Source organism: Pelobates fuscus, chromosome 2 (genome assembly GCF_036172605.1).
Source record: "Pelobates fuscus isolate aPelFus1 chromosome 2, aPelFus1.pri, whole genome shotgun sequence".
Taxonomy (NCBI): domain Eukaryota; kingdom Metazoa; phylum Chordata; class Amphibia; order Anura; family Pelobatidae; genus Pelobates; species Pelobates fuscus.
Genome location: NC_086318.1, coordinates 108,903,945 through 109,048,123, shown reverse-complemented (window position 1 = coordinate 109,048,123; position 144,179 = coordinate 108,903,945).

Genomic DNA, 144,179 nt, shown 5'->3' with positions numbered 1-144,179 from the left:
GCTTTTTTTAATGCATATTTTAAAAAGTGAACACCATGACAATCCGCTTTAGAGGCATACAATTGGCACACCATAGCAATCCGCTTTAGATGTACACCATGGCAATTGCTTTTAGAGGCATAAATCTGGCACACCATAGCAAACAGCTTAAGAGGCATACAATTGGCACACTATAGCAATCTGCTTTAGAGGCATACAGTTGGCATACCATGGCAATCAGCTTTAGAGGCTTACAATTGGCACACCATGGCAATCAGCTTTACAGGCATACAATTGGAACATTATGGCAGCTTTAGATGCATAAAATAGGCATACCGTGGCAATCAGCTTTAGATGCATAAAATTGGTACATTATGGCAATCAGTTTTAGAGGCATACAGTTGGGCATACCATGGCAATCAGCTTTAGAGGCTTACAATTGGCACACCATGGCAATCAGCTTTACAGGCATACAATTGGAACATTATGGCAGCTTTAGATGCATAAAATTGGTACATTATGGCAATCAGTTTTACATGTATAAACTTGGCACATCATGGTAACTTTAGGTGCATAAAATTGGCACACCCGTGCAATCAGTTTTAGAGGCTTACAAATGGAACACTATGGCAACCAGGTTTAGAGGCATACAATTGGAACATCAGGGCAGCTTTAAATACATAAACTTGGCACACCATGGCAATCAGCTTTAGATGCATAAACTTGGCACACCATGGCAATCAGCTTTAGATGCATAAACGTGGCATATCATGGCAATCACTTTTAGATGCATAAACTTGGCATATCATGGCAGTTTTAGAGGCATAATTTGGCATATCATGGCAGTTTTAGATGCATAATGTTGATATATCATGGAGTTTTAGAGGCAGAAACTTTGCATACCATGGCAATCAGTTTTAGAGGCATACAACTGCTTACTCACAGACTCAGTCAGAATCAGACGTTGTGTCCTGCTCATCCAGGCCCCTCACATTGATTATCCCAGTGGTGGAACTAATGTAGAGAGAGCCCTGGTGCAAGTATGCTTTCTGGGGCCCCCTCTAGTGCAAGTGTGGCCAAAAGGTAGATCTCCATCTGTCGGAGAACTTCAACAATGCTATGCCTGCTGGGAATCTACCATTTGCCCATCATTGCAGGGTTATATTTGTGAGCAGTGTTTGAGCGTTTAAATGTAAGCATGTTTGTGTATTAAAGGACCACTATAGTGCCAGGAAAACAAACTTGTTTTCCTGGCACTAAAGTGCCCCGAGGGTGCCCCCACCCTCAGGGTCCCATTCCCGCCAGGCTGAAGGGAGAGAAAGGGGGTTAAAAACTCATCTTTCTCCAGCGCCGGGCTCCCTCGGCGCTGGGGACTCTCCTCCTTTAGCCGTCATCGGCTGAATGCGCATGCTTTCCTATGGAATGCGCAATGCTTTCCTATGGACGCTGGCGTCTTCTCACTGTGAAAATCACAGTAAGAAGCGCTGAAGCGCCTCTAGCAGCTGTCAATGAGTCAGCCACTAGAGGCTGGATTAACCCATTTGTAAACATAGCAATTTATCTGAAACTGCTATGTTTACAGCAGGCAGGGTTAATCCTAGATGGACCTGGCACCCAGACCACTTCATTAAACTGAAGTGGTCCTTTAAGTATGTGTGTGCATGTATGGGAGTGTTTGCATGTACTGTTGCCATTGGAATGTAGTGGTGTACTTGTTTGTAATGTTTGCGTCTGAACGCAGGGGTGTTTGAATGTAGTGCTGGACTTTAAATGCAGGTGTGCTTTTTGTGTGTAGTGTCGGTGTTTGAATGAAGGGGTGTTTGTATATCATTTTAGTGTTTTAATACATGGGTGTGTTTGTATGTAATGTTTGCGTTTGATTGCAGTGCGTGTGTAGTGGATGCAGTGTGTGTATATTGTGTATATAAAATATACATATACACAATGTGTGTTTGGATGTAAGCATGTTTTTTGCATGGAGTATGTGTGCAGTGTATACACATACAGAGACACACAAATACACACATACAGAGACACACACATACACATACTGACACAGCGATACACACACAGTGACACTTATTTTCCTACACACAGATACACATACACTCATGTAAACAGATACACACTGACACACAAATACACACACACTGACACAAAAGGAGACTCAGATACACATACACGCAGAGACAGGTGAGGGTGACCGTGTGGTAGGGAGTGTGTGTGCAGGTAACAGTGTAGGGGGGCAGGGTGAAAAAGGGTTACAGTGGGTGGCGGGCAGGGGGAGAAAGTGTTACAGTGGGTGGGCAGGGGAGAGAAAGGGCTACAGTGTAGGGGGCAGGGGGAGAAAGGGCTACAGTGTAGGGGGCAGGGAGAGAAAGGGCTACAGTGGGGGCAGAGGGAGAGAGAGCTACAGTGGGGGGGCAGGGGGAGAGAGGGCTACAGTGGGGGGGGGGCAGGGGGAGAGAAGGCTACAGTGGGGGGGCAGGAAGAAAATGGGTTACAGTGGGGGAGCAGGGAGAGCAGGCGTTACAGTGGGGGGGGGGCAGGGAGAGCAGGGGTTACAGTGTGGGGAGGGGGGCAGGGAGAGAAGGGGTTACAGGGTGGGGAGGGGGGCAGGGAGTGAAGGGGTTACAGGGTGGGGAGGGGGCAGGGAGTGAAGGGGTTACAGGGTGGGGAGGGGGGCAGGGAGTGAAGGGGTTACAGGGTGGAGAGGGTGCAGGGAGTGAAGGGGTTACAGGGTGGGGAGGGGGCAGGGAGTAAAGGGGTTAAAGGGTGGGGAGGGGGCAGGGAGTGAAGGGGTTACAGGGTGGGGAGGGGAAGGGGCAGGGAGTGAAGGGGTTACAGTTTGGGGGGGTAGGGAGAAAATTATTTACATTAGGGGGCAGGATCTGGGGGCTGTGTCCTACCTTCATTTAATTCCCTGGTGGTCCAGTGTCTCCCTGGTGGTCCAGTGGGGTAACTCTCCGGTCTGCAGCTCCGCCGGGTGCAGAGCTGCAGACAGTGTAATAAAAGTCTCGCGAGCTCCCAGAGTGTTGCCATGGTAACGCTCTGGGAGCTTGCGAGGCTTCTATCACACGGTCTGCAGCTCTGCACCCGGCGGAGCTGCTGGGCAGACTGATTGGAGGGAGCCCGGCGGCATACAGGGCAAACCGCCGAGCTCCCTCCTGGTGTCAGTCTGCCTGACTGCCCAGCGACCCTGGATGTGTGGGTCAGCGCGACCCACTGGGAATCGCCCTGCGACCCACCAGTGGGTCGCGACCCACACTTTGGGAACCGCTGCGTTAGAGCATTTTAGTACACGGTAACAGTTTTTGAAAACAGTTTCCACATTAGTACATCATATAGATTATTAAAAGTGACTAGCTGAATATAAGTGATAGTTGAATAACTGCATTACTAAATAATAGCTTAATCTATAAGATGGGTCCAGACAATTTAAACATGGAAAGCACTGACCTCATAGGAAGCATTAAAATGTAGGCACTTTTTTTTTTTTTTTTTTTATTGTCTGTTAATTTAGTATGAATGAATGAAATATGAAAGTAATATCCTTGCATCCCGATAAAATTACTAAATAGATTTAATAACTAAGGATTATCAAAATGAATTAAATGATGTTCATAATTTATTGTTCAAACTGTATAATTATAGATATGTAATGTTTCGTAATGGTAACTATTTAAATATTTATGAAATAAAGAATTATCAATATAAAAAAATGTAGGCACTGCAAAGTTATATTAATACTTACTGGCTCTCAGCTAGTTAATGTGTTAAATGCTGTAACAGAACTTGTGGCTTGCATTCTATCTAAAACATTTCACAAAAACAATTACCTATTTTAAACCACACAAAGTAGCACTGAAGGAACACGATTTTTTATTGTTAAGAACAGTAAGGGACGTTTTTACAAGTTAAGCATTAGTGGTTTATAACAAGGGTGTAAGCGTAGGTTGGTTGCTTAGATGAATATTTTTAGAATCTTTCTCTGACCATAATGTGTGGTTTTCAAAACCTATGCAGTCATTGTCGACTGAAAGCTGCATTTTCTACTAGTTAAAAAAAAGCAAGCTATTTAAAGAAAAAAATAGGAGAAATATGCCACAGAAGAACAAAAAATATTAATCATTGAGCTCTTTTATGGTGTTTAAAATAGATATCAAAATAACCCTGATAAAAGTGAGATTATAGGGGCTAATTAGTGCTACAAGCTTTACCAAGCCTAGAAATGATGTGTATAAGGTGAATGTACATTATTTGGGATCTTAATGTCCATAATTCCATATAGATTGGTAGACATTTTAAAATAAAATACTGCATAGGGCAGCATAGGTGGTGCACAGAGCTCCCGCCATCAATCAGTCTCTCCGTGTAATATAGCATCACACACCATGCAGACCACTTTGTTTGACAGGGAGCTGCTCTGTGACTGTAGGTGGCAGGGAATGAACTACGGATTGCTTTGTGTAAGAGCAGATAGTGGAAGACGAGGCCAGGTTAAAATAGGAGGTAACAGCCGCAAAATGAGCGGGAGGAGAGTAAGAGATGGGGTAAAAGACACAAGAGGGTGGTAAGAGACACAAGATGGCGGTAAAAGACACAAGATGGCGGTAAAAGACACAAGAAGATGGAGAAGAGACATAAGATGGGTGGTAAAGACACAAGAAGGGGCTTTAGACACTAATGGGGAATACAAGGATCAAAAAGGTGGTAACTACACAAAAGGGCCATAAGAAATACACAGATATACTCAAGTTAAAAATTCATTTTGGGAGGCAGGAAAATCATTGTAGTCAAAAATCCGTGCACCAGCCCTGTACAGCAGTAATCAGCAGATGGAACAAAACACCCTATCAAGTGCCATTATGATTGTTGATGTTGACAGCCTAATTCTTCCCCAGAAAATGTATTAAAAACTGCCCCACCAACCCAAATTCTGAAGTATTGGAATAAGGCATTAATTAGAGAAGAATGGTCCAGAGGGTTGTCACTAAGCTAGACTTAGGGGAGCCTTCTAATTAAAAAGAAATAAAAAATGTTTTTTTTAAGTATACTACAGGAGTTTAAGAACTTGGATTTATGGGCTACAATTTTTTAAATAAAAAAAATGTTCAAGAATGCAGTTAAACGTACTCCTCCCTGCAGCTCAATCTGCCATCTTTGAAGCCATCAAGATTGTTTAATCGAATAATTATTTTAGAGACCCATTTCCCCCACAGCACCTAATGTCAGCATACTTTGCATGCTGATGTAAGATGTAAAATAGATTGAATATTGAATTCACTTTCGCTTGAAGCCTCCAGTGGCTGCCTATCTAAAAGCCACTAGGGGCATGTGGTTTGAAAAAAAACAAAACTGCATTTTTTTTAAGAAACAGCACTCTTCCAAATGCAAGACTGCAAGGGAAGCACCTATAAAGCACCTTATAAAGATTAAATATTACTGACCAAGACTGCATTGGAATTATACTGAAATTCCAACGCAATTCAAAGATACCATAAGACAAAATAGTGACTACTTTTTTATGGTAAAGCCTGAGGATGAGAAAAGTTGAGAAAAGGCAGAGTTCTGCTGTCAACTTTTGTCAAATCTTAGCAGCTGTCACAAGTGAGAGATGTGAGATTCAGCCACTGTCTATGGAGGGTCCTGGGATCCTCAATAGACTCCAGTGCTGTACTCTTGTGCATTTGTGAGAGTACCACACTGACTCAGCTAATGGCAATTGAAGTGTCAGGAGCTGTAAAGACCAGCAAGAAAAAGTGATAACCCTCTGGATCCTCTTTCTCTAAGTACTGCCTTATTCCAATTCTTCAGAATTTTGGTTGATGTGGTAATTCAAGACTTCTCTAGGGCTGCACCGTTCCTTTGGAACTCCCTTCCATTTTCCACACTCACCAAAAAATCATTTAAAACTAACTTTTTCACTAAATCGTATCTATTATTATTATTTTATTATTTATATAGCGCCAACAAATTCCGCAGCGCTTTACAGTGGGTGGACGAACAAACATGTAGTTGTAACCAGACAGGTTGGACACACAGGAACAGAGGGGTTGAGGGCCCTACTCAATGAGCTTACATGCTAGAGGGAGTGGGGTAAAATGACACAAAAGGTAAGGATAGTGTTAGACTAATGACAGTTGCAAGAGAGGAATCAGTCGGGAGCTATTAACAGTTTAATTGATACGCTTTTATGAAGAAGTGGGTTTTTAATGATTTTTTGAACTGGTGGAGTGGAGACTGGGTGAGCATCTAACGAAGGAGGGAAGTGAGTTCCACAGGAACGGTGCAGCCCTTGAGAAGCCTTGGAGTACGGACAGAAGATAGATATAAGTCTTCAGCAAAGTGTAAGGGCCTAGATGGGACATACTTGTGTATTAGGGAGGATAGATAGGTGGGAGCAGCAATTCATTATGGACTGTAACGGTGCAAGTTGGGAGCACGTAAGACCACTGAGAAGCGGATTAAAGTAGTCAAGGTGAGAAAGGACAATGGAATGGACCAGCACCTTAGTCGCATCTGGCGTTAAGTAGGGTTGGATGCGCGCAATGTTTTTGAGATGGAAGCGGCAGGATTTGGCAATAAACTGAACATGAGGCATGAAGGAGAGGTCGGAGTCAAAGAGAACGCCTAGGCAGTGAGCCTGCATGGTGGAGCTGATGTTAGCATCGTTGACTTGGAGGGAGACAGACACAGGAGTAGCAACACTTGAGGGAGGAAAGACCAGAATTTCTGTTTTGGTCAAGTTGAGTTTAAGGAAGTGGGCACTATCCTTACCTTCTGTTTCACTTTACCCCACTCCCTCTAGCATGTAAGCTCACTGAGCAGGGCCCATTTAACCCCTCTGTTAGGGTGCGCTCAACTTGTCTGGTTACAATTACATGTTTGCTAGTCCATGCATGGTAAACCGCTATGAAATTTGTTGGTGCTATATAAAAATAATAAATGTTTTAATACATACTCAGGGGAAAAATGAGGCTGTCAACATTAAAATGGCGGTGGTCAGCGGACCCACACAGGGTCTTTATGAAATATGACACTAATAGGGGTCTTTGTGAAATATGACAGAACCCTCAAAGCGACAGGTCCGTTTTAAATTATTTTGGTGCTTAAAGTGTCTCTTTAAGCAAGTTAACACTCTAAAATACCTGGCCTTGCTCAACATGACATATATATATATATATATATATATATATATATATCTTTATTCATTTATATTTATTTCACAAATCCAAATTCTAAGGTTAGCTGACAAATTTGAATGTTTTACCATACGACGTTTACCTCACAGACATTGTGGATCGAAGAGCTGTTATTGTGAGAAATGATTATGATAGAAATACGATATTCAGCAGATATTTTAATTGTATAAGTACTTTACATAATCAACCTGTTTTTTCAACAGGTAAATCATATTGTCAAATCCAGTATGATTTTGGGTGAGCAGGCTGTGTTTGTAATATAATAAAACAACCATTCAAGTCAATTAACACATTATACTACAATGCATTGTAGCAAATACCTTACTGTCTGTCTCTCATATAACACCACAATTTGCAATATTATTGCGCTTGTGTCACATGCCTGTTTTCATCTGATGTGAGTCACTGTGATAGAACATTAGAACATTCCGACGTGAACAGCACAACCACTGTGGCACAGAAGCCAGAACTTCTGTTAGTCACTGAGAAAATGTATCATTACCAATATCACTTGAAGCAAAGCAGTCAATTAAAAGACATCTGTCGCAGACATTAGGGAAGAAAATCATTTTAAAAGTGGGCTCCATTAAACACAATAGAAACATCACGGTCTAATTTCACACCATATGTATAGATATTGGAAATGCCAAACAAGTTAAACGTCTCCACAAAATACAATTTGTTACAATACAATAGATGGTTTGGTCTTCACTTTTCAGCTTTTTAAAATATCCCAACATCCAATATATTTAAATCAAATACTATATGAAAAATAACAATTATCATAAAGTTATGTATAAAGTTATCTACATCACTTGTCTTCTGCTTGCAGTAATTTGTAAATCTCCACAAAGGCAAAATTACTTTTATTCTTTAATTTATCATTTAAGTTCAATATTTTTATATATTTTTTTTACCTGTTTTTTTTTTTTTTTTACCTGTTTCTATGTTTCAATTGTTAGACAATGTGTCCCAATTCCCTCATACTTGCATTTAGGGCGTCAAGAGACTGGACATCCCTTGGTCCTTTTAACAAGTAGGCAAGAACGTTACAGTATATGCATGTATGGGATACCTACGTGCATACAAAATAAGTGTTGGTATAAGCGTAGTATGTGGTAATGTAAACATTGTGTATGTAAGCTGTGTGTTAATGATTGAGTTTGCTGAGTAAACGAAGTGTGTGTTAGTTAGATAAGTATGCATAAAATGGTGCTAGTGAGCTATGTATATGTGACGTTCATAAACTGTGTGTAATACACTTAACATTTGAAATGAATATGCATGGGATGGAGTTGAAAATTATTATATTATGCTCTAATGTTAAAAATGAATATATTTATTTGTATGTGAGATTGCACCTTGCTATTTTTAGACTACTGGGCTCTGCTTTTGTGGTAATTTCATGGCAATCGCCAGGCTCTGAAATCTAAAATCCAATGCCTTTCATGGAGACACATACAATTTAACACTTCTCTATGAGAATCATTGTATGTGTTCAATATGATCATACTGTGTCTGATGATTCTCTGCATAAAGACCTTCATAAATTGAATGTCTTAGGGAGGAAGTGGCTGGAGTGGTTTTGTCTCCTCAAAATGTAAACATTGCCGTTTCTATTAAGAAGTAATTTTTTACATTGCCAGACAAAAGGGGCAGGATCTATGCATCAAACTGTCTACATCAAGACGCAGTGCGTTTGGTACTTAGACTGTCTCTTTGAAGTGCCCCATTATCAGATCATTCTAACCTATTATTATTAAAGAAATGTAATTGTACTTATCTGCATTTCTTATACTACATCATTGTTTAATCTTCTCAATAACACCTCTTAAAAAAATACATATACCCATATGATGTGTCTAAATTCAACTACATAATTCAACAGTTAGAATCCTGAGAAGCATTTTCATTGTAAAGGGGAATCTTTTTGTTCATACAATGACTAGGACAATGGTATAATTAATCAAAATATACAGGTATAAAATTTATTTTCCCCCTATGTGTATACCAATACAGGAAAGGAACAAAACATTTTGTAAATTGTGACAACATACAGACAGGAAAAAGTAGATGACGAAGAGCCGGTTTAAACAAAACTGACATTTTATAGAAGAAGATGAAATTTATAGTGATAAGAGCAAAGACACACGGATTCTGATGTTATCAATTGGAACCTGACTGGCAATAAACAGAAGAACAGTCAAATTACACCACCTTTTATTTCCTCTAACATCTTTTGTATTCTACTAGTCTTGGAGATTTGTGGCGTTATGAACTGCAATTTGTCTGGATCTGAGCCGTTTGGGTGATAGTACAAATTCTCAAATTCCGAGATGAAATGAATTAGAATCATGAACCGAATGAATCTCACAATGAACGAGCATGGTACCACAAAAAGATGATTGATGGCTAGGGACCAGGCCGATAGAGGGGAAAAAGAAGGAGCAAATAATATATATATAATTATTTTTCCTGATATTGGTTTTTACTTTTTCTCACTTTATTTGTAAACAAAACGGTGGGGAAATGCACCTATTAGTGTACTGCAATGTAATATTATATTATGTATACTATTACATTGCAGTACACTGATTAGCCCAATTTCTCACCCATTTGGTTTGTCTGATTTTTTTTAAAAATATTTTTCTGTGAAATACATTTTTGCAAGCTGAACCACCGTATGGACAAAATTCTTTCCTCTCAAAACTTTTTATTTTTTATTTACACACATAGTAATTTAGCAAAAACAATTATTATTTTTTTCACTATGCATTAATTTATATTCTACTGCTGCTAGCTCATGGACTGATAATGTACACACCATGCACAGCCTGTACATTATATATGCTATCCATAGTTCAGGCAAAGAAGATTTTGGATATAGACTGTCCTGAATAGGGTGAGGGTATTGACATATTTACACCCAATACAGAAAGGTGTACTGTTCACACTTAACGGTTTTTAGTGTTTTTGCTTCCACACTGTCATTCTCTGAAGTTCTGCCTGTGCATAACACTCAGAACGACATGCAAATGCATATTAGGGACTTTAACTTGTGGCTTGGTGAATGGTGTCGGGAGCAAGGATTTGGCTTTATTTCTCATGGTAGCTCTGTTTGGAATGGAAATAAACTGTACAAAAAAGATAGCTTGCATCTTTCTCAAAAGGGAACAAATGGTCTCAGTGAGCAGTTCAGAGGTTTTGCTAGGATGTATTTAAACTAGGAAGGGGGGGGGGGGGTGGCAAAAGGGCGATAAAACATCAATCCAATTGTCCCCCAAAACAAGGACAGAAGGTGCCTGTAGCAAGTGTGTTAAAAAATGATAAGCTTAGAGTCATGTCTACGAATGCTCGCAGTTTAAGGAATAAGATCCATGAACTTGTGGCAATAATGGCAACTGATAGTGTAGATTTAGTCGCTGTTACTGAGACATGGTATAATGAGAAAAATGACTGGGACATAGCAATACCAGGGTACTCTTTATATAGAAAAGACAGGGAAGGCAGGAAAGGGGGAGGGGTGGCCCTGTATGTGAAGGATAGCATAAAATCTAGCCTAATAAAAGTTAGTGAGGTGAACATAGAGTCCGTTTTTTGTTACGTTAGAATTTGGTAATCACACATTAATTCGTGTAGGTGTGATTTATAGGCCCCCAGGACAAAGTTAGATAATCTACTAGTTGAGGAAATAGCTAAAATGACAATGAAGGGCCAAGTTATCATCATGGGTGACTTTAATCTTCCTGATGTGAATTGGAAAACAGAAATAGCTGCTTGTGCCAGGAGCACACATATTCTAAACTCCCTACTGGGATTGTCTCTAAAACAAGTCGTTGAGGAGCCAACTCGTAAAGAGGCCATACTAGATTTAGTGTTAACAAATGGAGATTTGGTATCTGATATTACTGTAGGTGAAAGTTTAGGATCCAGTGATCATCAGTCAGTGTGGTTTAATATAAGAACAGTGACTGAGTCACACCACACAAAAACAAAAGTTTTAGACTTCAGAAAAAAAGACTTTTCTAAAATTAGAATATGTGTAAAGGAGTCATTATCAGACTGGAGCAATTTAAATGGCGTCCAAGAGAAATGGGATTATTTAAAAGTTGCACTACTGAAGGCAACAGAAAATTGCATTAGGCTTGTCACTAAAAGCAAAAAATTCAAGAAACCACTGTGGTACTCTGCAGATGTGGCCAAAATAGTAAAAAAACAAAACGTTAGCATTTAGTAATTATAAAAAAACCCAGAGTGAGGAAGACAGAATAATCTATAAGATTCGGCAGAAAGAGGCTAAGCAAGTTAGAAGAGCTTCCAAATCACACACAGAAGAGAAAATAGCACAGTCAGTAAAAAAGGGGGACACAACTTTTTTTAGATACATAAATGAGAAAAGAAAAGTAAAACAAGGATTAGTTAGATTAAAAACAAAAAAAGGAAGGTATGTAGAAGAGGATAAAGGTCTAGCTGACTGCCTCAATGAATATTTTTGTTCGGTATTTACAGATGAAAATTCGGAGAGGCACCTCAGTTAAGAAAAAGGATAAATTAGTTATTTATTACACGTGAGTTAACAGAGGAAGAGGTTCTATTTCAACTGTCAAAAGTAAAGACAAATAAGTCTAGGGACCTGATGGAATACACCCAAAGCTATTAAAAGAGCTTAGTGGTGTACTAGCAAAACCATTTATTTAACCAATCATTGATAACAAGAGTAGTCCCAGACGATTGGAAGTTGGCGAATGTTGTGCCCATTCACAAGAAAGGTAATAGGGAGGAGTCGGGCAACTATAGTCCAGTAAGCCTTACTTCAGTAGTGGGGAAAGTGATGGAAACCATGTTAAAGGATAGGATTGTTGAACATCTAAAAACACATGGATTTCAAGATCAGAGACAACATGGGTTTACTTCAGGGAGATCATGCCAAACTAATCTTATTGGTTTTTTTGATTGGGTAACTAAAATTATAGATCAGGGTGGTGCAGTAGACATTTCAGTAAGGCTTTTGACACTGTTGCACATAGAAGGCTTATCAATAAACTGCAATCTTTAGGTTTGGATTCCAATATTGTTGAATGGGTGAGGCAGTGGCTGAGTGACAGGCAACAGAGGGTTGTAGTCAATGGAGTATATTCAAAGCTTGGACTTTTCACCAGTGGGGTACCTCAGGGATCTGTACTTGGACCCATTCTCTTTAATATTTTTATTAGTGATATTGCAGAAGGTCTTGATGGTAAGGTATGTCTTTTTGCTGATGATACTAAGATATGTAACAGGGTTGATGTTCCAGGAGGGATAAGCCAAATGGCTAATGATTTAGGTAAACTAAAGAGTTGTGGCAACTGACATTTAATGTGGATAAGTGCAAGATAATGCATCTTGGACGTTAAAACCCAAGGGCAGAGTACAGAATATTTGATAGAGTCCTAACCTCAACATCTGAGGAAAGGGATTTAGGGGTGATTATTTCTGATGACTTAAAGGTAGGCAGACAATGTAATAGAGCAGCAGGAAATGTTAGCAGAATGCTTGGTTGTATAGGGAGAGGTATTAGCAGTAGAAAGAGGGAAGTGCTCATGCCATTGTAGAGAACACTGGTGAGACCTCACTTGGAGTATTGTACGCAGTACTGGAGACCATATCTTCAGAAGGATATTGATACCTTAGAGAGAGAGTTCAGAGAAGGGCTACTAAACTGGTTCATGGATTGCAGGATAAAACTTACCAGGAAAGGTTAAAGGATCTTACCATGTATAGCTTGGAGGAAAGACGAGACAGGGGGATATGATAGAAACATTTAAATACATGAAGGGAATCAACACAGTAAAGGAGGAGACTATATTTAAAAGAAGAAAAATTACCACAACAAGAGGACATAGTCTTAAATTAGAGGGACAAAGGTTTAAAAATAATATCAGGAAGTATTACTTTACTGAGAGGGTAGTGGATGCATGGAATAGCCTTCCAGCTGAAGTGGTGGAGGTTAACACAGTAAAGGAGTTTAAACATGTGTGGGATAGGCATAAGGCTATCCTAACTATAAGATAAGGCCAGGGACTAATGAAAGTATTTAGAAAATTGGGCAGACTAGATGGGCCGAATGGTTCTTATCTGCCGTCACCCTCTATGATTCTATGTAACGGTGAATTCCTGAAGAAGAGTTATCTAAGTTATCCTAGTACCCCTTAGAAGAGCCGCCTGACCAGTGAAACGCGTGTCAGGGCTCAGCTCTTTCCTTTATTTGTGGCAATAAGATTTTCCTACATTTTATTTGACCGATGTTCAGATGTTCTTTTTGCAGCTTTATTTTTCTACTTCCAGTTCTTGCTAGTCAAGGACTGATTTATATATCATAGTGATTTAACTGGCAGCTAGTCAGCTTTACACCTCTATCTTGGGTACTCTCGAAGGTACAGTTTCGACTTAATCCATAATTCTGACCATTTAGTGCCCTTGGAGGCACAGAGACTAAGGAGTTTGATTCTTTCTTTAATTATTGGCAACAAGACTCTTCTATATTCCGTTTGGCTGATGTTTTGATGTTATTTTTGCAGCAGGACATTTCTACTTTTGGTTCTTGCTAATCAAGGAATAGAGCCTCATGATTTATATACTTAAGGTATTTTACTGGCAGCTTTATACTTGCATCTTAGGTGACCTCGAAGACACAGTTGAGATTTAATCCATATTTCTGGCTGTTTAGTGCTCTCGAAGGCACAGGGACAAAAGCGCTGTTTAGGTAAAGTACACAATTACGGTACATTTATATCCCAGGGACTTTGTTTCCATATTTATTTTCTAGCTACCAATCAAGGACTTACCTAGACATTGTGATATTTGTAACTCTGTTGTTAGGTATATAATTTGACACTGTATGTTAAGACCCCTAGGTCTTTGTTTTCTTCCTTTTCCTTACCCTGGTCCCAGCTCACACAGGGCCCACACTCCTTAGGAGATTACATTATTGATGGAGAATTAATTATTTTAATTATGCAATGTTTAGTGAATATTCCCCTAGACATACAGAGCTATAAATATATACAGTAACCTATGGATGCATTGCATACTGAGATGTGGATTTAATAACATATATTATTCTGTAGCAACAGATAGCTGGGCAAGCTTCCTTTGATGAGAAAAACCTTGCCTAACTCTCACCTGCAGTACCAGAGAAAAGGTGACTTGTCATAGATACAGGTAAATAAAGGCTTAAAAATGTCTTTCCACATCTGCAGGGGTGAAAAGCAAGAATTTTCTTTATGTATGTAACTTTATATCCCTAAAGTACAAAACGTACAAAACGTTCATATTGTAAAGACAATCTTAATACAGATAGAAGTGCCCCTTAATAAGTAAACCCCCAATGGCAATCGACTCACATACACCAGAACCTCTCACACTGTCTCCGGTATAAAGGCACATAGGAAGATAGAAGATCATGCTGGTAGATGTCTTCTCACTCCATCTATATATAAGTGAAAAAATGGAGTATCTAAATAGCATTATACAGTGATATACTTTATTATTCCACTAGACGAAAATCCCTTAATTTTAAGAGACTTACAACAGAGCTAAGACTACATAGTTCACTGAGCTTTCTGTGTCCTGCAGCACATCTACTTCTACCTCTATGTTTCAAAAGGGACACTTCCTGTAGGAGTCACTCAGACAGCCACTATAGTTACTTCCTAGAGAAGTGCTGCACAGTGTAAATGCTCTCATGGAGATGAAGAACTTTCTCCATTGTGATGCATTGATGCAATTTGGCTCTGTACCACCTCCTTGGCTGAGATCATCACAATCTCAGCCAATCCAATGCTTTTCTATGGCAAAGCATTAGAAACATAGAATGTGACGGCAGATAAGAACCACTCGGCCCATTTAGTCTGCCAATTTTCTAAGTTCTTGAATTAGTCCCTGGCCTTATCTTAAGCTTTGGAACAGCCTTATGCCTATCCCAAGCAAATTATTTTGAAACATTTGTCCCTCTAATTTAATTTAAGACTATGTCCTGTTGTTGTGGCCTTTTTTATTCTTTTAAATATAGTCTCCTCCTTTACTCCGATTCCCTTTATGTATTTAAATGTTTCTATCATATCTCCACTGTCTCGTCTTTCCTCCAAGCTATACATGTTAAGATCCTTCAACCCTTCCTGGTAAGTTTTATCCTGCAATCCATGAACCAGTTTAGTAGCCCTTCTCTGAACTCTCTCTAAGGTATCAATATCCTTCTGGAGATACCGTCTTCAGTACTGCGTACAATACTCCAAGTGAGGTCTCACCAGTGTTCTGTACAATTAGATTGGCTGAGATGATCAATTCTGATGATGTCAGCCATGGAGGTGGATTGTGGTAGAGCCAGTACTGGCGAGCCTGTGCAGCGCAGGAATAAAGGGGAGTTTTTACCATTTTTAAGTGGGGTAATGGGCGCCAGGGCCCTAACTGTATTTTAAGCACTATAGAGTGCTTTTATTCCTGATCCTGTAGTGTTTCTTTGAATTTGGAAAATTCTCTAGTTATGCAGATTATTTTGGTTTATACTTTGAATGTTGAATTTCAGACAATTTACTATTTAATGAACACTTATTTGAGTGTTGAAGCCTGTACTATTGAATTGTATGTTTGGGCTCTCTTAAAGGACCACTATAGGCACCCAGACCACTTCAGCTTAATGAAGTGGTTTGGGTGCCAGGTCCAGCTAGGTTTAACCCTTTTTGCTGTAAACATAGCAGTTTCAGAGAAACTGCTATGTTTACCTATGGGCTAATCCAGCCTCTAGTGGCTGTCTCATTGACAGCCGCTAGAGGCTTTTCCGCGCTTCTAACTGTGATTTTCACAGTGAGAAGACGCCAGCGTCCATAAGAAAGCATTGAGAATGCTTTCCTATGGACTGGCTGAATGAGTGCGCGGCGCTTGCCGCGCATGCGCATTCAGCTAGGGATGTCAGAAGAGGGAGGAGAGAGCCCGGCGCTGGAAAAAAAGGTAAGGGATTAACCCCTTCCTCCCCCTTCAGCACCACCGGAGTGGGACCCTAAGGGTGGGGGAACAAGTTTGCTGGCACTATAGTGGTCCTTTAATAATATAAAGTGAACATGTGTCTAATACATAATTACTTTATTTTTTATTAACTTGAGTACCATGGTTATATCTCTTTTGAATGTATTTGTGGATTAGTGAAACAAAATTACAACCAATTCTATTAATTTTATTGAATTATTATGATAGATCATCCACCCATCATCATAAAAAAATAATTCCAACAATCCTGAGATTTTGCTTGCAATAGTTACGAAAAATGCCCATTTCTGCTTCTTCTTTTGCTTATTTGAGGTAAATCATTATCAGTAAATCACCCTGGGATGTTTTGCAGAAGAAGATGGAACAAAAGTGCATTCTATCTTGCGTTAATTAGATTTATTATTGAAACTAAGCAAAAGTATTGCAAGGAACAAGAACAACAACACAAGATAACAAATGAGTCACTGCTGATCTTATGTTCAGGATCAGACTAAAACAGCAATATTAATGAAAAATTATTATTGGTTTATAATTTATGTGTAAGAGTTAGTTTGGTTAATCACACTATAACGATATTGATATTGAGGACCTTACCTATATTCCCTGCAAAATATTATCTGATAAAATAATGATTGACTCACAGACTGCTGGATTGTCAGCACCACTAGTGCTGGCAAATAGATACTAGTTGTGACAGAAGTTGTCATGCCATGGCTCTTTAGGGAGATTGAAGGCCAGCCTCTTACCTACAGACTACAGACCTGGTCTCAGGAGTCCCTGAAAGAGGTGTGTGACAGCAGCAATCAATGTACAAACTATTCATTGTCACTGGATAACTCTGCTGCTTCCTCTGCTGGCGGTCTAGATATGTGCCTATTTTCAAAAGACCTGTATGCAAATGAGGGCAACCAAATTAGTAGTATATTTCTTTTTTATTGTGTTGGAAATTGTTATTGATATTATATAGTTAATGTATTAATTTGAATTGCTTGCTTTCTAATTTTCTTTATATTTGCGTTTTATTGAAGTGTCACAGTAATCTAAATGTTATTAGCATATGTGCTAGTCCAGAGTCAAAATAAAGCATGGTATGTTAGTTTCTTTTTGAATTGTGTGTCCTGTGTGGATTTTTAGGGATCCCAGTAACAGTCTTTGTACCTCTCGGCTGGCTGGACAATCCCTCAAGCCCTGGGAAAAATCAAGAGAGCTAGGTCTGAGAGCCGCAAGTGCCTTTGTAAAGGCAAAATCAATCATTATAAGCAGAGCTGCAGAGAAATAGGCAGAAATCTGCCTGGAAGAAAAGTCTGGTCGGGTGGAAGAGATTCGGAGAGACCCCAGTCAAACTTCAGCGACTGGGGCTGAATCGTTCCCGGTTCCCTCCCCAATGGCGAAGAAGCGGATTGGGCGGATGTACTCGTTCAAAGTACAGGAGCTTCGGCACACTAGTGTAACCAGAGTAAAAAGCTGTATATTTGTGAAAATTTATGCTTTATTGCACTCAGGGGCCCCTATTGCTTTGCTTCATGTAAGCAGTGATTAAACTCAAGCCTCCACTGAGGGTGTTCATGACAATATGTGACCTACCACTGATCTTGCAGGCTCTAACAAAACCATATTTCGAAACTCTTACAGGAGCTTCCATGGTGTTAGCACAGAAAGTGCTGTTGCTAGTGGCTAGTACCTCAGCAAGGAGAATGTGTGAACTCCAGCTTGGTCCTTACTAATTTACTAATTTTCAACAGGATATGGCTGTCTTGCATTTAGCACCAGAGATCCTGCCTACAGTGAAAGCTTATCAATGCCATTCTTTACCTGTAGCGAAGGGTGTCAGGGCACTCTCCACTCGTGCAGTTGCAGCATCTTGGTTTTCCATGGCAATGGTCTCTGCTGACACTTTTTTTAAAGCTGGCATTTGGACCTCTTTGAACGCGTTTGTCCGGCAGTACATACTGGACTTTAAAGGGATCCTATAGTGCTAGGAAAACAAATCTGTTTTCCGGGCACTATAGGTTTAATAGGTCCCCCACTTACCTAGATCCAGCGTCTATGTCCCTCAGTGCTGGGTCAGGCTCCGGCCATGCTCCTCCCCAGCTGACGTCAGCTGGCGGGGTAGACCTAATGCGCATGCGCAGCAATGACCGTGCGCATTAGACCTCCCCATAGGCAAGCATTATCCAATGCTTTCCTATGGGGAAAACCTGACGCTGGAGGTCTGTGAGGACCAAAAACGGACCAAAAGTCAGTTTGCATTGTGGAAGCCCTCTCGTGGCTGTCTGGTAGACAGCCACTGAGGGCAGACTTAGAGCTACAATGTAAACATTGCAGTTCTCTGGAACTGCAATGTTTTATATTGCAGCACTAAGTGCAAAAGGGTCAAAACACCCAGACTACTTCAATTAGTTGAAGTGGTCTGGGTGCCTACAGTGTCCCTTTAACCCCTTAAGGACCAAACTTCTGGAATAAAAGGGAATCATGACATGTCCCACATGTCATGTGTCCTTAAGGGGTTAAAGCAGTCAATGAGGCGCAATTTGGAAATTAAGTCCTTAACTCAGTTTAATCTTCTAATCTATGTTGAATTGTTCTGATTATTTGATTGGCAGTTATTTACATTTCTGTCCCTCCCTTTGAAGCTTAGGTATTTCCATTTGAATATGCTGCACAGATTAGCCAGGAAAGTGGAAAATGTATTCATACTTACCGTAATTTTCTTTTCCTGGCTATTATTCATGGCAGCATATACTACCCACCCATTAATGTCTCTATTTATCTATTGTAGAGCTTGTTACTGACGGAGGACCTTAGGAATGATGCCTCCTTTTAAAGCCTTTGATGTTTGTAAGGGGTGGAGCTAACCCATGTGTATATGGTGCCATGAATAATTGCCAGGAAAAGAAAATTATGGTAAGTATGAATACATTTTCCGCTATACTGCTTATCACAGCAGTGCAATCACAACTGATTTCTGGTAATTTTACTGCAAATAACAAAGCATACATGAAATTAGCATTAAAGAGATATTGTTTTTAATCACACTGTTATTTTTTTATTTTTTATTGTGGCTGACACATAAACACATGACGCACCTCCCCTTTGGCTTACAAACATATCATTATTAATGTTTCTTTTAAAGGAGCTAATGCTACAATACAGGATTTATATGGATTTAATATCCTAAGAAAGCAACCTTGTCGTGTGTGTGGGTTATATTAATTACATAATTATTGGTAAAGGGATGAAAAATATATCTGTATGCATATATATTTCCCCTAACTGAAGTCTATGAGAAAATTGCAATTCAGTGCCTCCTTACTCTACTAAGAGTATACAGCCCACACAAGGCTAGGTCCAGATGTCTCTTAAGGACACTTTCACCACTAGATGGCAGCACAGCAGCCTACAGGTGACAAAAGATTTTGGAGCAGAAGCCATGGGTTTTCAGAATATCTGCACACATAGCACACATACCATTTTTGCTGCAGAACAAAAACAGTTCAACTTTTCTAAATCTGTGTATGTTGTTCTATTGATTGCTATAGTCAATGTATTTCAGAATAATATCTTGCAGGGACAGGATTCAAACATACAGTATCTCTGGTCTGGGTCCCACATATAAGGGGCAAAATGAAAGACTACTTTAATTTTTACAGATCTCAAATTTAAATCTGAAATGGCTGAGCTGGATATAAATTCCCTTTTGATAATGTTTTCAGTTTGGTTATTGACATTCTGGAGTCTAGAAATGATTCAGTATTATTTTGATGCAATACAGATAATATTGGAGAGTTCAGATAAATTTTATTGATCTATTCTAAGATATGGGATTTATAGTTGCAAAAGTAAACAAGGGATATATCTACACTGATTAGCCACATTAAAACCACTCACGGGTGACATAAATAACATAGATTATATCGTTACATTGGCATCTGTCAAGGGGTTGGATATATGAGGCAGCAAGTAAACAGTCAGTAATTGAATTTCATAGATTGAAAGCTGGAAAAATGGGACAAATAGTGATAGCTAGATTGTGGTGGAATCTCGGTAAAAATAAATTTAGTAGGCCGAGATTACCACGTGGCATGTGTACGTGCATATGCTGACGTATCGGTCGGTTGGTTGCACGTGGCAAAGATACGATCAGTAGTGTACGGAGCATGTGCAAGAATACCGGATGTAGTAATCCCCTCCTCCATTGTGCTGGACAAGCCATGCGGTCAAGCAGGAAGTTAGTTCTTGTTCGTTTTGATTGGTTAAGAGAATGTGCGGGTGGAGCTTAATATGGGAGGAGTTATGTGTCTATATAAGGAGCCTGCACTATTGTCCGGGGCTCAGAACTTGTTGTATTTTGGTGACATTAGTCCCTCTGAGTCCCGATCGGTGAACCGAATAAAGAATCTCTTCCTTCCTGAAGAAACCTGTGTCCATCTCTCTGTGCTTCGCTTCCGTCAGTTTCTCCGGTATCATTTGGTGCATTGGCCGGGAAGCTCATCGTTCAACGGTAGCTGAGAAGCAGAGGCGTGAGACGGTCTATCTTTGCCCACGTTCTCTACGGCTGCACCCCTGAACTTCTGCGTGGACCTCCCTTCGTCTCGGCGCCACTGGTCTGTTGTCCAGGAGATCATCGGCCTCTACGTAGTAAGTGCTGGGGTGTCCCCGTCGATGAGTGTGAACTCAGGTTCAGGAACGAGGAGGTAAGACGACCGCTGTTTTAGAAGGCGGACCCACTAGGGGGTATACCGATTGTGCGGTAGGCCCATAAGGGGTTATTTGTGTACGGAATCTGCCCCCTCTGTCGGAGGGAAGGAGCGAAGGCGCACTGCTCAATTGAACGCTCTTTAGTAAGACCGTTTAATTTGGTTTGGAGTCAGGCGGGGTTCTGTGTAAATAGCCCTAGCCGGACACCGGTGTCTTGTCTAGACTAGCGTTCTAGGGTGTACAATTTGTTCGCTAGGTCGGAGGGACCGGGAGACTAAGCGGCGTCTGTGTAAATTCGGTCCGCTAGCTCTCAACCTATCTTGGCTAAGTGGGAAGGCGTGTAAATTTGGAACCCACTAGACTTTTGATAGAGTAGATAGACTAAAAGGGTTCTGTTGTAAATTCCGCCCTCTAGTTCGCTATATGTGGTGCTTGGGCAGTGTGGCTAACCAAAACGGATGTAGATAGTTTTAGGTAGTCCATCAAGGTACTGGCCAATAGATTAGTTGGGAATTGTATATGTGTTAAAGATTGTTTAGTAGCGTGTATATCTTGTTAGATAGCGTGAGCTCTGCCGTCTAGCGAGAGTGTTAATAGTGTGTAACTGTATTATAGTGCACGGTACCATAACCCTGTATATTTACTGACACTGTATATGAATACTAATAATTGTCGTCTATTGCATGTCTAACACCATAACCACTATTAATTGTACTGTGACCTTAAATTGTACTTGACCTATGCTAACCGTACTGTAACTACTGTTTGTAAAGACGATGTTACTGGGGTATGTTATAGACGGGTAATTCATATATAGGAATTATAGCGTGGGTGACGGTATAGTTTCGCCAAAGGGCATAGTATCAGTTACTTAGTGACTGGTGTAACAGCTGTGTGTGTACGGGAATTCCCTGAGTGTTTTATTGTGTACGTTTCACTTAGTAACTGTACCACGTGGTGCTGTTGCCAAGGGAACGGGTGTGACCGTTGAATAGAGTGCGTGTGTAGTATTGGTTGGAAACGACGCTCCATTGCTAAGTATGGGCGCGTCGGACTCAACGATTTTGGATCCCTTAGGTTGTATGATAAAGAATTTTAAAAAGGGATTTACAAAATGTGATTTTGGGGTTAAAATGTCTCCTGCACGTTTGATCACTTTGTGTACTAGGGAATGGCCTACTTTGGTTGCCGCATGGCCGCCACGTGGCAGTTTAGATCCAAATCTGGTACAGCGTGTACACGTGGCTGTATCAGGTAGGCCTGAACTTTACGGACAGTTTCCATACATTGATTGTTGGAGGCAGGCTGTAAACGACTCGCCAAGATGGATCCGAATATGCCACGAGGAGCAATGTCGCCTCATGGTGGCCAGGACTCGTTTGTCCACTAGGGCCATGGTTACGCCCATTTTGGACACGCCCCCTGAGTCTGAGATCCCTATGCCTCCCCCTTATTTCTCCTCAAGGGGAAGTGATACAGGAAGTTCTACACCCCTTTCCCCGTTGTCCCCATCCGCTTCCTCCTCTAGCTCAGAGTTCATCCCCCTCATTACTAAACCTCCCCTTCCGGTACCAACCCCCGTTAAACCTACATATCCTGATTTGGCGCCATTTCAAGCTTCCGGGCAGGCTTCCTCTAGCCCGGCTCGGAATATTCTATTCACCGACCTTCCCCACAATAAAGCTTCCACATCCCCATGCCTTACTACCCCTCGACTCGAACCCCTAACCGACGCCCCTCAACGAAGCCCTGTACTAACCCGACAACTGACCGGTACCCAAAAACCTTATCAGATGCCACTTCGTTTGACTCCCGGGTCAGCATACCTTAATGATGTAGGTCAAATGGTGTATGCTGACTCAGTCTTCGTATATGTCCCATTCACAACTACCGATCTCTTGAATTGGAAAACCCATAATTCCTCGTATACTGACAAACCACAAGCCATGACCGACCTGTTCACCTCGATAGTCCAGACGCATAATCCTACTTGGGCTGATTGCCAGCAATTACTAATGACATTGTTTAACAACGAGGAGAGGACTAGGATAAACCAAGCGGCCATTAAAGCGCTGGAAGAAGAAGCTCGTACATTAAATCAAGCTAATCCAGCAGCATGGGCCACAGCCCATTATCCTAATGCTGATCCCGAATGGAATGTTAATGGCGCAGACATGGTTCATTTAAAAGCTTATAGAGACGCTATAATTGCTGGCATGAAAGCTGGAGGGAAGAAAGCCGTAAATATGTCTAAAACGGCTGAGGTGATACAGAAAAGTGATGAACTGCCCAGTGTCTTTTATGACCGATTATTGGAGGCATACCGCTTGTATACCCCCTTTAATCCGGAAGCCCCTGAGAATTCCCGAATGGTAAACTCTGCCTTTGTCAGCCAAGCCTATGGAGATATTAAGCGCAAGATACAAAAGTTAGAAGGGTTCGTAGGAATGTCCATCACCCAACTAATGGAGGTAGCTAATAAGGTTTACATGAATAGGGAATCAGAGAGTAAGAAAGAGGAAGAGCGCAAGATGCGTAAAAAGGCGGATATGCTAGCGGTAGCGATCGCAGGCGTAGATAGACGGGGCCCGGATAGAGGTGATAGTAAATGGAATAGGGAACCCCTGAGTAGGAATCAGTGCGCATACTGCAGAGAAGAAGGGCATTGGAGAAGCGAGTGTCCAAAAAGAGAGCAGTATGAGAGAGACCCACCCAGGGCAGGATATGGAAACTTTAGAGGTAGAGCGAGAGGTAGAGGAGGTCCCGGAGGGAGTAATGGTAATATAGGAAGTGTAAGAGAAGACAGATATTACCCCGCAGCGCATAGGTCCCGCGATAGAGAAGATAGGGACTTTGTAGGTTTGGCTGACACGGTCATAGATGACTATTGATACCGACCGGGCTCCATCCCCCTTGGCCGAGCGGAGCCTATGGTCGAAGTATCAATAGGGGGAAGAAGGAGTGCATTCATGATTGATACTGGTGCTGAACATTTGGTGGTGACTGATCTGGTTGCTCCTCCATCTGGAAGAACTATCACCGTAATAGGAGCAACTGGAAGAAGTGCTGCAAAACCGGTTCTTAAAAGTCGACTATGTGCATTGGGAGGCCACGTAGTGAAACATCAATTCCTTTATATGCCTGAATGTCCAGTCCAATTGCTGGGACGTGATTTGCTATCCAAGCTACAAGCGCAGATAACGTTCCTACCAAATGGAACAACATCTTTAAAGTTTAATGGACCTTCAGGTATTATGACTTTATCCGTGCCAAAGGAAGAAGAGTGGCGACTTTATACAGCGTTGACTAGCCAAAACCCTAAGAGTGATGAATCCTTATTCAACATACCAGGAGTTTGGGCAGAGAACAACCCACCAGGACTGGCCCGCAATATTCCACGCATTCGAATTGAACTAAAACTTGGGGTTTATCCAGTGAGCCTACGGCAATATCATATCCCGCAGAAGGCTAAGAAGAATATTCAATCTTATCTGGATAAGTTCATACGGTATGGTATCCTAAAATTCTGTACTTCCCCCTGGAACACCCCATTGCTGCCTGTTCAAAAGCCCGGTACAGATGAGTATCGTCCTGTGCAGGACTTGAGAGCAGTCAATGATGCGGTTGTAAGTATACATCCAGTTGTGCCCAATCCATATAACCTGCTTGCTTTAATTCCGGGCGGGGCTACCTATTTTACAGTCTTAGACCTCAAAGATGCCTTCTTTTGCCTCCGAATTGCTGCAGAAAGCCAATGTATCTTCGCTTTCCAATGGGAAAATGCTGTAACTGGCTCGAAACGCCAGATGACTTGGACAAGACTGCCCCAAGGGTTTAAAAATTCACCTACCCTATTTGGTTCAGCTTTAAGTCAAGACTTACTGGATTTCAAGTCCATCCCAGGAGAGTGTGTACTATTACAATATGTAGATGACTTGTTGATAGCCGCAGTCACAAGAGAAATATGTCAGCAAGCAACACACGATCTACTACACATTCTCTGGAAGGCAGGATACAAGGTGTCTAGGAAGAAGGCTCAGTTGTGTCTGCCAACTGTCAAATATCTGGGATTCCATATCTCTGAAGGTCAAAGAATAATGGGGCCAGAGAGAAAAGAAGCTGTGTGCCAAATACCAATACCCAAGAATAGAAGACAAGTGCGAGAGTTCTTGGGGGCAGCAGGCTTCTGTAGGATATGGATTCCCAGTTATGCGATACTGGCAAAACCTCTGTATGCATCTATCAAGGGTACAGAACACAACCCCTTCTTATGGACCTCAGAACAGCAAAAGGCATTTGAAGATGTGAAGAAGGCTTTGATGAGTGCCCCAGCATTAGGTCTACCTGATCACACACGACCATTCTACTTATATGTACACGAGCAAAGAAGAATGGCTGTGGGAGTATTGACACAGTACTTGGGATCATGGCAAAGACCTGTTGCCTATATGTCTAAGCAGCTGGATGCAGTGGCCAGTGGTCTTTCACCTTGTCTGAGAGCCGTAGCTGCAGCCGCCCTGCTGGTAGCTGAAGCCGATAAACTCACTCTGGGTCAAGAACTTTATGTACGAGTCCCACACGCAGTACAGACGTTGTTGGATTACAAAGGCAATCATTGGTTCAGTAACAGCCGTATGACCAAGTATCAAGCAATGTTGTGTGAAAACCCAAGAGTGCATTTAGAAACTGTCAATACCTTAAATCCAGCTACCCTTTTGCCACAACCTACTGAAAGTCAACACGATTGTTTGGAGGTGATGGATGAAGTATTTTCAAGTAGACCAGATCTTCGTGATTTTCCCATCCAGAACCCCGATGTCCAATATTATACAGACGGCAGTAGTTATGTGAAAGAAGGGATTCGCTATGCAGGATATGCAGTAACAACGATAGACAAGGTGATTGAAGCTCGGCCACTGGCAAAAGGAACATCAGCACAGAAGGCAGAATTGATAGCACTAACACGAGCGTTACAATTGGCTGAAGGTTTAAGAGTGAACATCTACACGGACTCCAAGTAAGCGTTTTTAACCACTCATGCTCACGGAGCTTTGTATAAAGAAAGAGGACTATTGAATTCAGAGGGCAAAGAAATCAAGTACGCAGCTGAAATACTACAACTATTGGAAGCAGTATGGGAACCGAAAGAAGTTGGTATTATACATTGTCGAGCGCATCTGAGAGGCGATGGTGATGTAACCAAAGGAAATCGGATGGCAGATAATGCAGCTAAGCGTGCCGCTGAATCAGGAAGACAGGAATATGTGGAACATATAGCTGCTCTTATACCAACTCCACTGTCTCAATGGACTCCAGTTTATACAGCTCAAGAAGAGGAGTGGTTAAAGACTGAACCTGGAGAACAAATGGTATCAGTTAGAAGATGGGAGAATAGTTATTCCAGCATCACTAGCGGTAGAAATTGTCAGAAATTATCACAACGGGACACATTCTGGAAGAGATAGTACAGAAGAATCTCTCAGAAAACATTTCTACATACCAAGATTGTCCAACTTAACTCAAGCCATTGTACGAAGATGTGTAATGTGTGCTAAAAATAATGCAAGGCAAGGACCAGTAAAACCACCAGGAGTTCAGTATATGGGGGGACTCCCTATGTCCGATCTAAAATTGACTATACAGTTATGCCTAAATCTGGTGGACATCGCTACCTACTAGTAGTTGTGTGCACCTATTCAGGCTGGGTAGAAGCATGTCCTACTCGTACAGAGAAAGCAGGAGAAGTTGTGCGATTCCTGCTACGAGAAATAATACCCCGATATGGACTACCCTGCTCTATAGGATCGGACAATGGTCCAGCCTTTGTTCATCAGTGCCTACAACAACTGACTCATATGCTTGGTATTAAGTGGAGACTTCATACGGCATATAGACCTCAGAGTTCTGGTAAAGTAGAAAGAATGAATAGAACTATTAAGAATCAGTTGGCAAAGATGTGTCAGGAAACCCAACTTAAGTGGAACGTTCCTTTGCCTATAGCTCTGTTGCGTATTCGAAGTACACCTACCAGAAGGATGGGTCTCTCTCCTTTTGAAATCATGTATGGGCGTCCACCTCCCGTACTTGGTAACTTAAGGGGGGATTTGAGTCAGTTGGGAGAAGGAAATACCCGGCAGCAGGTTGTAGAGTTGGGTAAAACTATGGAGGAGGTACAGAAATGGGTACAAGATAGATTACCTGTGAATATTTATCCCCCTGTTCATAGTTACCATCCAGGAGACCAAGTATGGATTAAAGAGTGGAATAATGTAACGTTAGGGCCTAAGTGGAGAGGTCCTTATGTTGTTCTTTTGTCTACCCCTACAGCAATAAAAGTGGCCGAAGTGACTCCGTGGATTCATCACTCCAGGGTTAAACCAGCAGCAGTAGATTCTTGGCAAGCTACAACAGATCCAGAGAATCCCTGCAAGATCCGGTTAAAGCGCACGACTCAGTCGGAGTGACGAGGAAACCTTGTGGATTACAAATATTGTTGTTTCAGAGATTGGTAAGTGAGTGTTTAGACGGCCATAATAACGCCTGTCCGCTCACCAACGTGTTATTAAAAGTCAGGAAAGTCTCGAAGGGACCCCTGTGAAGACGAGCAGAACTCCATTCCCTGCAGCCCTTACATCCTGGAAGCTGAGGTGCCATCGCACGGACGAAGACTGAGGATGCAGCCGACGAAAGATGTGCTAATGATAATGTTTATTTATATGTCTTTTTATATTCAGGAAGGTAGAGGTACCGACACTCCTAGCTGTGAGGTTTGCATTAAGACTACAAGAACAGGTAATCATATTTCCCAGACCCTAATTTGGCATTCGCAATATGAGTGTAAAGGTGATGTGTCTAGGTGTAGATACTTAAATATAGAGTATAGTGTATGCCATTTAGGAGTAGGAGAACCTAAGTGCTTCAATCCGGAGTATACCTCGTACGATTTGGTTGACCCTCAGGAATGGAGATCCTCAGGGGACCCTAATAAATAAAACAGTGTTAGAATCCGTACATTCTTCGGGTGTTCTGCTATTTGATGCATGTAAAGCGATATCAAATGGTAGAAAGCCGTGGAATGTGTGTGGGGATCTTAGATGGGAGAGAACGTATGGGTCTAATGATAAATATATTTGTCCCAGTAGTAAAAATAAGTATGTGAGTCCAAGATGCCCAAATAGGGAATATAATTTTTGCCCATATTGGTCTTGTGTGGGGTGGGCAACTTGGGGACAGACAGCAGAAAAGGATATGATTGTTACTAAGCTGCCTACCAATCCATACTGTAAGTCTATGGAATGCAATCCAGTCCATATTCTTATAAATAATCCTGACCAATTCTTAGATAAATATGGTAACTTATTTGGGTTTCAAATATATGGGACGGGTTTAGACCCTGGGACAATATTGTTTATAGGGATAGAGACCGATACTGTAACCTCCCAAACTCATCAGGTATTCCATTCCTTTTATGAAGAAATGAGTGCAGATAATAAGATCCCCCATAACGCTAAAAACCTGTTCATAGATTTAGCTGAGAGTATTGCTGGTAGTCTTAATGTAACCAACTGCTATGTGTGTGGAGGTACTAACATGGGAGACCAATGGCCTTGGGAAGCAAAGGAGGTAATGTCCGGTTCTGAGGCAGTTGAACAATTAATATCTTCACAAGCCGATTATCAGATGAGTGTTAGAGGTAAATCTGAGTGGAGATTAAAGACCTCCATCATAGGTTATGTTTGCATAGCAAGGAAAGGAATGATGTTTAATACTTCTGTAGGAGAATTAACTTGTCTAGGGCAAAAAGCTTATGATGATGATATAAAGAATACAACTTGGTGGTCGGCTTCAAATGTCTCAGAACCATCTAACCCGTTTGCAAGATATGCCAATTTAAAGGACGTATGGTTTGACTTATCCATCACATCTAGTTGGAAAGCCCCAGCAAATTTGTACTGGATCTGTGTGTACTGGATCAATCTTCTAGCGAAGCATAATACCAGAATGAGGACAGCAGTGTACCAAAATAGATTAGCCTTGGATTATTTATTGGCAGTAGAGGGAGGTGTATGTGGGAAGTTTAACCTGAGCAATTGCTGTCTTCAAATAGATGACGAAGGGCAAGCAATAGCTGAGCTTACTAGCCATATGGTTAAACTAGCGCATGTGCCTACTCAGGTATGGAAAGGGTATAATCCAAGTAGTTGGTTTGGTAACTGGTATGAGCAGTTTGGAGGGCTTAAGGCATTGGTAGGCGAAGTCATACTGATTTTAATGTTGTGTCTACTCCTGCCATGTCTTATTCCTTTAGTAGTTAGGTCTGTGCAGAGCCTGATAGAAAATATAGCAGAGAGGAAGGCTGCAGCACAAATAATGGCCATATATAAATATGAGGCTCTAGATCAGGGAGAACCAATGCAGGAAGAGGAGTGTTGAGGGATTCACATCATAGAAAAGTCTGGTCTGATTCATAGTAACCTGAGGTGTATGCAAACCAAGGTTAAGTGATGCCTCAAGTAATTGTGAAATATCAGAGGCATCAAAGGGGGGAATGTGGTGGAATCTCGGTAAAAATAAATTTAGTAGGCCGAGATTACCACGTGGCATGTGTACGTGCATATGCTGACGTATCGGTCGGTTGGTTGCACGTGGCAAAGATGCGATCAGTAGTGTACGGAGCATGTGCAAGAATACCGGATGTAGTATTCCCCTCCTCCATTGTGCTGGACAAGCCATGCGGTCAAGCAGGAAGTTAGTTCTTGTTCGTTTTGATTGGTTAAGAGAATGTGCGGGTGGAGCTTAATATGGGAGGAGTTATGTGTCTATATAAGGAGCCTGCACTATTGTCCGGGGCTCAGAACTTGTTGTATTTTGGTGACATTAGTCCCTCTGAGTCCCGATCGGTGAACCGAATAAAGAATCTCTTCCTTCCTGAAGAAACCTGTGTCCATCTCTCTGTGCTTGGCTTCCGTCAGTTTCTCCGGTATCAAGATGACTGGGTCAGAGCATCTCCAAAACAGTAAATCTTATTGGATGTTCCAAGTATGCAGTGATTAATACCTACTAAAAGTGGTGCAAGAAAGGACAACTGGTGAACCGGCATCGATATCATGGGCACCCAAGGCTCATTGAGGCACATGAGAAGGCTAGTCTGCCTGGTCCGATCACACAGAAGAGCTACTGTAGTTCAAATTGCTGATAAAGCTAATGGTGGCCATGATAGAAAGATGTCAGAACACACAGTCAGGCCCGGACTGGTGATGAGGCACACCGGGCCGGCAGGGGAGGCCACAGGATCTCCCCAGCGGGTCTATGCAGAGCCCGCGCTATCCAAGCACCGTCTCCACTCCACTGTGTGCCTTCATGGGCCATTGAAAGAGATCAAAGATCTCTCTCTCACTGGCCCACAGGCAGTGTATTGCAGCCGCCGGCTGGGGAGAGAGACAGGAGAAGACCCACAGGAGCTGTATCTTGCAACTCCACCGGATTCCTCTCGCGAGATCCGGAGCATTGCCATGGCACATCACATACACACACACACAGTATCCTCTCTCACACACACACCACATCCTCACACACACACAGCACTCTCTCACACACACTGCACCCACACCCACACACACAGCATTCCCTCACACATACACTGCACCCTTACAAACACACATACACACATCACCCTCACAAACACATTAACTACACACAGCACCCTCACACACACAGCACCCACACACACAGCACCCTCACACACACTGCACCCCTCACACACACTGCACCCCCCACTTACACACATCACCCTCTTACGCAGCAGCCTCACACACACTGCACCGCTCACTCACACTGCACACCTCACTCACACAGCACCCTCACACACACTGCACCCCTCACTACACCGTTCACACATACACACACTGCACACCTCATACATACACACTGCATCACTCACACACACACACAATCATTCCAAACATATATGTATGTATACTACAGAACCCCTCACACAATCACTGCACCCCAAAACACATTACATTCCAGACATACACTAGATCCCTTACCCAACTTTGGATCATCTACACACATACACAAACTAGATCCATATATACACTCTGAATCCTTAACACACACACACACTCACTAGATCTCCTATACACACTCTGGATCCTTCAAACACACACTAGATTCCCTACACATACACTCACTGCACCATATACACACACACACACTACATTTCTGACATACGCATTCTGCATCCCCTATGTATACACTAGATTCCTTGTAAAAACACACTCTCTACATCCCCTACACACGCTACATCACCTATACACACACACACACACACACACTACAGCCCGTATGCACACACCTGCTACATCCCCTATACACATTGTGCCCCCTATACACACACTCTCTAGAGCACCTAGACACACATACATTACATTACAACAAAAACACAACACGACTGAAACCAATCTATTAACACAATACCACACCACAATCAGCTCACTCTACACACGCATCCCACAAGCAGGCTCCAAACACATACACAATACTCTTTCCTGACATTTTTGTCTTCTGGTATCCCATGTATGGAGACACCAGAGACAAATTTAAAGCAAACACAGTGCAAGGATGTTATTATATTTGTTTGCACTGTGCAGAACATATACAGGGCTTTTTCTCATGCTAGAGCTCTGTGCATGATCTGCCCTGGAAGAGCATTGAACCAACATGCTCACTTTGATATGGGGTGTGCTTGTCATTGGGGGTGACAAAACACACCCTATATGGCCCCGCCCCCTCTCAGTGGGCAGCTGTGATAAAAAAATGCCCGGGCTGAATTTTTTTCCCAGTCCGGCCCTGCACTCAGTGCATCACAGTTTATTGTGCTGTGATGCCACAGCCCAGTCAGAGTGCCCATGATGCCTTCAGTAGGGACATAAGCGTCAGAACTGGACGTAGAGAAATGGATCGCAACTTGCAGGATCTACAGCTAATGTCTTGGTGCCAGATACCACAGGACACATTCAGAGATCTTGTGGACTCCAGAGCTGTTTTGGCAGCACAAGGGGGGAGCTGCATAATATTGGGTGATTTTAATGTTGTGACATATCAGTGAATATCTTGGCAGAAATGGTGAAAAGTAAAGTTAACATAAGTAATTCGATCTGAACATATGGCCAAAGTAGAATTGTGTGTCTTCAGACACCTGACATGTAATTCCATCCCTGATAAAAATGTGAATTTGTGAATAAGACTTTATGTGTATATTTGTTTATGAAGTATTATTGTATTAGTTTATTGAAACAGTGTTGATGCTATCAGCAAACTACAGCTATTTTATGAAATCACATTACAATGTTGTATATTATTGTATTTCAATCTAGCAGGTACATTAACACTCTCTACTTTATTTTATTTTAATAGATTAGTTTTCATTATTTTATTTCTACTTAGAAAGCTGGAACATGTTCTATTATGTGAATTGAAACAAAACTCAAAGCTACAATACAGTGAGTTTGTGTTACAGATGTGTGCTTTATAATTTGCAAGAAGTCAAATTTTCAGTAGGGGCCTCACATTCCAGCTCCCTGCTGTTTATTCTTGTTTCTGCATTTCAAGAAACAGCATATGCACACACACCCTCTCTCTACAGAATAAAATGTATCTTCATTTAAAAAAAACGTAACTTTTTTTTAGAATTCGGAACATGCTTTTGTTGGTAGTGAAGCACAGTTTTCTATTTTTCTGTTTCACACAAATAGTATTTTGCATTATATATTGTGTATTCTTATGGAATGAGATTCATTCACAAACTGTCACGTTGGGCATCAAATTGCAGGAACAATATTGATCTGAGGAAGCCAATAGAGGTGAAACGAGTCATCACGCTGCGATGCAGGACGTTGTTGACCCCGCCTCCCGAAAAGAGCAAGGAGATCGTGGAATGCTAGGACTGTTGGCATCTTGCTGGAATTGAGTGATACTCCTGATTATAACGTTGGTGATGAGGTTAAGGAGCCAGTTGATTTGCCTGCTGTTTTTAAGGTGGAAATAAAATACTGAGGAGCTGCATTTTAAAGGGACACTATAGGCATACCACTGCAGTCTCACTGCTCAATTCACTGCCATATAGGAGTTAAATTACATTTGTTTCTGTTTATGCATCCCTAGCCACACCTCCCCTGGCTGTTAATGACACAGCTTGCACGAAAACAAAATGGTTTCATTTTCAGTCAGATGTAATTTACTATAAACGTTTTTATCTCCTGCTTTGTAAAACAAACTTTAACATACAGGAGGCTAATGTAGATCTAGCAAGCTACTAACAGTACAGAAGATAGGATATTATAAATTAGACAGGATTTGCAATAAAGGAAGTGCAAACATTAGATTACTCTTACAGGAAGTGTTTAAAAAGGCAGTAAATGAATGTGCTAACATGTAAAATGTACCATATATGTTTTACACCTGACTTATAAGCAGTCCGACGTTTGAGGGTGATAGTCAATGTTATGTGTTATATGCATGATATATTATTGTGAAATGGGGACATTTACCCAGGAAAATGCAAAATTAAGAATAAGCTAGATGAGCTAAAAATAATGCCTGAATTGACAAATTTTTCAGTATGGCTATTTTTGTCCCTAAATTTGCAATTTCTTTGTCATGTCTCCAAAATTCCCTAAAGTTCTTTTCTGAGTATTCTGTCTAATAAACTGTGTTAACCCTATGAGTGTTTTAGTCAGTGTTAAGTTTAAGACTCGCCACGCTATCATGCAAATTGTTTAATGTTATAAATGTCAATCTTTAAAGGAACACAACATGTATTAAAACCAACATGTAGGTGGCTTGCTTTCCCTTGGCTCCTTTAGAAAGAGTCAATATGTACTTTATTTCCAGTCTGCCAGCGTTGGTCCTTCCACTGGTCTGCCTTTTTGACTGAAATAATCAGAATGGATGATCTCAGTCAATCCGATGTTTTCCCATGGGGAAAGCATTGCATTGGCTGAGATCGTTAAGGAGGCGGGGCGGGGAAAGGTCATTGTCTCAATGCAGACCGTGGAGACGCTGAACATCAGTGCTGCACACTCTGCAGCACTGCACCATATAGCACTTCTATTGGCCATTTGATGAGTGGCCACTGGAGGTGCCCCTAGGCTTTAATGTAAACACTGTCTATTCTCTGAAAAGACAATGTTTACAACAAAAAGGCTACAGGGACTGACTATACTCACCAGAACAACTACATTTAAGGGACTCTATAGTCACCAAAACAACTTTAGCTTAATGCAACAGTTTTTGTGTATAGATCATGCACCTTCTCACTGCTCAATTCTCTGCCATTTAGAAGTTACATCACTTTGTTTATGCGCCCTCGTCACACCTCCCTGCATGTGACTTACACAGCCTTCCTAAACACCTGTAAAGAGTCATCTAATGTTTATACTTCCTTTATTGCAAATTCTGTATCATTTCTGATCTCTTGCACTGTTAATAGCTTGCAGGACCCTGCAGGAGCCTCCTATGTGTGATTTATGTTTAAAATTTAGAGTGCAGGACATTAAAACCTTTAACCCCTTAAGGACACATGACATGTGTGACACGTCATGATCCCATTTTATTCCAGAAGTTTGGTCCTTAAGGGGTTAAAGTAAGTTACATGTGACTGAAAGTGAAAAAAAAACTTCATGCATGCTGTGTGAGTGCTGCATTTACAGAAACAAAAGTGATTTAACTATTAAATGGCAGTGAATTGAGTGTTGAAACTTCATAGGCATGATCTATAGACCAAAACTGCTTAATTAAACTAAAGTTGTTTTGGTGACTATAGTGTCCATTTATTCATAGGCGCATAACAATATGACCCTAATTGTCCGGCTCTAAACGCCGCAGGGCGGCATAGAACGCCCTGGGCGGTCTTACCCCCCACGTGGCCGGCGGCACATGGCCGCTGCAGATCGCGGTCGGGGGGCATGCCTGGCCCCCCAGGCAGCCCCCCTGTGCCTGGGGACCGCGGTCTGCAGCTTCTGATCGCAGTGACAGGCTGTCACTGCGATTGGTATTTACCATGTGTCAGCCGATTTGAAAGCGGCTGACACATGGAGCCGGCCGCATTCTCCTTCAGCAGATCGTGGTCGGGGGACATGCCTGGCCCCCCAGGCAGCCCCCCTGCGGTCAGTGACCGCGATCTGCACTCTCAGGCTGCAATCAGATCACACTGACAGGCTGCCATAGCCTGTCAGTGTGATCAGTGTCACTATGTGTCAGCCTATTTGCTGACACATGTAACTGCAGCCATTAGCCCCCTACAGATCGCGGTGGGGAGCATACCTGTACCACCCAGGCACTCCCCCTGTGGCCAATTACCGCGATCTGTAGGAGGTGATCACAGTGACAGACAGTCACTGTGATCACTGTTAGTATGTGTCAGCCAATGATCTCAGATCACTGGCTGACACATTGTCTCTGCCCCTCTCCTCACCTCACTTCGATCTGAGAGAGAGAGGCAGAGAGATCGTTGCTTTTGCAGCTCCTGTGAAAAACAAAGTTTTGCATTTTTTTTTAAGTTTTAAAATATATATATTTTATGTAACCCTTTCAGTGCTGATCACAGCATATTACTGTAATCAACCTGATTAGGGCATTTAGTACTTTTGCACTATATTTATAAAAAAATGTTGGATTAAAAAAAGTTATTTCTAATTTTTTTTTACCCTTTGTGTCAGTCGCAGCAACCCAAATCTCCCTTAATCCTTTCCCCGCTGCCGTGATCACTATACTGTACAGTATATCTGCTGTACAGTACTTTATCAGTGATCACTGTGATCAGAGGGCTCTCTGATCAGACTGACTTTTTTTTAGGGTTATTTTTATAGATCTAAAAATAACCCTTTCACTGTACTGATTGCAGCTGCCTATACTGTGAGCAGTGCATTTATATTATTTTTTGAGGTGTTAGGCAGGTAGATAATTAATTACCCACTTTAGTATCTAAATGAATTAATTTGTCCCCCTAGAATGGCACGTCGCTACTCAGCCGAGGAGGCATATGCCATTCTGGCAGGCAGTGATAGTGACACTCTGCAAGACAGTGACACTATCACTGCCTCTGACATTGAGCCTCTGAGTGAGACCTCAAGTGATGGTGCCCCACCACCTCTCACAAGAGGAAGCTCAGCAAGCCCAATGCCAGACGGACACTGGGTGCCTCCAAATATGATGGCCCCAGAAATACCGCCGTTCACTGTTACACCTGGCATCACTGTAACAGTGGACGACTGCGAGCCAATTCGTTTTTTTGAGCTCTTTATGTCAGACGATATATTTGAGCTCATGGCTCAGCAAATGAATTTGTTTGCCATGCAGTATCTCTCTGCACATCCGGGGTCCCATCATGGTCGCAGGAATATGTGGAGACCCACGGATGTCGCAGAGATGAAGCGGTTTTCGGCTTTAACCCTAATGATGGGTATTGTTAAACAGCCCAGTATCAGGTCGTACTGGAGCAAGCAACGCATCCTGGCTACACCTCTTTTCCCTGAAGTTATGTTGAGGGATCGCTACCTGCAACTGCTGCGATTCCTTCATTTTAATGATAACTCACTGTGTCCCCCTAGAAACGACCCACTGTTTGACAGGCTCTATAAAATTCGGCCCTTTATCCAACTCCTGTCAGACAGATTTTCTGAAAATTATGTCCCCGATAAAGATATTTCAATTGATGAGTCCCTTGTGAAATTTAAAGGTCGACTGCTATTTAAGCAATATATTCCATCTAAGCGGTCCCGATATGGCGTTAAATTTTATAAATTATGCAAATCCTGTACTGGTTACACACTGGCGTTTCGCATTTACCAGGGGAAGGATAGCCATCTTGACCCACCAGGATGCCCTGATTCTGTGGGTACAAGTGGCAAGATTGTTTGGGATCTAATCCTTCCCTTGTTGAATAAGGGATATAGGCTATGGGTTGACAATTATTATACCAGTATAGAATTATTTAAAAATTTATATTGTTTTGAAACCCTAGCCTGTGGCACAGTGAGGAAGAATCGCAGGGGTTTCCCCCAAGCCCTGGCAAGAGGCAGAAGCAGTAGAGGTTCCTCTTCAGCTCTCCGCCAGGATGAGTTGCTTGCTCTTCGCTTCGGAGATAGGAAAGATGTATACATGCTGTCTACGATGCATGATGAAAGTACAGTGCCAGTGTCTGTGAGAGGTAGCACTGAGCATCTGGAAAAGCTGAAGTGTATTGTAGACTACAGCAAGTTTATGGGGGGAGTAGACTTGGCTGACCAATGCATACAGCCCTATCTGGTGAAACGAAAAACTAGGACCTGGTACAAGAAAATTGCAATCTACGTGAGCCAGATTGCAATTTTCAATGCCTATGTCTTCTATACAAAATAGGTCATAGGTAGGCCCTGCCCTTTCCTCGAATTCACATTAAACCTTTTGTCCCGTATGTTATTTACCCAGCCCCCCACATGTAACTGCAGCCATTAGCCCCCTACAGATCGCGGTGGGGAGCATACCTGTACCACCCAGGCACTCCCCCTGTGGCCAATTACCGCGATCTGTAGGAGGTGATCACAGTGACAGACAGTCACTGTGATCACTGTTAGTATGTGTCAGCCAATGATCTCAGATCACTGGCTGACACATTGTCTCTGCCCCTCTCCTCACCTCACTTCGATCTGAGAGAGAGAGGCAGAGAGATCGTTGCTTTTGCAGCTCCTGTGAAAAACAAAGTTTTGCATTTTTTTTTAAGTTTTAAAATATATATATTTTATGTAACCCTTTCAGTGCTGATCACAGCATATTACTGTAATCAACCTGATTAGGGCATTTAGTACTTTTGCACTATATTTATAAAAAAATGTTGGATTAAAAAAAGTTATTTCTAATTTTTTTTTACCCTTTGTGTCAGTCGCAGCAACCCAAATCTCCCTTAATCCTTTCCCCGCTGCCGTGATCACTATACTGTACAGTATATCTGCTGTACAGTACTTTATCAGTGATCACTGTGATCAGAGGGCTCTCTGATCAGACTGACTTTTTTTTAGGGTTATTTTTATAGATCTAAAAATAACCCTTTCACTGTACTGATTGCAGCTGCCTATACTGTGAGCAGTGCATTTATATTATTTTTTGAGGTGTTAGGCAGGTAGATAATTAATTACCCACTTTAGTATCTAAATGAATTAATTTGTCCCCCTAGAATGGCACGTCGCTACTCAGCCGAGGAGGCATATGCCATTCTGGCAGGCAGTGATAGTGACACTCTGCAAGACAGTGACACTATCACTGCCTCTGACATTGAGCCTCTGAGTGAGACCTCAAGTGATGGTGCCCCACCACCTCTCACAAGAGGAAGCTCAGCAAGCCCAATGCCAGACGGACACTGGGTGCCTCCAAATATGATGGCCCCAGAAATACCGCCGTTCACTGTTACACCTGGCATCACTGTAACAGTGGACGACTGCGAGCCAATTCGTTTTTTTGAGCTCTTTATGTCAGACGATATATTTGAGCTCATGGCTCAGCAAATGAATTTGTTTGCCATGCAGTATCTCTCTGCACATCCGGGGTCCCATCATGGTCGCAGGAATATGTGGAGACCCACGGATGTCGCAGAGATGAAGCGGTTTTCGGCTTTAACCCTAATGATGGGTATTGTTAAACAGCCCAGTATCAGGTCGTACTGGAGCAAGCAACGCATCCTGGCTACCAGGGGAGGGCTGGCAGCCTTAGGCCTGGGGGGCAAAACCAGTCAAGTGGCCCATTGCGCCACCAAATCAGTTCACCATCCATGCCCACCTTTTTCTGGTTTTATAACGGATATTGATGTTATGCTAATCAGTAGCTCTTTGCCATACCTGCTCCTTCACGGCTCTGACTTTCAATGTTGTCAGAGCAGAGAATCTCTGAGCCTGTGCTCTGACTCACTAACTGAGCGCCGGAACCACGAGGGAGAGGATATGATCTGACTGCACCTACTGCTGGTGCGCACCAGTGGACCACCAGCGAATCGTTTAAATTAAATATGCTGGTGTACCCAACTTGTGAGCTGTGTTGGCCGCCGGGCGCCTCTGTTGTCATGGCACCCTGCGTGACCGCACAGCTTGCCCACCCCAACGGCTGGCCCTGCTGACACACACTGATGTTACTACTTAGACATCCCTCAATATTAATACAGAGATGAGCGTAAACACCAATAAACTGTGGAAACAGAGCTGATCCCCCCAAATTTATAAAGGTTTGCTTAGAGGATTTATTCAAGATTAAATCATGCCTCCTTCACTCTCCCCCATGCGCTGCTCTGTAGGCTGGGAGGAAGTGAAGAGTAATCACAGTCTCCCAGCACAACGCCACCTGTGGCTGCATGGGGAACAGCTGTTTAATGTAAGGCTTGCAGGACGGCCATCTGCCGCAGAACCTCTTTGTTTCCGTCTCTGCAAAGGGCTCCAGGCACTGCTTGTTGTGAGTGTGAGCCACTGTAAATTAGGGGCAGAGGGCAGAGGGCACTTGCACTGCGGTCAAGACGGGTCTGGGCAGGAGGAGAGTGCAGTGCAATCAGTGAACTCCCCTCCTGTGGGTCAACAGTAGACTGGTGCACCAGCCCAGGATCAGAGCCGGTGCAATGATTTTTGCCGCCCTAGACAAAATATAAATTTGCCGCCCCCCCCCCCCCCATGTGACATCACAATGCCCCACCCATATGATCTGCCATATGAACTAACGCCAGTGCTGCACACAGTGTGTGTTTACATTAAAAAGCCTGCAGGGACCAGCTATAGACACCAGAACCACTTCATTAAGCTATAATGTCCCTTTAATGTGAGGTAAATTATAGATTAGTGTCACTAATAATATACTAGATTGCCTACTTACAATTAGATGAGGATGATGATGGGCTGCAGTTAGGCTCCACTGGTCTGGTGTAGAACAGGACCTCTGGAGGCTGTTTGCAACTGTGGTCACAAAATTCAACGTTCTGGGAGAATTGGAAGCAGCTCCATTTTTGGGGGGCCTCTTACACAGCTCAAGGTCTGGGCCCCAGTGCCTGACGGTGAGTATGCCCATAAGGCCCACTCATAAGTCCACTTATATGTTCCACCCACCCATGAGCTCGCTCACAGGGAGTGGAGTGTGTAGGGGATGTGTTATGTGTTATCTAATATGTGTGCTTATGGTATGTAGTGTATAGGGATACCAGTTTGTGCAGGTGATGCAGTGTGTTTGTGTGTAGTGGAAGCAGTGTGTATTTGTGTATAAGGGATGTATTATGTGTTTCTGTTTGTGTGTGAGGGATGCATTGTGTGAATCTGTGTTTGTATGCATAAGGGATGCAAGGTGTGTGTCTGTATGTGTGTGCATTGAGTGTAAGAGATGCATTGTGTTTCTGTGTGTATGTAAGAAAAACAGTGTGTGTGTTTGCATGTGTGTGTAAGGGTTTGCATTGTATGTTTCTGTGTATGTGTGCAAATGATGCATTGTCTTTGTGTGTAAGGGTTGCATTGTGTGTGTGTGTAATGGATGCATTGTGTGTTTCTCTGTGTGTAAGGGAAGCCTGTTCTGTTTCTGTGTATGTATAGGGATACATTGTGTGTTTCTGTGTATGTATAGGGATGCATTGTGTGTTTCTGTGTATGTATAGGGATGCATTGTGTGTGTGTGTGTGTGTGTGTGTGTGCGTAGTGTTAAAAAGCTCCCTGTCTTGCCCCCTGTCCTATAGAGCTGTCCCTTCTGTCCCTTAGAGCTCTCCCCTGCCCCTTAGTGGTCTCTCCTCTCCCCCACCCTCCCCTAGCGGTCTCTTCTCACACTCACCCACCCTCCCTGTGCTCTTCTCATCCCCCCTCCACCCTCCCTGTGTTCTTCTCACTCCTCCCTCTGTGTGTTCTCACCCCCCATGTGTTCTTCTTACCCCCTCCTCCCTGTGTTCTTCTTACTCCCCCCTTGTTCTTCTTACCCCCTTCTTCTTATTACTCCCCCCTTCTTCTTACCCCCCTTCTTCTTCTTAACCCTCCTACTTCTTCTTACCCCCTCTTCTTCTTCTTACCCCCCTTCTTCTTCTTACCCCCTTCTTCTTACCCCCTTCTTCTTCTTACTCCCCCTCTTCTTCTTACTCCCCCTTCTTCTTCTTACCCCCCTCTTCTTCTTACCCCCTTCTTCTAATTACTCCCCCTCTTCTTACTCCCCCCTTCTTCTTACTCTCCCCCCTCCCCTCTTCTTACTCTCCCCCCTCCCCTCTTCTTACTCTCCCCCTCCCCTCTTCTTACTCTCCCCCTCCCCTCTTTTTACTCTCCCCCCTCCCCTCTTTTTACTCACCCCCCCTTCCCCTCTTTTTACTCTCCCCCTCCCCTCTTTTTACTCTCCCCCTTCCCCTCTTTTTACTCTCCCCCCCTTCCCCTATTTTTACTCTCCCCCCCTTCCCCTATTTTTACTCTCCACCCCCTTCCCCTCTTCTTACTCTCCCCCACTTCCCCTCTTCTTGCTCTCCCCCCTCCCCTCTTTTTACTCTCCCCCTTCCCCTCTTTTTACTCCCCCCCTCTTTTTACTCTCCCCCTCCCCTCTTTTTACTCTCCCCCCTTCCCCTCTTTTTACTCTCCCCCCCTTCCCCTATTTTTACTCTCCCCCCCTTCCCCTATTTTTTACTCTCCACCCCCTTCCCCTCTTTTTACTCTCCACCCCTTCCCCTATTTTTACTCTCCCCCCCTTCCCCTATTTTTACTCTCCCCCCCCTTCCCCTATTTTTACTCTCCCCCCCTTCCCCTCTTTTTACTCTCCACCCCCTTCCCCTCTTTTTACTCTCCACCCCCTTCCCCTCTTTTTACTCTCCACCCCCTTCCCCTCTTCTTACTCTCCACCCCCTTCCCCTCTTCTTACTCTCTCCCCCCGCTTCTTCTTACCCCCTCCCCTGTAGGTGGCCGAGCTGCACTCCAGTCCGCGGTCCCAGCCGGAGTGATAGGAAAGTGCTCAGTGTGCACCTTCCTGTCAGTCCGGCCGGGTACAGGAAACAGAAACTCCTGTTCCGCGCGGAACAGGAGTTTCTGTTTCCTGTACCCGGCCGGACTGACAGGAAGTGCACACTCAGTGTGCACCTTCCCATCACTCCGGCCGGGACCGCGGACCGGAGTGCAGCTCGGCCACCTACAGGGGAGGGGAGGGGAGGGGAGGGGGGGGAGGGGAGGGGAGGGGAGGGGGGGGAGGGGAGGGGAGGGAGGGAAAAGCAGCTGCAGCCGTCTGAGCGCTCTTTACAGAGCGCTCGGCGGCTGCAGCATTTAAAGGGCCGGCCCGCCGCGGCCGGTCCTAAAATATTTTCGGGCGGCCTGGGGGGCAATTGCCTCCCTGCCCCCCGGCCCAGCCCGCCCCTGCTGGCTACACCTCTTTTCCCTGAAGTTATGTTGAGGGATCGCTACCTGCAACTGCTGCGATTCCTTCATTTTAATGATAACTCACTGTGTCCCCCTAGAAACGACCCACTGTTTGACAGGCTCTATAAAATTCGGCCCTTTATCCAACTCCTGTCAGACAGATTTTCTGAAAATTATGTCCCCGATAAAGATATTTCAATTGATGAGTCCCTTGTGAAATTTAAAGGTCGACTGCTATTTAAGCAATATATTCCATCTAAGCGGTCCCGATATGGCGTTAAATTTTATAAATTATGCAAATCCTGTACTGGTTACACACTGGCGTTTCGCATTTACCAGGGGAAGGATAGCCATCTTGACCCACCAGGATGCCCTGATTCTGTGGGTACAAGTGGCAAGATTGTTTGGGATCTAATCCTTCCCTTGTTGAATAAGGGATATAGGCTATGGGTTGACAATTATTATACCAGTATAGAATTATTTAAAAATTTATATTGTTTTGAAACCCTAGCCTGTGGCACAGTGAGGAAGAATCGCAGGGGTTTCCCCCAAGCCCTGGCAAGAGGCAGAAGCAGTAGAGGTTCCTCTTCAGCTCTCCGCCAGGATGAGTTGCTTGCTCTTCGCTTCGGAGATAGGAAAGATGTATACATGCTGTCTACGATGCATGATGAAAGTACAGTGCCAGTGTCTGTGAGAGGTAGCACTGAGCATCTGGAAAAGCTGAAGTGTATTGTAGACTACAGCAAGTTTATGGGGGGAGTAGACTTGGCTGACCAATGCATACAGCCCTATCTGGTGAAACGAAAAACTAGGACCTGGTACAAGAAAATTGCAATCTACGTGAGCCAGATTGCAATTTTCAATGCCTATGTCTTCTATACAAAATAGGTCATAGGTAGGCCCTGCCCTTTCCTCGAATTCACATTAAACCTTTTGTCCCGTATGTTATTTACCCAGCCCCCCAATCCCACTTTGGAATCAGGAGATCTCCAAAGACTTTGTGGCAAACACTTCCCTTCCCGAATCCACCCACCCCTAGTAAAAAAGCTCCCCAAAGAAAGTGCCGTGTTTGCTACAAGAAAGGAGTCCGAAAGGACTCCAGTTATTATTGTCCAACCTGCCCATCTCTACCCGCCCTCTGCATAACAGACTATTTCAAAGTCTACCATACAGAGCTGAACTTCTGAATCACTCTGTATGGGACTTTGGCAGTTTGTTTGCTTGATTTCCCTGGATTTCTGACCACGGCTTGTCCTGACTACGCTTTGTAAGCTGCCTGTACCGACCCATTGGCTTGTTTTACCGACTACTCTGACTTCTGGATTCCCCTGACCTTGGCCTGTCCCTGTTTATGCTAGCCACTCTAAAGTGGCTACACCAAACAACTCAAAATACTACATTTGTAGTACTTGAAATGTGACTAACCAATACAAAACTAATCACAGGGTTAATGCTGTGATTAACACTGAAAGGGTTACAAAAAATAGTTTTTTGTTTTTTTTTACTTCTCAAACTTTTCACACAGTGACTCTCTATGTGATATCAAAGATCACTCTGCCTCTCTCTGCCTCTCTCTGCCTTCAGATCAAAGTGTATGTGGGGTACTGTTCTATTCATGTGATATAATAAAAACCTGGAAACATGGTACATGTAGGTACTGTTATATTCAAAAGACAGTGTTAAATCAAAATACCAAGTCTCTATTGCACTAACTAATATCAGGATTATGACATTTCCAGTGAAAATGCAATTTATCTGATTAAAAATACAAAAATCAAAGTAGAAATCTCTACATGGGCCCAGCATTTCTGTTAAAATGGCTAGACCTAACATCTCAAATTATGCAATTTGTTATACTCTGGGGTGCCTACTTTTGAAAATGGTTTGCCATAACGGTGGGAATGTTATTACCCAGGCTGCCATACTCTCTGAAAAGCTACATAGGCCCAGAAAGTAATTTTGACAAACTTACAAACTGAAAGGGCATTTAATATATTTCGCCCTGTGACTTATCAGTAAAATCTGAAATAATAGTATGTGGGGGTACCGTTATATTCAGAAGACAGTGTTAAATCAAAATCCCAAGTCTCTAGTGCACTAACTAATATCAGTATTATGACATTTCCAGTGAAAATGCAATTTATCTGATTAAAAAGACAAAAATCAAAGTAGAAATCGCTACATGGGCCCAGCATTTCTGTTAAAATGGCTAGACCAAACATCTCAAATTATGCCATTTGTTACACTCTGGGGTGCCTACTTTTGAAAATGGTATGAAATAACGGTGGAAATGTTATTACCCAGGCTGCCATATTACCCAGAAAATCACTTTGTCAAATTGCCAACTTTGAAAAGGACCTCTAATATTTTTGTCCACATGACTTCCCCCCCAAAACAGAAAATCTAGTACATGGGGGTACTGTTACATTCAGGAGACAATGTTAAATACAAATAGAGAGGCTTTGTTGCAATAACTCATATCAGGAATATGAAATGTCCTGTGAAAAGTGAGTTCATGTGTGTGAAAAAGCACAAATAAAGCTATAACCGCTATGTTGGCCCTTCATTTCTGATAAAGTGGTTAGACCAAACATCTTACAATGCACCATTTCTTATACTCTGGGTTGCCTACTTTTGAAAATGGTATGCCATAATAGTGGAAATGTTATTACCCAGGCTGCCATGCTCTCTCAAAGGCGAGATAGACCCAGAAAATCACTTTATCAAATTGCCAACTTTGAAAAGGACCTCTAATATTTTTGTCCCCATGACTTCCCCCCAAAACAGAAAATCTAGTACATGGGGGTACTGTTACATTCAGGAGACAATGTTAAATACAAATAGTGAGGCTTTGTTGCAATAACTCATATCAGGAATATGAAATGTCCTGTGAAAATGGAGTTCATGTGTGTGAAAAAGCACAAATAAAGCTATAACCGCTATGTGGGCCCTTCATTTCTGATAAAGTGGTTAGACCAAACATCTTACAATGCACCATTTCTTATACTCTGGGTTGCCTACTTTTGAAAATGGTATGCCATAATAGTGGAAATGTTATTACCCAGGCTGCCATGCTCTCTCAAATGCGATATAGGCCCAGAAAATCACTTTGCCAAATTTCAATGTAATAAAGCCTAAATGGATAAGCCGTATATATGACTGTGTAACTTTCTAAAACACCATAAAACCTATACATGGGGGGTACCGTGGAGCTCGTGAGACATCCCTGAGCAGAACTAGGAGTGTTTCAGGGCAGTAAACTATATACTAACAATAATATTATCAGTGAAAGTACAGATTTTATGTGAAAAATGCAAAAAAAAAACAACAAACGCTAACTATGGCTAGGGTTTATGCCCAAGTGGCTACTACAAAAGACTGGGCATACCCCATTTTGAATACCCTGGGATGTCTACTTTTTCAAATGGTATGCCATGATGGGGGTAATTTTCATTTCTTGGCTGCCATACGGTCTCAAAGGCAGCCTGGACACTGCAAACTAATCTGACAAATTTCAAGGTGAAAAAGCAAAAATGGATAAGCTGTATATATGACCCTTTAACTTTCCAAACCCCCATAAAACCTATACATGGGGGGTACCATGGCGCTCGTGAGACATCACTGAACATAACTAGGAGTGTTTCAGGGCAGTAAACTATATACTAACAATAATATTATCAGTAAAAGTACAGTTTTTATGTGAAAAATGCAACAACAAAAAACAACAAACGCTAGCTTTGGCTAGGGTTTGTGCCCAAGTGGCTACTACAAATGACTGGGCATATCCCATTTTGAATACTCTGGGATGTTTACTTTTTCAAATGGTATGCCATGATGGGGGTAATTTTCATTTCTTGGCTGCCATACGGTCTCAAAGGCAGCCTGGACACTGCAAACTAATCTGACAAATTTCAAGGTGAAAAAGCAAAAATGGGTAAGCTGTATATATAACCCTGTAACTTTCCAAAACCCCATAAAACCTATACATGGGGGGTACCATGGCGCTCGTGAGACATCACTGAACATAACTAGGAGTGTTTCAGGGCAGTAAACTATATACTAACAATAATATTATCAGTAAAAGTACAGTTTTTATGTGAAAAATGCAACAACAAAAAAACAAACGCTAGCTTTGGCTAGGGTTTGTGCCCAAGTGGCTACTACAAATGACTGGGCATATCCCATTTTGAATACTCTGGGATGTTTACTTTTTCAAATGGTATGCCATGATGGGGGTAATTTTCATTTCTTGGCTGCCATACGGTCTCAAAGGCAGCCTGGACACTGCAAACTAATCTGACAAATTTCAAGGTGAAAAAGCATAAATGGATAAGCCGTATATATGACCCTGAAACTTTCCAAAACCCCATAAAACCTATACATGGGGGGTACCATGGTGCTTGTGAGACATCACTGAACAGAACTAGGAGTGTTTTAGAGCAGTAAACTATATACTAACAATAATATTATCAGTAAAAGTACAGATTTTATGTGAAAAATGCAAAAAAACAAAAACAAACGCTAACTTTGGCTAGGGTTTGTGCCCAAGTGGCTACTACAAAAGACTAGGCATACCCCATTTTGAATACCCTGGGATGTCTACTTTTTCAAATGGTATGCCATGATGGGGGTAATTGTCATTTCTTGGCTGCCATACGGTCTCAAAGGTAGTCTGGACACTGCAAACTAATCTGACAAATTTCAAGGTGAAAAAGCATAAATGGATAAGTCGTTTATATGACCCTGTAACTTTCCAAAACCCCATAAAACCTATACATGGGGGGTACAATGGCGCTCGTGAGACATCACTGAACAGAACTAGTAGTGTTTCAGGGCAGTAAACTATATACTAACAATAATATTATCAGTGAAAGTACAGTTTTTATATGAAAAATGCAAACAAAAAAAAAGAACGCTAACTTTGGCTAGGGTTTGTGTCCAAGTGGCTACTACAAAAGACTGGCCATACCCCATTTTGAATATCCTGGGATGTCTAATTTTTCAAATGGTATGCCATGATGGGGGTAATTTTCATTTCTGGGCTGCCATACGGTCTCAAAGGCAACCTAGGCCACTCAAACCAATCTGTCAAATTTCTATGCAGAAAATAAAATAATGGACAAGCCGTATATTTGACCCTGGAACTTTCCAAAACCCCATAAAACCTATACATGGGGGGTACTGTTTTACTCGTGAGACATTTCTGAATACAAATATGTATGTTTTATTGCAGGAAAACCGAACAGTATTCTGACATTAACAGTTAATTTGCCATGCTGAAATTGAAAAATAAGATTTCTAAAGGTTTTTAACATTTTATTCATATAAAATGGAGTTTCATATATGAATGTTTGATATGAAATGAAAGCTCTGTTTCCCCTGAACAAAATGATATATAATAAGTGTGGGTGCACTTAGTATGAAAGAGGTAAATTATTGTTGAACAGACATATAGTAAAATTCTGTGGTTTGTTTACATTTTTTTTGGATCACAATTTGGACATTTGGCTGCGGTCTTAAGGGGTTAACCCCTTAACGACGAGTGACGGACGAGGTCCGTCACTCAGGGGAATGCGTTAATGACGAGTGACGGACCTCGTCCGTCACCCGTTAAAATTAACCCCAGATCGCCGCAATCGCGGCGATCGTGGGGTTAATGGTGCTCCGGTCTGCCTCTGCATTAGAGGCAGACCGGGAGCACCGGATCGGGCTGTCAGAGTACATGTGCCCGCTCTGACAGCATGTCTGAGCGGGCACATGTGCTCTCTTTACTCACCTCCGCCTCCCTGCACTTCCTGGTTCTGTGTGAAGTGCAGGGAGACGGATCTTCAGTGATCCTGCCCCCTGGTGTTAAAAAAAATTATTAAAATTAAAATCCCACCCCCCTTTACCCCCCTTTACCCATTTTAATAAAAAATTAACCCCTTCCCTGCCAATTGATCACTGACTACAGTTTAAAAATAAGCTTTAAAAAGTAAAAAAATTAAGTTAAAAAAAAGTTTTAATAACATTTAAGTAAAAAATTTAAAAAAATAAACCCTTTACCCAGTCCAAATAAAAATTAACCCCTTCCCTGCCAGTCGATCACTGCCTACAGTGATCAAAATACAGATCACAGTATTATACTGTTCTAATTTTTTTTTTTAACCCCTGACGATTAACTTTTATTTATTTTTTAACCCTCATTTTAACCCTGAGTGTCCTTTTACTCAGAAGACTTAGCTGAGCATAATTTGGGGGGTTTGAACTTAGTGGCACACATGAAATATACAAAATGCCCAGCAAAAATGCAATCCGTATGTAAAAAATGCACAAAATTATTTTTTACCACATACTTTGGCATGTAATGGTAAAAAAATGGGGGCATGTTAAGGCACAATATGCACCTTATGAGATACCCTGGAGTGTCTTCTTTTACAAATGGTAGGCCTTTGTGGGGTGTTTTGAACAGTCAAACTGTTATAATACCCCAAATGGAAGCATAGGCTCATTAAATCCGTCTCTCAAAATTCTACTGTGAATACTGAAAAGGACAGGTCTCCTGTATGGCACTGTAGCTTCACAAAATAGTGCCATAGACATACAATGGGGGTGTCCTTTTACTCAGAAGACTTAGCTGAGCATAATTTGGGGGGTTTGAACTTAGTGGCACACATGAAATATACAAAATGCCCAGCAAAAATGCAATCCGTATGTAAAATATGCACAAAATTATTTTTTACCACATACTTTGGCATGTAATGGTAAAAAAATGGGGGCATGCTAAGGCACAATATGCACCTTATGAGATACCCTGGAGTGTCTACTTTTACAAATGGTAGGCCTTTGTGGGGTTTTTTTGAACAGTCAAACTACTATAATACCCCAAATGGAAGCATAGGCTCATTAAATCCGTCTCTCAAAATTCTACTGTGAATACTGAAAAGGACAGGTCTCCTATATGGCACTGTAGCTTCACGAAATAGTGCCAAAGACATACAATGGGGGTACCGTTGTACTCAGCAGAAGTAACTGAACACATAATAAAACTTTGTACAGGAATAGCACACACCAACTTTACAAAATACACATGAGAAGTTCTTTGTTATAAGTTTGTGTGCGAAACCCCCAAAAAACACAATTTTACTCCAATATTTAGCAGAGGTTGGCGGTAAAATGGCTACGTAGAAAGTGTCAAAACAACCTTAGGTAAATAGCCTGTGGTGTCTACTTTATATAAATATATACTTTTGTGTGGCAATTTTGTTTTCTTTTAACGCTATTAGGCTTACAAGACAAACATACCAAATTCTAAAATCGCTCCACATAAAAAGTTTATTTTACTCCTTGTGCTTTGTGACCTGTAACTACCAAAAAAAACTTAAAATCCCAGACACATTATATATTCTGTAATTCAGAACAACTAAATGAATTTATTTTTAATTACTTTCCTTAACCTGCACTAATTATGTACACATTATTATTGCAAAAACTGTAAAAGAAACACACAAAAATTCATTTTTTTGCCTATTTCTGTATTTTTTTTATAATAAATAAGCATTTATATATATATGTGTTACATCAAATTAAAGCCCTTTCTGTCCTTTAAAAAACGGTATATAATATGTGTCGGTGCAATAAATTAGTAAAATGCAAATTGCAGTTGAACGCAAATAGCAAAAAATGCAAAAAATGCCGTTGTCATTAAGTGAAAGACAAGCTTCTGAAGCTCTGTCCTTAAGGGGTTAATGTAATAGTAATGTAATGTTATTGTTTATATGACTGTATTGTTAATGTAACAGGCTTTTATATTGAGGTTAGAGTAAAATCACTCATGCATATTTGCTAGATTAGTAACGACCCTCAAAGGCATGAGAGTTATTTTTGATTAAACATGCATATACAGCTGATTGCGATAAAAAAAAGGTTTTCTTTTGTAAAATATAGCATATATTACAATTGAAATTGATATTGTTTAGAGCGTTACCCAGCTGCCTGTAATGAGAAAATAGCACCTGGAATAATTATATTAATTATATTAACCCATAGTGTTTTTTCATAGTGTTTGATAACAATGCTTATTGGTAGTCTGTTATTGTTATTTTTCCATAATAATCCATATCTTTTAGAGAACACACATGATACAAACAAGCATATCAAGGTAGACAGTCAGGAACAAGTGGTGATGATGACCCCGCTCAAGTTACCTGTCTTATTTGTGTGTGATGTTATTATGCAAATCATAAAAGTGCTTAAAGGTTTAATCCAGAAAAACATGACAAATTCAGTCTTTTGAAGTGGTCATAGTGCTTAGAGTATGCATGTACAGCATTTTGCTATGAAACGCTGCAATAATTTTAGCTTGACCTCATTCGAGGTCGAAACGTTGCTGTGTTCCCCAATAAAACTGCCTTATTCACACGTCTTGAGTGCCTGAGATGCAATTGGTGACATGATCTAAGTGAGTAAAAGAGAGATCAGGGGAAGCAAGGTATTTATGATTATCATCAGCTTATATGTAGTGTTAACATCAAAAAAGATCAGTAATTGCTAATACATTTAGAATAAGGTTAACACAGAATGAAACCATCCCAGAATAAATAACCGGGATACTGGAATAATATAACTGAATTAAATAGTGGAGAGTAGAATATACCAGAATAGGAGAGATAGCAAGAGAAGCATGAGACTAGTGTACATAAAGTCAGAAGTGGTAGTCAGAAGGTGAAGAAGAATGAATAAAATAGACATATCCTTTGGATTTAGCGATTAAACTATTGGAAGTTTTGGTTAGAGCTGAAACCAATTTGAAGAGTAGAAGTAGAGTGTCAGTCAAAAATGTTGGTACACTGTATATAAATAAAAAATATATTGTTAAGGGCATAAAGGTTGCACTGACTATATTGTGTTATCAGATAATGCTACCTGCTGACACTGTACATTGGGGAGGAGGGGTGAGTGGTATGGTTACTATTAAATCTAGAGGGTTTGCAAACTCTTGGCATAATATTTGGGGGAGTGGGGAAAATTAATTTTTAATATTGAGGGGTCACCCCATACAATATTTTAGTTGGCAGGGGACCAATTAAACTAGTATCATGATGACTACATTTCCACCTTAAGCATTTCATATAAAAAGCATCCCTCCCAAGACACATACACACGCACCACACCTATTACATACCTACAAACATTATACACATTACACACACTTTGCAGCAAATCATGTAACACTTAGGTTCAATTAGAATATCGCAACTAACCAGGATGCAGGTGCTCAGTCAGGAAGCAATTTCCTTTCAAAGTCCTCATTAAACATAACATGCAAACGCAACCCCTAGATCACCCGGCTAAGTAGTTCATTATTAGCACATCAAGTGTCATTCCAGGCCACAAACTGCATTAATCATGCATTATTAAAATTAATGGAGTTTGCTTTAATAATGAAAAGGAATCTCTCCATCTCTCTTTGGTCAGAAATAGCAAAAGCCATAATGGGATGGGGGTTTGTCTTCCATTTTGATCAATATGACGATGAAGATGTTCACTAAACAATAATCAACTAGATATGTACCAGTGATTTGTAGAAATAAATGATGTACATTTTGCAAATGTAAAGTCTCCTTACCTAGCCCTCCATTCCTCCAGTGGCATTGAGCCCCACACCACTCTCACAAGGTCTCTTTCAGTGGCTTTCATTTTCCCCAGCAGCGTGTCCTATACTGCTTACTGCATGGTGGCTTTTAGAGTGAAACCATATCTAGTACAGGGGTATTGATTTAAAAAAAAAACATCTACTTGTCCAAGGGGACGAAACTGGTAGCCCAACCTACTCGCCCGCCATGACAATCTTCTTGTCCTTCCATTAAAATATTGGGGCTCCTACCAAGAGTCATGGGCATTGACAGGGCTATTCGCTGAACTGCTAATTTTCTCAAAATAATTCTGAAAGGAAAATTGGAGGCAAAAATAGCTGGTTTGGAAAAATTCTCTAACTCTGCTACAGTCATAATACAGCTGTTGTTGCCACAGTTTTGTCATTTGATTTATTTTGCAAAAACTCTGTATCCTCCAATAGTCTTCTCCATTTTCTTAGTGTGCTTGCTGTGTGTCATATATGTGATGTGAGTGCCACTGTGTGATGTGTGTGTTGTGTGCTCTCTGTGTGCCATATGTTTGCTGGCTGTGTCATGTGCATGTGTTGAGATCTGACTGTGCTTGGTACAAGTGTAGTGTGTACTGGCTTTATGTAATGTTTGTATGTGTGTGTGCTGGCTGTATGTGATATATGAGGTGTGTGCTGGCTGTATGTGGTTGTGATACATTGGAACACATCTACTCTGATCCATACACAGACACACACATCCACCAATACACACTCACTGACCCAAACACACCGCACACTGACACACACACAGACCGTTCCATATACACACACACGGACACAAACGCACACAGACTGACCCATACACAAACACACTGCACATTGACACACACATCCACTAACAAACACTCACATACTGACTGACCCATGCACAAACACACTGCACATTGACACACACATCCACTAAAAAACACTCACATACTGACTGACCCATGCACAAACAAACTACACATTCTCTGATACACATGCAGCACTGATTAGCAGCAGCCGCCAATTGTCTATTCTCTTAGCTCCATTTCTGTGCAATGGGGGAATCCTGGTCACTTTGCACTAATTGTTCCCTGGAACCTTCCCTAACTGAAGAGCATAGGAAATACCTGGTTTACCTAAGACAAAATGTACTTTAGACCCCGCCAATCAAAATGCCTGAGTGGTAACCATTAATTATGGTGTAAGTACCCACTAAACAGAAAACGTCTATTTTCTACAAATGTCTATTAAACATTCCTCCATTTCTTATCAGTAGATTATTTTGACATATATTATTTACGAGTGCTTCTTTCAGTTCTATTAATTTTATTCACTGAATTGTCAAAGGAATTACAAATTTTAAGCAAAAGCAATATTGAAAAAAATTTTGTAAAACTTTTCCCACTTACCAATTTTGGCCTAAAATTTGTATTTTGATTGTTAATTCTGCAGAATTCATAGTTTTATCATTCTGATTTTCACCTAAGAGTCAATCTGAGCGCCATTACTGCAAAAGGCCTTTTTTAGGGGCTTCAGATGGTAAGTACATTTTTTTTTACAGGTGTTAGTCTTAATGTAATCCCCCTGTACATATTAGGATGCAGGGGGTTAGGTAGGGTGCCCTAATGTAGAGAAGCTGTGGCTACACTTTTAAACCTTCCTTAAATGGGAATCTTATTGACCCCCAGAGGATTTTATTTATAATTTTATTTATTTATTTGCTCTTTAATTATGTAATGTAGTGACTTGCTAGCAAGTGCTGGCCAGCTGTCACAAAATGAACCCTTACACTGCCAAAAGTTTTTAACTATGTGAAAATAGTTTAGATTTTTTTTTAAAGATTTGAAGCATTCATGTCCAGGTTTCAATAGCGTGAATAGCGTGAGCAGTGTCTTAATTTTGCAATCCGATTGGCCCCATATGCAGCCCATTTGGTATAGGGCCATTTGGACTTTAGTGAATGACCCCGTTAACCCCTTAGTGACCAGACCATTTTTAAATTTTCTTACAGTTATCCCCTTCAGTCAATAGTGCACGTCCTGATCAAAACAAAACGTAACCAAAAACTGGAATTTGCGCTATATGTCTATTCACCCGTAGTTCCCCTCTTTCATATTATATGCACCCACACTTATTATATATCATTTTGTTCAGGAGAAACAGGGCTTTAATTTATCATTAACTATTCATAAATGGAACATAATTCATTATGAATAAAATTTAAAATTTAAATTTAAAAAATGTGAGAAAATAAGATTTTTTTAAAAAATTTGTATTTCCGTCTGACATTTTAGCTGTGAATGTCATAATACTGTTAGGTTTTGCTGCAACAAAATGCACATATTTGTAATCAGCAATGTCTCTCAAGTACAACAGTACCCCCCATTAACAGGTTTTATGGTGTTTTGGAAAGTTACAGGGTCAAATATAGAACGTTCCATTTTCAAATAGAAATTTGCCAGATTGGGAATGTTACCTTTGAGACGGTGTAGTAGCCCAGGAATGAGAATTACCCCCATAATGGCATACCATTTGAAAAAGTAGACAACCAAAGTTATTGAAAGTGGGGTATGTTTAGTCTTTTTTAGTAGCCACTTAGTCACAAACACTGGCCAAAGTTAGCGTTCATATTTGTTTTTGAGTGAAGAAAGCAAAAAACTAATATTTGGCCAGTGTTTGTGACTAAGTGGCTACTAAGAAAGACTGGACATACCCCACTTGCAATACCTTGGGTTGTCTACTTTTGCAAATGGTATGCCATCATGGGGGTAATTCTCATTCCTGGGCTACCATACGCTCTCAAAGGCAACATAGCCAATCTGGCAAATTTCAATGTCAAAAAAATGAAATACAAGCCTTACATGTGACTCTCTAACTTTCCAAAACACCATGAAACCTGTACATGGGGGGTACTGTTATTCTCGGGAGACTTCACTTAACACAAATATTAGTGTTTTAAAACAGTAAAACATATTATAACAATTATATAGTCCATAAAAGTGCAGTTCGTTTGTAAAAAATGCAAAAAACGCAACTTTTACTTAAAATATCATCGTTGTAATACACTTTACCAGTTTGAAACACTGATATTTGAGTTTAGCGAAGTCTTCCGAGTAAAACAGTACCCCCCATGTACAGGTTTTATGGTGTCTTGGAGAGTTACAGGGTCAAATATAGTGCTTGCGAATTAAATTCTCTGCACTTTCTCCCTGTGTTGTCAGGCATGTCAATCAAATTTTAATTAATCAAATCACCTAATTATGTTAAAAGTTTACTTAAATATACACGTAGAATTTTAATATATATGCATTTATATGTATTTAAATTCTACGTGTATACTAATGTAATCTTTTATGCGATTATATGTATTTATCTATATATATATATATATTTGCGGTTATTTGTATTTTATATATAGATAGATATATATATAGAATGTCATTCTAAGTGTATTTTGTTACCAATATATATATATATAAATAACAAAATACAGTGAGAATGAAATTAACTTTTGAATATATAATTTATATTCAATTTTGATTCAATATTTTATTTATTAATTTTATTATTTTATTTATTTATTATTGTAATTATACGTATTTATATATATATATATATATATATATATATATATATATATATACAATAAACAATACACAAGTTCCAGCGCACTCTCCTATCTACTAAACAGCAACTTCAATGTTGACAGATTTTATTAGTTTGTAAAAGATTTTTTAAAAAAAACACCTAATCTAGGCAAAAAAATGGGGATTTAGTTACATTATATGATCATACATTGCATAAGCCTGCCACAACGTCAATGTACCCCATCTATAATATATGTGTATATATCCATTATATATATAATATATGTATATTATATATATGTAACGTCATTCTAAGTATCCCGGGCGCTTCAGGGCTCAAAGCCGTTACGGCGTTCTATGCCGCCGCAACGGCTTTAAAGCCCACTAAATGCGGGACGGCATAGAACGCTGTAACGGCGGGAAGGGGTTAAGGACCAGGGCTGTTTTTACATTTCTGCAGTGTTTGTGTTTAGCTGTAATTTTCCTCTTAGTCATTTACTGTACCCACACATATTATATACTGTTTTACTCACCATTAAATGGTCTTTTTAAAGATACCATTATTTTCATCATTGTGGTGGCCACCCTGAGAGGATGAGGGGGTTTCTCCGCCAGAGGTGTTCTTTCCCCCTGTTCAGAGTGATGCTTTCCAAATCCCAAGGTTGGTATAGCTGTATAGCTCTTACAAGAGCTGGTGATTATAGCAGGTATAGCGGTTCCCTACAAGCATGAGATGAGACTCTATGTTGAGGGTAAGCAGGAAATTATTTATTGGTAGCCACACTGGTCTTTTATTACAATCCCCATGCAAGGGGCACTCCCCTCTGGACCTGAGAGTAAACAATGGTATAAACATATACATAATCACATTGGCTCTCAGATCCAGGGCACTCCAACACAAAATAGATTAATCCCTCCTCTGTACCTGAGAGATAATTGAGTCAAGCACTGTACTTAACTAATTATCTCCAGGTACAAAAAAACATATATTTATATAAAACCCCAAAAATATGTTTCAACACACAAAATCCCCACAAAAGTTACATCCCCTGATAGCCCCGGTCTGGGTAACCAACATATCCAAAAATAATCCAGATCGGTTAAGGGGTTCAGAAATTTCCTCGAAGTCATTTATTTGACCGACCGCACGCATGGTCCCATGTCCAAAACAGTTCCAGAGAATCAGGGCTTGCGGTCGGTCTAATTCGGTAGTTTAAAAGCTGAACAAACAGGCTAATGGGACAGAAAACGTTTTTGATCCTGGGATAGGGAATCCTCACAATCATATATAATTTACTATAAAAAAATTATCAAATATGAACATTTTTTAAAAACCACCCTTTTTCTAACTTTCACCCCCAAAATCTGTTACGCATCTACAACTGCCAAAAAACACCCATGATAAAAAGTTTCTAAATTTTGTCCTGAGTTTAGAAATACCCAATGTTAACATGTTCTTAGGTTTTTGTTTGCAAGTTATAGGGCAATAAGTACAAGTAGCACTTTGCTATTTCAAAACCATTTTTTTTTTCAAAATTAACGCAAGTTACATTGTAACACTGATCTGTCAGGAATCACTGAATAACCCTTCACATGCATATAATTTTTAAAAGAGGACAACATAGGGTATTAAACCTGGGGTATTTTGACTCTTTTAATGCTCTCTTCATGCAACCATTTTACCACCAAATTAAAAAAAATAATAATAATTGGTGACTTTTTTGACACACATAGTAATTTAAGAATACATATACTGAGAACTTTGAGGGTTACTGCCAAAGAACACCCCAAGAGGTGTTCAGCAACATCTCCCGAGTACAGTGATACCACACATGTATAGGTGTGTTGGCGGGCTCTGGGGGCTAAAAGACCTTATTTGGAGGATGCCAGTTTTCCAACTTGGAATTTTCACAGTTGTTTATCATGCACCCATGTCCTATTTGGGACATTTTTGAAGCCGGACAATGTAATTTATCTCCATCAAACCATATATGTTTGACAAGTAGACACCCTAGGGCAGTGCTCCCCAACCTTTTTATCGCCACGGACCGGTAAACATTTGATAATTTTTCCGTGGCCCGCTTGTTTTGATTTAATAAGACAAAAAAAAAACAGTCACATATATTAAAAAAACACGCAGACACATACATAGTCAGAAAATCACAAACACAGTCACATAAAGACATAGACTCAAAATTGTGTGTATGTGTGTGTGAGCGGTGCAGTGTGTATGTGAGGGTGGCAGTGTGTGTGAGAGTTGCAGTGTGTGTGTGTTTGGGGCGGTGTGTGTATGGGGGGCAGTGTTTGCGGGGCAGTGTGTGTAGTGTGTGTATGGGGCAGTGTTTGCGGGGCAGTGTGCGTAGTGTGTGTATGGGGCAGTGTTTGGGGGCAGTGTGTGTAGTGTGTGTATGGGGCAGTGTTTGTGGGGCAGTGTGTGTAGTGTGTGTATGGGGGCAGTGTTTGCAGTGTGTGTATGGGGCAGTGTTTGGGGGCAGTGTGTGTATGGGGGCAGTGTGTGTAGTGTGTGTATGGGGGCAGTGTTTGGGGGCAGTGTGTGTAGTGTGTGTATGGGGGAGTGTTTGGGGGCAGTGTGTGTAGTGTGTGTATGGGGGCAGTGTGTGTAGTGTGTGTATGGGGCAGTGTTTGTGGGGCAGTGTGTGTAGGGTGTGTATGGGGCAGTGTTTGTGGGGCAGTGTGTGTAGGGCAGTGTGTGTAGTGTGTGTATGGGGCAGTGTGTGTAGTGTGTGTATGGGGCAGTGTGTGTAGTGTGTGTATGGGGCAGTGTTTGTGGGGCAGTGTGTGTAGGGCTGTGTGTGTAGTGTGTGTATGGGGCAGTGTGTGTATGGGGGCAGTGTGTGTATGGGGAGTAAGGAGGGTAGGGAGGCTTTTTTTATTTATTTAATTAAAAATAATATGTTGATGTCCCCCCTCCCTTCTTACCTTTACTGGGAGGAGGGGGGACATTTCTTAGTCCCTGGTGGTCCGGTGGGGATTCCCTGGTGGTCCGGTGGTGGTGAGATGAACTCTAGCCCAGTTACAGGGCTAGAGTTCACTCTCGCGAGGTTTGGAGCGTTGCCGTGGTTACCGCGGCAACGCTCCAAATCTCGCGAGAGGAGGACCCGGAGGAGCTGCAGGTAAGAGCTCCTGGGTCCTCTCTCCCTCCCCTGCCGGCTGCCAGCACTGTGCCTGCGGACCGGGGAGGGAGATCTCTGATCTCCCCTCCGGTCCGCAGGCACATTGCAGGGCTGGCACTTGGGCAATGCCAGCCCTGCATTAGCCGGCAGGCTCGCACACCCCTGGGCGGCCCGGTACCGTTTGATCCACGGACCGGTACCGGTCCGCGGCCCGGGGGTTGGGGAACACTGCCCTAGGGTATTTCAAATGGTGGTATTTTAACATTTTCCATGCACTAATTCTACCACCAGTCTTTGTTAAACTTTTGGGTAGTCATTTTTTTGTGTTATTTTTCTCTCACATTGTACTTTACGCATGGATTCTCAGTTCCTGTTATGTGTTACTGACAAAGAACAACCAATATGTGTTCAGCAACATCTCCTGAGTACAACAGTGCACCCAATGTACAGGTTTTATGGGTTTTTGCAAACTTACAAGGGTCAAATGTAGGGCTTTCCCATTTTCCTTGTTTGCACATAGAAATTTGCCAGATTGGTTAGCTGGGCCTCTGTTGCCTCTGAGACTGTAATGAAAATAAACCCATAATGGCATAACATTTGTAAACGTAGACAACCCGCGTTATTCAAAATGGGGTATGTCCAGTCTTTTTTAGTAGCCACTTAGTCACAAACCCTGGCCAAAATTAGCATTTATATTCATTTTTTTTGCCTTTTTCACACATAAACTGCCATTTCACCAATTATATTATCAGTATAATAAATGTTACTGCTCTAAAACACTCATATTTGTGTAGAGTAATGTCTCATGAGTACAACAGTACCCCTCATGTTGCTTTTGAGACGGTATAGCAGCCCAAAATGAAAATGAATCCCACCGTGACATACCAATTGAAAAAGTAGACAACCCAGGGTATTTAAAATGGGGTATGTCCAGTCTTTTGTAGTAGCCACTCAGCCACAAAGGCTTGCCAACTTTAGCGATCATATTTGTTTTCTGCATTTTTTTACACAAAAAATGCACTTTTACTGGAGAGTTCATCGTCGTGATAAGTTTTACTGTTTTAAACACTCATATTTGTGTTCAGCGAAGTCTCCCGAGAATAACAATACCCCCCATGTACAGGTTTTATGGTATTTTGGAAAGTTACAGGATCAATGAAGGGCTTGCCCGATTCAGTTTGCCAGATTGGTTTTCTGGATCTGTGTTGCCTTTTGAGACCGTATAGTAGCCCAATGTGAAATAAGCTGATCATGGTATACCATTTTCATATATAGACAATCAAGGGTATTCAAAATTGTGTATTTCCAGTCTTTTGTAGTAGCCACTTAATTAGTCACAAACGCTGGCCAAAGTTAGCATTTTTATTTGTTTTTTGCATTTCTTTTACACAAAAACTACACTTTTACTGGTGATATCATCGTTGTGATAGGTTTTACTTTTTAAAATATTCATATCTGTGTTCAGCGAAGTAAGTCTCCCGAGTATAACAATACCCCCATGTAAAGGTTTTATGGTATTTTGGAAAGTTACGGGGTTAAATATAGGGCTACAAATTAAATTCTCTGGATTGTCTGCCGGGGTTGTCAGGCAGGTCCCTCAAATTATAATTAATACAATCAAATAATTATGTAGTTAATAGTTAAATATATACATATAATATGTGTGTGTATATGTATATATATATATATATATATATATATATATATATATATATATATAAAAAATAGAGAAATGCCAGCACTCCTGGATTTAAGAACAATAAAATGTATTGTGATGAATGTCAATGTTTCAGTTCCTAGTTTGGAATTTTCACCAGAACACAAAGAATGAACATACAAATTACTAGCTTTCATACAGAACAAACAAGTAAGTTAATTACACCACCCCCAGCTGCTTGTCAAGTGGGTTGGACTGGCTGCCCCGGAGCTCAGACGCATATTAAAATCATCCGAGTGATTCCCCATACAAAATTTTATGCATAAAATAGAGAAATGCCGGCACTCCTGGATGTAAGAACAATATAATTTATTGTGACGAATGTCAACATTTCAGTTCCTAGTTGGAACGTTCATCAGGACACAAAGAATGAACATACATTTAAAATCACCTGAGTGATTCCCCACATGTCATAGGCATGGTCCACCTCCCCATAAAGTATATTCGGCGTCACCGCCGACATCGTTCGGCAATTGGCTGCCCATAGAACTGCTGACGCATGTGGAGTACTTCGGAGGCTCCGCCCATCTAACACGTGAGTCCGGACACGTCTCGTCTACTTATGGCTAAGCTTCTATACGGACACAAACTATTATAAACCAAATAAGGTCTAAATAGAACCATATTATTTAGTAAATGTCTGTAAGCTAACATTCTAGATACAGAAAATAAATTGAACATACATCTAGCATATAATTTATATATATATATATATATATATATATATATATATATATATATATCTCCCCCTTACAAACATCTAAAACCCAGAAAATACATATAAGTATACAAAATATATATAAGTATAAGCAATAAAGTGAATAAAGTCTGAAGTCTTAAAGTGACACTGATAAAGTGAATAAGATTCAGAATCTTAAAGTGTTAGTGCAGGAATGCTTTTCCATAAATAAGAATCTTTAGGCAGTGTGTCTATGAGTGCAAAAATTAAATCATAATGACTATATAATCTGTAAATATACATAGTAAAGTGAAAGTGCAAAATCTAAAGTGACAGTGCTACTCCACCAAGAAGAGTTTATAAACAGTGTATACATATTGACGAGAATTCAATCACAATGAATACTTAGTTTTGAGATAAAACACGTGCAGAATGGGACATATAAATGTCTCAAAATTTTCAAAGTGCATAAATAGAATATAAAGTGCAAAAAGACAAAAGTGCAAAAAATTATTGATCCTAAGAACTAAGTTCCAATAAAGTGCACAAAGTGCTTTGTAAAGACCATTATGAAAAAAAAATTACACTAAATATCCTACAGAGTACTACATTAAGGGATAAATAACATGTTATCACCTTAAAATTAGCCATAAAGTAGTGGTTGTAGGAGAAAAATAAGGTCAGCAAAAGTAGATCTAGACATACTAAAAAAGGCATACACATAAAATACAAGTATAGATAAAACCAATTATAGCTATATATACACAATTATTTTGAGGTTCAGAGAAGACAAGTACTAACACATATATTAAAGAAATGGTATAAAGGAGCCCTTTTCATTCAGTCCCTTTGGGGATAGTATGTTAAGTTCAAGGATCCAAAAAGTTTCCTGCTGCAACAATAATTGAGCCCTGTCACCCCCTTTTGCAGGTGCTGGAACGTGGTCAATCGCCACACATCTGAGTGTCAACAGATGAATCTGTGAAGAAATATAAAAGGGGCTAGAATTGGTCAATGCTTTATAGGTATGGGTTAGCATTTTGAATTGACTCCTATAGGATACAGAAATCCAATGTAAGGACTGAAAAAGGGGTGAGGTGTGACAGGACCGACTAGAGAGGAAAATCAGTCTGGCGGCAGCAATCATTACAGACTGTAGCATGGCAATACGGTTTTTGGAAAGACCAATTAGGAGAGGGTTGCAATAATCCATGCAGGAAATTACGAGAGTATGGACAAACTCTTTGGTAGCATCTTGCGTAAGAAAGGGGCGGATGTGGGCTATGTTTTTAAAATGGAATCTACAGGATTTGGTAACATGCTGGATGTGAGGCTCAAAGGTGAGGCAAGAATCAAATATGACACCAAGACAGCACGCTTGCAAGGATGGACTGATGTGGATACCACTGACTTAAAGGGAGAGCGAAAGAAGAGGATAAGTATTAGGAGGAGGAAAGACAAGGAGTTCAGTTTTAGAGAGATTTAGTTTTAGAAAGCGGGAGGACATCCAGTCAGAGATGGAGGAAAGGCAAGCAGTGACACGTTGCAGGACGGCAGGGGAGAGGTCCGGGGAGGAGAGATATAGCTGGGTGTCATCAGCGTACAGATAGTGGTGGAATCCAAATGAGGCAATAAGTTTGCCAAGAGAGGCAGTATAAAGAGAAAATAGAAAGGGACCAAGAACAGAGCCTTGAGGGACTCCAGCAGAGACAGGATGAATGGAGGACGTATCATTAAAAAAGGAGACACTGAATGAGCATTGGGAGAGATAGGATGAAAACCAAGAGAGGACAGTGTCACAGAGACCGAGTGATTGAAGAGTTTGAATAAGAAGAGCATGATCAACAGTGTCAAAGGCAGCAGAGAGGTCAAGAAGTATTAGTATGGAGTAGTGGCCTGGATTTTGCTGAGATTAGGTCAATAGTAACGTTGATAAGAGAAGTCTCAGTAGAGTGGAAGGGGTGGAAGCCAGACTAAAGAGGGTCAAAGAGAGAGTTGGAATTGAGGAGACATACGGGTAAAGACAAGTCTTTCCATAAGCTTTGATGATAAAGGGAGCAGGGATATGGGACGATAGTTAGAGGGGTTGGATGGGTTGAGGGATGTATTTTTCAGGATAGGTACTACAGTAGCATGTTTAAGGTCAGCAGGGACAATGCCAGAAGAGAGAGAGCAGTTAAATATGCATGTTAAGGAAGGCACAAGACAAGGGGAGATAGATCTGATAAGGTGAGATGGGGCAGGATCAAGCGGGCAAGTGGTGGGGCGAGAGGTAAGGAGAAGCACAGCCACCACTTGTTCAGTAACTGGGGAGAAAGTCTGAAGGGTAGGAAAGGCATGATCTACGTGTGGTTGAGAAAGAGAAAGGCAGCGTGGGGAGAATTATTTCCTTAGAATTCTTTACTTATGTGATCATGGTGATCACATGGCCCTGGAGGGCCAGGGTGGCTGGAGCTGCTGCAGGGGGATTGCTGGGGTCTGTGGCAGTCCCCCCCCCCGACCGTGATCACTGCAGAATGCCAGTCCAGGTAAGTCCAAAGATCCTATTTGCCGCGAACGTACTAGGTTCGTCCGCTGTCCATAATGACCGTTTTTTGTCGGAAGTACCTAGTACGGTCGTTAAATGGATTTACGTATTCATAATGTCATTCTAAATGTATTTTGATTTAAATATATATGTATATTAATATCAAAATACTGTTAGAACAAATTTAAACCGCTGTATAATTTTTTATTTATTTATTTTTTTCCATTTTTTTAACTTATTTATTATTTTTATTTTATTTTATTTATATATATATAGATAGATAGATAGATATAAAATTAACGTTATTCTAAGAGTTTTTTAATAATATCTATATATATATATATATATATAATTAAATAGATTAATATTAAAATACAATTTTAATAATGATTTATGTATGTATATGTGTATATAAAAGTACTTTTATCATCATATATATACAATGAAACGGTTTGTGATGTTATGTAATGACGCATTTTAATGGCAAGGTTTTGTTGTTCACAAGTCAGCAAAGTCAATTACACTGTGTGTGTTACGATATTTTTGTAAAGTCAATTACATGCATCATTATAATGACTAATGCATGCATATAGCTTCTCTTTTTAAATGTTTCTGTTCCTTTTTTAAGATATTTCCGCATTTCTTCGAATTTCTAGCAAACAGCAAATATAATTTGGTGGAAGTACTGAGTCACTTGATGATTCATAGATAGAAACACGGTAATAATATCACTGCCACCATTAGATGTTAAATTAATTAAAAAGGACTCTAGAGATAAAAATAGGAAAGGATGCCCTATGAGGAGATGAACTGCGTGGATACAGAAGTGAATACACTTATCAGGAAAACATCTATTTTACTATTGGTTTTCTTTATCAATTGTATTATTTAGGTTTACATTAGTCAATAAAAATGAATGCCTGTCAGTTTGTCTGTCTATGTATTTGTCTATCTGCTCCTTAAATTTTGGGACCAGTAGAATTTCATTGATGTCATGGTTCGACTCAAAATAATTTTGTTAACAGCCAAAAAGGCCATAATATTAGGCCATAATATTGCCTAAAACCAAAGAATATGAGAATTCTGAGAACAGACAAAAGCTTAGAGGAACTCAGTAGCTTACCCATCGGTATACTCGCTCTCAGGTCTCAAAAAGGGTTTTGCTCACTTGTACCATTACAGAGAGAACATCTGATCCCACCCATTAGGGCAGTCCAGAACCAATATGACTGCAAGTTCTCTCTGCATGAGATACAGCAAACACAGACAATCGTTTACGCCAAGCAAGTCAAACTCAAAGTCTAGCAAGGGTCAAATCAACAAGGTTTAAGTTTATGTGGGCCGCAAAAAAAACATTTTCATAGAATACTTAGTTTTGAGATAAAACACGTGCAGAATGGGACATAAAAATGTCTCAAAATTTTCAAAGTGCATAAATAGAATATAAAGTGCAAAAAGACAAAAGTGCAAAAAATTATTGATCCTAAGAACTAAGTTCCAATAAAGTGCACAAAGTGCTTTGTAAAGACCATTATGAAAAAAAAATTACACTAAATATCCTACAGAGTACTACATTAAGGGGTAAATAACATGTTATCACCTTAAAATTAGCCATAAAGTAGTGGTTGTAGGAGAAAAATTAGGTCAGCAAAAGCAGATCTAGACATACCAAAAAAGGCATACACATAAAATACAAGTAGATATTAGATATTTTGAAAAGTACTGTATAAAAAAAAAAAAAACAGCATCCCCCTCTAATAAACCACAGCACCCCCTCTACTAAATACCAGTCCCTCTCTCTACTAAATCCCAGTCCCCCCATATACTAAATCCCAGCACCCCCCTCTAGCCAACAAGCAGACTCTACTCACATTGCCGCTGCTAGTATGCGACTCCGGAGTCCAGCCTCTAGTATACACTAAATGGCGCCGTCTGCACCCTGTGCCAAAGCGGATCCTCCCGATAATTCTTGAAACCCTGTGAAGGTGGAGCACATCAACATCACGTTGGAATGTGAAGTGGCATTGCATTCCTCTCTGCACCTCCAGGTCCTCCACTGTCCAGCCGCAGCCATCGCAAAACACTGACCGACACACACACACATTCACTGACACACACTCACTGACAGACACACAGACACACTCACTGACACACACACACTGACACACACACACAGACAGACACTCACTGACACACACACTCGCTGACACACAGACAAATATACACACACTCACTGACAGACACACACACTCACTGACACACAGACAGACAGACACACACTCACTGACAGACACACACAGACAGACACACACACACTCTGACAGATACAGACACACACACACTCACTGACAGACACACACTCACACAATAATACATTCTGGCACACACTCACGTTATTGTATTTATTCCTGGGGTCCAGTGGGGATCTTCTATCTGGAGCTCAGCCTTCCTGCTTCTCACTGCTCCCTCATGTGCTGTTTAGTGATGCCGGGTGCCGGAATATGACATCATATTCTGGCGCCCGGCATAACTACAGATGGTGAGCAAGAGGGAGCAGTGTGGAGCAGGAACGCTGAGCTCCCTTGCTGCATCCACCTTTCTCTCCTCCCCAGCCGGGTAAATGTTAGAAGAGTAGGCACCTGCAATGTGGGAAGGCAGGTGCCAACTCTGCTTGGAACACTAAGCATGTACTCGTGGCTTGCCGGGCCGCAAAGATGCCCATTGTGGGCCACGAGTTTGACATACTTGGTTTAAGTAATACTAACCATTATGTCAATTCTTAGTTATCCATAGTAAAAAAAATAAATAAATAAAAATCTGTTGTAATGATTGCCTTTGTAATGATGATTGATTGGTTTTCCTTTTGCTGTCTTGCATTATTAGAAAATGGGGAGCATCTGCAGCCAGAGACATTTTAAGTTGAAAAAAGTGAATAAAAAAAAAAAAAAAAAATCCAGTGTGCGGTTGATGACCCACCCACCATGAGAGTCTTTTTCAAACATCTAGTCTATATCATCATCGGCTAACCTTCAGTTTAAAAAAAAAAAAAAAATCAGCATGCAAGCAGCCGCAGCAGAAGTAATTTAATTAATTTCATTTTTCAAAACAATGAAAGGTTGGAAAATAAGAGCGAGCCATTCATTTTCCACTGATGTTTTTCTTAATTAAAAAAAAACAAAAAACATTTTAAAATTAAATTATTGCTGCTGCTTCCTTTATTCAAATGCCTTTCAGTGTTGGTTTTACCATGCCTGAGTCTTGCCATTCTTGCTATCTCCACAGACGCAGTTGCGAGAAACGGATGATGAGACAATGCTTGCCATTAATTCTGCAGACTGGAAGTGTGGGAAAACTTTGATCTTTAGAGGATGGAATGGGTGAATCGGTCTTCAATTGCCATGCCCACTCAGTTTCTCCTGAAAAAAAAAAGTGACCGCCATGCAGTGTGCCCTGTCATCTTCTGCAGAGGTAGCAGCTTCTTTACAACATGCCTAAACAGTAGACACTTAGAGTACATAGTTACAAAGTACGTATATTGATTGCTGCTGCATTTCTGTTCAGAGGCCAACTGTATTTTATTGTCCTTGTGTGTTCATTGTACAGTGATAAAAAAAAAAGTAAAATCTGGATCTGAATCCTCTCTGTTCTACCTAAGGGTGGTACCAGTGGTGGAAGTACTGATGGTAGTTGATTGCGCAGAATCAGATACAGCACTAGTGGTCCTGCTACCTCTAGTACCTCTCTTTCTGCTTCATTCCTCAGTAATGCAGACTTTGCAGATGTTGGTTCATACTGGCAATAGTGAGATGACCTATCACTCCCCCCTTCTCAATCTGTTGCTGCACAATTTACACCTTGCAAAATGCTTTTCTGAAAGGCTGTCAAAGTAAAGCCAAACTTTGCTACATCACAATATATTCTCCTAACCCTTTGCCTTGTGGGGGATGAAGATGCAGGCGGATTTGCATCAGTGGCAGTGGAAGCTGTTGCAACATTAACCCCTACGCTAGCACTTCGTTGACTAATGGCAATGGTTATGGAAGTGGTGGTGTCAAAAATAATATTTGGATGAGCTACTTTTTATAATAATAGTAGAGATGGACGTGGAGAAAGTGGCAACACTGGCGAGTGCACAGTAGGTGCAGAAAGTAGTGGACTGCTGCCCTTCCTCTCCAGACTTCCTACTGGAACATATGTACTGTTTTAGTGTGTGTGTGAAACAGCAATATCATTCCAACCAGATTTATCACCACCACCAACAACAACACACATTAGGGACATTACTTGAGTTACTCTGCTCTGCCTCTTCAGTAAAGCTTGTCTCTGATTGCACAGACAAAGTCTATGTTGTGCTCTCTATTTGTTGATTCAACCACCATAAAACACAAAAGCTGTAAGGCTTGAATTAGCTGTGGCAGAAGGAGGTACAGTGCCAGTGGAAATGGAAGCAGAAGTAATTGTGAAGCTGGTGGTCAAATTCATGGGCCTAGCTGACTCTACCGCTGCAGCTAGCAATTCTTCTGCTACTTTAGACATTGAGTCACCAATTGCAGCAAAAAAAAGACTGAGATAAAACCATTTGTCTCCTAGGAAGTGAAGCACGCATAACTGACATACTTCTAATCCCACACTCCTAGGGCTGAATACTACTAATAATGGTGGTGGTGTCAGCAGTGGTGGTGAATGTGTCAGCAGTCATCATTTCAGAGGTTTTCAGATGCTCAGAGGTCTAGGCACTGGCGCTGATGGTGGATTGGGGAACACAATCCCTTCTCTTAACCTTCCTCAATTTCTTTTTGGAATTAGAATGCAACATTGATGATGGTGGCTTGTTTTTATTATTAAAATAATTGAATCATTGTGTAAACTAATATAACTTTATTAAGCAAAAAAAGCTGTTTGTATTGTCCAATGGGTTGGTGCTTTGTAGATTTACTACTGCAATGTTATCAATTTGAGTTTAAGAGAGACAACACAGCACACAGTGCTTGCACACTTGCACACCAGACTCTGGACTGAATGCACAAAAAACTATTAAAAACGAATTTTCTTGCTACAAACACTTAAAAAAAAAATCTCAAACTGCAATTTTGTGATTCCAGTGGCAGTGACTAGCAATAGACACAAAACTAACCATAACCACTAGTCTCACTCTAGAATGAATAAAGCAGGTTATCTTCCACTCAATGTTTTTGTGAGTGCCAGCGTGGCAGTAGCTAGGCAAGAGGAACATTTTAACAATTTTTTTGTTTGTTTTTTTACTAAGCACACTTTCCTTAAAGGACCACTCTAGGCCCCCAGACCACTTCAGCTTAATGAAGTGGTCTGGGTGCCAGGTCCAGCTAGGGTTAACCCATTTTTTTTTATAAACTTAGCAGTTTCAGAGAAACTGCTATGTTTATAAATGGGTTAAGCCTTCCCCCTAATCCTCTAGTGGCTGTCTCATTGACAGCCGCTAGAGGCGCTTGCGTGATTCTCACTGTGAAAATCACAGTGAGAGCACGCAAGCGTCCATAGGAAAGCATTGTAAATGCTTTCCTATGCGACCGGCTGGATGCGCGCGCAGCTCTTGCCGCGCGTGCGCATTTAGCCGACGGGGCGGAGAGGAGGAGGAGGAGAGCTCCCCGCCCAGCGCTGGAAAAAGGTAAGTTTTAACCCTTTTCCCCTTTCCAGAGCCGGGCGGGAGGGGGTCCCTGAGGGTGGGGGCACCCTCAGGGCACTCTAGTGCCAGGAAAACTAGTATGTTTTCCTGGCACTAGAGTGGTCCTTTAAGAGGGATTTTCTTTTTGCAAACACTTAACAAAAATGTAGTGTTAAGTGGCAGTGTCTAGCAGCAGACACATCACTAACCATAACCAACAGTTTGACATTAGGATAAATAATGAAGCAGGCTATCTTCCACTCAGAGTTTATTTGCCACTGTGGAATAAACTTGAATCATGAATCAGAAATGAATCATAAATCAGAACAAATATACATTGTGCAAGACATTTGTTTTATGATTAGTCAATAAAGTAGTTACAAAATTTGGAATTAGGATGATTACCTGATAGGCCCAAATTCAACCAAACTGCAGTTCATAACAAAACAAATCTCCAAGTTTAATAAATATATATATAATGAGTCAATTAAGTGTTTGGGACTCAGTCTCTAAATAATGTAGACATAATCGCAAGGTCCGTTTGTTGCTCAAATAAAAAAATCTAAATGTGGGAGAAATATGGTCTAACAGCCTTTAACCATTGAAAGAATGTAGGTAAGACTTCTAAGAAAAAGAGATGGTATTGTGAATGGTTAGACAAATATAGTATATTATTTGGATAGTTCTCCTATGGTTAAATTAGATATCTGCATAGACAGAGAAAGAAGGGATAAAATTAAAACAGAAGCCAATAACCTCAGTCCATGGAAAGGGAGTTGTTTGAAAAGATGCTCTAAGGAATTTTTTTTTTTTTTTTGTTTTTGTTTTTGTTTTTGTTTTTGTCGTGGTTAATCTATGTTAGTATGCTGCCATGCGGGTCTATAATTGAATATGCGATCACTGTGTTTGATTATGTACCATCTATCACTTATGTATTTGTTTGATACTTGTGCACACTTGTTGATCTGTATTAGTTTCAGCATACTTGTTGTCTATGTCAAATAATAATGAAAAACTTTTTCAATAAAGACATAATTAAAAAAAAAGAAAGAATGTAGGTAAGTCAGAGCACCTCCGAGACCTAATGCTATATGCAATAATGTAAAAATGGCCAATATATGGATATGGTAAATGTATTAGAAAATTATACAGCATGACAGATTTTTTTTCCATCACTAATTATATATTGCTTTTTTGACCAGGTAAATCAGTCTCTATTTTAGTAAGTCGCACAAACTAATAAAAATCCATGTACTAAGGCATGTGCTGTTATATTGTTTTTTTTATAAATACTCTGGATAATCAACCTCAAGCAGCAAAATGATGAATGCAACAGAGTTGATTCAGAATGTTTTATGCCAGATTAATCCTGATGCTATTGTGCAAAATGTAACCCTATAATTTATATACTCATGTATCTATAATTTATGAAGAAATCCATAGATTTATGCCACTAGCAGACTCTCACTAAAATAAAAGAAAGAAAAAACACTCCTGGTATCCTGTAAGTAACCATGGCAACACTGGATGTTTTAAGTTATACTATGCTTCTAGGCATATAGTGTATAGCTGACTTTTCCATTCACTGGCCTTTCATTCTTTTAGTGTACAACCGTTTCCATTTTTGTTTCTTTCTCTCAAATTCTTTTAATTCCTTTCTTTTTACATTTCCTCTCTAGTGTCTTACATTCAAGCAGGCTCAGTTGTCAGTGCAAATGAGTTGTGTATCCAGGAGCTGTACATTTCATCACTTATCTACCTTTTTAGGTAAGTTATCTTAATATTGGTCATTTCTAAAATATTTTAAGGTAACCAAGGACTGAACTGTTATTTGGGATGCCAAAAATAGAAATGTCAAAAGAATTAGCATTCCTTTATTTCTCACAATTATTATAAACTAGAGGCAGATAATATCTGTCTACCCAAACGTGTGTAAACTACAATTCCTGCCATTCTTTATCATTTGAATACTTTGGTTGAGTGAGACTGTTATGGCGCTGTAGTCCGCGACAGCTGTAATATCAAATGTTACCTATTATTTCAATAAAGTGTATGATAACAATAGGAAAAGAGCTTATAGCGTTGGACTCCCAGTTGTTTTCGAGATTACATGACTGCTGATCCCATACCAGATCCTTTCTCACACACCATAGCTATAAATAATCCTTTACATTACCCCATCAACAGAAGACAAGACAACTGTTAAAGTGGATAGGGCAACAGCCACAGGTTTTATTTATCTTTGCCAGCTAACATTTAAACCACCTATCAGCTGATGGGGTGACTTCCCATCCATAGATTCAAGAGTTCATACAGCCTTCAGCCCATGCAGCAAGCTGTGCCTCCGGAACCCAAACAGAGAAGCTCTTGAAAAAATGTGCTGATCATCCCACCCATCTGAGGATTCATATTAAATATACTGAACAAAATTATAAACGCAACACTCATTTTTCATGAGCTGAACTCAAAGATCTAAGACTTTTTCTATGTACACAAAAGGCCTATTTCTCTCAAATATTGTTCACAAATCTGTCTAAAGCTGTGTTAGTGAGCACTTCTCCTTTGCTGAGATAATCCATCCACCTCACAGGTGTGGTATATCAAGATGCTGATTAGATAGCATGATTATTGCAAAGGTGTGCCTTAGGCTGGCCACAATAAAAGGCCACTCTAAAATGTGCAGTTTTATCACACAGCACAATGCCACAAAGTCGCAAGTTTTGAGGGAGCATGCAATTGGCATGCTGAATGTCCTCCAGAGCTGTTGCCCGTGAATTGAATGTTAATTTCTCTACCATAAGCCATCTCCAAAGGTGTTTCAGAGAATTTCACAGTACATCCAACCAGCCTCACAACCGCAGACCACATGTAACCACACCAGCCCAGGACCTCCACATCCAGCATCTTCACCTCCAAGATCGTCTGAGACCATCCACCCGGACATCTGCTGCAACAATTGGTTTACATAAACAAAGAATTTCTGCACAAACTGTCAAAAACCGTCTCAGTGAAGCTCATCTGCATGAGATACCGTGACGAGATCCTGAGGCCCATTGTTGTGCCATTCATCCACCTCATGTTGCAGCATGATAATGCATGACCCACGTTGCAAGAATCTGTACACAATTTCTGGAAGCTGAAAGCATCCCAGTTCTGGATCGGCTTATACGACAGCGTGTTCCAGGTCCTGCCAATATCCAGCAACTTTGCACAGCCATTGAAGAGGAGTGGACCAACATTCCACAGGCCACAATCAACAACCTGATCAACTCTATGCAAAGGAGATGTGTTGCACTGCGTGAGGCAAATGGTGATCACATCAGATACTGACTGGTTTTTCTGACCCCTCCGGACCGCCATAATACAGTAAAACTGCACATTTCAGAGTGGCTTTTTATTGTGGCCAGCCACAAGGCACACCTGTGCAATAATCATGCTGTCTAATCAGCATCTTGATATGCCACACCCTTGAGGTGGATGGCTTATCTCGGCAAAGGAGAAGTGCTCACTAATGCAGCTTTAGACAGATTTGTAAACAATATTTGAGAGAAATAGGCCTTTTTTGTACATATAATTGATAGGTACTAGCACTTCTAAGTAGATTAAAAATACAATATATATAAATTTCATGTTTAATGATAGCAGCTAAACATTAATGTGACACTTTCCAACATCACCAACAAGTAGAATAAAAAACATAAAAAATGTAGCGCTTATATAACGTACAGATAATCACCTTTTAATTAATAATTTAGATGATATTCCCAAAGTTTCATCGGTATAAACGGAGAGCTGTGAACCCAGCTCTAGTGTAAATGACTTCTGGGTCCGTACAAGCGACCGACCCCTACTCGAGATGTGTGTCTTGTCCTGAAGGGGAATGTATAAACAGAAGATAGCATAGCACAGTACGTATGTAGTACTGGAATAGATCTTGATAACAAATGGGTACTTACAAATAGGGAGCCCCAGTGGCTCTATATTTGGGCGTTGTGCAGTAAGGGACTACACTCCCATTATGCAGAATTATGGAATCGGGAAACAGGATAAAAGTATATAAAATAAATGTATTGACAAAAAATTATAAAATAAAATATGACTCAATGTCCAAATAGTACCGGGACGCGTTTCGCCACTTCAGTGTGGCTTCTTCAACTGGATCAAATGATGAATGGTTCCTGGTTCACCGTAGATTGTTTATATACACCCCAAATTGGGAGATAAAGTACCGGTGTATGTATCCCGTTACGTAATTACCACACTCAGGTAAAACCTATGCAGTTCATACGTCCTTATGGTTTAACGTTAAAAGGTAATTGACGGGTGCTCTCACACGGAGTCCCGTTGATATATTTCAATGTTCACATTGTCAGTTGTTCATGTCTCTTATATAGTTGATTCTCAGTTTTCTTATAAGGTAGAGATTACGTGGAGTCTATTTCCAAACTGGAGTTTTTCATTAAATACGATTTTCTCCTTGTTTCTTGCTTTTCTGATGTGGCAAAAATATGAGTCCGTTCTTTTTGTGTTAACTCAAAATATGCCGGTATGCAAATCATTTCTATGTCCACTTTATGTTTTGGATACCGGCATGTTTTGAGTCTCACAGCCCAATGCATATATGAATGCCCATCAATCTAAACCCCATGATGAGTGAAATCTGAAATAAAATAAATCGTAAAAATTAAGGGTGCAAATAAGGTTAATACATTTTGGTGCCATATTTCAAAGGATCAACCCAAGAGACACCAGACATGAGCAAAATGCTTTAACAAACTGGAAACGAGTCAAGGGAAGAGAATTCTCATGCACAAAATAAGTCCAATGAACTGAGCATCTACAGCCCAGAAAGGCCTTAACCAATGAAACCAGACAAAATAATTTCCCCGGCAACACACACAAGGAACCACTTCTCTGCTGATCCACCTTTAACCAGTGAACGGTTATGTCCATGAAAGAAGAACTAAGGGCCACATGAGGACAACTAGTATTGCAGAATATGATTCGTGGAAGTTATGGAGTTGACATAACATTTTCAGCTTCCCTACTGTAATACAAAATAGTATATGGATATGATCATTAATTTTATAGGGAAAGTATATGGAACAGAGGATTTCATGATAAAATGTGTGCAGTTTCTATTTAAAGAAAGCATGAGAAGTGGTAGGACAGGACACAGGCAGTAATGGTAACATTCAAGTTCCTCTGTGATTCATTGTTCTTTATATTAATTGTGCTCCACAAACCAGAGTTATTTTGGTCTAGTTAATTAAGTGCATAAATACTTGTTTTCCAGTTAATAAAATAAGACTCTATTGTCTATGTTGAGATGTGTGGGTGCAATGTTACATAAAGTGGTGTGTTTAACAGCTTATGCTTAATATAACTAAACACCCGGTAAACTGTTAAGTGTAATGTATACAGATGGAAGAAAAAAAAAATCAGGTAAATATATTTGTTTTCATTATTTATTTGTGAAAGCTAGAAGAACAAATGTAAAAAGGTTTTTTTACATTTATTTAATTTTGTTAAGCTAACGCCATTCTTCCATATGCACAAAATTGGAAACTAAACAATTTGACCTTGTTGAAAAAAACTTACCAAGCAATTTCAAATATATGTGTTTATACAGGGTGGGACACTATTCCGAGTAGGGTTTGAAGAGTCAATTACTTTTTTAATTAATAAACCAATTTAAATTACATAGTTTAAATGAGCTCCAATAGCCTTCCACCTGGAGTGGTAGAGGTTAACACAGTGAGGGAGTTTAAGCATGCATGGGAACGGCATAGGGTTATCCTACATATAAGAGACTAATGAAAGTATTTAGAAAATTGGGCAGACTAGATGGGCCGAATGCTTCTTATCTGCCGTCACATTCTATGTTTCTTTGTTTTTATTTGCCTCCTCACAAAGTCGGGCTCTTTCAATTGCACTGTTTATAACATTAGTTCATGTTTGAGGTTCTAGTGCATGAATTTCTGCACGGATATTCTTCTTGAGCTGTTAAAGTGTACACAGTTTGTTCACATACACCCGCTCCTTCAGATATCCCAACAGGAAGTAATCGGGAGCTGAAAGGTCAGGCGAACGTGGCGGCTTACATTGAAGTGGTAGTGGTAAGCTCTTTGCATCAAAATATTTTGAAAATAAAATTCCACTATTTTTACTCGTAGTTCCTTCATGAAATTACCCATGATGAATCTCCCAAGACTCAGTTATATTATGTACCTGCAACAAATACGTTAATTACCTGTCAAATCCTAATTAGAATTTTGGCCCACCTTGTATATGAATGAGCAATTACAGGCTATTTAGCAGGACTTTTTCTTTTTAATTTTGTTCTCAAGTATATTAGGCAAAAAATAGATACCTTTGGGAGAGCTGAGGGGATTCCCTGGGGTCCAGTGGTGTCACCTGGCGGGCAGGCTGGCGGGCGCGCGAGGGAGCACTCTCCCCTGAGTGCTCCTTCTTCAGCTACCTCGCGCACTGCACTGATACCGGAGCAGGAAGATGACGTCATCTTCTGGCTCCGGCATCAGTACGCAGCGCGCGAGGGAGCTGAACAGGAAGCACTCAGCCAAGGAGAGTGCTCCCTCGCGCGCCCGCCAGCCTGCCCGTCAGGTGACACCACTGGAACCCAGGGAATCCCCACAGCTCTCCCAAAGGTAAGGAGGCTGGAGGGATTAATTTTTTTTTACAAAAAATGTGTGTGTGTGAGTGTGTGTGTGTGAGTGTGAGTGTGTTTGTGTGTGTTAGAGTATGTGTGTTAGTGTGTTTGTGTGTGTGTGTGTGTGTGTGTTAGTGTGTGTGAGTGTGTGTGTGTGAGTGTGTGTGTGTGTGTTAGAGTGTGTGTGAGTGTTAGTGTGTGTGCGTGTTAGTGTGTGTGTGTTAGAGTGTGTGTGTGTTAGAGTGTGTGTATGTGTGTGTTAGAGTGTGTGTGTGTTAGTGTTAGTGTGTGTGTGTTAGAGAGTGTGTGTGTGTGTTAGTGTTAGTGTGTGTGTGTGTGTGTTAGAGTGTGTGTGTGTGTGTTAGAGTGTGTGTGTGTGTGTGTTAGAGTGTGTGTGTGTGTTAGAGTGTGTGTGTGTGAGTGTTAGTGTGTGTGTGAGTGTTAGTGTGTGTGTTAGAGTGTGTGTGTGTTAGTGCGTGTTAGAGTGTGTGTGTGTTAGTGCATGTTAGAGTGTGTGTGTGTGTGTTAGAGAGTGTGTGTGTTAGAGTGTGTGTGTGTTAGAGTGTGTGTGTGTTAGTGTTAGAGTGTGTGTGTGTGTTAGAGTGTGTTACTGTGTGTGTCTGTTAGTGAGTGTGTTTTGTAAGTGAGTGAGTGTGTGTCTGTCTGTCAGTGAGTGTGTATGTATGTCTGTCACTGAATGTGTGTCTGTCAGTAAATGTGTGTGTCTGTTAGCTAGTGTGTATGTGTCTTAAGCACTTACCTTTCTCCAGCGCCGAATGCGCATGCGTGACAGGAGCTGTGCGCGCATTCAAACTGCCCATAGGAAAAAGCATTACTCAATGCTTTCCTATGGACGTTCAGCATCTTCTCATTGTGATTTTCACAGTGAGAATCGCGGAAGCGCCTCTAGTGGCTGTCAATGAGACAGCCACTAGAGGCTGGATTAACCCTCAGTGAAACATAGCAGTTTCTCTGAAACTGCTATGTTTTCAGCTGCAGGGTTAAAACTAGAGGGACCTGGCACCCAGACCACTAGATTGAGCTGATGTGATCTGGGTGTCTTTAGTGGTCCTTTAAGTGTATGTTTATCTGCATGCACTGGCGTACATACCGCGGTCACAGGGGTCACAGCCCTGCGACACCTGCGACCAGGTGCCCGCAGCCATGTGTTGCGGCCCCAGCCCGCGCAGAGTAAGTGCGCTGGGGGGAGGGGAGGGCACGGATCAGTTTTCGCATCGGGGCCCCATGGGTTGTGTGTACGCCACTGACACCAAAGTCACCCAAATGTTGTCAGAAATGCCCCATCCCCTTACTACAGCTTATGAATCTCCCTCTAAAATGTTTTTTTTTTTCATTGGTCTTTCTTATGTAGAGTATGTGGTCTGTACAAAGGCATTGTAATCTTAACACCCACTATAGTGGTTATGATGTCCGGAGTTCTTTGATGCTGTTCCCTGGCTATGGAGCAAAGAGTTTTGCAATGGTTTACTCTCGTACCTGGTCACGCCAGGTGCTGAGCATCCTTTAATGGTGGCTATATCGCATCCAGTTTCTTCAGAGCTGAGAAGAAGGATGCAGATCCTGCTATTCATTCATTGACCTAGATTATTACCTAAGCACTCTCAGCCAATTAATATATTTCTGAGTATAGAATAAGCACAGGGTTGACATTAGTCAGCTCAAAATTCTCATTCTGGGTCAACTTATGAGGACATCAGAGGTAGAGTTACACATCCAGCAAGTTGCTCTGTATGTGCAGCATTGCATAATCAAACATTTAGATCCAAAACCAGAACATTGATCACACTATTTGGCAATGTGAGGATTTTATAATACAGCCCCCAAACTAAATTAAATGATGACTAGATTTCACCTTGTACAGATGTAAGTGAACAGGTAAAATCCAGAACAAAATAGAGGAAATACACAACCAAATACATTAAATAGTTACTGTCAGAAGTCACCAAAATATTATTGGTAATGTCTTATATCCAAACCATACCATTGGACAATCCATCTAAAAGTTACCGTATATACTCGAGTATAAGACGAGTTTTTTGGCACATATTTTTGTGCTCAAAAAGCCCCCTCGTCTTATACTCGAGTCTAGGTCTGTATTATGGCAACTTACATTGCCATAATACAGACCATGACATGTTGGGGGCCAGAGAAGCTGTTACTAACCTTTACAGCAGCTCCGGTCAGCTCCCAGCACGTCCGCACGGCTCCTCTGTTAAGCTCCCAGTGTAAATCTCGCTGCCCGCGTGTCTCGCGAGATTTACACTGGGAGCTTAACAGAGGAGCCGTGCGGACGTGCTGGGAGCTGACCGGAGCTGCTGTAAAGCTGCTGGCAGTAAGTACCGGCCCACCCCCTGCACAGCCCCCCCTCCCCGTGGACAGCCCCCCCCTCCACCTGGCTATGGGACACAATATTATAAGGACGCAGCCGTTTATGAAGGAGATTGGGAGGACGGAAAACTAAGTGGTTGTGGTAGGCTATATTTAGCAAGTGGCAACATTTATGAAGGTGAATGGCTGGACGACAAATACAATGGGCAAGGAATGCTACGATTAGGTAATACAAATTACAGACATGGTTTGTCTTACTGTAATAACAATTACATAATAATTAACTTTTTTTTAGAAATTAACTACTGCTGTGATGTCATATGGCGACCAAGAGAAACGGGTTGGGTTTCATTGGAATAATGTTTTGAATTTCATTTAATCACCTAATTGCAGGGGTGTTATTCATACACCTGGACAGCCCCCTTCACCTGCACAGCCCCCCTCCCCCTGGACAGCCCCTCCTCCCCCTGGACAGCCCCCCTCCCCCTGCACAGCCCCCCCTCCCTCTGGACAGCCTCCCCTCCCCCTGGACAGCCCCCCCTCCACCTGGACAGCCCCCCTCCACCTGGACAGCCCTCCCTCCCCCTGCATCACACACACACACTGCACTCATATACACACACTGCATTCATACACACACTGCACTCATACTCACACACACACTGCATTCACACACACTGCACTCACACACACACACTGCACGCATACACACACACTGCATTCATTATATACACACACTGTAAATAAATATTCAATTAATATCGTTTTTTTAGGATCTAATTTTATTTAGGAATTTACCAGTAGCTGCTGCATTTCCCACCCTAGTCTTATACTCGAGTCAATAAGTTTTCCCAGTTTTTTGGGGTAAAATTAGGGGCCTCGGATTATATTCGGGTCGGCTTATACTCGAGTATATACGGGTAGATGTTTTTATAATATATTTTACAATATATATATGATATCTAATACAGGTAGCAATACTAATGCATATTCCAGTGCATTTTAGAGATGACCTACAGGGCTTAATGTTATAAATGCTTCATCTAGGCTGCCCCAACTTAACCGTATAACATGACAATTCTATACATTAATATAAGAGATAAATAACTAAGATCACCCCATCTTTCAAGTTAAATACCCGTTTACCCAACATGACTTACAGACCACTGTATCTCCCCTCTCCTGACCAATTGTGGCCAAGTGCTGAGCCCCAAGCTGTCTTCCTCCTAACTTTGAAAACCAACCTAACGAGTTGTGGGTGCTTCAATAGTAGGACAGCAACCCCTCAGCCAAAAGACAATTAGGAGCCCTCATAGTGATAAAGTAAGAGCCTGTGGACCTATTGTTGGTTGAACTGAGTAAAAAGTTTCTAAAGCCAGCTGCCAACTGCAGCACCAGACACAGGAACACAGCAAGAATAGAAACATCAACTAGACTGGCCTTGAACTCATAAGGAGAATAAGAGGGAAGAAAAATTGAAACAGATCAGTTAGTCATGCAAAGTGTAACTTTGTCTGAAATAATCTAAACCTTTCCTTCTCTTCTTACCATTCTGACTATCCCCTACCTTCCCTACCATTCTGACCATCCTTGGCCAAGTGTAAGCAAACAATTAGAACACTAACCTTTATAGCTCGTTCCGTCACCAATTCCCATATGGTCCTCCACTTTCCTTATTTCTCATATGAAAGAGAAAGCCAAATACCTACTTGATATTTTGTTCCATTTAATAGTGTTAACAACTGCAATAAACATTTATTGAAGTAGATTTTTATCCTTAATTTTTCCAAACTATGCTCACGTGCAAAACAGCATGGCATTCTAAAATATCCGCTGGCATATTTTTTTTCCCTTTTAAACAATTGATACAGTGAATTCCTAAAATATGCAGAATGCAAGTTTAAAGAAATAATGATTAATCCAGCATGACTAATTGATTCCATTATTTTCTGTTAGAGTACAAAGACTCATGATTAAGAAAGGCTGTGGGCTTCCACATGTGCTGTGAGGTTAACAGGATTATAATATTTAATTTATTTAGCACATCTGCATGTTATTACTTTAATTTTCTTAACACGGATTCCAAGCTTTTATGTGATTTATTGATATGCACTGAATAAATGTCATTAAAACTTAACAAAAATTTTATGGCTGTGGATAAAGATGTTTTAAACAGACTAACAATATGTTGTTAATCTATTATAATGGATATCGCATGTACCACTAGAATAGTACCTTGTCTATTGCGTATACCACTATTGTAGTACCCTGCCTATTGTGTATACCATGATTTTATATTACCCTGCCCAATATGTATACCACAATTGTAATGTCCTGCCTTTTATCTACACCAATCAGCCACAAAATTACAACCACTGACAGGTGAAGTGAATAACATTGAATATATAATTACAATGGCACCTGTCAAGAAGTAGGATATATTAGGAAGGAAGTGAACAGTCAGTTCTTGAATTTCATGGATTGGAAGCAGAAAACCGGGCAAGCAAAAAGATCTGAGTGAGTTTGACAAATGCCAAATAGTGATAGCTAGATGATTGGGTCAGAGCATCTCCAAAATGGCAAGTCTTGTGTGGTGCTCCCGATTTGGATTAGTTAGTTCTTACGAAAACTGGTGCAAGGAAGGACAACCGGTTCACCAACATAAGAGTCATTTGTGCACAAGGCTTATTGATTGCTTTCCTGGCTAGTCTGATAACACAGAAGAACTACTGTAGCTCAAATAGCTGAAAATATTATGCTGTCGATGACAGAAAGGTGTCAGAACACACAGTGCATCACAGTTTTCTGTGTACGGGACTGTGTAGCCCCAGAACGTTCAGATGACTACAACTAGTACCCTGCCTATTGTGTATACAACAATAAAAGTATTACATATTTTATATATCAGGATTTTAGTACACCACTATTTTAGTTTCCTATATATTGTTTATACCACAACTGTAGTACTCTGTGAATGTGTATACTACAAGTAAATTTTATCACCAATGTAATACTCATGTTTTGTGTATATCATGATTATAGTACCCTGTCAACTGTATATATGACAATTATTGTATATCACTAATGTACTGTCCTGTTTTTCGTGTATACTACAATTGTAGTAAACTACAACAACCCAGCAGCAGGACCGCTACCTCTGCCTTTGTGCAAGGAGGAACAGGAGGAGCACTGCCGGAGCCCTGCAAAATGACCTCCAGCAGGCCACAAATGTGCATGTGTCTGCTTAAATGGTCAGAAACAGACTCCATGAGGGTGGTATGAGGGCCCGACGTCCACAGGTGGGGGTTGTGCTTACAGTCCAACACCGTGCAGTACATTTGGCATTTGCCAGAGAACACCAAGATTGTCAAATTCACCACTGGCACCCTGTGCTCTTCACAGATGAAAGCAGGTTCACACTGAGCACATGTGACAGACGTGACAGAGTCCGGAGACGCCGTGGAGAATGTTCTGCTACTTGCAACATCCTCCAGCATGACCGGTTTGGCAGTGGGTCAGTAATGGTGTGGGGTGGCATTTCTTTGGGGGGGCCGCACAGCCCTGCATGTGCTCACCAGAGGTAGCCTGACTGCCATTAGGTACCGAGATGAGATCCTCAGACCCCTTGTGAGACCATATGCTGGTGCGGTTGACCCTGGGTTCCCCCTAATGCAAGACAATGCTAGACCTCATGTGGCTGGAGTGTGTCAGCAGTTCCTGCAAGACGAAGGCATTGATGCTATGGACTGGCCCGCCCATTCCCCAGACCTGAATCCAATTGAGCACATCTGGGACATCATGTCTCCCTCCATCCACCAACGTCACGTTGCACCACAGACTGTCCAGGAGTTGGCAGATGCTTTAGTCCAGGTCTGGGAGGAGATCCCTCAGGAGATCATCTGCCACCTCATCAGGAGAATGCACAGGCATTGTAGGGAAGTCATACAGGCATGTGGAGGCCACACACACTACTGAGCCTCATTTTGACTTGTTTTAAGGACATTACATAAAAGTTGGATCAGCCTGTAGTGTATTTTTCCACTTTAACTTTGAGTGTGACTCCAAATCCAGACCTCCATGGGTTGAAAAATTTGATTTCCATTTTCTATTTTTTTTTGTAAAGAACAAAAGTATTTCAGAAGAATATTTAATTCATTCAGATCTAGGATGTGTTCTTTTTGTGTTCCCTTTATTTTTTTGAGTAGTGTATTTATATATTTATATATATATATATATATATATATATATATAAATACACTACTCAAAAAAGATACTGCGCAGAACCCTCAAACTCCCAGGCCTCTGACCCGAGAATGAGGAATTAACATACCACCCAGAAGGGGTGAGAAAATCTAAGTTGTTCCTAGAACTGCACTCTTCTGGACTGCGATCTCAGATGTTCCACCTGGACTCTGTTGAAGCCACTCCCCCAATTTGGGAGCCCCAAGCCCCAAGTGCTCCTATCACAATTGGGACTACTGCCTTCACTTTCCACATCCTTTTTAGCCCTTATTTATTCAACCCTTTTTTCAATCTTCCTATGTTCTTTATTCCTGATGTTATAGTCATGGGTATAGCCACATCCACCACTACTGCAGTCTTCCATTCCTTGCCTACCGCGACGATGTCAGGTTGGTTGGCCTGTTGTGGTATTAAAGGAATATTAAAAGAAATGTTCTTTAAAAAAACAATGCACTTTACTAGAAAACCTTGAATTATAGAGGGACAATTTCCATATATCCTAATGTTGTGTTAAGTGTTACACAAAGAGGGAAGTTATACCGTGAGTTATGCCTATGGTGGGGTCTTACAAAAGGCTAGATAATTCTAGGAGTCATTAAGAGAGAAAGGTAATGAATTCTATAAGTTATGAGCAAAAGGCTAGGAAGTTGTTTCCCCTTTATGATCCTCTGTTTCCCAGTCAGAAAGGACAATGTCATGGATACCGCTGGTACAGGAATTACCGTATACTTATCCTGTGTTAAATGGAATATCATGAGTTTTTAGTATTTCTGGTAAAATTCTGAATGACTGTAGGATAACCCTATCTAGCAAAAGTAAATTTTTCCTTAAATACTTGATCATTTAGATTGCTTAAAAAAATGATAGTCATTGTGTAGAACTGCTGGAGTTTTTTTGACTATTACTTATTAAATAATGTTATAGTTTATTGACTTGGGGGCACATCTCAGAACATGCACCAAAATATAGTTTATTGGATTACAATATAATGAATAGAAATCATACATTTCTTACATGGAGTCATTTTCTAGAATTAATTTTTTTATAGATCCATGAAGCAGTAATTGCCGAAAAGCATTAGCCGAAGTTACAGTGGATGCCAAAAGAAATGTAAAAATAATTAGACATAATTATTAAACTATAACAAAATGGAAAGACGTTTAATTAAATTAACCAAAGGTTATATATAACATTACGCCACCCTCTTCTAGATTAGCAATTAGTTGCTTGCTCATTTTAATTGTATCTACATTGTTGATAGAAGGGAATATACACATATGGAGCAAGTGATGGATATTTACTGCCACATCATCACGTTCATATTTCCTCAAATGCAAGTTCTAAAGTATGACACAAGGTAAATTTAATATCAGGCTATGGGCGACAAGGTACAAGGGTGATGTTTAAAGTTTAGGTCTGTTTTGACAGAAATGAAGATGGCACCAGGGGAGATTTAGCAAAGTGGTACAAAAATGTAAAAAAAAAGGAGGAGTCATCAATAGAATATGACTGCTGGTTCCACTGGTTTCCATGGTGATTGCCCACATTTAATACTTTAGACCACTTTACAGAATAGAACACTTTGATAAATATCCCCCCTTTAAAGCAGGGGTTCCCTATAGGTAGATCCCCAGATGTCGTAGAACTACAACTCCCATGATGCTTTGCATGCCTTTAGAATGTTTTTAGAATAACAAAGCATAGTGGAAGCTGTAGTTTTAAAATTTCTGGTGCTACTTTTTGACTCCCCCACTTTAGAGCAACATCAGTGACACACAATGGTTGAAACAGCTTGGCATTGGAAATAATGTGGGAAGTGTGTGCCACAAAATGTTCATGAAATCACAGATGACTACATTTAACCCCTTACCATTTCACATTATCGGTCCATTGCTTGGACCCAATGAAATTACTTACAAACCCAAGGCTCCACTCGAGTAGGAGCAATACATAATGAAACAACTGCTGGGATGAATTTAATTGTCTTGGATTATTCTTTCTCCATCTCATCCTCTGCCTCCACCAGTTTAATGTGTTCTACTTCACGTGATGAGGGCTCCATGCTGAAACATTTCAATCTTTGTAATGCATACAACTGTATGCTTCGAGAAAGGGTTAATTTATCCAAAACCCGCTGTCTAGAAGTCATTTACTAGATGCGCTATGCTCTGAACCATGCGTGAGGTTGGTAAATAAAATCTAATAACAACATGTCGCTATTGATCTGCGTTTGGGGAATACAATAGTCAAAGGAAAGATGAAAGGTAAACAATGACTGCATTTGACAGAGTGAACGCACCTTTAACACCTAAATTATATTACAACAAGTAAGATATAATAAACCTTCAACCACGCTGGGGTATTCATTCTCTGTAATCAAAACAAAGATGCAAGCTATATGCACAGCTAAAATACAGAGAATACACTGCGTAACAAAGAGACATATTTAAATGTTATTTAATCAAATGAATACACAGTCTGTTAGAAATGTAACAGGCTAATAATTTTGCAATATCAAACACCTGATAACCATGTAAGTAACTGTGCCTTCCTAAATAAGTATTTAACTTAAATGAACAGTCCAAACATTCAAAGCACTTTCTGGTGTGCTTTATATGTGAAGAGTGTGTCCCCCTTTTTCATTTTACTAAAAGTGCAGATTGCAATAGAAATTGGCACAAATATATTAACCTTGTTACACCCCACTGGCTGCCAATCAGACAACAGGTCATGCTACTTCCTGGTTTGTTTAGCTCAGCAGAGCTAAACTCAAGAGACAGGCAATTGCCCAGAAAACCTGCCTTGCAAAGAGCTCTCATTGAGCTGTATAGGAAAGTCTCTGATGGGACTGCCACAGAAAGTCTGGGTGGGGAAAGAAGGAATGGGATTGCAAAGGCTGCAGTCAAGAGATCTGCAGCTTTTGTGAGTTGTTTTTAGATATACTTCAATCACTAGGGATATATATATATATATATATATATATACTAAATAATAGGTTTTTAATTTTTTATTTGGGCAGTGGGGTGTCCCTTTAAAAATTTCACTGTTAAAATTAAACCCTAATCCTGCGTTTTCCTTAATATTAATTATACAATAACTTTAAATTACTTAACCTGTAACCCTAAACCTGACAAGGTTATTCATTAAAATTGTTGAAAATTCTAAATGAAATTAAAAATTTTAAGCCAAAATAGCCCAAAATTAAAATACAGCTGAATTGAGAAGCAATTCACACTTGAGTGAATAACCATGAAAGTGTCCCTCAAACCTAACCCTGAGAGCAAAAATTGTCACCACTAAGGCCCTGGTGAGATAGCGCAGCTAAGCGGACAAGGGCACATGTAGGAGTGTGGGGATAGATGCATGGGAGTGGTTTGGAAAGAGTCTGTGGGTGGGATTATGTTCTGTGTAAGTTAGTGTGGGGGAGGTCTTACCTCAGTGCCACTTGGGATTCGGGCCAGCAAACAGCTTCCTGTCCTCCTGCTCCTGTTTGCCTGGGCCTGCAGGTTTACACAGCTTGATGGTTGAGGCTTTCTGGCTTCCCTCAGGGCTGCTGCTGCACTGGATGGTGGCCGGCTCCTGTGGGGACAATTGGCAAGCATTAATGAGGTATGGCTACCGGTGTGGGCCCCCCCCCCGCAGCCTACCTCCCCCTGGAGCACCACCTGCGGTCTCCCCTGCTGCCTCCCATGCGGCCCCTGCCCCTGGGGGCTGCACCAGCACTGGCAGGCGTCCCCACCCGCCTGCCAGGCTTTCCCCTGATCCCACTCCTCAGGCCCGGTTGATGAGGTGGAGCCCGGGCCCGAGGCATCAACGGGACCGCGTGTCTGGGGCTCCAGACACGCGGCCTACCAACTGGGGCCTGGATTTGCGGCCTTTCTGCGGCCGCGCACGTGGCACGGCCTTCTGCCACGAGGCTTGCCACTGCCGCGCGGCCTGCCGCATCCATTGCCGCCCGGCATGGTACTCCCAGGCCGGGGATGCGGCCTCCTACCGCCGCGCGGCCTGCTGTGTCCGCGGCCGCGCGGGCCATCACTGCAAGGCCGGGGATGCGGCCTGCTAATGCCGCGCGGCCACCTGGGGCGTCTGCCGCGCGGCACACACATGGGCCCCCTACCACACCATCCGCCCCGGCCGCCAGCGCTGGATTGCGGGCCGGGGGCGGTGGGCGGCGGGTTCAGCTCTCCGAGCGGCGGGGGGTTGGGGCAGTGATTAGGCCCCCGCGGGCCGCGCAGGGTACCTTAGTACCGCCGTTTGAGATTGGGGGGTCTCTTTGCCCATCGGGAGCCTCCTCTGCCAGTGAGGAAGGCTCCCAGGGCGCTGTCTCCCCTTCTTCTCACAGGGGACCCAGCTTTCCCTTTCTTGGGCCCCCTGGTCCCCCCTCCTCTTCCCCATTTTCTGCTTCCTTCTCTCCCCCCCTCTCCTCTAGTGGGCCTGCCCTCTCCCCTCCTTTTTCCCCCTCCTATGCTTTCTTTCCTCCTCCCCTTGGTCTCCTTTCCCTTTCTGTCTAACCCCTCTATGTTCTCCCCCTCCCCTCCTCTATCTAGCCTGGTCCCTCCCCCCTGCTGGTCACTTACCTCGGCCGTCTCCTCTGGGGCGTGGGCTCTCCTCTTCTCCACTGCTCTCTCCTCTGAACTCTGCTGCAGTTCGTGGACCCGTCCAGCAGGTGGCGCCTGGATCACAGCTGTTGTCTTCTATGGATGCTGGTACTGCTGTTTTCTTTGCCTCGTCCTTCTGCGTCTGGTGAGTACTTTCCCCCCTCTTTTAGCGCTTCACGTGCACACGTTGTTCCTTCTTTGTTCAGTCTAGTCCTCCTAGCACGGTAAAAAATAAAAAAATACTAAAAAAAAAACAAAAACAAAAAACAAGTAATTTGCAGTACAAAAAAAACAAAAACTAAAAGAATTTGTGTCAATTACCGCTTGGAATGCATTAAACGACAGCCAAATCACAGAACATACAACCGTGATTTAACTGTCAAGTACACGGTGGATAATCAAACCCCCCCCCCCCCCCAAAAAAATAATAGAAAATATATATATATATATATATGATCGTAGAAAGTCTGGGTACAAGGACAGCGCTTTCCCCCCTTCGTTTTTCGTATGTCTCATTCGTTTAGGTACACTTTCCTGCAGCGTCTGGCGCAGCGGATAGCGCCGGCGGTGCTTCCCAGGTTCGCATGCCTCTGGGTGTTGCTGAGCTGATATGGCCCGCTTGGCTTGCGCGCACTACTAGGGAGCATATGGGGGTACAGGTGTGTTCCCTCCTGCATCGAGCTGAAATAGTGGCTTAGTGGCAGGAACGCAGGCTTGGGATACAGAAGGTCTCAGGTTCTAATCCACAGGTGTGACAGGGGGGTATATATTTAACACAGGGGTCCCTTGGCTAAGAGGGACATTAGGGGCTCCAGGAGGGTCATGGGGAGCATGCTGTGGTCGGTTATGCCCCAGGGTGCATATTCGAATACACCCTGTGTTCTGGATTGCATGGTCGGGGAGAGGGCTCCCCGAGAATGCGCTGCATGGTTCTGCGGTCAGGCACTTTCGGGACGCATATTGTCCCTGGGAGGAGCTGGATTGGTGGAGGTACGTTTTGCACTTTCGTTGGCGGTGCAACCCTTCTTGGCCCGGGGCCGGATGGGCTTCAGCCTCTGGTTTTACTTAGGACTCGCCTGGTGCCTCAGCACAGTGCGTTTTTTCGTCCTCTCTTCAAATCTGTCGGGAGGGGGGTGTGGGTGCTCTCGGTGCTGGACCCTCAGTCCATGTGAGAGCTCCTTCGGGTGGTGTGGGTCCAGTTTACCACGCGCGCTCGCTTAGCTTACTTCCCTGGAGTCCGCTCTGCGGGTCCCCCCGTTGGGATGTGGTGCCCATGGGGGAGCGGGGTTGTTATCCCCTGATTCCTTATTATACTCGGTTGTCGTTTCCTTCCGGGGGCTGGGTTTGAATTGGTGGCTCGGCGCAGCGGTCTGCGTGGGTGGGGCTGCGGGGCCCTGGGGCCTTGCTGACGAAGGCGGCGGTGGAATCGGTCTTCCGGCTGCTGCCGGTACGCCCGTCGAGTTGTTGTTTCCGGGCTGTGTTTCTGACGGTCAGGATTAGGTGGCTAATTGCCTCCATGTAAGTTGCTCCCGATGTCGCTTATGTGTGGGGCCGTCAGTGTCGCATGTGCGCACTCGGCTGCTGCAGTGTTTTCTTGGGATAGTGTTTTGGAGTTTCGGAGTTCCGGGGCCCAGGCCTTATCCGTGGGTCATGATGTGTGCTCCTGTCTCCTGGATAGTGGGATCAATTCCTGTACGGGGAATGTCGGTGCCCCTGGCTGCGGTTTGGGGCGTCAGGCAGGAGGCGTCGGTGGTTTGGAGGGGCGTTGTGGGTTTCGGCGGCGCTACCCGTGGGCTCTCCTGGGTATGCTGGGCTTTGCCTCTTGGGGTTGCCCTTGGGACTGTATGGGGTTCCTGCTGGGCCTCCTTTAACGCTGGCTTGTGCAATCTGGCCCCCTGTGTCCTTTCCGCTGGCTTCCAACTGTTTGCCGCCGCAGCAGGTTTTGGGGTTTTGGGCCATTTGGGCTCTCGGTGGTGCTGCCTCTTGCCCAATACGCTGGCTCTGGCGGACTCTGGTGTTCTTGGAGGTCCCCCTTTCTGGTGGCATGGTAGGCATGGGGTACCCGGCTCACGAACGGGTGGGTGGGTTTTCCTTGGGTCCGTCGTGGGGTGCTGCTGGCTGTTTTTTTTTTCACATGTGACAGTACCCTATACCCCGGTGGTACTTTGGTACTCTGGCTCGGTGCTATTTGAGTCTAGGGGCGACTGGTCAAGGTTTTTGTCCGGTTGTTACCGATATGATGGCCGATGCTCTGTCTTGTTCATTATAGAGCGTACTTCGGGTGGTGGTGTCACGGGGTCGATTTGTAAGGCAGTAGAGGTGTGGTCACTTGGTCCGACGGTCTGCTGAAGCTGGTCTGTGGGCGATCTCTGGGGCGGCGTGGGTCCCGCTCCAGTACCCAAGGGGTTAAACGCTGATTTTGATTTATTTAATTTTTTATAAACTTTTAATTCCAATTTTTATTATTTATTTTTTATGCTGTGTTTTATCCAACTATATATACTTTTTTAAGCCTCTTTTTTCCAACATTTCTATCCATCTTTTTTATAATATGCCCCAATATGGACACATATCAATTTGGTTCACATATTTCCTGATATTTTTTATATTTTTTATCATCCATATCTTTAAGCCGCTAATTATTCAGATAATTATGTCAATTATCTACATAAGTCATCTTTTTTTGATCTGTTATTCAAAATTGTCCCATAGGGGTGATACTTCCCCTTTTATTTTGCACATATCTATTTATTTATTTATTATTGCTGCAGGCTATTTTTAGATTTTATCTATCACATATACTCAAAGTGTGTTTCCCTTTTTTTTTTTTTTTAGCATTTGTCTATGTATAATCTGTAGAGATAGCTCTCCTTTTTTATGTATATACTATTTGTGCAATTGTTATTAATTACTTATGGTTACTTAGAATATATTTCATCATTTTGCTTTATTTAGTTGAATACTGTATGTTGCCCTCATCAAATATGGCCGCCGCGCCATATTTGCATTATGATGTGCCCACACTCCTCTGCTATTGGCTATTAGGGCGTGAGACGCTCGGAACGCTACGCACACCATTCACTGATGATGCGTGCGTTCCAAGGCGTCAGATTACCACACTTTTTTCTCCAATTGTGATGCCGCGGTCATTTCCGGTATGACGCGAGTACCGCGTCATTTCCGGTATGACGCGAGTGCCGCGTCACTTCCGGTATGACGCGTGCGTTCCAGCATGAAACCGGAACCAGGAAATCAACACACCAGGACACAATCTTTCTCATCAATGAGGATATATAAACGGACTTTTTGGACATTATACCACACTTCTGAAGAAGCCTATCAGGCGAAACACGTTAAGTGGACTTTATATTTATATTTATATTTTACTATCTATTATTTTGTTTGTTTATATTAAAGTATACTTTTAAAGTTACTTTTTATATTCATTATATTTTTTTTATTATTTCCTGGTATCCTGTATATCCTTGGTGGGGATTATACCACCTAAGCTGTTTATACTAGAGCAGGTCACATGCTCTGGAAAGTGTAAGTACAATACTACTTATTACCTTTTATAATATTTGTACTTACTTCACCATATTGCTGCTATCTTTCTTTTATACCACCTACGCATACTGCACTTTGGAAACATCCGTGGCGACTACTACAAATCCGAAGACAGGGATTGTACCGTCCAAGCGCTTCACAGCAGAGCTTTGTTATAGCCCATCTCAATGTGAGTGGACCACATATAGCTACTAATTGCTTGTCCTTAAGATAAACCTACTGTATTGCACTATTATCTTTTTAATTATTTTTCCGAGGTTACGATTAATTGGAAAATTCAAAGACCCATGTATGTATTCTTTACATATATAAACCACGCCTCCTTTCTTGTTTTCCCGCTCCAGTACGGTTGGAGTGTTCGGGACGGATGGGCACGTTTCCTTTTGGGTCCCGGGATTGGACCGCTCATCTACATGTTTGGTTCCGTCTATTGCGGGCGTTGGGGGCGATTTCTGCGATTAGCGGGGCTCGGCTTCCCGTTCATGTTACGGTAGTTGGCAAGTGGGAGGGTGTTTTGGTGGAGTTGAGTGAGCGTTGGAACGGACTTCCTTCAGGTTTCGCAGCTCGATGGCTGTTGTCGTTGGAAAGGGTAAGTTGGTTGAGGTTGGCTGTTTCAGCGATAGAATCTGTGCAATTCTTGGATGTCGCGGGTTTGACTTTCGGCATCCTCCTGGGGGTAATGTAATGGGTTTCCAGGATGGTCTGTAATATACCGTTCCGATCGGGGGCGGGGCAGGGTTCCGTCATTTGCCTGTTTTCATTGGGAGTACTGTTCCGTCCCTTGGATTGTTCGGCCTCCTCCCCTGTTTGGTTCTCGGAGATGGGTTTTTCACCCCGCGTCCGTTTAGTTGGGGTGTTCCTCTTGGGGGCTCGAATTCTTGGATAGGGATGGTGGGGAATTCGAGGGGCATTTATTTTGGTTGGGGGGGCTACTGACACCGCCAGGCTGGGCGTGCCTGCGCCGATGGTTCAGAGGGCTCGAATGGTGGTAGTCAGGGTGGTGGGTTCCTTGGGTTTCGCCTTGCTGGTCTCTGCTTGGATTTATCTCCGCGTTTACGGTCCGTCCGTCCCCCTGGACTGGGGAGGGCGGGGTTTTTTCGTGGGTAATTTGGGAAAGGAGGCAGGGGCGAGTGGTTGGATCGTCCACCTTCGGGGGCGGAGGTTCAGTGGTCTTTCTCCGGATACGTGAAGGGGGTGTGGTTCCTCCTCATACGGGGTCGGCTGCCCCGCCTCATGGGGTACCAGGGGTTTTGGCATCCCTGGGTGGAATGACATGGGTCGGTGGTGGTTTAGGACTTGGGTGCTCTTCGATCTGGACATGTTACCCATTATGTTTCTTCCCCGAGGTTCTCAGGGACTAGGCTGTGCCTATCGCCCTTTCCTGTTGGCAGTGCGCTCCGCAATGTGAGTGCCCTGGTGCGCTGCCGTCGGTCATCGGACTAGATGGGTTTCTAGGTTTGTCGTGGCCATAACTAAATGACTAAACACATAACTGACAAAATGAATAAATAAAACATAAACACTTCCAGTTCGCCTTTTGGGTTTGGCCAACTGTGGCCTGGTTATCTCGAAGGGAGGGCCGCGCTTGCTGGAGGTCGGACTTGACCTCTGTTGATCTAGCGCTGCAAGAAGTGGTGGAACAGGCCATGGCTGGTTGTGGTGGGGTCCCCCGCTGATTTTATGCGTAAAACAGCAGGGTTGTGGCGGGGGTATGTCCTTGCCAATTGAGTTTGAGGTTACATTTAAGTATATGGAATGAGATGAACAAGTTTTTTAAGGTCTCAAACCTCCCCTGCTTAAAAGGTTAAACTTTAGGTTGCCTGAGGTCTCGTGCCCATCGAGCGTGGATAAGGTCGGCTGATGGCAGGCATTGGAAGGATTTTTTATGATGAGGGGGGAGGTGAGAGGAAGTGGTGATTAGGAACCACTCTATGGTTTTATTGGCAAGGACGGTTGGGTCACTGTATAACACTATGGGTGGAGTTATATATGTATATATGTTAATTTATGCTTATTTATGTCTAACGTTTGGGTTACAGAAAAGAAGAGATTTAATAAATAAAGTTATGGATGTGTTATGCAGTAATTTGGTTTGTGATAATAAATGCTGTGGCCTGTTTCATCCATACTAAGTGGTCTGTCGTTACTGGGGGGTTGAATGGGGTTAGATTTTGTTCTAGGCTGCATCGCGATTCCCCACTACGTACATACATGAAAAGCACTGCACTATTAAAAATACAGCAGAGAGCCATTACAACATTGCTGAAATAATTCTTAAATATCCTCATGACACATTTTTAATGGCAACTTTTTAGTGGATGCCCAGAAGTCCTCATTTGCATGACTGATTATCACTCTGTCCTGCCAGCCAATTAAACTATATATGTGCTGGCAGATGTGTCACTGTGATAAACCTTTTCAGGAAAGCAATCAATATAACAATTTTAACTGAAACATTTTCTATTTACTCTCATAGCCACTGTTAAGTACTAGTAAGAACTATATATTAAAGGATCACAATACGAAACATGTATTCCTGACCCTATAGTGTTAAAACCACCATCTAGCCCCCCTGGGCCCCTCATGCCTCCATGAATATAGCAAACTCTTACTGTATTTAAGCCAGAAGCTGTAACTCTGTATGCTGTTTGTCTCAGAAAAAAAACAATCAGTCTGCTGACATCATCAGAAGTGGTAGCCTGATCCAATCACAATGCAGATCAGGGGCAGAGCCAGCATAATTCAAACACAGCCCTGGCCAATCAGCACCTCCTCATAGAGATGAATTGAATCAATGAATCTCTATGAGGAAAGTTCAGTGTCTGCATGCAGAGGGAGGAGACACTGAATGTTTGGATGCATTTTAGGCAGCCATGACCCAGGAATCTCTAACAACCATCTGAGGAGTGGCCAGTGAAGTTGTCACTAGGCTGTAATGTAAACACTGAATTTTCTCTGAAAAGACAGTGTTTACAGCAAAAAGCCTGAAGGTAATGATTCTACTCACCAGAACAAATTATGTAAGCTTTGTTCTGGTGACTATAGTGTCCCTTTAAAGGTTTTCTGATATTCTGAACTTCGTTTTGCGAACCAAAAATGGTAGCTTATCGCCATGGAACCATTATCAAGTCTCATTATTAATATTTGGTCCAGAATTCCATTTATTTTGACTTAATAACTAAGGACCATGAAATGCTGAAATAAAAATATTTTGATAGCGCTTTTATTAAAACATGTGCACCTAAAAGTGATGCTGAGTTCACACGTAATAGGTTCATGTATGACTATTCTGCACCGCCATATCAGGGTTTTTTTTTTTTTAGCTTATAGGGACATTAATGCTTTATTCCACCAGATGTGCCGAGTAAAGGACATTTCATGGTTTTATTATGCATTCTTTTTCTATGTTCCTGTGGGAGAAGTACTAATGCAAGAGCAGCCATCATCCTTCATGCGTATTGGGTCTCCCCCACCAGCTGATGTCAGCGAGGAATGAGCGGAGGCAGAGCTTGAACAAGGTACGTGACAGAAGTGTTTTTTAATCCCTTCTGCACCACTGGGCAGGAAGGGGAGGTGCGACGGAGGGGGACACTATAGGGAGCAACAGTGCCAGGAAAACTTTGTTTTTCTGCCACTATAGTTTTTCATTAATGTTACTTGTAATTCTTTTTACATATTTGTTTATACAGAAATCTAAGGAATCAGTTAACTGGCCTCGTAGAGGAAAAGAAAGGAAAAAAATACAATATTTTTACCTTAATCAATTTTAAAGGCTCTGTCTAGATGATGAGTTATGTGTTGTAAAAAAGCAAAGATGTTTCCTCTAACCCAATCTCTGCTGAGGCAATTCACTTGATGTGTCACATGACATTAATAGCTTACAATGATTCTCAGAAGGACACAGTCTATGCTATATCACTATGTAGGGAACGATAATTCCTGTATTTGCAAAAACCTGTTAGTTCATGTAAATTCCCTTCAGAGGTATTTTTGTTTTCTTGACAAATTGCTTGTAATCCTGCACTTTTACCTGGGACTAAGTTAAACATGCACATTTTTAGCCTTTCTTAATCTCCTGTCATATTGAGCTGATATTTCTCTGCTAACCTTTACAGATTTTCACCATAACTTGATAATTTGTCAAAATCAATTTTAGTATGTTAAATCACTGTTGACAGCTCAGTGTATACCAAATATATGTCTTCCCCTAAGACATAAGAATTTGATGCTGTCTGTCGTCCAGACAAATATATATATATATATATATATATATATATATATATATATATATATATTTATGTGTGTGTGTATATATATATATATAAATATGCAAAGTCTGGCACTCTACCTTCACATTAATCCAGAAAAAAGCCTCGGTGCTGCAGTATCTTGATAAAGACCTGCGGGTCGAAACGTCGATTTTTTCTACACCAAATAAATTTACTTAATAAGTCCTCTGGAGTGCTCACTTCATCGTTTTTATATATATATATATATATATATATATATATCTGTGTTAGGGGCACATAGTCGTATAAGGAGTAAGGACTTAGAATAAGCATAGGATAGTATAAAGGGAGCAAGTCGGTTGTGGTGTGCCAGAACCGACGATGCGGTAGGCCTGTAAAGAGGGCCCACCAAGGAGTAAAGAAAAAGAAAAGGAAAAGAGAGAAAGAAAGGAAGAAAAGTGTTGAGTATGTGGAGTGGTGGGAGAGTAATTCAAAACGCTGACCTCGGGTGGTATGGAGTAGGGTAAGTGGTCTCCCTTAAGTAGGTAAGTAAAATAATAAGCCCCTCCCACAATTACAGGACAGACGGCCTTAATACATCTATATATACATATCCTTGGCACTCACCCCTTTGAATATTTTTTCAATTTTTATGCCTCGGTGTACCACTATATATTCCACAAATTGAGAGGTGCACTCGAAGATCTTTTTCCAAGTGATTCTTTTATTGTAATTAATACACCAGAATGTTGTCTGTCCCGATCAACGTTTTGACCCCTAAGGATCTTTTTCAAGATTAAAAATTACCCTTAGTGGTCGAAACGTCGATCGGAACAGACAACTTTCTGATGTATTAATTACAACAAAAGAATCACTTGGAAAAAGACCTACGAGTAAACCTCTCAATTTGTGGAATATATACATACAAACACAATGTTTGTATTTAATATCATTAAAGATATGATAATGTGTACAATTGTATTTAAACCACAAATACTATGTTTGCCACCTAATGTTCTTAAATCTTTTAATCTTTTTTGAAGAGGACCCAAATTATGTGCATGCATTAGAATGTTGATCCATTCTTAAATTGTAATATAATATATATTTAAATATATTTTATAAAACGTTCCCAATGGCATTATGGTATTAAGATATGTTTCAATTCCAAAGATAAATAATCAATGTGGTAATAAAGCTAAATATAATTATAAACTTAGTTATATTCACTTTTTCCAGTTGATCCTATTCCCCTAATTATTCCCTATATGTAACGTCCTACTAAAATAAAACCAGGGATGTAATTTTTGGAACACTTATTATGTAACATGTTGTTGATATCAGCCAGGCATTTGTCATTTAATTTTAGCTCACATAAAAAATAGTAGCTTTAAATGAATTTTGGCAGGCTTTAGAGAAAGAAGTGAGTGCAAGCTAATGAGTTAAACGACCTATGTTATCACATAGTTTTATACATGGGAGATCAGAAAAGCAGTAAAAGTATACTTATACTGAAGTATTGAATTAGCTTTATCTACTCAGTTTTATTCTCTCTAGGAACTTAGTAATAAGATATATATCTTAAACAGTCAACATAAACCAGCAGCATCTCCAAAAAGGTAAAACAAAAATGGAAAAAACACAAAACAGAATAAAGTAAATATAGAATAAAATGTATTTAGCCAAATGCTATATAATGCCATGAACTTTCTATTTATTACGTTTCTTTCTTTTCTGCATTTTTTTTAGTCCTCTAAACTTGCCATTTTTCTATATACAGCACCTATTTAAATGGTAGAATTTCCCAGAATTATGAGATAGTATTTTGTATAAATATCTGAGTCATCATAAATTATTTTAAGAACAGCTGTAGAACATGATGCAAGAATGAAGGGGAATATATTCTTTGAGGACTGAATTTACAGGTTGGATTGTGAACCTTGCCCTTCCAGCTGTTCCTAGGCTGTAACACACCTTACTCGTAAATACTTTTGATTTTGGAAGAGGATTACAAAAAGCTGCAGTTTTAAAGGCTGTGGATTATTTTTTGTTAAACAGAAGATTAGTTTGCACTCTATCCATTAGGGCTTGACTTTTTACGTGACTTTTAATGTAAATGGGATGAAACAGGTCTTTGAAGTGGTTATTCTAGAGTCATTTTTTACAGAAAGTTCTGAGTATGAGGGAAGGTGGAAAAGAAGCCTATGAAACTGTTTTGAACCATAACATATGCATAGTCACCTTTTTGGCATATGCTTTACAAAACCCAGAACCCCACAATGATACTCGGACTCCTTATTTTGGGGAAATTATCACAGCTTCAATAATGTAAAATAAATACATAAAAATGTAAGTTCATTGTCAACATATGTAAACATTACATATCAACCCTAACTCCTTTAACAATTCTACCCCAGGCAATGACGCACTTCCACAATAAATTATACCACATTTTAACATATAAATGACATATAAAACATAAACCATTGCCACTGAGGGCATGATTTTCCAGTTTTCACAATGATGGGGTATAGCGAGATACACCCTATACACTACCAACGAGCTGGAACCTACAAATACCCTTCCAAACCTAACCTAACTGAACAAAAACTATCTTACATCTGGACAAACGACCTACACCTAACTTGTCTATCCATCCCCTGCTGCCATGACCAATCGGGAACTAAAACAAAGGGAGGGTGGGACAAAAGTAGGTGTGACGGACCGTTTCAGCAGACAAGGGGTTAAAATCCGTTTAGGCGATATGCCCCTTTCTGAGAGACAGGCACAGCTACTGCAGAACACCAAACTCCAGAACTGGATACAAAATAGCACTTCAAACTGGAACCTCATGAATAGCTGCTAGCAGACGAACAGGAAAAGCAGACATCAGCTTACACTCCTAGCAATCGATCTCCAACAGCATACAGTGAATCCCCCCAAGAACGAGACAAGGCTCCGTGTTGAGGGTCAAGCAGTGGTCTGAGGTGCTGGGGCACCCAGCCTGGTTTTTATTACATGAGTAAACATACAGGCCACACCCAGGGGGAGGCATAAAATAACCAATGACATAGATGTTACATCCCACCGCTGCCACCACTGTAACGGAACCGCTGGCACCCCGACCGGGTACCCTCCGCTGACGGATGCTCCTAGTGCTTTCCGAGGTCTCCAAGCACTCCACCAGACACCAAAACCACTGTAGACTCCCACGAACCGCCGCAGCTTGGTTGGGGTCTCGCCACGCTACCCACTCTGGACCCAAGACCAGGGTCTAGCTTCCAGTAGATGGACCTCTCCGAATTCCAGAGAGCAGGCACAGGAACAGCTCTTAGCAGAGCTCAGCGATAATACCCTGGGGAGTATAGTGATTATAGCAATCCCCAGAGTGTAGTTCACCAATCCCCCAAACATGAGCCGAAACTTCATGAAGGTACAAGATGATCTGAGGTGCTAGCACACCCAGTCTGCTTTTATTTCCATCTTACACATAAAAGACTGCCCACAGGGGCGGGGTAAAACAGCCAATAGCATAACGGTTACAACCCACAAGTTCCCTCCCCTCAGATAACCAGTTAACATAATTATAACAGCCAGGAAAACTACAGTTTTTATACATGTGCTATAACTTTAAAACCGTACATCCAATCTTCCCAAAAACCATATATTTAGAATCAGCACACTTTAAACATACACCCTTCCAAAATTCAGCCAAATCCCTCCAGCGGATCAAAAGTTAGCTGGAGGTCCCTTTATGACCGACCGCAAGCACGTTTTCCTGCCCAAAATAGTTCCATAGATTTGGGCTGTGCGGCCGGTCAATTTCATGCGAAAAAACGACTAAGTCCCATTTCGAACGGGACTTAGTCTCTGGAGCTGCAAGTTCAGTATGGAAGAAGGTAAGGGTCAGCGGTGTTCGGTAAAATGTGTAGCCGATTTTAGTTCCACAGAATCTTTAGCATACACCGCTGACCGCATTCGACTGAACAAAGATGGCCGCCGCCACGTGCAATTAACCTGCAGTAACCTCACAGCCTGGGAGGTAAATTGCCTGCACACTTTAGCTTCTGGGTGGTCTGCCTGTGTGGTACTTGGTTCAGTAAGCCCTATTTACTGAACCAAGTGTGGGAAAGCCAGGAACAAGTTATTTTACAGGTCTGGGGACATAGTCTTAAAGGGGCATTGTTCAGCAAAGTCACAATATGTCCCCAGACGGTTCTTAAAGGGCCATACACACACAATAAAAGTTCATACTTTTCAGGGGCCATAGTCTTAAAGGGTATTGTTACCCAAAGTCTCAATATGTCCCCAGACAGTTCTTAAAGGGCCAGCAGCAGTACAATAAAATACCATTCACTGTGCTTAAAGGGCCAGCAGTCACACAATAAAATACAATATGCCCAAATATAGTTCTCTAAACGTACCAATTTTCAAGGGGCCATAGTCAGCAGGTAGGAGGCGGGCAAACAGGCTTCTCCAATGCCCAGTGGCGAGGTTGGTTTCGTCACAGTAGGTAAGCGAGGATTACATGAAAATGGCCCCTGGTCTAAAATGGCCCCTATATATACTTCTATAGCTAAAACCCCACCCCCAATTTTCTCTAGCCAGTCCTCCAAACTACACATCTTCTATGCCTGTATCCTAGCAATGTCAAGGCCCATTCCCCCTAGCTGTGCTGCTCAATGGGCTACAAACTTTAAAGGAACCAAGTTGCTGCCAGAACTTAGAAGAGTGAAGTAAAACAAAAATAGGAGGGATTGTGGAATAAAAAAAAATATAAAAAATAAAGTGCCCAAACAGAATGATGAGCAGTGTATACTAGTCCTAAATACATCTGGTCCTTATGTACTTAGTAAATTTAAAATTCTTGAAATATTCTCCTGAGTGACTATTAAATGTTGGTTAAATACAACACTGCATTTTTACCATTGCATTGGAAACACAGGAATTACATTCCGTTGTGTCGTTTTGGTGAATATAAATCATGTCCTGTAATGAATAGTGACAGTGTTAGCAGAACAAATTCATTGACATTTCACATTTATAAATTTATAGAACAAAGCACTTATCATCAGAGCACTCTGAGAACAAGTAAGTGTAAACGAAATTACTGCTTCTGCGGCAATTAGCTCCAACCCACCGTTCATTATTGCAGAGAACGACTTTCACCATATGTCAAACTAGAACAAAGCACAGAGTGCTCAGTGTGTAATGTGTGGTAGAAAAATGATGCTTACTTCATGACTTTATTAAAAATCTTTTATTAAAGTGCATAACAATAAAATTAGCTTTAATCCGAAATGGAACAATATGATTGATTTTGGAATTTGTCTGCTCTTTATTCCTTCTCTATAAAAAGCAATCTAATTATGTATAAAGCAACTTTAATCTTCAGGAAGATATCTTAACAGATTTGACTGTTACTTTTTTATCATTAGCTAAAAAGAGTTTGATATGCTATATAATGATGCTAATGGCACCACGGGTTGCTCTAATTTGTGCTGTTAACAGAGAAAATCATTTTAAGATCACAAACTATTAACCATTTCTTTCCCTGATTGGTGAAGCACTATGTGCCAGTTTAAATGCAATATCCGTGATAATGAATCTGAAATCAATACTGCCTATACCGACATAGTAAGGTCATAAATCAAGCTTATTTACACTGATTATCCACAACATTAAAACTACCTGCCTAATATTGTGTAGATCTTGATACCAAGGCAACACCATGAGTTCTTTGTCATGTTCCTCAAACCATTCCTGAACATTTTTTGCAGTGTGGCAAGTGGCATTATACTGCTGAAAGAGGCCATTGTTATCAGGGAACAACATTGCCATGAAGGGGTGCACGTGGTCTGCAACAATTTCTAGGTAGGTGGTAAGTGTCAAAGTAACATCCACATGAAGGCCAGGACCCAAGGGTTCCCAGCAGAACATTGCCCAGAGAATAACACTGCCTCCGCCAGCCTGACTTTTTCCCATAGTGCATCCTGCTGCTATCTTCCCCCCCCCCATAAACGACAGACACGCACCCTGACATCCAGATGGTCTAAAAGAAAATGTGATTCATCAGACCAGGCAACTTTCTTCCATTGCTCCACGGTCCAATTTTGATGCTCATATCCCCATTGATTGCACTTTCGGCAGTGGACAGATGTGATCATGGGTGCTGTGACTGGTTTGCGGCTACACAGCCCCATACACAGAAAACAGCAACACACTGTGTGCTCTGACACCTTTCTATCATGGCCAGCTGTCAGTTTAACAGCAATTTGAGCTACCATAGCTATTCTCTGTGATCGGACCAGACAGTCTAGCCTTCGCTTGCCATTCTCATGAATGATCCTTGGCACCCTTGAACCTGATGCCGGTTCACCAGTTGTCCATCCTTGCAACACTTTTGGTGGGTACTAACCACTGTATACTGGGAACATCCCACAAGACTTGCCATTTTGGAGATGCTCTGACCTAGTCATCTAGCCATTACTATTTGGCCCTTGTCTAGGTTACTGAGATCTGTTCGCTGCCTAATATATCCCACCCTTGACAGGTGCCATTGTAATGACATAATTAATATTTTTTTTCTTCACTTGTCAGTGGTTTTGATGTTGTGGCTAATCAGTGTAAATATTGTGTAAACTAAATTTGTGTTAGATGGTGACTTGTTGGATCACAAATTCCCATTTTAAATGCCTGTGTTGCTACCGGTAGCTATTCATGGTTTCAAGGGTTACCACCAGATCATTGAGGCAGACCTGGCCAGCACAACTTACCATTGAACAATAAGAGAAGACAAGACTTTTGATTTATTAAAGCTAAAAATAGAGATTAATAAAGCACACACATATACTTTGCATATATAATGGAACAATTGATACAACATTCAAAAATCAGCCCACTCACTTTAAAGCTTGCAAAGTTCTTTTGAACCTTGACTTTAAACCAGAACATACGACTTTTGACCTGAATTTAGTTACAGTATAATTCCCAGTATTTTTGCCCATGTCAAGTGCTTTTAAAAAAAGATCTTTGAATGTAGTTTATAGTTGAATGAGTGGGTTGAATTCTGCATGTTGTATAATTTGGTTCCTTATTTGTTATATATATATATAAAATATACATATACTATTTCTTTTTGATCATTAGCGAAGAGTTTTATATGATCTGCAACGATGCTAATGGCACCATAAATTGCTCTAATTTGTGCTGTTAACAGAAAAAGTCCTTTCACAACATATTCACCATTTCTCTACTGTGGTTGGGAAGCAATATGTCTCAGTTTATATGTGATAGCAGTGAAAATGAATCTGAAATCAATATATACTAGATGTGGACTCTAGGGCTTTAATACAGAAAAGCATGTGGCTTTGTCAAGGAATTATTCTTCCCTGTGCAGATATATTTTCAGTGGAGTAAAGCAGAATATATGTGAGGAACATTCAAATCAGGTATCAACATTTCATATTATAGATTATCTTAAAGGAACTCTATAGGGTCAGGAACACAAACATGCATTCCTGACCCTATGGTGCTAAGCCCCCTTAAAAGCAATAAAAACTCACCTTATTTCCAGCACTGCACGGGTCCTGCGGCACTGGCGCTGCTCCCTTGGTGACATCATCAGAATTATTGATTTTTAGCCAATCCAATTGGCTAAAATCGGCAAGGGGGAAGGGGGCAAACACCGTTTTGGCCAATCAGCACCTCCTCATAGAGATGCATTGAATCAATGCATCTCTATGAGAAAAATTCAGCGTCCCCTGAATGGCAGGGCTGCTTACTGTGCAGCACTGAGCCAGGAAGCCCCTCCAGTGGCCATCTGAGGAGTGGCCACTCGGAGGTGTCCCTAGGGGCAAAGGCATTAAAATGCCTGCATATAATGATAATACTCACCAGAACAACTACATTAAGTTTGAAACAACTGATTCTTACATGCTGCTCCAGAGCCAGAAGTTCCATAAGGAGCTCCGTTAGCTCCACTGAGCTATGTCCTGCCACCAACTGATCATTCTTAGTTAAGGAGGACCTCCCTGCATCGCCAGGCTAGGTCAGTGCAGGGATCACCTGGGTTGACCTGGTGCCTGGCAGACCCCAGCAAAGTTATCAAACACTACAGCAGACTGTAGTGGTCATGGTGCATGGAGTGTTCCTTTAATAAAGTAGCTATATATCTATAGAGCTTTATATATATTTAGGTTTTTGGTACTAGATGATAATCCTTCCTCCACTATGAATGGCTACATTACCTGAGTATTCTACGGACAGCAGATATTCTAAATGTTTGGAACACTGGCTGCAGACTGACATCCAATAGTTAGACGAGGTTCACTGGCTTTTTCATAATCACTCCCCTTAAACAATACATTATAGCAAAGTACAGCCACAGATATTTTAAAACACAAGATGAATGAGAACTTGATTGTTTATGAAACAAACAAAGCAAGCCATCTGTTTTTATTTGTTTTGCATTCTTCTACCAATTTTACACTTCAAGTCTGATTTCACTTCATCTTGGTTTAATAGAGGTGTTAATTGTCATCAATGAATTGGGCACATACAATTTTCCATCTGTTATGAAAATGAGGCTTTTATTTCTAAAGCTGTCTATTGTCAGGTTTCATGCTATTTTATATCAAATAGTATCATTATGAAACGTAAATCGTTTGATTCAATGTGTTCGGCCCTATTACACCTTCTAAAATGGACCACTATTTTTTTTAGCAATAATCGTAACAATTATTTGAACAGTTTTTCTTTTGCATTACATCAATAAACATAAGCTCCCCCCCTCCACACACACACACACACACACACACGCACGAACACAAAGATAATTAAAATAATGAATAGGCAATGGAACTGGAAATGTTCACCTATCAGGGTTATTATTATTATTATTCAAAAGCGCCAACAAATCAACAAATTCTGCAGCGCTGTACAATATAAGTGGACTAACAAACATATATATGAAGCATGAAGAGTTGCACTCACAGGAACAGAAGGTGTCGAGGGCCCTGCTCAATGAGCTTACATTCTGAAGGATTGGGGTATGGTGACACAAGAGGTAAGGGTAAATTCACTAAAGTGAGAATTCAAGGGGAATTAAAAGTGAATTTCAGATTAGGTCATAATAGTCGAACTGGATAAATTCTCTAAGGTAGCTATGCTTCCATTTCAGCTACTCTGGCCTTAAATTTTGAAATGTTTAAAATTAATTTTAATTCTCACTTTTGTGAATAACCTTGTATATGTATAGATCAGCCATTATACAAATCAAATCAACACAATTCACTGCTTAGTTACAAGACAAGATGTATTTTGAAAAATTAATTATATTTCTAATTAGAGCAAACAAAATGAATAAAAAATATCAATGAATACAGAGATATGAATAAAATGCATAGTTTTCTTATCATATAGCTTCATATTTCACAAATGTTACCTATTTTATTGTTACAGATTTGAACCCCTTTGAAATCACAACTAAAACAGATGTTAATTAGTTATTTACTGCTTTCTAAACATCACTTTAATATGACCAAATAAAAATATCAGTAACAAAGTATTATTAATCATCCCCATACAATAGTATTGATGCAGGTAATACTGGGTCACCTGTCAAGGATATCGTCCACTTGCCACTAGTCATTGGCTACTGAGTAGACATTTAGCAAGTAACTACTCAAATCACATACGTTGGTCATTATTTCTATTACTTTGTGATGTATGCCTAAATTTTATACGTCATTTGTCATCTCAATACAACTCTATATTTATCGAACATCCAATAACAAAAGACTCAGCTCTATGTGAGTGTATTTGTTATATTTTCAAATACACTTTACTCATTTAACCCATTAAGGACTGGACTGTTTTTGCGATGTTGTACATTTGCGACCAGGCCTCTTTTTACACTATTGTGGTGTTTGTGTTTAGCTGTAATTTTCCGCTCTCTTTGATTTACTGTTCCTATACAAATTATATGTTGTTTTTTTCAGGACAAAAAAGGCTTTCTTTACATACCATTATTTATATAATCTCATGTAATTTAATTTAAAAAAAAATAAAAAAATATGATGAAAAAAATTAAAAAAATACATGTTTTTTTACTTTTACTTGAAAAATCTTTTACTCATCTACAAAAGCGAATAAAAAAAACTGCTAAATAGATTCGAAATTTTGTCCTGAGTTTTAAAATATCCAGTGTTTACATACTTTTTTGCTTTTTTTTTTTGCAAGTTATAGGGCTATAGGTACAAGTAGGATATTCTGGTTTCAAAACATACATTTTTTCAAATTTATCAATAGTGACATTGTAACACTATTATTTGTCAAAATTCTCTGAATAACACCCGACATGTACATATTTTTTTTAAAGTAGACAATCCAGGGTATTCAATATGGGGTATGTCCAGTCTTTTTTAGTAGCCACCTAGTTGCAAACACTGGGCAAAGTTACATGTATATATATATACAATTTCATTATAAGTGTATTTTGATATAAATGTATATATTTTAATATCAAAATACAGTTAGAATAAAATTTCATATAGATATATAATTCTTTTTTAATTTTTTATTATTTTAAAATGTTTTATTTAATTTAATTTACTTATTATTTGTATTTTATAATAATATATATATACAATATATATAGTAATTTAATTATAAGTGTATTTGTATATTAATATATGTACATATTAATATAAAAATACACATAGTATGATATTATATATATGATATATAGACATATATTATATAAATATAATATATGTCTATATATCATATATATACACACATATATATATATATATATATATATTGTTTTATTATTAACATTAACTTTATTTTTTCTTTGATTTTACACTAGCAGGGACAGCACAGACAGTCCCTCTGCAGGCAGACACATGGACACCTATTGTGACCATGTGGTCGCTCTGTTGAGCGATCACATGGCCCCAGGGGTCCTAATCCGCCATGGGGAGACTGTCTGGGCTGCAGGCAGTCTCCCCACAATGGGAGCACCGCCGATCGCTGCCGGGGGAACGACGGCGATCGGGTAAGTACATCTTAAAGTTAGGACGGTTCAGGACCGTCATCGGTCGGCAACGCAAAAATGCCGATGACGGTCCTGAACCGTCCTCAGTCCTTAAGGGGTTAAATTTACTACACTACATTTGGTTCTCTTTTTTTGTATCACTTAGCTATAGAAACCCTTAAGATATATAAGTTGTTTTAATAACAGTGCTCCACTCAGTTCACTGTTGTTGGTTTTTGCAACTCAGTAATTTTGTTCATTTATCCAACAACAAGGTTTAATTATTCATTTTTTTACAATTCTTTATTTTTAGTTGTGCATAGGAGAACAACATTTTGTATGTAAAGACACCGTATTATCAATCAAACATTGGTCAAAACCTATTGCGCCCATTTTTCAAAATCCCTGCTTGTGTGGTAATCCCCGCTGCAGTAGTGCGCTGGAGTTTGTGCAGAGAATACTAATGTGAGTAATAGTAAAGCTCCATGGGTCTCATATAAGAGACCAAGTGGAGTTTGTAGAGCCTTCATGACTTGTGCAAAGGATCTCCTCCTGCCTAAAGTGGAGCGGCAGAGGTCTTGTAAGAAGAGAAGTCGCATTCCTTCAAATTGATAGGGCGTTTTGCCTCATAGAGCGTCCAGAACTGCTGTTTTGTCTCGGAATAGAGGGAAGCGGACCAGAACATCTTATGTGGCCTCGGTTGGAGCCTTAGCCGATTAAGGCAGTCGGAGCAGTGATCAATTTGTATGTCTTTGGCTTGGTGTTGGGGTAGGAGAGTGGCTACTAGGTGCCTAACAAAGTGTGGCAGTTGATTGTGTCGGCTATGCCTCATATTTTCATGTTGTTGTGCCTCCGCGAGTCATTGAGGGCGTCCATCCTGGCCTACATGGCTTGGTGGGAGGCCTGTAGTTGGTTAATCTTCTCTGAGGCCTCTGTTTGCCTGTGAGTCACCTGGACTCTGGCAGTCACCGCCATGATTTTTTCTCTTATGACTGACAGATTTGCATTAAAAAGTGCTCTGATGTTTTGCAATAGGGTCTTAAAGTCACCCTTGGTAACTGGTGCTGTGAGGTCTTCCTCTGGTAGCGGAGTGCCAAGGCCTTCTGTGTTTTGGATGCGATCAGGGGCATCCAGAAGTTCATCAGCGGAGGAGGAGAGGCTGGGTTCCAGCCAAGCCGCCATTTTAGGTTTAGGCTGCCATTGTAGGAGGTCGCCGATATCATGGGAACCCTCTCCCGCCAGGGGCTTTATGCTTCTTAGCCCTTTTCACCATGTCTCCCCCAGGCTCCGGTATCTGATTCCGGGAGAAACCAGCATGCGGGTAAGTGTAAAATACGGTTTACATTGTACAGCGCTATGGAATCTGATGGCGCTATATAAATAATAAAATAATAATAATAATTTTAGCCAAGCCGCGGGAGCACAGCCGACATGTGTCATGCTAGTCTCCGCCCTCTTTATTATTATTTTTTAATTAGCTTACATTTAATTTTTAGACAAAAAAAAATAGCCACACATTGAGTATATTCTTACAGCCAAATTTTGGAGGATTGATAAGGGAATTGCAAATAATTAGACTGTCAAAATAACTGAACTGGATTTTTTTCCAATTTGGCTAATTTGTGTTAAATTTGCAATTCCAAACTGTATACTGCATTTACCCCGATTGACTCCCCTGTTAAGAGCAGAATATAATGAAATTGCATTTACCATGTATTTGATATCCTAGTGTAGTCTTAGTTTGTTAAAGTAATGTTTTTTTCATGTATAATTTATTATGTTAACAAAGTAAAGTGTTGCACTCGCATTAAAATTGCTTATTCACAGCAGAACCCCCATATAGCCTCTGGTGTTCTTGGCTGAATTACAGGTAATATTCATTAAGATGTTCCATCTGTTACAAACTAAATTGGAGGTTTCGTATAAACAAATTAGTCTTCAGATGTGCCTGCTGTGCAGTTCTTGTTTATTAATATTGTAGCCAATGTTACAGGTAATCCTTACTGCCAATTTTGGAGATTCCTGATTGCAAAAATAGTCCAACTGTACATGTACAGTCTTCCCTTGCATTATGCTTCTTATCCAAAGTACTTTTAAAACATCCAGGACGCAAGAAAATAGTTCCATCTATTGATGTACATACTTTTCTTTATATCATAAAGATATACATGTACATTTTTTGGTGAGTTTTATTAACAGCAATGACACAGTACTGCTCAAACTATGAGTGGAGTTTGCTAGCAATTGATCACCCATATAAGATAATTAGCAGGATGTATGTGCTTTGTATGCAGGTAAAATATACTGGGACAAAATGATAATATTTACACTTTCTATCATCATTTTGGGAAACGCATTTTTTATTTGGATCTCATCATTCATATTCGCAAGTGGAATGTATAGGCAACTACAGTTCTTCGAATGAATATCAGTTTGGGTATTATACAGTTGCAAGAAAAAGTATGTGAACCCTTTGGAATAATATGGATTTCTGCACAAATTGGTCATAAAATGTGATCTGATCATCATCTAAGTCACAACAATAGACAATCACAGTCTGCTTAAACTAATAAAACACAAAGAATGAAATGTTGCCATGTTTTTATTGAACACACCATGTAAACATTCACAGTGCAGGTGGAAAAAGTATGTGAACCCTTGGATTTAATAACTGGTTGAACCTCCTTTGGCAGCAATAACTTCAACCAAACGTTTCCTGTAGTTGCAGATCAGACGTGCACAACGGTCAGGAGTAATTCTTGAACATTCCTCTTTACAGAACTGTTTCAGTTCAGCAATATTCTTGGGATGTCTGGTGTGAATCGCTTTCTTGAGGTCATGCCACAGCATCTCAATCGGGTTGAGGTCAGGACTCTGACTGGGCCACTTCAGAAGGCGTATTTTCTTCTGTTTAAGCCATTCTGTTATTGATTTACTTCTATGCTTTGGGTCATTGTCCTGTTGCAACACCCATCTTCTGTTGAGCTTCAGCTGGTAGACAGATGGCCTTAAGTTCTCCTGCAAAATGTCTTGATAAACTTGGGAATTCATTTTTCCTTTGATGATAGCAATCCGTCCAGGCCCTGATGCAGCAAAGCAGCCCCAAACCATGATGCCCCCACCACCATACTTCACAGTTGGGATGAGGTTTTGATGTTGGTTTGCTGTGCCTCTTTTTCACCACACATAGTGTTGTGTGTTTCTTCCAAACAACTCAACTTTGGTTTCATCTGTCCACAGAATATTTTGCCAGTACTGCTGTGGAACATCCGGGTGCTCTTGTGCAAACTGTAAACGTGCAGCAATGTTTTGTTTGGACAGCAGTGGCTTCCTCTGTGGTATCCTCCCATGAAAGCCATTCTTGTTTAGTGCTTTACGTATTGTAGATTCGCTAACAGGGATGTTAGCATTTGCCAGTGACTTTTGTAAGTCTTTATCTGACACTCTAGGATTCTTCACCTCATTGAGCAGTCTGCGCTATGCTCTTGCAGTCATCTTTACAGGACGGCCACTCCTTGGGAGAGTAGCAGCAGTGCTGAACTTTCTCCATTTAGAGACAATTAGTCTTACCGTGGACTGATGAACAGCAAGGCTTTTGGAGATACTTTTATAACCCTTTCCAGCTTTATGCAAGTCAACAATTCTTAATCGTAGGTCTTCTGAGAGCTCTTTTGTGCGAGGCATCATTCACATCAGGCAATGCTTCTTGTGAAAAGCAAACCCAGAACTGGTGTGTGTTTTTTATAGAGCAGGGCAGCTGTAACCAACACCTCCAATCTCATCTCATTGATTGGACTCCAGTTGGCTGACATCTCACTCCAATTAGCTCTTGAAGTTGTCATTAGTCTAGGGCAGGGATGTTGAACATGCGGCCCCCCAGATGTTGCTGAACTACAACTCCCATGATTCCCTGGCTATCTGTTTCATTGAAAGAATCATGGGAGTTGTAGTTCAGCAACATCTGGGGGGCCGCATGTTCGACATCCCTGGTCTAGGGGTTCACATACTTTTTCCACCTGCACTGTGAATGTTTACATAGTGTGTTCAATAGAAACATGGCAACATTTCATTCTTTGTGTGTTATTAGTTTAAGCAGACTGTGATTGTCTATTGTTGTGACTTAGATGATGATCAGATCACATTTTATGACCAATTTGTGCAGAAATCCATATCATTCCAAGGGGTTCACATACTTTTTCTTGCAACTGTATGGTGGAATATAAAAATCCAGAAATGCGATTGCTTAGTTACAGATACAATAAAAATGTGGTATTTTTTTTTTTTTTTTTACATTTGCATTTTTTTACTTGTAGTGTAGTTAATTATTTATAAAAAAAAGGCCTGATACTGATCTCAAAGCTCAGAAACCTGCAGCATTTCAGGTGTAGTCAGTAGTTATTAGGGATGTGCATGGGAAAAATATTCGGTTCGGTTCAGCATTCCGAAATTCGGGACTTTAGCACTTCGGAACATATGCACTTCGGTTCGGTTCGGTTCAGCACTTCGGAACTTCGACACTTCGGAAACTTCGGAACTTCGGCACTTCAGAACTTCATCACTTCGGAACGTCATCACTTTGGAACTTCAGAACTTCGGGTAGGGGTAGGTTAGGGTAGGGTTAGAGGTAGGGGTAGGGTAGGGTTAGGGGTAGGGGTAGGGTTAGAGGTAGAGTTAGGGGAAGGGTTAGGGGTAGGGTAGGGTAGGGTTAGGGGTAGGATTAGGGTAGGGTTAGGGTTAAGTGTCCTGATCTACACAGAACCCAGCCACAATATCCTGATCTATACAGAACCCAGCCACAATATCCTGATCTACACAGAACAATGCCACAATATCCTGATCTACACAGAACCCTGCCACAATATTCTGATCTACACAGAACCCAGCCACAATATCCTGATCTACACAGAACAATACTACAATATCCTGATCTACACAGAACCCTGCCACAATATTCTGATCTACACAGAACCAAGCCACAATATCATGATCTACACAGAACCCAGCCACAATATCATGATCTACACAGAACAATGCTACAATATCCTGATCTACACAGAACCCTGCCACAATATTCTGATCTATACAGAACCAAGCCACAATATTCTGATCTACACAGAACCAAGCCACAATATTCTGATCTGCAAAGAAGCATACCTCAATATCCTGATCTACACAGAACCCAGCAACAATACCCTGATCTACACAGAACCATGCCACAATATTCTGATCTACACAGAACCCTGCCACATTATTCTGATCTACACAGAACCAAGTCACGTTATTCTGGTCTACACAGAACTATGTCACAAAATTGCATTCTACAAAGAGCCATGCCACAAAACACTTGCTGTTTAGATATATTCCACAGGAAAAGTCCTCTTTAGACTGGTGCAGAGAACAACCTCTGTGGAACCTGTTTGTTATCTGCCTTTCATGTCTCTCAGCAAAGTAAAAGAGCCCAAAGCTAAGAAATGGGTTGTCAAGTTCAGACACTTGATGCATCGAATGTGTGCACACAATCTTAAAAAAAAAGAATTTCCATGATTGCATGAACACAGACATATTTTGCATTCATGTCCATTATTTTAGAGTAGTTTAAGGCCTTTCTAAAAGACAATGGGCACAGATCCAAACAGCAAGTTATTTTGTAAAACAATGGAAACTATTTTTCTGCTGATTTTTCTTCCTATATGTCCTCACCTGTATATTTATCTTTTGTCCTTATAATAATGAGAAAAACAGAACATTTATAAACCACATTCAAAGAATGTTCTTTGTCTTCCTTTTTCTTGTTAAATCACTTGTAAAGACACTAGTTGTACAATGTCAATATGTGCTAATTAAAAATTCTTTCAAAATGCAATGTGAACTGCCCAGAAATATACCATAATATCATAATACGTCTTATTATTGTTATATATTAATTATTGATTAACATTTTAATTTTTAGCTATTGTATGAGTATATATCCCTCTAGACTGTAAGCTCGTTTGAGCAGGGTCTTAAACTACCTATTGTTCCTGTTAAATTTCGTTATTGTCTTATTTGGTAAATTCCCCTCCTATTGTAAAGTGCTGCGGAATAAGCTGTCGCTATATAAATACCAATAATAATAATAATAATAATAATAACATATCTATTGAGGCAAACAGGGTACGTGCATCTGTAGCATAGGTGTAACGAAAATATACCCCAACTCGCAGGATTCAACTCAACAAAAGACAACACAGAGGAGAGATACGTCTACCGGACCTTAGAATGGCCGGACTCGACGTATATGAGAGGAGACAGAGTCAAGAACGATCCGAGGTCAAGGGCACAAAGAGACAGCGTAAACTAGGACTAGCCGGGATCTGGTACACAGTAAACAGCAAGCCGGAAAACAGAACAGATAAGGATAAAGAGATAACGTAGTCAGAAACAAAGCCAAGGTCAAATACGAAGTAACACAACTGAACACAACAAGCGCTAAAGGGAACTGCAATAGAAACCACGATAGGGCAGGGAGTAAAGGGAGAGGTAAGTTTAAATACCTTCAACTTATTCTTGATTGGCCCCTGTCATATCCACGCCCCCAAAATGTGAGAGTATGGGGAGTGTGGGGTGACAGGGGCCAATGGGAGACCGTTTTGATTTTCGGCTCCCACTTCCCCTTTAAGAGCGTGCTCGGGACGCGCGGCATGCTCTCAGAGCTAGGCGGGACACGTGACCACATTCCGCGGTCAGCGCCCGCCGTCATCGGTGCTCTGAGCGCGCCGGGAACAGAGGACCTCGGCCGGCCCCCCGGACAAGGTAAGTAACGCTACAGTATCCCCCTCTGAGGACACGCCCTCTGGGCGGGTGGGGCCAGGTCTGGCAGGAAAACCAGAATGGAAAGAACGCACAAGGCGGGGAGCATGAACAGCATCAGCTGAAATCCAACTGCGCTCCTCAGGCCCATAACCCTTCCAATGCACCAAGTACTGAAGTCGATCCCTAAGGAAACGAGAGTCAAGAACAGCAGAAACCTTGAATTCCTCATGACCCTCCACAGAGACAGGAGGGGGAGGGGGAGTATGCCAGGTATAGTGGTTGCGCACGTAAGGCTTCAACAATGAGGTGTGAAAGACATTAGGAATACGCAGATTCTTAGGAAGGCCCAAGGCATATGAAACAGGATTAACCTTATGCAGAATACGATAAGGACCAATGAAGCGGGGAGCCAATTTCATAGAAGGCATAGGAGGCAAATATTCAGAGTGGAAAGCAAAACCCTGTCCCCCACAACATAAGAAGGACCCGCTCTGCGATGCCTGTCAGCCTGAGCCTTCTGGCGAGCAGCGGAATCCACCAAAGAACGCTGAACCTGCTCCCAAGTATTACGCAAACCAGCCAAATGCTCATCCAGAACTGGCATGCCCTGTGAGGAGAATGCAGCCGGAAGAACAACGGGATGCTGGCCATAGACAACGTAAAAAGGGCTTTTGCCGGAAGAATCATGAGTGGTGTTATTCCGGGCAAACTCAGCCCAAGGAAGAAGGTCAGACCAATTGTTCTGATGGTGGGACACAAAACAACGAAGGTACTGCTCCAGAGACTGGTTGGCACGTTCTGCAGCTCCATTAGACTGGGGATGGTAAGCGGAAGGAAATGAGAGAGAAATACCCATTTCTGAAGAAAAGGCTTTCCAGAACCTGGAAATAAATTGGCTACCCCTATCAGACACAATAGATACAGGAATACCATGTAACTGGAATACTTCTCTAGCGAAGATAAGAGCTAGTTCCCTGGATGTGGGCAACTTGTGAAGAGGCACAAAGTGAGCCATTTTGGAAAACCGGTCTACTATCATCAGGATAACTGTGTAACCATTCGAAGGGGGTAATTAAACAATAAAATCCATGGATAGGTTAGACCAAGGTCTCTCGGGAACGGGTAACGGATGCAGAAGCCAACAAGGAACTCTACGAGAAGATTTCATACAGGCACAAGTAGTACAAGCACCTATATAGTCAGTGACAGCTTTGCGTAAGGAATCCCACCAAAAATACCGAGAAACAGCTGACATCGTTTTGGAAATACCAGGATGTCCAGCAGTCTTAGTATCATGATATAGCGACAGAATATCCCGTCTTTCGGGAACATCAACGAACAATTTATCAATAGGCCTCTCGCTAGGTGCCATGCTTTGTTTCGCCTGTATGGCCTGCAAGAGGGATGAAGAAATAGACAAAATAGTAGTAGCCCTTATCCTGTCTGGGGGAATGACAGGAGTAACATCAATCTCCTGTTTGTCAGCAGTTTCGAACTGTCTGGACAGAGCGTCTGCTTTAATGTTACAATCACCTGGTCTATAGGTAATAATATAATTGAAACGGGACAAAAACAGTGACCACCTAGCCTGCCTAGAAGATAATCTTTTAGCTTCACCAAGGTAGGATAGGTTCTTGTGATCCGTAAAAATGAGGATAGGATCCTTAGTTCCTTCTAACAAGTGTCTCCATTCTTTAAGAGCTAAGATAATGGCAAGAAGTTCGCGATTACCCACATCATAATTCTTTTCAGCTATGGACATTTGTCTAGAAAAGAAGCCACAAGGATGCAATGGCTTTTCAGGCGACTCTCTTTGGGACAAAACAGCACCTACCCCGATATCAGAAGCATCAACTTCAAGAATATAAGGTAGTGAGGGGATAGGATGCTGTAAAATAGGTGCAGAGGCGAATGTAGTTTTAAGAAATTCAAAAGCCAGAAGTGCCTCGGGAGACCAGACACGAGTATTACCACCCTTTTTTGTCATACGGGTGATAGGCGCTACAATAGAAGAAAAACCCTTAATAAAACATCTATAATAGTTAGAGAAACCAAGAAAACACTGGATGGCTTTCAAACCTTGTGGTAGAGGCCACTCTATGACAGCAGAAAGCTCCTGGGGATCCATACGAAAACCTTTAGCAGAAATCAAATACCGCAAAAACTGGACTTCAGATTGGTCAAATAAACATTTTTCTAGTTTACAATAAAGACCATTAGCAAGAAGGGTCTTCAAAACTGTTGTAACATGTCTGTGATGAGTGTGTAAATCTGTAGAATATATTAGTATGTCGTCCAAGTACACAATTACAAATGTGTGAATAAAGTCTCTTAAGACGTCATTAATAAATTCTTGAAATACTGCTGGGGCATTCCAAAGACCAAATGGCATAACAGTATACTCGTAATGACCGGATCTAGTGTTGAATGCCGTCTTCCATTCATGGTCTTTCTTAATACGTATTAAATTGTATGCACCTCTAAGGTCCAATTTAGTGAATACAGTAGCATGTTTCAGCCTGTCAAACAATTCTGTGATTAAAGGTATGGGGTATGCATTTTTATAGTGATTTTATTTAGACCTCTATAATCGATACACGGTCTTAAATCACCTTCTTTCTTAGATACGAAGAAGAACCCCGCTCCAGTCGGAGTAGAGGATCTCCTAATGAAGCCCTTTTATAGTGATTCCTTAACATACTCCTCCATAATACGGTTTTCTTGAATAGAGAAAGGGTACACCCTGCCCTTTGGAGGTATAGTGCCAGGCAATAAATCGATAGCACAATCATAGGGTCTGTGAGGCGGTAATTTATCAGCTTCCCTTTTATCGAATACAGTCTTGAGAAACAAGATCTGAGGAGGTATAACAGTAGACAAATGAGGAGTAGTAGGAACATTAATAGAATTTAAAGGGGTGACTTTAATCATACAAGATTCGTGGCAGGCTTTGCTCCATGATTTTAATTGTCCCGACTCCCAGTCGAAAATGGGATTGTGAGAACGTAACCATGGGTACCCTAACACGATATGAGAAGAGGGAGTGGTGATAACCTGGAACTGAACAGTCTCAAAGTGTAAAACCCCTGTGCACATGAATAATGGTACAGTTTCATGGGCAACGACTGGAGTACTTAAAGGTCTACCATCTATGGCCTCAATGGCCAAGGGTATCTCCCTCTCTCTAATGGGAATGTTGTGTTTCGTAACAAAACCAGAGTCTATGAAGTTCTCAGCAGCCCCGGAATCAACCAAGGCTAGTATGCTTTCAGCTATACAACGCTCTCCCATATGAAGAGAAACAGGGAGAAGCAAACGGTTAGGAGGCAATTTAGGAGACTTAGATATCACACCCAAGGCCAGTCCCCTATAAGGTCTTAGGTGCGAGAGTTTTCCGGAAGCACAGGACATTCCTTTATCATATGGTCTCTCCTACCACAGTATAGGCAGAGTCCGTCCCTTCTTCTATGCAATTTTTCAGTATCAGAGAGTTTGGCAACCCCTAATTGCATGGGTTCCTCCTCAGATACTCTGAAACTCTCAGGTTTATCAACTTTGGGGTTATTAGGTGTAACTCAACATCTATTCCTGTTCTTCGTATAGAGCCTGTCACGAATTCTGTTATCTATATCAATGAGGTAGTCAATAAGGTCCTCTAATGCAGTAGGAAGCTCCCTAGCTGCTACCTCATCCAATATAGTGTCAGATAAACCTTCCATAAATGCAGTAGTTAACCCATTGTTGGTCCAATCTACCTGTGAAGCAAGGGTACGAAACTGAATGGCATAGTCAGCCACAGACCTAGAGCCCTGTTTGATTCTCATTAATTTTCTGGCGGCATTCTTTGACCTTTTAGTGGTGTCAAAAGTTCTACGGAAAGCCGTAAGGAAACTATTGAAATTATGCACCATAGGTCCATTGGCTGCCCAAATAGGATTTGCCCATTCAAGTGCTTTGTCAGTAAGTTGATGCATCAAAAACCCCACTTTAGACCTATCAGTGGGAAAGGAACGTGGATACATCTCAAAGTGGAATTCTATTTGATTAATGAAACCTCTGCATGTCTTAGCCTCCCCTCCATACCTGGGAGGGGGTGTTAAATGGGGCGAAGTATTAGGCATAGTGGATTCTTCGGGAAGAAGGGGTGTAGGAGGGTTAGGTGCGGTTGCAGGAATAGTTCTAGACAAGAGCGTCTGGAGAGCCTGAGCTATCTGATCCATACGGTGGTCCTGCTCTAAAAACCTAGCCTCATGAGAAGCCATTTGCTGAGCTAAATCTGCAGGGGTTCATGGCCCTATCTTAATGTAACGAAAATATACCCCAACTCGCAGGATTCAACTCAACAAAAGACAACACAGAGGAGAGATATGTCTACCGGACCTTAGAATGGCCGGACTCGACGTATATGAGAGGAGACAGAGTCAGGAACGATCCAAGGTCAAGGGCACAAAGAGACAGCGTAAACTAGGACTAGCCGGGGTCTGGTACACAGTAAACAGCAAGCCGGCAAACAGAACAGATAAGGATAAAGAGATAACGTAGTTAGAAACAAAGCCAAGGTCAAGTACGAAGTAACACAACTGAACACAACAAGTGCTAAAGGGAACTGCAATAGAAACCACGATAGGGCAGGGAGTAAAGGGAAAGGTAAGTTTAAATACCTTCAACTTATTCTTGATTGGCCCCTATCATATCCCTGCCCCCAAAATGTGAGAGTATGGGGAGTGTGGGGTGACAGGGGCCAATGGGAGACCGTTTTGATTTTCGGCTCCCACTTCCCCATTAAGAGCGTGCTCGTGACGCGCAGCGCGCTCTCAGAGCTAGGCGGGACACATGACCGCATTCCGCGGTCAGCGCCCGCCATCATCGGCGCTCTGAGCGTGCCGGGAACAGAGGACCTCTGCCGGCCCCCGGACAAGGTAAGTAACGCTACAATAGGGCAAGAGGAGGGCCCTTCCCTGAACTGGACTTTTCTTTTGACTTAAGCCTAATGCTGATAATTCTATCTAAGTTATGTCTCCCCTCTCCCAGGAAATTCTTCATGCTCCCCTTCCTATTGGGGTTTTTACAAGCTATTGGTGATTTTCTGTTTTACTCAATGGTGTTCATTTTGGAGAAAAATATTGATTCCCAATTCTCAATCAGCAACAAATGAAACCTTGATGAAAGTCCTTGGCAAATGCCTTGGCCTATTCCTAAGTCACATGTTACAGGGACATGCTAGACGTCTAAAGCACTTAAGCTTGCTGAAATGGTTTATGTGAGAAGAGTGTGTCCTATTTTTCCATTTTACATAAAGTGCAAATTTCAACATAAATTAAATTATAAATTATAAATGAAAAGGACACTACAGGCACATAGATCACTTCATCTCATTGAAGTGGTCTGGGTGCACTGTCCCTGTCCTTCTTATTCCTGCAAATGTTATTATTTCAGTTATTGAGGAATGGCAATAATTACCTTGCAGGGTTAATGCCACCTCTAATGGCTGTCTTACAGAAAACCACTAGAGGAGCTTCCAGGTCCTTAGTGGACTGTTGGTCCACTAAATGACACTGGACGAGGACATCCATCGTCAGCTAAAATGTAATGCCTTCCTATGGGGAAATCCTAATGCACTCGCAGCGGTCGCTGCGCATGTGCATTAGGTCTACCCCTGCTTGATGACATTGGCCGGGAAGGCGCAGATGCGGAATCAGGTAAACGACGAAGGGTTTTAATCATTTCAGTGCTGAGGGGCGGGGGAGGGTGGCAAGGGCAAGGGAGGCAGTGAGTACTCTAGTGCAAGGAATACAACTTTGGTTACACCGACTTGCTTTCATGCAAACAACAGACCCTGTTACTTCCTGTTTCATTTGGCTCAGTGAAGCTAAACTCAAGAAGCAGTACATTTCACAGAGCAACCGCCTTACAAAGATTTCTCATTGAGCTGCATTGGGCAATCTGTGATTTGACAGCCACAGAAAGTGTGGGTGGGGTTAGAAGTGGAGGGTTTCCAAAGAAAGCAGATAAGACAATTACAACTTTTGCAAGCTGTTTCTAGATATACACCCAATGAAAATATGCATAATAAATGCATGCACGTTTTGTGCTATATCTTCTAAACAGTGATGTGTATGTATTTAGTAAGGAGCAAATATTTAGATTAATTCTTGAACCACCACAAGCCTGCTAAGGGGTCACCTGAGATCTTAAAGGCTCCTACTTTGCAACTTGTCATATGCCAGTGATGTTACACTTTGAATATTTACATACTATACAATGTGTCTCCTTCTCTGATTCCTCCTCTGCTTCTGCTGTGTCTCCGTAAGAGTTCCTCAAGGCTCTGTCCTTGGACCTCTTCTCAACTTACACTGCCTCTCTTGGCTACCTGATACCATCTTTGGCTTTGAGTATCACATGTTTGTTGATAAAACCCCAATCTACATCTACTTACCTAACCTTCTCCCCATCTGTTGTTTCATGTCACTGACTGCCTATCCTCAATTTATGACTGGATGACTACACTATTCCTAAAAATAAATCTCTTGATGAGCAAACTCTTGATCTATCTTCCCTCCAAGGCTTTATCTGTGCTTGTTTACCTTAGGGTCAACTGAGCTATCAAAACCTCAAACCCGCAAGTGGATTGCCTTAGTGTGCTCTTTGACTCTGACTATCACCAGATCCCCCCATGTTCTCCTCACCCTCCTCTCCCTCCCACGTTCTTCTCACACACACCCTCCCTCCATTAGTGGACTCTTCCCCCCCACCCACGTTCTCCTCACCACCCCCCTCCCTTAGTGGACTCTTCCCCTCCCCCCACATTCTCCTCACCTCCCCTTCCCTCAGTGAACTCTCCCCCCAACATTCTCCTCACCCTCCCACGTTCTCCTTACCTCCCCCTTCCTGTGTTCTCCTCACCTGCCCCTTACCAGTGTTCCCCTCACTCCCCGTGTTCTCCTCACCCCCCTTTCCTGAGTTCTCCTGCCCTCCCCCGTGTTCTCCTCACCTCTCCCCAGTGTTCTCCACACCCCCTTCCCTGAGTTCTCCTCACCTCCCCTTGTGTTCTCCTCACCCCCTGTGTTCTCTCCCCCTTCCCTGTGTTCTCCTCACGCCCGCTCCGTGTTCCTCTCTGGTCCACTGTAAGGAGTTTCTGTTTCCTGTACCCGGCTGGACTGACAGGAAGTGCACACTAAGTGAACACTTCCTATTAGTCCGGCCGGGTATAGGAAACAGATGTTCCTGTACCGCGGACTGGAGAGGAGCTCAGCCACGCTACACAGGGAAGGGAAGAGGGGAGAGAAGCAGTGCTGCAGCCGCCTGAGGCTCTCTATAGAGCACTCAGGTGGCTGCAGTATTAGAAGGGCCAGCGATGAGGGCGCAGGGCGCCCCCTCCTATGTTGCGCCCTGCATATGGGTGTAATAAAGGGGTTAGCAATGGATTAAGTGTGCGGGTCAGCAACTGGTCATAGACTGGTACCATACATAGCCGTGTTGTCTTTATGACATTTCCACATCAAATGACATAGAATGGAGTTATATTGTTCCTTATGATAAATTCATTGTCTCTAAATTCATTGTCACAAGCACATTCATACACATGCTCACATATTAATTTCATTTAACATGAGATATTTATTTGGCGTTACATAAAAACAAATAATTAAAATGTGTAGTACATTGAAGTGAAGACAGATGCTTCCATATTAACTTTTGTTCACATGAAAAGAAGGAGAGGAAGAAGAATTATTTCACTTACCAATCAAAGATATATTTATTTTTATAATTTTCCACAAATATACAAGTACGGTACTTAGAAAACAATTGTGGAATATTGCCGTTAACCAGTTATTTTATAGTAAATCAGACATGCGGAAACACAAGAAATGTAATTTTGAATGTGCTGTTTAAATTTCCATATGATGATAGACTGAGTGAACTTTATTTGCAAAATAAAATTTTTTACCTTAATTTTTCGCTAATTCTGCACATTTCACGAATGATTATTACATTTACTGGATTTCAGTGCATTTTATTGCACAGGAGAATACCTTCAGAATGTAATAATTAAACATGTTGGATGCTTTCCACTGTTACTCACGATTATGTAAGCACCAGATTCTTGCCCAGCAGGCGTCCCATTGGGAGAGTCAAAGTTCACAGTAGCTATAATTCCAGAGGCTATGTTTCACTGTTGAGGGTGCGTTCGTGGGTGGAGGAATTCAGAGCATTGTTATCTTTTATATGTATGTGATTTAGCCTGTTAAATTATAACCATAACTCATATAGACTCTAAGCTCTACCGGGTGTGGATATGCTATTCTAATGTGTACATGTATATTGAACTCCTTTTCAAAATAGCTCGCCTCTATTGGAATGTATCCTATACGGCAGTGGTTCCCAACCCAGTCCTCAAGCACAGTCTTGAGATTATCAGGTTGTGTCCAAGGTATTTTTAGGAGAAGAAAAAAAAAACACCTTAGACACAACAGGGTAATCCCTAAATCCTGGGCTGGTCGGGTATACTTGAAGACTGGGTTGGGAACCACTGCTCTACAGTAAGTGTGCCAAAAAGGTAGATCCCCAGATGTTGTAGAACTACAACTCATATGGTGCTTTGCATGCATCTAGAATGTTTTTAGAATGACAAAGCATCATGGGAACTGCAGTTTTAAAACATCTGGGGATCTACCTGCTCTACAATGTGAGTTACACCCGTTTCTGCGTGTTCTACTACTGGTAGATCAACTCAAATTTGACTTCATTAATTTGCATGTTTGTTAGATTTCTCTTTCCTTCAAGGGAAATATAAGTCTCAGTGGAGGTAAAACAAACTTATTTTCCCTAACTTACAAAGGTTCAAATATTGTGTAACTGGTAAACATGACTTAAAGGAAAAAATGTTTGCAGCACATGATTTTTTTTTTAGTAAACTAAGGTTTAAAGGGAAGCATGAATTTAGTATGTAATTAAATGACTAACTGGAATTTTTACCAACAGGCTTGTAAAGTTGTATCCATTCTTGTATAAACTTGCCCTAACACACCCGTGACAGCAACATTAAATGCCTGTCAAACACATCTGCAGGGATTGATGTTGATTGTTGCATTGAAACCAATATCTTTTGTGTGTTTTGCTTTCTTGTTATTAATCTAATATTACTTTATGTTTAAACTGAAAATAGCCAGAATATCGTTATTATAGAATTACTCTGAATAAAGGAATCTCTAACTGGTTTCTTGCCAGTATAATACTAAATCAAGTATCAAGGATTTGCCTAAATTCATATTTTTGATACTTGTGATTAATATTGATGAGAAATATAAAAGAGAAATGCGTCAGACAGTGCAGCTTTACATTGCTTGCAGAATGTCACTACTACTGGTAATTAAAAGAAAGAATACAATCAATGGACATTTACCAAAAAAACAGTCCCTTTCACAAATGTCACCAGTGTAACAAAAATCTATTTCACAAAGTTTCTTGCAGTTTCTACTTTTGCAGTCCAGTATGCACAATATGTAGATAATGGAATTTATACAACTGTTTAGAAATAATTTCCTAGTTAGGATCAAGCAGTACCATTAACCCTTTATACACAAACAAACAGGGTCACAGTTAATACACAGATCAAGACTGTCAGGTGCTGAAGCACATATGGCATAACGTTTTCTGACCTCTGATGCAGAACTCATTCCATACCAAGTTCAACGATTACTCCGGTAGCAACATCAGCACAAGTATTGTTTGTCAGAAGATGTATTAATTAGGTTTCCATGGCCAAGCATCAGAACACAAACCAATAATCATCACTATGTGCAATGTCAAGCGTTAACTGGGATCTTGTAATTCTCCTTGGCCTTGGGTTCTGATATAGTGCAAATATGCTCTCTGGAGTGATGAATCACGTATCTCCATTTGGCAATCTGACGGATTTTCCGAATGCCAAAAAACTGATACCTGCCGGACGGTCAATACTCTGAACATTAAAGCAATAACTTAAAAAAATATATTTTTTTTCGCCCTACTATGCTCATGTTAATTGCGCCTCTATGTTGAGCTTACAGGCACCTGACGCCCATATTAGCACCCCACAGACACAGATAACTTCACTTTGGCCTAGACGAGAGAGGGTTCCTCAAACAACTAAAAATTAAAAATGGGTTGTTTCATGCAATCTGTAACTTCTCTTAAAACCTATATTTCTATTTATTTTACCTTGTTGTAACAATTGCACTAACTCGCAAAAATAAAGAATATGTTAAAAAATATATATATATATATGATTTGTTTCCACATGATGCCATATGTTATGATATTTACTACCACAGCTTCCAAAGCTCTGCAATATAGCTGGCTGACAACCTAGAGTCAATATGTAGGCTATAATAGCTAAAGCTAGTCATATTGTCTATTTGTTAACATTCTGCAACCTTTACTTAACTTTTTTTTATGTGAAGTGCGGCAACAGACGTTCCACTGCTTTCTTGTTCTCCCAACACGTTATCAATTTTTTTTATGTTGGAAAAACAAGCCTAAAAATGTCTAAAAAATTTAAACAAAATGCTCCAGGCAAACAGCTTGCAGCACCTATACTCTTCTTTGACAGTTTTGGCAGAAACTGGATGAAGTCTTTCCATGAACTTTGTTTTCTTTACTCATCACTCAGTCATCTCCGTGAGCACATGCATACCATATGCAAACCTATTTCCTGTCAAATGACTTTGTGTGAAAAAAAAAAAAGAAAGAACAGAAACGCACAGTCTAATGATAAAGAAAAGCGTCATTCACTGACAATTGATACGGGATGTAATGGTGTGTTACTTTGCAATTGTGAAAGTCTAAGTCCATTTCGGAGACAAAGTTATCATTATGAAAGTGAAAAACGTTAGCATTTGAATTAGCATAGGGGTTTATTGAGTGAGTGGACAAGCAATTCATAAAAGTACTTTTAAAAAAATTATCCAACATTTGCAGGCGTCATTAAATTGACGTCACAAACTGTTGTAGTATTCTTTGTTATATTTCTTTGACTGTATAAAAATAATGGTTTAAAGAAACATGGCTCATTATCTACTAAACTCCTATTAACAGTTTTCATCTCGGTTAGTGAGACACCTTTAATGATCAGCAACAACTTTAAAACCACTGACAGGTGAAGTGAATAACATTGATTATATCGTTACAATGGCACCTGTCAAGGGGTGGGATATATGAGGCAGCAAGTGAAAAGTCAGCTCTTGAATTTCATGTTTTGGAAGCAAGTAAAATGGGCAAGTGAAAAGATCTGAGTGACTTTGACAAAGGTCAAATAGTGATGGCTAGACGATTGGGTCAGAGCATCTAAAAAAATGCCATGTCAGTGGTTGGTACCTAACAAAAGTGGTGCAAGAAAGGACAACTGGTGAACCGGCGTCAGGGTCATAGGCGCTCAAGGTTCGCATGTGGGGAACGAAGGCTAGCCTGTATGGTCCGATCACACAGAAGAGCTACTGTAGCTCAAATATAAGTATATCATAAGCAGAATATACAATTTCTATGCATTAATAGCAATGTATCATTGAAGTGAACGTGGGGGGCTTATTGAGGAAACCGGCCTTGGGGCACCAAGGAGGGAAATCCTATAGCAATATCAAAAAAATTCTAACTCTATTTCCTCTGCATTTTAACTGATAAACTGTTTATTGATTTTGATCAAGATCTTTAATAAAAGCATGCTTCTTCATTTGAAAGTGGTGCTCCTGCTCTTTCACATTTTTTAATATAGCCGGCATTGTTATATTCTGTTATATTCTTTATTTCTGTTATTAAAAAATAAAACCCTTTCAACCTTTAAACATCAGACTTGTTTTGAATGAAGTGAAATGTATTGTTAGACGTTCTGTACTGTCTGCTATCGAATGCTTGACATGTAAAGGAGGATAAGAGTAGGATTGCTTTGTATGTATTCAAGGTTATTAGAAAAAAATATTTTTATCTACTTGTATTTCTCTATTAAAATGGGCATAGTCATCATGCACAAAAGATAGATACAATGTGCTAGTTATACACAATTATCTAATGTTGATAAAGTGAAATTATTCATATGATGCATCCTTAAAGGGACACTCCACTGCCCAAATAAAAAATCTAAATCAGTGTTTAGTAGATATACTTCAAGTGAAAACCTATAAGCATTTAATCCGGCATTTTTTTTCATTGGGGGTATATCTAAAACCAGCTTGCACAAGTTCCCTTGCAAGCCCTTCCGTTCCAACTCTGCCCAAACATTCTGTGGCTGTCCAATCACACACATTCCAATGCAACTCAGTTAGAAGTCTTTGCAAGGCAGGTGCTCTGTACAGTTGCTGCCTCTTGAGTTTAGCTTCACTGATCTAACCTGTTGTCTGCTTGAAAGCCAGGGGGTTGTAACCAGGTTAATTTATAAAAGTTTAAATTTCTATTGAACTCTTCACTTTTTGCAAAATGAAAATAGAGGACAATCTCTTCACACATAAAGCTTTTCAGCAAGCTTTAATGGTCTAAAGTGTTACTTTAAAAATTAGTCTTCTTTGAGCCTGAGCTATAGCAATAAGCACAATAATTAAAGGGACATAATAGGCACCGGACCACTTCAGCTCATTGAAGTGGTCTGGGTGCAGTGTCCCATGTCCCTTTCTGAGAAACTGCCATAATTACCTCTCAGGGTTAACTCCACCTCTAGTGGCTGTCTACAAGACACCCACTAGAGGGACTTCCGGGTGGTTAGGCGACCAAAAGTCACCTAAATTACATTGAACGTCCTCAAGCTGTGCATAAGGACATCCAGTGTCAATCAAATCCCTATAGGAAAGCATTGAAACAATGCTTTCCTCTAGGGAATCCTAATGCGAGCGCGGAACTTGCCGCACATGCACCTTAGGTCTCCCCCGCTGGCTGACGTCAGCGGGAAAGGAGCGTGGACTGAGGCTGACCCAGTGCCAAGGGACATCAGCGCTGGTTTCAGGTAAGTGACTGAAAAAGTTTTAACCCCTTCAGTGTCGCAGGAGGGGGGCACGAGGGAAGGGGGCACTGTAGGAACCAATGGTGCCAGGAAAATGGCTTTGTTTTCCTAGCACTATAGTATCCCTTTAACACAGGCATTGGGGTACCACTGATAAGCTTCTGCACACAGAGAACTAGGAGCATATGAGTCAAGTTCAGCCAAGACAGGCCCCAACTTAATAGCCTGCCCTATTACATGATGGAACTGCTGATCCACATTAAAAAGGCAGTCTAAGCAACAGTGTAATAGCAATACTCCAACAGTTTTCTACAATATTAGAAAAAGGGCTCTGGGTTAGGTTTAATCATAGCCTGCACTGCATAGCAGAAACCCAATGCCCCGTATAAAATTAATTTGACCAACTAAATAATCCAATCTGAAGAATTAAAAACAGTATTAAAACAAACAGTCCCTGGTGTGTGCAGAGCAGAAAGAAAGACAGTAGCAAGGACTGACACTGGCATTTGCACACACTGCACATAGCTAAACATACAAAGAATCACAATCCAATATCACTGGTTTCATCTCAGAAGGAACATCGTGCGTACACAGTTTAGCACTTTCTTTATTTGGATGAATAAACACAATGCTAAAAAAACACATGACTTACATGCTATAGCCTCTGGCTTAGTGTTAAATTAACATTATTTTAAGTCAACCCCTGTTATAACTGAGCTCTAAAATTAAGTATAGTGAAACTACAGCAGAAATATAGAGATACAATGACGTGTAAACTATTTTCAAAGATCTCCAAGCTCCTTGAGGGTTTAGTCCACAAACAAATATCTCCATATACACAGTCCGCATCCTAATTAATCCCCTCTGCTGCCATTGATATTTCTACTTTGCTACCCTGGATAACACAGTTCCAGCCCTGACTATCATTTAGTGTTGCGTTATTTAAACATGCTGATACCTTATCTCCAGTCTGAGCTGCAATACTTTAGTGTAAGTCCTCCAGGAAACTCTTTAAAATCCCCTTGGTTACAAGTTGCACACATGGGATGTAGTTAGGTAAGTATGTTATATCTTAGGTGGTAGCACAGTCTCCTCCTCTTCATCGAGGGACACTTCGCTGGAAGACCTCTATTGCCTCCCTGGCAGCAGTGCCAAGACAGACTTCTGAGAACATTGAGGCCTTCGGAGGAGATCACCACTTTCAATGGCAAGACCCAGTTTGTCTCCTTTATATTTATTGCACTAGGGCCCCATTGCAGGAGAATGGTTTCTTATACAAGATGGTAGTCAGAATTACCAGAAAATAGCAGTATTTTGCATGAAAAACAGACGCTGGTTTAACCTAGCTCTGAATATATGTCCAACCAGGATGGCTGTCGGTGTCGCCCCATCTATATTTGAATTTGATTCGATGCTCAAATTCCTCACTTAGATTATGCAGATCTTTCTACACACTTGACCTTCCTTCCCTTCCTCCTTTGTCTTCCACTATAACACAATCTGTCTTCTCTGCATCCTTCCTCTATTACTATAACTTCAACTATTACTCTATATTCTCTTTTCCAGTTAAACTCATTCTCTCCTAAAGCACCATAAAACAGCAACATACTCCTTCAAATTCAATCAGCATCTACTCCAAACCTGAAAACATGTCTATTCACAAATTAATTTGTGTCCTTCACCCTCAAGCAGACTTCCTGTTTTTTTTTTTTTGTTTTTTTTTTAACCTTAACATCTCTGTCAGTTTAACTCATTTGATTAATCGGTTTATGATTTATATACTTTTTAATCATCGTATAATCATTTTACTCATCAATGATAGTATTATTACTAATGTATGTAAATTAGCTTGGGAAAGGTCACTGTATTAGACATGTTAAATAAATAACTACGGCAGCTAATTGCAGTGCTTGGAAACTGTAAACGACTTTACAACAGAAGACACATTCCTGATACGCGGATAACAGACAACACATCTACAGCAGTAGTATCTCTTAGTGAGTCACAGCAAGACAGGAAAGTTCAAGCAGACACACCCTTCCTTCCTGATACTGAATTCTGAACCCAAGCAAATGCAAGCAGATAAATCTAGCAGCACAGCGAGGCATTTAGTAAACTCTTCAATACAAGGCAAAGTGTCTTTTCATTTCAGTGAAATATGCTCCACATGAGCTGGCTATTTTCTATTCAATATCGTTAATTAATTAATTAATTAGTAATAATGACAAATGAGTTGTTTAAATTTATATACGCTTCCTACCTAGTGTTATCAGAACATGCTATCTTGATAGAAGGTAACACAGCTTTCTGACAAATATAAGTTTTGTTCTCATCAAAAAAAAAAAAATGGTGCCTATCACTGTGTTGATAAAAGCAGCTACACTATTGCCTGGCCTTATTGACACATAACGTCATGTATTTTTCGCAATGCCAATTCTAAGTAGCCAAAATTAGATTATTATATATCTGTAATAAAAGAAAAAAAAAGAATAGGAGGTGAGAGAATGTTTGTTTTTTTTTTATTCTTTTTTTTGAACACTCAGCATGTGAATAAGGCAATACGTTACAATATGTGGGATATCGCCCTAAAAGGTCACATTTCACAATACATGTATAATTAGTAGCTGGATCGCTGTCCCATGCTGAGTGGGTTTTAGTTTTTGTAAAACAAGTAGGACAACATTATAATACATTAAATTGACAATCCCTTGAGCACAAAAGTAAGGTAAAGGTAAAATATGGGTATCATGAGTTTTGAGTGCGCCAGGGGAAGGGGGACCCCCTCCGGGGATTTATCACATTGAGTTATCTCATGTTCTGGCATAAGGGGTAAGAGGAGGGGGGGGGGGTGTATCGGAGCTCGTGCCTCAACAAATCTCTCTGATCTGGGGCCTCTTTATATGTTGGCGCATTCACTATGGCTGCGTGATAATCCCTGAGTTGTTAATACTATGGAGCATCAGTCCCCTCTGGTATACCTGGGTGCGCAAGTGAAAAAGGGTTACAATCTTGGGAGCAGCACGCCAGAGAAGTACCTATGAAGCATTAATGAAAAAGAGCAACATTAAAACAAAATAACTTGGTGAATATAGTCACGGGTTTTAGTTGTGGAGTCTATGGCATCCTAAAGGATGGAGAAATGGTCTTTTGGCGACGTTCAGGTTGTGTCACCCGCTTGCGTAGTGTGTCAAGATGACCTGGGTATAAATTATTTTGTCGCAGTGGGGTCCAGCCTGGACAAGGTGCTTGTGGGCTCTGGTCGTGTGACCGTCAGGCCCAGGTGGCTCAGATGAGTGTCCAGCTCTTGTGGGCTTCTCGCCCGGAAGATAGTCCCTTGGAATGTGAAGGTGATGAGGCTTGGTGTTCCCCATCGATACTGAATGTTGTTGGATCTCAGATGTTGTAGGCTTGGTTGCAGTGTTTTGTGCCAACTTAGGGTGCTTCTCGTTAGGTCTGGAAACAGTAGTAGTTGAGAGTCCTCGAACGTTAGAGAGTCCTCGAACGTTTTCCCTCGGGTCGCTGCTAGAACCGTGGTCTTGTCCTGGTGGTATTGAAATCTCACAATTATATCAGCCGTGGCGGTGGAGGGTGCGTTAGTTGGCTTGGGCAGACGGAACAGTCCATCTATCTTAAGCAGTTTTGCCTGTTTGGGTTGCAGTAGTGTTGCTATCTGGCGTCTCATATAGTGTGGAAGGTCCGTTAGCCCTATATCATCAGGCACCCCTCTAACCTTTAAATTGAGTCTCCTTCTGTGGTCCTCCAGGGCCTCCACCCTCTCTGCTGTGCCCATTTGTTGTTTATGGAGGTCGGACAGTCTGTGTTCCAGGGTGGTTAGACGTTTGTCTTGGGAGGTAGTTTTGGTTTCCAAGTGGGTGAGCCTCGTGGTGGCCCCCTCCATGGCCTCTTTGAAGTGAGCTCGGTCGGCCGCCAGGTCTTGTCTGAGCTCCATAAACATTTTCGTCAGCAGGGCTGCTGTGACCGGTTCTCCTGCCTGGGAGGTTTTAATTTTGTGCCCTGTGGGCTGGCTGAGCGATGCGCCTGCTTCTGGGTCTGGGTAAAAATCTCCCGATGAGTCGGAGTACCCGTCCTCACCCAGCGCCATCTTCTCCCATGCGGCCTTCTGCGAGTTCTGCAGGAGTTCGCCGATATCGTGGCTGAGCGGCGTTTTGTCCGGACGCGTTTTTTTAGTTTTCTTCCCCATATTCTTTGCCTCGACCTATGGGTCGAGTTTGGAAAAGGTGGGTGCCTGATTTCCGCCTTTAAGTCAGGTTCTTGAGCGGTGCACAATGCGTCCGTGCTGGTCTGCAGCTAGCTCCGCCCACCCGAGAGAATGTTTTTATTGATTAGTGGCTATATTTTTTTCCTTTTGCTATCTTGTATTGTGAAAGGGAGCAGGATCATTTTAAAGTGAAAAGAGTCGATTTTTCCAAACATGAAAGGAAAATAGCAGTGGGTAATTGACCACCCACTCACACCTTCTACCCTGGCAAGAAGAAAGCTTTCCCACACATCCAGTCTGTAGTGTCAGTAACCGTCCTTCAGCAAAGGAAATAAAATTATTATTTATTATTTTTTCATTGCCAAATTTTAGAAACCAACAACTTTAAAAGGTGAGGTGAGAGGCCAGTTGGACCTCATCAGGCAAAATGATGGCACCTCAAGTATCAAAGTGAAGAGCAGTGTAATCTAACTTGAGAAAATTGAACTTGAAGAAGACTATTTTCTCTGTCAGTTTGACATTTGTGAGCATTGGGGTCAGAATGTCCCCTGTATCAGAAAACAATAGCTCACTTTCGACAGTGGTCCATGGCCATACAATCTTCTTCTTACCCCAGTAGCTCAGAGTATCATCAAAGGGAGACACAGCACATGTAGACAGGTAAACTTTGACCACTTCAGCGGCACTTCTATCTTCCTGCTGAAAGTGACTCATGAGAGAAATACATAGTGCAGAGCAAGGCTATAAATCAGCTGCTTAAAGGAAATTCCCACTACAGCGATCAGCTGGTTAATTAGGATGGTGATTTTATTAGCCTGGTGTTTTTTTACATTCTCCTGGCATTAAATCCTACAAAATGTTCAAGTCGACTTGGGTGATGTAGAGTTGGAGTCTGTCTGTCGTTTTCACCTAGTAGCACTGCTCTACCCCCTGTTCTACCTAAGGATGGTAGAAATGGAGGAAGTAATGATGGTCATAGTTGTCTGTGCAGAATAATATATAGCACCAGTGAACCAGCTGCCTGCCCTATTAGCTTCTCTGTTTGCTTTTTCCTTCAGTAATGCAAACGTGTCATGTCTTTTTGGACTTGTTGTTCATATCGGCACTAGGGAGATGTGTGGATTCCCACCCAATCACTTCTTTGCTGCACAATTACCAGAGCAGACCAGATATTGTGGACACTACTTGGGTTCTCTGCTCTACCTCTTCGGTAAAGGGTGGCACTAGTAGCACCAACAAAGTCTCTGCTTAGCTCTCCCTTAGTTAATTTTGGGGGGTGCTACAAAAAATCGGGGTGGCAACAACTCCACTGATTTCATCAATCCCTTGCTCCAAGCACCATAAAGCATAGAAGCTGCAATGGTTGAACTAGCTGTGGTAGAAGATGCTGCAATGTCAATAGAAGCAGAACATTTTTCAGAATGGAATGCTAAAAAATGTTTAGTCGCCTCCTGGGCAGTAAATCGAATGTAATAGACATGCTGCTAACCCCACTATCCTGAGGCTGAATACTACTAAGAGTGAGGTTGTGGTGGAGATGTCATGTAATTTTGCTTGCACTGTGCTAAACGCAAGGTGTGTAAAGCTCTTTAGTAGTTGAGAAGCCCACTTTGGGGGGGTAGGAGGTCTTCGGTGGTGACATAACATGCTCAACTCTGTCACTCTGGTCTCTCTTATTGGGCTGCTGTGTTTTCAGATTCCCTAGTCAAAATTTTGTACAGTCCAGCCCTGCTGGTGATAACAACTCTTCATCTTCTGGCTGTAGATTTTGTTAAATCTGTTTTTGTTAAAGATAACATACTGTATTTGTTTTATTTTATATTACAGTGAAATAGAATAATTTAAGGGATTGACTCTCTCAATAGTAGCAGACAAATAGTTGTAACATACATTTAAGCCACAATTACAGACAAAACAAGAATTCCTGCTGAGGGACTGCATGCTGCTCATATCCTGAGAATACCTCAGAGGCAAATGGTGCATCATTACCAAAATACATTTCCTTCAGTGGAGCTGAATATGGTCTTGCCTCCAGTGAAGTAATCTGTATAGTGGAATGTTCTTGGGGGATGATTTAGTTACATGCACTCTAACAAAATACATTTTAATTGTATTACTTTAGGTTTTCATCCCAAAAATGTCTGGTCTGTTTGCTTTAACAGGGTTATTCACACAAGTAAAAATTCAAGGTGAATTCAAAGAGAATTTCAACGTAGAGGCCAGAATATAAAATCTGAAAGCTGGGCGAATTTAGAGGATTTTTCCAGCTGAACTATTTTGATCTTAAATTTGAAATTCACGTTGAATTCACTTGAATTCTCACTTTAGTGAATATCACTGTGCTGTTCCTTGACACAACTTCAATTCACTGATATCTAGATTTTAAATGAGTAATGTTACTTATTTGAGATCCCGGTTTAACTCTCCGGACTGACTGCTGCAATTAATTGCTTCACATGATGTGTCACACTTGAGCCATGTACAGCTGAGGAGCAGTTGTTTTATGCACTATTGTCCCAGAATCTGCAGGCATAACAAGGGCGTTAGATACCAGGGAGCAGGGCTGGATTTATATGTTAGGTGCCGGTAGACACAGAATTCTAAAGCATCCCCTTATTGATTATTGTATTAGTTAGGATGCAAGAAGGATATGGATGTAGTTACTTAATTTCCACTTCCTCATCATCCATCCAAAATTCTTGTATGGCATATAGAAGGCTTCTGCACAGAACTGGTACAGTCCTTCCGATGCGGCCAAATGTTCATCATTAAAGATGTCATGTAGGGCAAAAGCTCACCCACACCTTTCCCTTAGTATGCCAAGACCAGAACCTATGATCCTGTACATAAGAAAATAGAGTTGTTAAATCATGGATATCTACAAACATGTGCTGTGGATGTTATCAGTTTTGGAAATTCATTACTGTTTTTATTTCTTGATAAAAAATAAATATTAGAAATTAGAAAGTATTTAGAAAAATATATAAATATTTAATTATTTACACTAACACATATCCCATTTCAATTTCTTTTTCTCCTTTTCCCTTAACCAATATGGCAACCGAGATTCGAGATCGCCTTATGATTGCCCGTTATCAGATAACAGATATTAGGGGTTGCGACTGGGCGACGTGCTCTGTGGCGACGTCTCTCAAGCCTACACCAGCCGTCGCTGCACCGGACATCCCCTACACCGAGGCACCAAAATGCTGTGGAGGAGAGATGAATTGGGGGAGGTGAGGCCATCAGTGTTAATTGGAGGAAGGGACAAGTGCAATATCCCACAACTTTACTTGCTCCAAACACACATGCGACACGCTTCCGCCAACCACCACTCACCACAAATGTAATTTTAAAGAAAACTAGCAGGAAAACTACCATCCTATCAATGCTTGGATATCCATTTTTTTGGATAAGGGGAGAGAAACATTAGGATAATATAATTGGACAAATTGACAATGCATGGGACCCAAACGGAGGGTCTTATTTAAAAGATAGAAGATTCATGGGATCAGATCACAACTGACAGAGGAATCCCCAGGAGGAGTGCAACGCATTTTAGCTACATTCAGGACTTTTTCGTTATACAAGTGTAGATTTTATTTGCTTATTTTATGTTTCTTTTTTATCTGTTTTAATACATTTTGCATAAATACATTTAATAGCACTTTAAAAGTCCTCTGAAGCCTTAAAGAATCTTCATTGGGGTCGTGTCATTTCCTTCATATTGGTACTCTACCTGTTCTCCTCAGAGCCAGGATTTTAAGGCTCTGAAAAAGGTGAGTTAATACCTATATTATGATTTAATGTTATTTAATTGATTGTACTACACATTGGATGTTTTTTTCTCTTATTTATCTTACCAAAGTGAATACTAGAGTGAAGTGGTGTGATGCTTCCCTTAAAGCAAGCCCTATTTACAGTGCCAATATATAAATATAGGCTCTTTAAAATGTGAGTGATCCATTTTGTCTCAATCAGTGAGAATTTTATATTTTATCACAATCTACACTATATTCTATTTTTCTTAGTTTTTATATATATTTGATGCATGCAGTTATACCAAGATAACATGGGATAAGTCACCCCCTTTTTCACAGCTCCACCAAGGGTATAAATAAATCCTATAGTGTAAGTGACTTTGCATGTTACTCACAAAAATGTCCTGAAATGGACGCTAGTGGCAAGTAGACAAAAGCAATAGCATTGTATAGTATAAACGACTTAAAAAACTTTCAGATTACATGAAATGTAAGAAAATGACATGTCATGCATGGCAGACCTGTTATATTAATACCATAATTTCTACCAATATTTGTTTTGCATCAGAGCTTAAGTAAATGTATAATATTGTTTGGCTTGGCATGCTATCTGATAAAATAGCACGTTTAAGCCCTGATAATAAAGCATGTATCCATGTTGCCTATGAGCAGTTTATTTTCAGTCTCTCCCGTTAAACTTGATATTTATTTTGTGATCCTTAAGGCTTGGGTAAATAAGTTGACTTGCGTAAGATGACTAGGAATTAATGCAAAATCTAGTTTTTCTTGCTTGTGATTCAGTTAAACTGCATGACTAACCATTTAAAGTGGTAGTGGCCCTTTCAAAAAATACACAGTAAATAGATTTTATTCATGAGGAAAATCTTGTTGGGCAGGTTTCAAACACTTTAGGACTACAGGACTTTCAGGGCTGTTTCTCTGGAGAGACTTTCATCTTAATTCTGCTACTTCACTGCGGTTATTAGTGCAGTGATACTACTAATTAGTAATTAACATTTCTTTTTTCCCTGAGTAATCCCTTAAAGAGAAACCATCACTTTACAAAAACAGTAATAAACGGTCTTCATTCAAGAACAAAATGTTTTGTTCAGACATTAAATAACAATAAGCCAAAAATACTATAAAATAAAGTTTCTACACAACTGTATCTCTTCAATGAGACTAGGTTTAATGTACAAAACCAGGGACTGAGGAACATTTACACAGGAAGCTAAAAATCTGAGCTAGAAAATAGCTGCGTTGGCAAAGTTTTCTAACTCAGCTATTTTGACTTAAAATCTGCAATTACTTTCTCAATTCTCCACAATCCCTGTGTTAGTGAATGACTCTGTTTCTTAGCCCTAACCCTTGGTCTAACCATATAAAAAAAAAAAAAGTAATATAAAAGAAACATAACACTGAAGTGTATAGTAGGGGGAAGTTGTATATAAAATGTATAAAAGTTACTTGCCAACTCAAATATGAGGCAACTAACCCTCTTCCTCTGTAGCATTAGTACTAGTCACCATGTCCCCAATATCATTAGCCTTTTCTTTCCTTTCCCAACTATCATGCAATTTTGAGATGTCCTCCAGATTCCCTGGGGAGTTCTATAATCCTGGTGTCTGTTTAATGGAATGTGAGGGTGTATATGGAACTAAAAGGGTACAAGTGCGACTTGTCATGCATTGAAAGTGACATGTGCAGATGCAAAATCCATTCACTGGGGAACTGGGCACTGGATGAGATTGAATGGGCTGAATTTCCACTTACCTTTCTCAGGTGGACAAGTGGGAATTTTGAGTTCTGTTTTACTAAAGGAAATGAGCAGTACTAGGGTAGGAAACAGGTACACTGGTGCTGGTTATTACAACCTACCACAAGCACTACCTCCTCCACTACTACCACCACTACCCCAAGGCAGAGTAAGGGGGCCTGGGGGTGAGGGTTGTGTCAGTAGTCGACAAAGGCAGGTTGGACAGAAACAGTCAGACCTCTTAGCTGCTACTTCCAGTGGCACTTACACAGACTTTGATTCAATGATTTAGAAATATTTTGCTGGTTTCCTGATTTGTGATATATATTTTATTATTTTATTTTATTTCTAGTAGTACACAGATTATTTGATTTGCTGTGTGCTTCTGTTCCACTACTTGTGCTTTGGAGACTGCAAGGTGTTTCCTTTAGTAACATACACAGAATGTGGCTACAGTTTACTGGACTTAGTGTGGCAGGCGTTTTTTAAAATGCAGTTCTGGTGCTGGTGGTGGTAGTAATGTTTTAAAATGCCTTTCATTGTAATGGTTTTGCCCTGCTTTTGTCTCAAAGTGCCTGCAGACGTAGATGAGAGTAGTTCATAGGGCACTGTTTTTTCCACACTGATGGACAGTCACCATCCCTACAGGCTAGATGTGTGGGAAAGATGTGTTCATATCAGGGTGGAAGGGGTGATTTGGTGGTCTATTGTCTACTGACTTGTTCCTTTTTTTTTATAAATACCCCTTTTTTAACTTAAAATGGATCCTGCTCCCCATGTTATCATTAACACAAGATAGCAAAAGAAAAAAATTTTGGGGGGGCCAGGCAGTGTATAATAATGTAATTTTTGCATCTCATTATTGGCATTGCAAACATTATTGATATGGTATAGCCATTAAGCCAGGCAATATTGCAATATTGTAGCTATTATTACTAGCTAGCACTGTAATGGGCACATTTTGGGGCACTTTTTTTCCTGCTTTACTGGCTTCCCAAATTCCTTTCCTGAAATTTTCCACATTTTTCCCCTGCGCACAAATCTATTATTTAATCTAACTGAAAAAATGGCAGCTAATATATACTCATAAAATATTAAATATTTTGGAAATTCCTCTTACATGCATTTCACACAGAGGCATGGTTGATGTGGAGTGTCACGAATAGATGGTAATATGTGTTACAAGCTCTTTTCTATTTCTGAGTGTCCATGGAACATGGGTTGACCTAACAGGGTTATCAAAATTGCCAGCAAGAATATTGTATCAATAGCAATGACTTCGAAATGCTTGCACACCAAACCCTCAGCTGACCCTTTCAGGCCTGGAACCTATAACCCGGTGATTTGAATGGATATGGAACCATCTGAGCTATTTCACATCTCAAAAATGAGTTTTCTGCAGATGTCTTAGTTTTTTTGTTTTGTTTTTCAGTTTACTGCTTTGTCAGAAACATTGCTTAATAAATATAATGAATTTCTGCACATTAAGGACTTTACATACAGAAACAGTTGCACAAAAATAGACATCTGGAGTCATGTGAGTGCATGTGTGAACAAAACATCGCTTGTATCAGCATAGTTTCAATTAACTTTAAATATTCTCGAGAGGGCAAAAAAAGTCTGATGTTACAAACTTTGGTTCTAAGTGAATAATTTGCCAAGCTGGATATCACTGAACACATGATACAGGTGTTACTAATGTCCTTTGACGTATCAGGAGATGATTGTTTTTGACTTTAATGTTCTACTTAGTAAGCGTGCAGTCTAAATTGTGGCTCTACGCACACATGTGATAGTGTAACTCACTCACAAAACGCAGTTGGATATTTATTATCATATAAACACATCTTAAACTATTTATCTATCTATTGCATAATATGACTAAAAAGTGTTTACTTCCTTAACCAGCTGACGTTTTAGAATAAAAGTACAATAATTACTTAGATGTAACAAATTCTAAAACACAGATGTTCTGCAAACTTTCCCCCCATTGCTTTGCTCAGTAATTTGCAAGATCACGCATGTACTTTGACACGCCATACTGGAAAAATGTAATGATTTAAAATGCAAATGTATTTAACATTTTCTCTGGCATGCTCTTTTAACTGTAATTGAACGTGTGTACAAAACACATGTATTTTCATCTTTTTGGTATGCTATACAAGTTATTATTTTTATTTATAAAATGCCAAAATAAATTACATTTAACGGTAAAGCATTGTTCTAACTGAGCTATGTTGTCTTTGGCATTCCATTGTATCTGAATTATATATAGTAGTATAGTTAAATGATATTCAAGTGACAAGAGAATACTTAATCCCATACACTCTGACATGTTTTTCAATGCATGCACATTCTCTCGTTATACTATATACACATAGATCCATACATACACAGACACACCAAAATGTATTTTGCACACAAAGTCTCATTCATACACACATGATCAAAGGATATAAAAAAATAAATACCAATTTCAGACATTTGTCCAACTAAACCAGTGTTTCCCAATTGGTGTTCCGCGGAACCCTGGGGTTCCGTGAGAACACAAATGGGATTCCGCCGTAATTTTGCAAAACAAAATGGCCGCCGCTATTTGCTCACTTAACAGGGGCCCAGGTGCTACGGCACTTTATGAGCATGACTGGGCCCCTGTAGTATCGGCCGGCTGGGAGGAAGTGACAGCACTTGTCCCAGCTTCACAGAGTTGCTGCCGCGCAGTAACTCTGTGGGAGGATTGACTGGAGAAAGCCACGCAGATAACCATGTATGGCAGAGGAGAGGCTGGAGTGAGCATGCAGCAGCTCACTCCCATCAATTTCAGCCAACATCACCAGGACCACAAGGTAAGTTAAATGGAGGGTGGCTCTGATGTATGTCAGATTGTGTGTGTATGTGCCAGTGTGTGTGTGTGTGTATCTGTGTGTGTGTGTATTTGCCAGTGTGTATCAGTGTGTTTTCATGTGCCAATATGTATATGTGTGTGTCAGTGTGTATATGACAGTGTGTGTATCTGTGTGTCAAGGTGTGCGTATGTGTCAATGTGTATGTATGAGTGTGTGTATGTGCCACTGTGTGTATCTGTGGGTGCAAGTGTGTGTATGTGTATGTGTCACTGTGTGTATCTGAGTATGTGTTTGTGCCGGTATCTGTATCTGAGTGTGTGTATCAGTATGTTAAGGTGTGTGTGTGTATGTTTGTATGTGACATTGTGTGTATCTGTGTGTCAAGGTTTGTGTATTTGTCACTGTGTCTGAGTGTGTGTATGTGACAGTGTGTATCTGTGTGTCAAGGTGTGTATATCTGAGTGTGTGTGTATGTGTCAAGGTGTGTAAGTGCCAGTGTGTGTATCTATGTGTGTATATGTCAGTATGTCAGTATCAGTGTGTTTGCATGTGCCAGTGTGCGCATCTGAGTGTGTGTGTATCTTTGTGTCATGGTTTGTGTATGTGTCACTGTGTGCATTTGAGTGTGTGTGTGTATGTCAGCATGTGTGTAGTGGTATTTGTGGTTATGTGTCAGTGTGTATCTGTGTGTCAAGGTCTGTGCATGTGTGTATATGTCAGTGTGTATATGAATGTGTGTGTATGTGCCAATGTTTCATATGTGTCTCTGTGTGTTAATTTGTTTTGTATGTATGTACGTACGTACGTACGTATTTACGTACGTGGCAGTATATGTGCATACATCCCAGCAATCAAACACCAACCCAACATGCAAACACACTTCTGCAAACACAAACATTACATACAAAAACATATACAAAGAAGTGGAAATCACCCAGAATACGTATAAATGTAATATATATAATAGAATGACCTGTATTTAAGTAGACTCTCCAGGCATATGTTCTGTGTAAATAAATCAAATAGCTAACATAGCGTAAAATAGTATGTTATAAGGATGTGAATAAATGTGATATGAATGCACTCACAAACGGATGAGAGAATCAGGCCTTTCACCCACTCAGGGGTACTGTGATGAATATGAGATGCAATATCTTCCAACCAAATATGTAAGATAAGAAAATCAAATATAGTGAAGTACGTTTAAAATAATATATAACAAATTTATTGGTCGCACTTCACTTAAGTAGTATAAAAACAGCGTGTCTCCAAGTTATTATGGACTCCTGGATAGATGTTTCTTCCAAAGTTTCTTCTTGGTTTATTACATACAAAAACCCCTGGATTCAAATTTCAAACTTATATACAAAACACACCCTTCACTCAAACATTAATACTACACACAAGTGTACATCCGCATTTAAAAGCCAACACTACATCCAAGCACACCCCTGCACACAAATGCAAACATTACATACAAACACACCGCTGCATGCAAAGGCAAACATTACATACAAACACACTCCTCTATCAAAACGCTAACATTATATACAAACACCAACTGTACACACAAACACACACAAAAGTACACCTGCTCCTAAGTACTACTATATGTTTACTTTCTGCGCTACTGCGCCCAAAATTGTTTGGGGTTCCATGTTGTTAGCGCATTATGTCAAAGGGTTCCATGGGAAAAATTAATTGGGAACCTCTGAACTAAACTATTTAAGAATAGATACAAAAAATACCCACTATATACAAAAATTGAACGAGTCTCCTAACAAGTGTCTCACCAACACCCAACATTACTTATGAATCCACAAACGTATACAAAAAGTATTACAAAAAAAGAGAAAATGTCCTCTGTTTTTTTGTTATACTTTTTGTATACATTTGTGGATTTATGTTTTAGAATAGATTTTGCCATTTCCAAAGTGTATCTGGATGTTTTAATTTTCTCTTTCTGGCTGACTATCAGTATTGTGTTTTTCTCCAATATACTCCCGGAGGCTGGCTGATTATGCTATGGTATTAAGAAAATGAATTTTAAGCTACTTGACACTTTGCTTAATTTGTGCAGTTCTCTTTAGTGTTGCTTTTAGTTTTTGTTGCTCACGGTTTTCCTTGTGTTGGTGGAACTAAGAAGGTACAGCATGTGCATGTTTTTGCTTTATTTTAAAATTCCCCAAAAAACAGTTGCCAATAAATAGTAAATAATAGACTTGAAAATGTTAGTCTGTTTTTTATGTATTTTATTTTAGTATAAATATTGAAAATATTTGTTCTCAATTCTCTGTTCAGTGTACAAAGTTCTTAATGCTGGAAGAAGAAATTAAAGATCAATCCATGATGGCGACACAACCATCCTTATCCATGTCCCTATACATGGAGAAAACAAAAGTTATTAAACTTGTCAAACATGTCTGATGAGTCCTCTTCTGGTGTTTTAACAAATCAATTGGACAAATGTTCTATCAAGATTGTACTTTTTTATTAGCAAGTGAAAAGGCATATGCTACAACCAGAAAGTGATAATATTACATTATCATCACATTTTCACAAAGAACCCATGTGACACTTGATCCGACATCAACATAGTAAAATTTAATAGTAATAGTAAATGTATCTATCTATCCTCTAGTATCACCTTTGTCTGTCTTGTGTGTACTTGATTATTCAATTTAAAGTTTACTTATCTTAGCTTTACATAAATGTACTCCAAAATACATATCATCTCTAATGTGTGGCTCTTGCAAAGTAAAAATTAATTTTACTAACTTTATGTCATCAAACCATCTCTTTTAGAACTTCTCAAGGACCTCCACACTCTTATGGAATGCTCTTCTTTAACCCATCAGGACATTATTCTGTTATTTATATAGCGCCAACAAATTCCGCAGAGCTTTACAACGGGTGAACGACATGTAGTTGTAACCAGACAAGTTGGGCACACAGGAACAGAGGGGTTGAGGGCCCTGCTCATTGAGCTTACATCCTAGAGGGAGTGGGGTAAAGTGGCACAGAAGGTAAGGATAGTATTAGACTAGTGACAGTTGTAAGTGAGGAATCAGTCAGGAGCTATTAACAGTTTCATTGATACGCTTTTATGAAGAAGTGGGTTTTTAATTATTGTTTGAAGCAGTGGAGACCGAGTGAGCATCTGCATGTCTCGCGAAATGTGATCCTATGTTATGTTTTACTCTTTATCTAATGTTCTTTATGTAAGTAATGTGTATTACTAGATATAAAAAATGTAACATCTTCAACCAGGGGCGTACCTAGAGCATTTGGCACCCGGGGCGGGTCCTATTTTTGGCATCCCCCCTCAACTTTAAATATAAAAACAACCAAAACATTTTTTTTATGTATTTAGCACCAAGCAGTGTTTGTGTGTTTGAATGTATGCATGTTTTTGTATGGAGTATATGTGAGTGAATGTAGGGGTGTGTTTGTATGTAGTGTTGGTGTTTGAATGCAAGCATGCATTTGTGTGTTGTGTGGTATTTGAATGCAGTGGTATGGTTATATATAATGGTGGGGTTTGTATGTAGTGTTGACGTTGAAATGCATGAGTGTATTTGTGTGTAGTGTTGGCGAGATTTTTAGATGTCTGCACATATACACATACACGGACATACACACATGCAGATACATATACACACAAACACAGTCACACACAGATACACATTGACACACATGCAGACATCGTGGCGACTCTAGGAACAATATATATGGGGGGGCACATAAGATACCACAGTCAAAACAGGAGGGGGAGGGGGAGGAGGAGCAGTAAAACTTTTCACTAGGGGATGGGGTAATATGCTGCCATTGGCTGTCTGATGCCAGGATGCTGTGATCTGCATGCTGGCATCTGACTACACATTTGCATATAATTCACATTAGCCACCCAGATTTCTTGATGTGGGCTGGCTGACACCTCTTAATTTCTATCTTTGTTTAGCAGATAACTCCTCTAGTTGCTATCCTTATGTGGGATTGCCATATTTAAGGACACCAAATAAGGTGTTATCTGCTAAACAGCACCCTCATTTGGTATCTTCAAATATGGAAATCTCACATACGGGCACCAAATCAGGGAACTATCTACTAAGCAGCTAAAGGATCAAGATTAAAAAAGCCCTTTTTTATTTTCATTTGTTTAGTAGATAAATCCCTTATTTGTTATCCTTATGTAGGATTGCAATATTTAAGGACACCAAATAAGGGAGCTATCTATTAAACACATACACAGAGATACACACAATCACACATAATCACAGATATACACAAACACAATCACAGATATACACACATACAATCACAGACACACAATCACATACACACACAAACATTACATACATACACACATTTAATAATTAAGAGGTCCACCCAGCCTCCCTACCTTGCTCTACAAAGGCTGGAGTGGATCCTCAGTCCCTGGTGGTCAGTGGTTGCTGATGGGATCTCTGTGCTCTTCCTGTACAGGTCCATCGCACGCCCTGTAATGACGCCGAGGCCGCAATGACATCATATCCTGGCTGCCGGTTCACTGCAAGTCGAAGACCGTCAGACACAGTCAGATGCACACAGTCCCACACACAGTTACTCACACACAGTTACAGGCAGACAGTCAAACATGCAAGCAATCACACAGGCAGACAGTCACACATACACACAGATTCACAGACAGTCACACACACAATCACAGGCAGACAGTCACACACACACACAACACAGTCACAGACACACATACAAAATCACAGGCAGACAGTCACACACACACACACACACACACACACACAATCACAGGCAGACAGTCACACACACACACACACACAGAGTCACACAGACAACCACAGGCAGACAGTCACACGCACACAGTGACACACACACACAGTCACACACACAATCACAGGCAGACAGTCACACAGGCAGTCACACATACACACAGCACATTCACAGACAATCACACACACACACGCACACAGACAGTCACATACACACACAGGCAGACAAATCACACACACACACAGGCAGACAATCACAAACAGGCAGACAATCACACACAGAGTCACACAGACAATCACACACACAGATTCACACACACAATAACAGGCAGACAATCACAGGCAGACAGTCACACACACAGGCAGACAATCACACACATAGTCAATCACAGGCAGACAGGCAGACAGTCACACACATACACACACACACACACAGTCAAAGACAGTCACAATCACAGTTACACACAGCACACACTCTCTCACTTACAGTCAGCTTGGGCTGGAGGAGGAGTGGATTCAGTCCCTGCTGTGTTGTAGTTGGGGAAGCAGGGACTCCTTCCTGCTTCCCCTCTGTGTGCAGCAGTATGAGGCTTCATTTAGCTCCGCCCCCACGGCCCATCTGGCTCCGCCCCCAAATCTCTGTGCAGGTTTCCTGCTCCTGCTCCTGCTCCCAGCCCCTGCGTGTGTGAGCTGTGTAGGCTGCCCGGCACCCCTGCTGCTATGGCACCTGGTTCAGCCACACAGCTCACTGAACCCCAAGCCTGGTCAGCCCTGGTGGCACCCCCCCTGCCTGATGGCACCCAGGGCGGACCGCCCCCCAGCAGTACGCCACTGTCTTCAACAAATACTTACAAATTACTTTTTTTCTTTCAATATCATTAGAGAACAAATTAAGTCGACCTGACATAACCCTGCAGTACTTCACTTACCACATTTGTACAAAGTATTTCCATTAACGACTACTCTCTGCACTCCACCAATGTTCAATTCAAAACAAGCATTTTCGGGGGTGGAGTCTGGCTACAGAGCTGTACAGACGTGTACTGCTTGAGCTCCTGTAGCTGGTACACTAAACTTGATGAAAATACCGAGCCAAATAATTACCGGGCTGCAAAGCAACACCAAACCTGTTCCTGACATGTCAGCGGTTCCGGGGATACCTCTTGCGGGTCTCTCCTCCACTGGCAAA